Raw genomic sequence first — 144,179 nt, 5'->3', positions numbered from 1 at the left:
ACGGTAAGCGGTAAGCCGTAGCGGTACTCGTGCTAAAAGTACTTAATGATTCAAAAACGGTTAAATATGGGGTTTGTTGGTGTTCAGCCTTCACAGGCATATTTTAGCGCAAAAGAGGGGACGACAGAAAGACATGAGCGGCCGTGTTCGTCTTGTCTTTCTGTCTTCTCGTCTTTCGCGCTGAAATATGCCTGTGAAGTACTCAATGAACCAGCGCGTTAAGCGCAGTGGGAGAAGTGGTTCAGACGCCGCGCGCAGAAGTACTTCACAGCATTCCTACCGCTTATTCCTGAGTGGTGGCCGCCAACAAAACTATGAGTTGAATATGGGTTCATGAAGAACATGAAGACGTCCCTCCAGAATGCAGCTCTGAGTTGGAACAAGCTGCGATAAGCCATTAGCATCACCACTTGAGAATATTTTTTTACTGTCCCACTTTATTAGCTGCTTGACTTGTTTACCACATGTTGAGAGCTGTATGACTCACTGTTGGGCAGATCACACTTACGTGCTGCAAGTCTGCAAACAGCCGCTGTTCCTCAGCGATATCAACAGGCCACGGCCACTGTAGGATATCACAGAATGTTTCGGTACATTGAACAGCCTTGACTTTTCGAAAAACAGATGGAGGTTAGCAGCGTGGCAGAAACACATATTTGCACACAGGTGTTTTGCAGAGGCGAATCCACCTCTTCTTTTTTTTGCAGAGACAGATTGCTGTACAAATGTACAATATTTCGGCACAAATAAGATATGCCATGTTGACGTTTGTGCGTTGCGGTTACTAAATATTGTACGAAACAAACTGAACTCAGATCTCAAGAATGAAAAATCGAAATATTTCCAAAATAAATTACAAAATGTTCAAAATGACAGTAAAAAGACATAGGACATGCTGAATACTATATTAACAGCGAAGCAAGCTGGCTGCAGTGTAAAGGAAATCCGTATAGACAATGAGCTTCTAACCGGGAACGATCTAGTAAATGCAATGAATAGGCACTTTGTTAAGGTGGATGCTGACTCAAGAGGATACGGCAGTGCAGATGACAGCATGATTGTAACCAGCTTGCTAAAGTCTTATATTTGCTCCGACAACACCTTGTGAAATTTAAAAGATAATCAGAAAAATAAAAAACCATGTTGAGCGCGGTGATGACTGGTTAAAGGTCTTACCTCTTAAACACGTGTTATGCTTCATAAGTCCTATACTATCGCGCATAATAAATCAAATGCTCTAGGAAGATTTCCCGAGCGAATTAAAGATCGCCAAAGTCACACCTATTTATAAAGTAGGTGATGAGGGTAGCATTATTAATTACAGGCCGGTCTCAGTTCTGACAGTGTTTTAGAAGGTATTTGGACATGTCATCAATGGTAGGTTAACTGGTTTTTTCTTTAAGAAGCACCCAGTGATAACACAAACTCAATACGGTTTTCAAGCAGTAAATCAGCAGAGCTTGCACTCATTAACATTAAGTATAAGATAATTGAAAATATATCAAAAAGCTGCTGACTCTTGGCTTATTTCTAGATTGATGCAAAGCCTTTGATACTGTTCAACCTAATATTCTCTTAAAAAACTAGAAATATATGGCATCAGAGGCGTGGCTCTAAAACTTATTCAAGTTAGATCGAGAAACGTTATCAGTATGTATGTGTTTACAGCTGGTACTGCATCAAACCTGAAGTCCAACACGGTGTTCCCCAGGGCTCTATTTTGGGACCCCCCCCCCCTTTTTCTGATTTACGTAAATTACATTCCAACAATCCCTGAATCGCCGCAAATTATAATGTATGGAGATGATACTAATGTATTTTTTTACTGGAGAAGCTGCGCACTGTCTAGAGAACTCTGTTAACGATTATCTGATACAGTTATCGAAATGGCTTCACAAAACTGCTCGGGTGTAAATATAAATAAAAAAGTACTTAATTTTCAAGCAAATCAATAAACATGACTGCAACTCGGCTAGTATTACATACAAAAATTTTTAGGTGTTTGGTTCTGCCCCGACCTCTCATGGAACATCCATGTTAATCAACTTAAGTAAAGCCTGTCTCGTACAATAGGCTGCATTTATAAAGTACAACATCTAATACCCAAACGCTTAAAACAGGCTTAGTTAATTAAAAGACTAGCACATAAAACTAGGACAAAGACAGAGAAGGAGAGAGGACGAGCGCTCGTCCTGTCTCCTTCTCTGTGTTTGTCCTAGTTTTATGCGCTAGTCTTTTAATTAACTATGGCACACCAACTATCCCAGCTTTCCGCCTTGATTAAAACAGGCGCTGTTGTAGTGTAGGACGTCTACGAAGGCGCTGCGTCGCGAACGGCTAGCGGTACGCCTCGGTTCAGTCCAGAGGCAGCGATCAGTCCCAGCGGCAGCGATCAGCGCACGAGCATCGGCGCCGCTGTCTTCGTCCTCTTCTTCCTTACGCCAGCCGCCCAAGGTTCGGGAGCCGAAGGCCTGTTTTCACTGTACTATTCTCTACTTGACTCCAGAATAAGCTATGGCATCCTTACTTGGGGAATGATTACGAACTCTAATTACTCTAATTACAAGACTACAAAGGAAATAAGCAGCCTATGAGAACACAACCATTATTTCTCAAGCATATTTATGCTGAAGTCCGACCAGGTATACTATTTTAAATTACTGCAATGGATCCATAGATACAGGCTACATATTCCCACAGTACTTAGTGCAACTTCATACAGGATTCGAAATCCAAAACGAAGGATGCCGCCAGGCAGAACTACGAAAGGCAAGCACTATCTTTTCAAATAACGAATGATTTCCACAGAAAACATATGATGCAGATAGACTTTAATAAAGGTGTACAATGTTTAAAGAAATAGTGTAAGAAGTCTCTTGTGAACAGCGGTACTAAATTCTCATTACTTTAACTATTCCGAAAAGCGTAACCTTCGTTCTATCTTGCGTTCCTCTTGGCATATCTTACAAATTGTGATATGATCTTTTGTCTTCGCTTGGCGACGAATGTCACGATTGCGCCTAATGGAGTAGAAAGTACTCAACTAAATCTAATCTGTGAAGCATGCCTTTGTTTAATGCTTTATTCACTATGCTCCCGGTGTACCACTCAATTACTGTTTTATTTTGTATGGTCACTATGTTGTATAGAAAATTAATTTGTTTCTAATGCCGAGCTATTTTGACAGGAAATAGCCACCTTTTTGTTTTTCCATTGACTGATCCTAGGGCGACTGCTTGACCGAGCCTTGTTATGCTAGTTTTGTTTTATGTACAATGTGCAAGGGGCCAGGGCCCTTGTCAGGCGCTTCGTCGCCTTTAGTCTCAGTCCCCTCTTGGACTCTGTCTAAGGAAACAATGAAGAAAGAGAGAAAGAATATCCTTTTTTTTTGTAAAGAGCTCTTGGGCTCGGCCAGGCCTCTTCTCGGAGCTTTTAGCCCGAAACTTTTTTCTATATCCCTGAAAAAGAGAAGGAAGAAAGCGAATGATTAAATTGGCTACAGTTATCTTTGATACACAGTTAGTCGCAGTTGCCTTACTCGTAAAGCGAGACGGCGTCCAGCCACTGCTCTTAAGCCTAGCGGCGCATAGCCCGTCAATGGTGGCCACTAGGTCATTCGCTTTCTTACGTCACGCAAGATGACAGCGCGCTACTTGTGAATCTTCAAAGCCATGCGTCATGTCTTGGCAGGCAAGTGAATTTGAAGCGTTTGTAATGAATAGACCTTTCCACAAATTGGAGCGTTGCGCCATCCCTTAGCGGATCGGCGCAAAGCATGATGGGAGAAAGCAGCGATCGCCTCCCGCGTCGGCTGCTGTCAAGCATGTTATTTGCTGTGTTGTGCCGCCGTGTTCAGGCGTTGTGCGTCTTCTCTTGCGCGTTGTTGGTGTCTATTAGCGAAATGTTGCAGCGCACTGCTGTGGTGGTTATCTGTTAATCTTTCTGTTATGCTGTGGTGACTTTTTTAGACATTCGACATGTCTGCAAAGGAGAATCGCGGTGGCGGCCAAACGTGCTGCGTGCCCGGCTGTAACAACACGAGAAAGGACATCAACATTTTATTGCACGTATTCCCCAAAGACAAGAAGCTGAAGCTAGAATGGGTGCGCTAAATAAATCGGCAAGGTTGGCAAGGGCGATTTATCCTATGGAAGCCTTCGAAACTCCACAAAATATGTGGGGCGCATTTCAACACTAGCGGGCGCAAGGGATACATGGATTCCCTCCCCCCGATCTTTCCACACCGAGTGTATGCGGAACGGACATCTGCAGTGATTACGGGTAAGACTATCGCTTCGAGAGGAGACGGTTGTCTGCTGCTAATGCTTGCCCAACTTTCCTCTTTCATTGTACATAACATGCATATGAGCGCGATATTATGCAACATCACATCACACGCCCAAGCGGTGCCTGAAGCGTTGGCGGCGAAACAACTTCTCCTTCTCTCGCACGGATACTTATTCGCGTCGGGAAAGGCATACTATTGCATTCCGAATAAATGGCAGCAACGTTGAACGCATATTTAGCTGCTGCTGAAGTTTAAACAAAACGACCACCAAAGATCATTGCAAGACCAAGCTCTCTGATGACTTGTAAACAGCAGCAGCAAAAAAAAAAAACACACACCTGGAAGCTATATCCCGCCCCAAACGAAAAAGGGCACACTAATTTCGGGCAGCTGGGCAGCAGCGGGACGCGGAGCGATGGGCACATGTGAATCTCCAACTTCGGCTTGTGACCGGGGCAGAGGACGTTGCGACTAGGTACGGCCAGGACGCCACAATCGGCAGCCTGAAGGCCGCCCGCAATGCTGCTGCATAATTTTTGTATACAAGCAGACAACACAGGAAGACTAAGAAACAGCGATGGCGACGAGATGGAAGGGAAGGCTTTCTGGTGATCAGGCGCAGTCGGAGAGACAGACGAAAAGACGCGAGTGCGGCGCCGCGGGCGCCGCGACGCTCCGTTTTCCCAGAGCGCGTTGCGCGGCCACTTGGTGGCGCAGCGGGATTTGTGAAAATGTCCATTCCTGGTAATGCTTGCACTGGACGAGCTAACAGCGCTGATTTCTGTGAGGTTGTAAATATACACGAGTAGTAAGTCCTTGCTACCTGCTCCGAAAGAAGGCATTGCTGCATTAAGACATGTCTCAGGCCATGCTTTTTTTTCATTTATTTATTGGTCTTTGTTGCATTAAAAATGTGTGCAAACACTTATGCAGGAAATGCAACGAGTATGAACAAAACTGGCGCTTGGAAGTTTAGGGTTTCTTTAAATTGACAAGGCGGTGCAGGAGCTTCATTGGTAAAAGGAAAGGTGTACTTTTAAAGACCAAAATTTTAGTTCAAACAACCGAGCACTTATTACCTAGCACCTGTTAGAGCATTATATTAATTTTATAGTCTCCTAAACGCGCCGCGTAGCGAGAAAATAAGCTCGCGTACGAATTTAGAATTGGAACATTCATCATATGCGTTGCAACAGGAAATAGCCGAAAAACGAAGCAGGTGTTACGAAGTGCTCAGGCTCTAATTGTGAAAACAGGGAAATGTGGGGGGGGGGGGGGGGGGGGGCGGTTTTTCAGCGCTATGCAGAAGTACCGCACCTGTTTTGAGCGTAAAACAAAAAAAGAGCAGCTGCAGAATGCGAAATGCGAGGTTGCAAGATATATAACCGATCGCAGCATACGCGTCGCTAGCACATTATGCCGCGGAAACTGGAAGCTAAGGACATGAGGCCTTGTTTGCGTGCCATTATTCTATTCAGCGTGCTCTCCGCCCTGGCTACGAATTGGCTCTGCACCGCCGAGGACGAACTGGAGAGACAAGCTCGCCTATCCCCAGTAAGAAAAGCCTTCACTGCGAAGTTTTCTGCAAAGAAATTAGCAAATGTTTTGCCAGCGAGCATTCATGTATATTGGAATGCTTATCACGCATAATCTGGAACTGAGACTACACCTAGTTATCAATGCATCTCTCAACCACTTCTCGCAAGCAGGACCTTCCATGCATACATGGTTTTTATCCTTCTGTCTATTTGTACTGTTTGGCGTTGCGTTTTCTATATTTTGGCCCAAGATTAAAATTTTCTATTTGTTCATATAGAGCTAGGTCAATTCTACGCGGACTGCATATGCGAGCCATTTGAAAAACGAAAAGTAATGTCGATGGAAGTAAGGAACCGATGCCACGTGAACCTTTCATAAAATCCAACACAATGAATAACCAAGTGTTTTGCTTCATAATCAAGTCCGTGGTATTCTCCGGGAGCGACCAGGTTTTCTGTTTCCTCGACAGTGCTGAAATTTATGAAATGTCGGAGTTCTGAAGACTCACTTAGCAGTGCGGATATATTTGCTATGTCGTGCTGCAGATACTTTGCTAAGAACGCAAAACTACCGAAAGGAAGAACACAACAGCATGTTTGCGCTAAATAGATTAATAGACAAAGCAAAACCACGAGCTGCAGTCAAGGATGTACTTGAAATACGCAGTGTGTTCAGCCGAATCCGAGTTTGAAAAATCGTACCCTTTGCTGGAACAGAAGCTGGACCCCAATAATTGCACACCGAAGAGTTCCTTTCAGTTTCAGGACTAGGTGCCATAATGGTAGAGAGAATGTCTCGGGAATCGCTAGGGGATGGTTGTACATTATCTTTTGGAACAGCGTTTCGAAGAGCAGCGCTAGCCCCCTGTAGAATTGACCAGGGTGAAACGCGCGGTTAATGCTGGTTAGAAAATCTATACAGCTGACATGAAGTTACGATACCTTAAAAAAAGTGACATAATTTACAGATACACCGCCAGTACAGCACTCGCATATACTAAACTTTCATTACTTCCCAAGGAATGTAAGGCGTTAAAATGTAACAGAGGTACTGATTTTATTTCTATTTATAGCACTGAAGAGTGAATCTTACATTTTCTTAACTTCTTTCAACTGGTGAAGACAGCAGATCTTTGAACGCGGACATACTTGCTTTCAACGCTTATTTTTTGCATTCTGGGCGGCACATTTCCTGCTGTTTCTTTTTGAAATGCTTGAATCGCCTTACTGCGGATTTAGCTTTTCGACGGCATTTAAAAAACAAAAGCAATAAAATATTAAATAAGCGTGCTCTGCCAGCAATATGTACCAAAATTAAATGGAGCCTCTCAGGCTGTGTTGATCTGGTCACTTTTCTTTGCCCACAATTTCTTTTGGAGGGAATGCAGATTCAATCAATATAGACTATATATGACATAAACAAAACGTCTTTTTCTCGCATTTCAACTAAGTGTGAACTGGTGAGCTACTTCGGCTACCCTTGTGAGATTAGCCACACAACCACTGAGGACGGCTACATTCTGGAAGTGGACAGGGTGCCCCATGGAAGAAATGGAACGACGCAGCAGAATGGAACAACCGGTCATCCCGTTCTACTCGTGCCGGTGTTCGCGAGCGCCTCGGACGTCTGGTTCTTCAACTACCCTTCACAGTCTCCAGGCAAGCACATGCGCAGTACCCCTCCGCGCTAGCAGCTTCGGAAACGTAGGAAAGCTTCATCCATTGTTTAATGATATTTAACGACCTTCAAGAAAGTGGCGCATCACTAAGTCGTATTGAGAAGTCGTTTGTTTTAATTCTACGAGATGAAAACTTACAAAGAAACTCGCAGTGAAAGAGACTGGTTGTTTTCTGTGACTAAAGACTAAATGTTCTTTGTTTTATGGCACATGCAAATGGTCGTTCAACTGTTCATTATTCTAGTTAAAGAGACCGATGCATTGAATCAACTACCTCATGCCTTCTTTATTACGGTCCACACTGTTTCATAGAGCTTACTTTCTGCTGCAGTGTTGGTCGAGGGATATTTCTCTGGTTCTTTTTATATAAACTTAGCGGGGTCTTCCAGCCCTGTAGAACCCTGAAAGTGTATATTTTTGTTATGTGACGGTCAGTGCCATGACTTTTGTCCTCGTTGCATTCCTGATTTAGTTGTATCCTTGTCTGTGATATCACAGCGGGGTGCGGTTTTTCGGCGACTTCAAGCCACTAAAAACACTGAGACAGGCGCGCTTTCCAGGACGGCGGTGAAAAATCAGAAAATATATTAATTATTCTCGGACGGGTTGTTTTCTCGCAAAGAAATCGCAAAGCATTGCTTTTAAGATATCAGATAGAAAGAGTCGTGTAGGACCCGTAAACTAAAAAGGACATAATGGTGCCTGAAAAAGTCAATAGGAAAGCGGTTAGGTTTATATACGAAAAATATAAAAGGGAAGACTCTTCCTCTCAGTTAATGATATCAAATAACATTCCTACACTAGAAATCCGCAGAACTATTAATAGATTGGTATTCTTGTTTAATAGTTTAAAAGGCAAAAATAAACTGAAGCTTCCGGAGTGCATTAAGCGTCCTCTAGTCAGAAGGACTCGGGACATTCAGGAGCAATCACTTCCTCCCCTTTTCGCCAAAACTAAGTTTTAAATACAGTTTTTTTTTCCTAGAAAAGTGCAAGATTGAAATTCGTTACCGGCATCTGTTTTTTTCTCGCAAAAATTTTCTGATGCGTTACATAGTCTACTCACCTGCTAATATTGTTTATATGTGTGTTTTCCATCCATGTGCTGCTAATATTGTATAATTTTCTTCTTTTGGTTATGTAACAATGTAAATTCACTCCTGCTTGGGCCCAGCAGTGGCCTGCAGTATTCTGAAATAAGTTAATAAATAGAGGTGTCTTTTGTAATCGATTAGTTTACGATGTGCACCATGGCAATGCGCGAAAGAAAAGAAATTTAAGGGTTCCATGTCATGTGCTGTTGCAGCAAAGTGAACTGTTGCTTTGGATACAAAACAGCGATGATGGCATAATGTATTCAAAAGAGAATGTGCGCAAGCTTTTTGTATATATCAATGTCGCAGCGGTCGAACCGTGGAGGAGGTGTAGGTAGCGGGTGCAGCTCTCCAGCTCAACGACGCAATAATGTCTTGCGCGCGTTGACAGCCGATCTAGGGCAGGACTCAATCGAGGGCCGAGTTGGAGATGCCGCAGCATCTGTAATACAGCAGCCGGTTGTCAGTTCCAGTCTTCAACAATCCCGCATGACCGGGGAGCTCCCCAGCGTAGAACGATGCTTCTAATTGAGATCGCAAATGACGAGAAATAACAAGCAATATTTTTTCGGCCATCTGACTGCCAGTCGATGAAAATATTGGTATGGGCTTGTCGCTGGCTCATCTTAAGGAAAGTATATGCTGCGCAAAAAACAGGGACAGCAGAGAAGACTCAAACAACAGGACTGGCGCTGAACCAACGACTGAAATTTTATTGAAAACAGACGTGCTTTAAATACAGATAGGCCATCACATGTCCAAAAAGATAATGAATCGCGATAAGATTGTATAACATGCATCAAAACCACTCAGACGGTTATCACACAGGGCGTGAACAACATACCGCCCGAAAATAACGGGAAGGCATGTGCATCTACTCAAAAAATGGATGAATCATGAAAAACAACAGAACAGGAAATCATGTATCAAAGGCTGAGGCACGGAAGTCATTAAGCGTAGCAAACGCGGAGTCAAACGCGTGAAAGCAAAACAACAAAATAACACCCCAGGAGACCGCCGGCAACAGCAGAAGAAAAACCTAGAAAACTTACCAAAAGCAGCGACAAGGAAGTGAAAGCAACCAGTACGAGAAAACAAGGCATCAAGTGAAGGGAAACCTCAAAGCAGAAAGGCAGAGCTAACCAACGCTACGGTCCAAGAACCCAATTTATTTCTTGGATAAGGCAATCGATGGTTTGCTCACGTACCAGTACCCTCCCCTGGACATCAGCAAGGCCACGGCCACATTCCTCGCTCTGGCCCAAATTTCCGACTCCCCAAACCGAGACTCGCACTTGAAGTCGCAGTTCTATCTGCAGTCATACTCGCAAAGCCACTTCCTGCATTTCTTGCAGAGGTTCGCCAGATGCACGCCCGCATTGCCATTCACACACCATGCATGTTCCGCTCAACGTTCATTTACACACCTACCAGTCTGCCCTATGTAGGAACCAGCACACAGAAGCGGAATCACGTACACGACTCTCGTGGTACAGTTCATTGATTGCATCGCATGTTTGATTCCGCAATCATCACCCTCTTTTCTCTTGGTCATCATGCTGCAGATGGTAGACAGCTTGCATGGCGCAGAGAATGCTAGATTAATCTTTTGCCTGCCGGCTATTTTCTTCAAATTGTGCGACAGCTTTTCGTAGTATGGCATGACTTGCACAGGACTCCTAACTTGCTGCCTAGCATGCTGTTTCTTTTTTGCTTGAGCTTTTGCAGAATGCCTTCTGATACACTGGATGTCACATTTGTTGGATACCCAGAACCCCTCAAGCGCCTTACTTGGCCCTGAAGGTTTTCCTTTGCACAATGCTCACAGTTTTTTGTCAAGGCTGACAGCAGGCTATTACTAACAGTCTCCCTTTTAACAAGCTGATAGTGGGCGCTATCATAAGGAAGGGCTTTTTTTTGAGCGACAGTTGTACATCCAACAGAAACGGCGTTCTGAAACATAGATGCATAAATCTAAGATCTGGATGTGGTTCTTCTGCACTGGCTCAGCAGTAAAAGTAAGGCCATGAGATTTATCTTCGAAAAGGCTTATAATCGCTGGAATATCCAGTGCGCCTTTCCCAATAGTGCGGAAATCATCCACATTGGTCACGCTTGTGCCAAGAAGGTGTTGTGCTATTTTTTTGTCCATCGCTTCGAGATAGATGTTGCACAGGACCGGTTCCACGGACGATCCAAAACGTATACCATCTTTTTGTACATAGTACTTGCCATCAAAGTGAATAACAGTTGAGTTCAGGTAGAATTCTAGAACTACGAGGAAGTTGTTGCCGCTAAGACCGGTAGCATTTTGGAACCAAACCGCTCTTTCCTCCTCTATCGTGTCCCTGATAGCCCTGAAGAGGCCCGCATGTGGCACTGGTGCGTAAGCAAACCATCGATTGCCTTATCCAAGAAAGAAATGTATTTCTGGATGCTAGGATTGGTCAGCCCCACCTTTGTGTTTTTGGGTTTCCCTTCGCTGGGTGCCTTGTTTTCCAGTACTGTTTTCTCTCCCTTCCTTGTCACTGCTTTTTCTATGTTTGTTAGGTTTTCACTTCTGTTTTTGCCGGCGGTCTCCTGGGGTGTTATTTCATTGTTTTGCTTTCACGTCTTTGACTCTGCGTTTGCTACGCTTAATGAGTTCCGTGTCTCAGACTTTGATACATGACTTCCTGCTGTGTTGTTTCTCATGATTCTTCTGGTTTTTGGGCAGCTGCACATGCCTTCCCGTTATTTTCAGGGTGTATGTTGTTCACGACCCCTGTGATCATCTTTTGAGTGGTTTTGCTGCTGGTTATACAATCTTATGGCGGTATGTTTTCTTCTTGGATATGTGATGGCCTTTCTGTATTTAAAGCTCTGCCGTTCTGAATAAAATTTCAGTCGTTAGTCCAGCGCCAGTCCAGTTGTTTGTGTCTTCTCTGCCCTCCCTGTTTTTTTTGCGTTTCATATACTTTCGTTATGGCTCGTAGCTGCGGGTGACAATAAAAATGAGGCTTCCGAATCGCGAAATGAGAAACTAGGCGCCGCAGTGCGCGTTTTGGCTAAACAGCTGTAGGGTTTAGCTGTAAACAGCTAAACAGCTGTAAAAATCAAGCCGAGACTTTATTCACAGGGGGTTATCAGGCGCTGAAGGCTGGCATCCAGTTCACGAGGAGCAACGGCGGTCCAGCGTCGAGGGTGGAGAGGCTGACTATCTCAACTTAAACAATGCAATGGAAATGAAAGTTCGCGAGGTGATGTTTAAGGCCCTTGTGATTTTGGCGCTTGTGCCATAGTGCTGAAGCGAAGAGCCCAGTGGACGAAGTGACCAGATGGGTCTTTAAGACTAGGACTCCAGCAATGTTCAACGTGGCCAGTCACAATGTTAAAAAGGTCGGTCATAAACCTAAGGTGAAGTACGGCCAGTGCCCAGAGGGTGCTGAAGGCTCTTTTTCAGAAACAGAGCATTAGCACTGAGCCTTTGTGAACACGCTACGCGCATGGCCAATGAACAATTATCAAATCCAGAAGAGCCTTCAAGCCGGAATGGCCCAGTGTGAGCAGGCGTCCAGGTGATGACACATGGTGTACACGGCATCGCAGACTGGCGACCAGAGAAAAAAATCTGCATTGTGGACCAGTAGAAATGTGAAAAGAGTGTTAGTTGAAGTTTAGGAGAGAATTGACCGGTAGAAGTAGGAGCCTAGACCTCGTAAGTTGCGAAGACCTTTGTTTGGGGTACAGCGTTTCTGAAGGCGAACGCAGCACGAATCTTTCTAGATTCTGGACAGACGACGTCCTTGGACATACGTGGATCTAAAATGTCCGCTTGACGTGCGCCAAAGTGATATCTTTTTTATACATGGAGCAAGAGGCCGGCTTCGGACAGGCATGTCAAGATGTGCTTGAAGCGGTCGAGTTGGGTCTCGAAGTCTGGAGAAAAGACGACAGGGCCGCTTATGCAGCAGACGCCCGTATTTAACTACAGGCCAATCAAAATGCTGCACTCACACAAGCCCTCAGGTGTCACACGACGATCAGTACTTCCAATGGAACCTGCGAGTACCCAGATCGTGAACTAATCGAATAAAGCAGCTCGGTCATATGTCAGCAGTTCCTTTCGTCGTCAGCAGGTGGGAGCGGGTGCGAGCCCTCGCGCATATCTTATAAAGGCGGAGGTAATTCACGCAGAATTATATAAAGCCACCGTTTTCCTTCACAAGCGCAACTGAAGAAGCCACGGGCTGTGTCGTAATAAGAATGCTTTATGTAAAGAGGCCCGTCGTTTTCGGGTTTTATTTTTCCCGTAATTCGGGGAGTGAAGATTGCGGAATCTTTTTGGAGCTCATATGTGGGCAGAAATCGTGTTATTCGGAAAACATTTTGCAGCTATTTTACTATAAACGTTATTTTTCTGCTATAGATAAGACGCCGAATTTTTTCGCTCCTTCTTTCATAAAAAAAACTTGAAAATTGAGGACTACACTGCAAAATGATTTACCAATGAAACCTTCTTTTCCTAATGTATTCAAAAAATTCTTGGCGTATGTTTCGGATCTCCTACGGAGCGCTCCCGAGACTGAGGAATACCAGCCTACCTTTATTTGTACAGTGCGAAAGTATTCATCACTTTAACAACAATATTTAAGCCGCCATGGTCGCTCAGTGGTTATGGCGCGCGGCTGCTGACCCTAAAGACGCGGCTTCGATCCCGGCGGCGGCTGTCGAATTTTCGAATGCGGTGAAATGCAAGACGCCCGAAACTGTGCAATTTTAGGGAACGCTAAAGAACCTTAGATGATCAAGATTAACCATAGCCCTTCACAACGGCGTCCCTCATAGCCTGAGTCGCTTTTGGACGTGAAACCCCGTAATCATAACCGAAATCACCATTTTAAAGGCGCCATTACCTTGAATCATGGTGTCATTAGCAGGGGTAAAGCCTAATGCCGTGACTCCGATAAGACGGTTCGTTGGTAGCCATGTTCTGCACTCTCGCTTCTAAAAAGCCCTTCCCAAACTTATCCTGCAATTCATCTGTTTCATGAAAACAAGTTTTCAAAGAGGTTTCAGATCATCACTCGACCGAACACACCCCTCTGTAGTAAGCACCCGATCGTAATTTTTTCTTAAGGTAACTTCAGCTTTTTAAACTGGAAAACCCACTCCATCTACAGTGGGATACAACTCAAGAATAAAGCTGCATATCGACCTGAACGGAAACCCTACAGCTAAAAGCCTCCACTCATTCTCATGAAATCGTTGTTAATCCCCTCGAACATCCTAGCGTGACTTCGCAGTGGGTGGCGATGAATGGGGATCGACCACGGCTTAAGCGGATTAGCCGCGGCGTCATGGAAATTGGTTGGCACCAGTGGCTGGACGGCCTCCTTTGAGGCGCATATGCGCATTGGGTCTTGAGTGGCAGCCCGCTATAGAAGATTTATTATCCGGAAGAAAGAGACATTGACCCGATACTTAGGAAATTATTTCAGTGTGCAAGAATCGGCTAAAACCGACTTTTACCTGAAGATGTTGCTTCATGGAGACTCAGAAGGTGTTTGGAGAGGTAAACCCATAGCGAAAAGCACTTATGATTAAGCTAAGCTCAGCTGTTCCCAACCTACTGAACCGGGTACAATGTAGCTGATTCATTACCCGGCTTTCTTGAACACGTGTTTGAACAATGTGCAATTTCTAGAGCAGTAGCAGCAGCAACCGACATGCAAGGTGTGATATGTGTGAGGCTTCTCAAGAGGAAAAGCAAATAACTCCGCCTGTTGAATTTCGTACACATTACGCTTGAGTGCTTTTGACCTTTTTCCCGCTTGTTTCACGTACAGTGTTGATTTCTTATCATTTCAAAAGAAAATAGCATCAAAAAGTAAAGTTTTCATCTTCAGTGTCCTCGCTAATACATACTATGCCGTCCTTTTCTCCACTTACCCATCCGCGATTTCATTTGATAACGAAAAGTTTGTACTGGCACCAAGTTATGAACGGTGGTAGCAGCCCCGTCGTATAAGACCACCCTCCAAACTTTTCATCTGTTCGTTTGTTTTCTCGATACGTTTGCTTTTCTTTACAAGGTACAGCACTTTGTGGCTCCATAATCACTTGTAAGACAACCTTTTTAGCGAATTGTATTAATAGACGAGACCAGAACCAAAACTTGGGCAACTTAAATTAATGTTGCTTTTGGAGTATGGGCGGAGGAACTTGGGGAAAGTTGCGAGAAGTCTCAGACCGAAATCTGGCGACAGCTAAAAAATGAACCTGGAGCCACTTTCTCAAACCATAAAGCTGAATGCACCGATACAAGGCCTAGTAGATTTCTTCCTACTGCAGGCCTTGACACTCTCCGTTCGCTCATGCCTTTCAGCCACAATTACCAGACAAAGGTAACCAGACGGATATCCTACACTGAGAAAAATCGCATTAGTAGGCATAATAAAGAGAACTTATGTAACGAAGATTGCAAATCAAAACCCCTCTCGTATCTAGAAATACAAATAATCTGCATCCACAGAAGGCTGCCAGTTATAGCAAAAACAGAGCGCTACTACCGAAATCGACTACCATTACACTGCAGAATAGAGCTTTCCTTTCTTTTTTGCGTGGCTTAACGCATATCTAATGAATAAACCATATATAAGGCTCGTGTTTGCGAGAGGCACAGCTCTCCGTGGCCTTGCAGCGTTCATGTAACAAGTAGACTTGCACTGTGATGCTTTTATCTCGAAACGCAATCTAGCACGCCGTTAACCTTGTATTTCATGAATAAGGACACACAGGCGTTAATGTGTTTTAGCACAGGACTGGCATCAATACCTGTAGTGCGTAATGCTGCATAAGTTCGGCATATTCTGCGCAGCATTAGGAGGGTATGATAAGCTAACAGAGCACCCTAACCTCTCTGTGCTGAGGTAGATATTGTATTTTGTGCACATAGAATAGAAACTTCTCTTTCACTGACAGTTCTCTCTGGAACTCCCCAAAAAGTGTCCTTTTCTTAAGAGCATAAAAGAAAGATCATCGCGGATTTCCGGTTTTTTGCACACAAAATATTTATTTTCCCAGGGACCAAAGACCCCCTTTCACTCACCTGTTTTATGCGGTAGCAGTCAGGAATGTAGGTTACAGTAGAGCCAACGTAGAGATGAGCCACCCTTCTGTTCGACGTTATTACACGCCGCATCGGAGATCTGAACAGTATAATTGGTTTTCTGGGGCTTAGCATGCATATCTGCCTGTGTCCTGTGGCTGGAGCTTAGAGCCCAAACCGCCGGCTGTGCTTCAAATGGTTGGTGGCCAGCATGCCGCTCCGGTGTAACCTGGCATTTCTCTGAAAACACTCCCAATCATCTACATTGCCGTGTGGAGATACTAGGCAGAATGGTTTCTTCGGCCCAGCCGCCTACTGTACCCACCATTCAAAAAGTTTACTCAACTTTCTAGAAGCAGTGTGGCCAGTCAATAACATCGATATAAATATGCTCCAGTGCGAGATCACCAGCTATAATCTCCAGCCAAAGGTAGCGGCTTACTGGTTATGGTGATCGGCTGCTAACCTGAAAGGCGCGGGTTCGATTATCACCGAGAACGGTCACATTTCGGCGGAAGCGAAGTGCTAGAGGCCCGCGTACTTTGCGATGTCAGTGCACGTAAAAGTACTCCAGGAGGTACAGATTATCCACAATCGCCCTTAATGCGCCACACGTAGTTTGAGTCGCTTAGGAACATTAAACCACATTAAATGAAACAAAAATCGGCCCATTCTATTCTTCCGCACACGCCCTACCTACAAGCTTCCTCTCTTCTCTCCTACAGCAACAATTTGCTGCTACACGTAGCGCCAAGCTGGGTATCCTTGACGTACCACATCACAAACTAACTTTTCGACAGATAAGAGCTTTCTTTTATGTAAGTCAAACATGACTGTCACCCCTCAAATTCGGCACCTGAGGAAAACTGAAAATTTCCAGCACAGTCCTTAGGTCTAAAACACTCACCGACACCGAAAAAATAAATATCCACTGCCCACACACAAATTTTGTAAATTTTGCAACTCCATCGTCCGCTTAAAGGACTTGGTCCGAAGCTGCGATCTGGATAATCACATGCGGCTGTTTCGTAACGTTTAGCATATTTAGGCGATTTTTGCGAGGTTTCGATGCTAGTCATATGTCGCTCTTGTTCTCATTAGTTATATCAAAAAGCACCACCGATATTCTTTGCAGGGTTCCTGCTTGCTGACGCCGGCTTCGATGTCTGGTCTATGAGCTCCAGAGAGGCGGACCGGTATACGAAGCACACAACACTCTCCAAAAAGGACCCTCAGTACGCGAAGTGGAGGTAAGACGCACACTGTGTTCTAAATATACCCCTTTTCCATGCGCAGCGCTCTCGATATCCGTTGTGAGACTCCAGGGGTGCCCATCTTAGCGTGCAATGGTTTTAGGTCCTATTTTAACCAAACTAAGGCGAACGACGACCGGTGAGCTCGGTGAACCTAAAACCGAAGTTTATCGATTACTGTCAGACTGGTACCAAGTAGAAAAAATTTCGAGATGAAACTGACGTCGAATGGGGTTCGAGGCAGCGGCGGCGCCTAAAGACCAACTTCATTTCCCTATACCTAAAACCGCTCGGCTGTCAACGCATCCTCTAGTGCCTCGGACTCCAACTGGTAACCTTTCACACAGTGTGCGAAAAACTGTCGTCTTCGCTATTGATGGTCCATTCATTCTGGTCCGCTAATGTATGATAATTAAACCAAAGAGCGGCCAAGGGTTGCGCCATGTCAAACAACGAAAGCAGCAAGAGACGACAAATGGGCTCAGCACAGGACTAAAAAAAATAGGAAGAACGAAGTTCCACGTAGAGCAACATCGGCGAAGGAAGACGAGTGCTCTGCGCGCTAAAATCTCTTAGGTGATCTTTCACTTGTAGTTTGAACACGTTAGCAGCCACGTGTTCGTTATATCCGAGGTGGTATAGCTAGGTTTCCTATATCCTTGGTGGAAACACTGAGTTGCTTATATCCGAGGTCCAGTCACGAAAACTCCTATATCCGAGGTGGCATAGTAAGGTTCGTTAGGTGCGGGCTTACGCATGAATATTCGTTATATACAAGGTTAATAGGTTTGGTTTGGTTTATGGGGTTTAACGTCCCAAAGCAACTTGGGCTATGAGAGACGCCGTAGTGAAGGGCTCCGCAAATTTCGACCACCTGGGGTTCTTTAACGTGCAATGACATCGCACAGTACACGGGCCTCTAGAATTTCTCCTCCAAAGAAATTCTAGCCGCCGCGGCCGGGATTGAAGCCGCGTCTTTTGGGTAAGTAGCCGAGCACCATAACCACTGAGCCACCGCGGCGGCATACAAGGTTAATACACGACTGCCTTTATATACATGGTTAACACACGAAAGTGTGTTATATTCGAGAAGACATACTATGGTTTTTTATATCCAAGGTTAACACGTGAAATATTGCTATATTGGACTTGTCATACTAAGGTTCTTCATATGAGAGGTTAATAAAGGACGCATATAACTGAGGCTGCGTAGCTCGCTAAGGCAGCCAGAGAGACGATAAGCTATGCTTAGATCTAACACAGTGGGGTAAGGCAGCGGCGCGTTCTGCAGACGAAAGACTGGTCCAATAGCCGAATGCTGATGCTGCCGCCTATGAGCCATCCTGGAAAAACCTAAGCCCTTCATAGAGAATTTCAAGCTTACATCTACTCTCACCAACGACATAGACTACCGGCTTTTTTTTTGCAAGCCGGGCCCTGCAGCCCATTATATCTGCCCACAGAAAAGGTGACTTGCGACGTTTACCGCCTAGGCACACATCTTTGAACAAGGAGGCGCCAGACACGCGAAAGTACACTGCCCCAGGCGCCCTTATTTCACTTTGCTGGCCCGGAATACAGGATGTTTCTTCAAGGTTGGAGGCAGTGGAGAATCCTCGAGGCAAGATAATTTAGTGATTTAGGAGACGGGGCGGGCAGAGAAAACAGAGGGCAGCTGCTGGACGGACAAGGCCATCTACCGCGCAGGAAGGGGGGGGGGGACGAAAAACGGCAATTTCGAGAGATACGGAGGCAGTACGAGCAGCCTCATGTCTGTTGGCGTCCTAGGTAATTCCCCATATGGAGTAGCATGTCTAGCGCGCACAACAAGGTGTCGCGTTTTTGCACTTATATCCCTGGGCGTCAAAGTGAATAAAAGGGAACAAACAGCAATCACAATAATCAGGTGCGATTTCGAATTGGCTGAAGAAAGTCAGCAATTCTGGAGAAAAGCATTTTAGTGCGAAAGCACAACTTAACGACGTCAGGTTAGATCACCGAATTTGTGCGAAGCTTGATCTTTAGGCGGCCTGTTCACTCGTCGCTCAACGAGAGCACTGTGCTTTCCCGCTTTCTTTTCAACACAATATTCATTATATATTCATTATATTGATTATATTGAATATAATATTTATTATACTAACGGAATGTTTCATGAGCTATCTCCAAACATTAAAAAGAAATGGCACATAAACACACATAAGCAACGAAGCACGAGGAAACAGTAAATAAATTCGGAGCACATAGGTAACACATCACAACACGACACATCTAAGCAACAACAAACTAGAAAAAAGCAATGAACAACACAACACTAAGAGGAAGCACCACTCCGGTTCATACTCGGTCTAGGCATATATTTCTCATTTCTTTTACGCCTACAATCATTCTACAGAAATGCTCTTTAGAAGAAACAACCAATTCACAATGTCAGTTCATCATGCGTTTTTCATACAGGCTATGTAGTCCCATGTACGATAAAATATCTGAACGCTCACCAACAGATGGTAGTGCTATTGGCGCAGCAGATCACATTCTTGTTACGCTGCAGCACTCTTTCACTGTGCGCAGCACATAATCATCTTCTTCAGCTAATACTACTGGAATGGAAAAGATCATGCGCCAACGCCAACGACAACGATGCTGTTCACGCGGGTGGCTGACGCTCGTGCTGGCGAACTGCTCTTTGGGGCCCTACCTAACGACTCGCTAGGTTTTCGATTACTTCTGCAAGGCTCTTCGTCACCGGCGCTTTCCCCATCTCAGCAAACTACCCTTCGCTATATCTAACACCATGGCCAGACGTGCCGACGGTACATCAAACCAAAATGACGAGCCAACCAGGCTAAACAGATGCTTTCCTATGTTCACTCGGTATAGATACCTTAAAACTCTACCGCAATTTTTTCGGCAAGAAAGAGTTTTAACATCGTAGGATTTCTTTATAGCAATCCATGTAACCACATATGCCCTCTGGGTAGGCATGCAATTTTTTGCTAATAACATATTCGCTGTCACCAAAAACGTTCCCCATTCCTTTTATATGGCAGTCAAATACTAGATTCAACCGATGGAGAAAATTTAGAAGAAATATTTTGGTGCGCATTGAAAAATGGGTCATTTTCTTTCATATTTTCGTAACAGCACTTCACAATATTCCAATATTCGAAATTTTTCTGGAGGAATGCTGGACTTGAGAATAGCATTGAAACAACAGAATGGAACGGAGCACGATTTTTAACGCTGAGAACTACCAGCCGGTGGTGTGTTACAGTGTTTGAAAACAGAAATTTTGGGAAGACCTCGTATGGCTCTTGTTTCGTCCTTCCTGCCTATACACTGTCCCTCTGTAAAGCGTTTTACTGCTGGCTGCCAAAAAAATGTGTGATGGCGCGTGTGTCGCACCTCACAGATGTTTACTGAGCGCAGCTTTGTGAGTTTCTATGATACTAATTGAAAATATTCAGTGATGGCTCGAATGCACGAAAGCCCTCAAGTTAATCGAATTGAGTGCACCTACAGCTTCGACGAGATCGGACGCTACGACTTGGCGGCAAGCGTCAACCTTGTTCTCAGCGTCACCGGCGCCTCGAAGCTGACGCTCTTCAGCCTGTCCCAAGGTGTGACCGCCATTCTAGTGCTGCTGTCCACTCGCCCTGAGTACAACGACAAAGTAGGTGGCAATGGCGAGGTTCTTTTTCTTCGAAATATACTGACCGATTGAAATATTTTAAGTGCACAAACACATCTTACCCATTGCGTGGAAAAACACTGATAATAATGAACTGAATCATATGAATTAACAATATTCGCGATGGGCAACACCTGCTTGGAAATCTTTTATTTCTTGCTGCAGTGTTAGTTTGAACATCAGCCCTTAACTCTTTTCTTGTCAGAAAGGACCGTAGTTATCCTAACTCCTTTAATTAGATGCCTGGATGAAAAGAGTTCCAGTTTTGGTAGTGCTTATTCTTTGTTGGTGGTTTTTTTAGCATATTATAAATCAGCTACCTAAACGTTTGTTTTCAGAAAACATTGCGCTTGTCGGCACTATAGCACAAAGCTTTCATGGGATGCTGTGACCAGTTGATTCTGCAATGCTCAATATCTCCCAAGCTGTTTCGTGCGGAAAAGGCTCTTTATGCCGTCGTTATCCGACTTTGTTGATACCACCTTACTAAAAATGGGTTAAGCTAACGATCGCTCTATTGGTTACAGTCTATATCCAAACAAAGAAAAAATTCAAAACAAATGATGGCGGTTTGCATGCTTTGTCCCAGCACTTCATTTTAGGCCCGAGTACCTTCCTGACAATTAGCGGCTTGGAACGGAGAAGGAATGACTTAGAAATAACAAAAAAAGCGTTCTGTGACCTGAGGATGCTTCGGAGCTGAATTAAACTGAAGAGGATTACGCTAACATAGCGGGTTGATTGTTTGAAATGTTTAGTTAAAGAAAGGAATAAATTTCTTGCGCCTGCAGGTTGACCTTGTCGTGGGATACGGTCCTGTAGCGAACGTCAGCCATTTGGGACCTCCGCTGTCACTGCTGATACCATTTACACCGGCAATTGCTGTAAGTGATCACTTTTGTCGTGACGCGTACCCCGCGTAGTGCATATAGCTATGGAAGGAAGGAGAAATTAAACAAAACAGAGCACAAAAAAGGACAGTTTATTGTTTGTGGCAGTCATGTTTTTCTTATTCGATGTGAAAGGACAGCTTTCAAGCCTGAAAACAAGCTTTATCACCGACCTTTCACTCTGGTAATCTATTCAAAGTACACCGTTTGAGAAGAACAGCGCTGCAATAAACGGAAAAAAACATTCTTAAATATCGCGCTTAAGTGTTTGCGATTGGTTTTTATATTTAAGTTAACTATGAGCAATTGGTTATTCAAGATAACATTCAATTAATCCTTGAATTTAGTTTATGGGCTGGACTAATCTGTAATTCAGGAATTTGTTTTGGTACACTACTCAAAAACAAGTAAAAAACAATCGGTTGTATATTTCTTCCCAAGGTATCTTACGGCTTCCATCGTGAACATGTAGAATAGTTTGGTAGAGTGACTTCTTTTTAAAGAAAAAAAACAATAACAGTACTTCGCGGTGGTATAAGAGGAGAACCCCAGAAGGTGTTTGAGGTCCTTTCTGTCGCTCAGTCTTTAATGAATACAGAAAAAAAAATGGCTGAGGCTTAACTTGGTTAACCCTGGTCAGATGCGGAGCATATTGCCACGTATCATTGTAGTGTTGGTTCGTTCACGCTCAAGGCAGCAGGAAAGGGCTGTTATCATTTTTGTTCGTGACGCGAGAAGCGACCAGTCTAATCTCCATTGATCGCAGCCATGAAAGGCTGCATCTAGGTTTTTCCAGATTACTGTAGATGATCTTGTCCTGCTATCTGGAAGTTTCCTTGCCGGCTTTAAATTGAGCGAGGCCGCGAGCGGCGGACATTCGTAGATCGACGATTGACGAGCACGCTTGTTGCTTACGCCGCATTAGTGTCACGCATGTTTTTAACCCGCCTGGAAGCGCGCACTAGTTCTCCCGAAGTGTTTCAAAATATGCTCTTGTGTGTCGGCATGTTCGTTTTGTGGCGGCAGCGTGGAGTGGCATCCTTAAATGGGCGTCCGCAAAGAACAATGTTCCCAATGTTGCAGCGCCTGCGCACGCGCCTCTTTGAACAAGCATGCATGGACGCTCTGTCAATGAGCGAGGCTAAGTTCTTGCGCAAATGGTCGACATACTTTATCGTCCTGCGCGGCGGTCGAGTATCGGCATTTTTACTGCATTACTGACATGCTCAGTGCTGCGTCACTGCGCATGTGCTTGAATGATCAGAGAATTAAGTTCATCTGTTTTGTTGTATTTTCTATGCTATGACAGATAAAATAAACTTCTCTTTATACGCCGCCACCGAGTGATTCAGTTCTTTTGCGGGCGCAAGTCAGCCCTAATAAAGAGCTTCGTTTGCAAGTATTTCTGGTGTCTTCCTGACCGCTGGACTGCCGTCTCTACAACGTGACATCTGGTGGAGATGCTGGGTAGCCTTCCAGGTACCGGACAACCCCTGCAAGTCGTGACGCCAGCCCTTTTAGTTATTCGCCGGAAGACCTGACTCCAGTCTACCACGCAGCCTCTGGAGCCTCCAGCTATGACTTACGCCGCAGCAGTGCGCCGTCCTGTACCTCGACGGCGGGACCCAAGCCACTATCGCCCTTAGCCAGCTGCGCTGGAGCGCCGCTCTCTCGCCCCAACTCGCCCGTCCTACGAGCGTCGTACACGGCCGAGGAAATGCGTCGAGTGGAGAACACCCGACCAGCGCCGCCCACAATGCTTCCACTGCGGAGAAGCCGGTCACATTCTCCGATACTGCCCATACAGGGAAATGGGCATCCGAGGGTTCCCTTACGACTCCCCACGACCCTGACCCGGCCAGCGACTAGCCGAAATCGAGGATTTTTTGCGTCGAGAAGGATACTCATCGCCGAGCCGCCTATCGCGTTCTCCGTCGCCATCGTCACCGCGCTAAGTATCTCCTAGCCGAGGCTGCGCAGTGCATGGACGCTTCCCCAGCCCCCGAAGGTTAAACTGAATAAAGCAGTCTCTGCAGGTGAGGTTGATCCTGAGCGCAAGAACTAAGATCCTCCATTGACGAAAACAGAACACCATGCCCCTACGACGACGACGATCCCTACGACGACGACGATCCCTACGACGACGACGACTACTACGACGACAAATACGACGACAACATCGACGACAACACCGACGACGACGACGACACGGCCAGACTTGAAGCTTTTACCGCTGCCCTTACACCTTATTAGGAACGCTAAAAGACTCTAAGTTCTCGAAGCATTCACCATGTTTAATTTCAATTTAAAGCATCGAGACGATGCTTCTTTGGAAGGGGGGTAATGCCACGTATCATTGGAGTGTTGGTTCGTTCAGGCTCAAGGCAGCAGGAAAGGACTGTTATCATTTTTGTTCGTGACACGAGAAGCGACCAGTCTAATCTCCATTGATCGCGGCCATGAAAGGCTGCATCTAGTTTTTTCCAGATTACTGTAGATGATCTTGTCCTGCTATCTGGAAGTTTCCTTGCCGGCTTTAAATTGAGCGATGCTGCGAGCGGCGGACATTCGTAGATCGACGATTGACGAGCACGCTTGTTGCTTACGCCGCCACCGAGTGATTCAGTTCTTTTGCGGGCGCAAGTCAGCCCTAATAAAGAGCTTCGTTTGCAAGTATTTCTGGTGTCTTCCTGACCGCTGGACTGCCGTCACTAAAACGTGACAATATTGATGGCTAGGCTTGTTAATACATGGCTTTCCTTGGTTGAATACTTGATCATTTTAATACAGCCACTAGAAGCCTTCGTCGTGGAGGAAGACAACGGCATGGCTACAGCGGAACGCCGACTAACCCCGAGACGCGCGTTGGGTGAGCGCCTGGATTGCCACGGAAGCCGCGTCCGCCTGCCCGGTGGAGCGAGCGTTTCACCTACACCGAGTGTGAACGCGCGTTCGAAATGCGCGGGGATTCCGCTCGAGGACATTCCGGTGTCCGGGTGATGGCATCGTTCTCCCTCTCCCAGCGCGTGACGGCGATCTGTCGTGACGCCATGTGTCACGTGGTATGTCACGTGGTGTGTCGTCACTGTACCACGTGGTTTGCACGGCGTGCAACCCCAGCGACGGCGCGAGGTGGACCCTCTTCTTCCTCTGTCGTGACGTCATGTGTCACGTGGTGTGCACGGCGCGTAACCACGGCGAAGGGCTGTAGTGTACCTCTAGTAATATGCTTCGCATAAAAGAATGAATGTTTGCATTGACAAGAAATATTATCGTTTTAGAAAATGATTACTGACCTAAACAGCGTCATTATCATGTTATCCGTTGAACCGTTATTAGCCTTAAGAGTTTCAAGGGGTGGGCAAATAAATTTTGCGCATCAATTTTTCTACAGCTGAAGGCGGCGACAAGCCGAAAGACATTCCTGCACACTGCAAATATTAAATATGAAAACACGTCTCCTAACAGGTTTCTCTGTGGCAACTTTTTCTTTCTTTTACTATCAATCTGAAAATATTGCGTCTCATTGGAATAAAAGCCGTCCGCCGTCCATGGCCCGCAATTCGGATGTTGTATTACGTTGGTGTACATCACAACACATGTAAGTGGGCATGTATAATTATGAATGATTAAACGTAACGTACTATGACCTATGGAAGTCATCACTCATGGCCTCTCTGCAAAGTATAATGACTCAGAACTTTTCAAGTAGCATAATGTAAGGTGTGCAAAATTTGTGCAAAGTATATGTGGTCCTACCCGTCGTCATAATCATGACTCATAATCATTCTGCAATGTAGTATAACTCAGCACTTCGCAATTAAGGTAATGCAAGGTGTATAGAAGTTTTACAAAGAATGCACAGTCATGCCTAGTAGTCATAGTCACGTCCTGAAATCATTCAGCGAAGTATCATGACTAAGCACTACAATGCTTCCGCACTCTCACACGTGAGCAGTCTTAAGTGTCTCTGCAGAAGTTTATTCTGCCGCAGAATGCCGTGGTTGTGTTTTTAGTATTAGCCGTGTTAGTGAAATTGGTTCTGACTGAATTTATAGGCAGAGTTTATATTCAGCTTAGTGTGCATGGGCTGTTATAGAACGAAAAGTATATGTAGTAGCGATTTTGATGAGTTACAGAGCCGAAACACTTAAGTCCGCAGTTGAAACCTTTGTCTCTTCCAGAAAGTATGCGAAATGTACTGCTCACAGAAAGAACTATCCTGCATTACCTACAAGCAACAAAAAGCGCGGTTACATTTTGAACTAGATTTGACATCACACTTCTGCCCTCTTTGTTTCCTCCTAATAAGCGAACTAGACCAGCTCCTGCATCTAAGATGAGTTGCTGCGTATCGCAGGCCATTGCCTACCCGTTGACTAGGGCTGGCTACATCGGCGCAAATGAAGGCCTGTCGGAGCTTTTATCAGAACTGTGTGACTTCCTCAGCGGGCAGACGTGCTCCCTGGCTATCACACTCACTGCATTCAGCAGCCCGTATCAGCTGAACGAGGTAAGAGTGACAAACAGAGCTGCAACCTTAATAATGGCAACCTTATTTCAATGCCCCTTGCACAGGTGGCAGGCAAAACCTCGCTAGGATAGGCCAATATTTCTTTTCCAGATGCTGGTGTGGGCTTCAAGAGCAGCACTGAATTTAGTTGAAGACCGTAACGAAGGCAGAAAAGAGGAGCTGATTTCTGGGATGGGTGCGACCTTGTATTCGCCATACTAGCGGTGCAAACAAATTCTCGTCAGGGCAGAAACTACACGAGGCATTTCGAACGGCTCAGTAAGATCCATTATCGAGATATAGTGGTTCTTAATAGAAAGCGACTAAGATGGAGCCCCGAAGGACGAGAATCGACATGTCCTATCTTGTTTTCTGACTTTTTGAAAAATAACGCTTCCCATTGCTGAGATCCTCTTTTGTGTAAGAATATACCAGAAATACATGCAGAATATACTGTGCTGCGCGATTTATTTTGATGGTGCTCAAGTTTTTGCGGCACATTGCACATTAATGGATTTTAAGTACTATACATGGCCCCTCCAAGATTCCTACCGCCAAAATCTCGAGTTAGTGACGGCTTTTCAAAACATGCTTACCCACCGTGCCAGTAACACGTCATTCATCCCGAAGTGGAATTATCTCGAACCAAGTCACAGCGCTCCCAATATATGTGGAACCGCAGTCAAGATGTATAATCTTCAATATGTCGTCTTTTGCAGACAAGGCTGCCGGTGTACGTAGGCCACTATCCACTCGGAACCACCGTACAGAACTTCCTCCATTACTACCAGGTGAACATTCATTAACTCCGCTACAACTTAATACCTGTGCATTATTTCTGAGATTCTCTTGGATGAGGGATGAGACTCCGGACTGAAAAAATAACATCCGGACTGAGAAAAAAAAACAAATATCTTGTTCATGTTCTTTCGAATATATGGAAAGAATATATGTTTTATCTAGTATTAAGTTTACTCTAATGCTGTATATTATCTAATGGTATGCTGCATTATCTGCTGTATGTTCTGATATCCTGGCGCTCGAGCGACGTTATTGTGTCAATGCCCTTTTAATCTATACGAAGGAAGCCATCAGCCAGAAACGAAAGAGGAGAGTTTTTTCTACTGTTTTAATGGCGTAGATCAATGGGAGGTTAATTGTACATTTCTTGTATCGCTTGAAATTAAGTCATTAGCAGCAGAAGAAAAAACAACCACACGCTATCGGTGAACGCACGACGTTCGAATTTCGCGTCCGGTGCTGTACGAACTGAGCTACGGTCAAATCTTCTCCTTTCAAACGTATTTATGATACGTGCAAACAACCCTCGAGAGTGTTCACTAGCGCCACCTTCCTAGAGTGTTCACTAGCGCCATAGCAAAACTGCCTTTGCGTTTTACTGGCAGCGAAATGACCACCTTTTGGATACCGTCGGTGTTCCACTGCTTGCTTCGTTAAGAAACATACGAATGCACCTTGCATATTGCGCAACAGATTGAACGCGACTGAACACAATTTGAAGAAAATCGTTGTAAAAGGGAGTTCGAGGAGACGCTACTCCAGCACTTTACGTGACAAATGGTCGGTCACAACTAGCAGCTGGAAGGTCGTTGCAGAGTCGACAAGGCAACCAAGGTTGATTTCAACAAGGTGATGGCTGTCCAATATCTGGAATCTAATTTGACGCGCATCTAGAAGGCGCCCTTAACTCACAAATTATCGTACAACATCGAAAGGCTAATTGCGCGAGGTTTTAAAGATGCCAAAAAGCAGTGCTCTATGAGAGCACACAATGTCGGCTAGCTGTTCGATTTGATTTTTTTAATGCGCGCTTCATCAAAAGTGTCCGAGCATTTCATCTAAATATCAATGTGGTTTCAAAATAGGCAGCCATTTTTCAACGCGCAAAACGTGGTTTAGAGTCAGAATTGACGAAGCAAATGACAACTGTGGCTTTTCCAGATGTACCGGGCCAAGGATTTCGTCATGTATGACTACGGCAGAGAGCAAAATCGCCGGCGCTATAATCAGGTACTGGCTGCCATGTTTTAATCTCTAAGTGGAAGTTATTCACCGGTATCGTCAGAAAATAATCCTACAGAAGTGCAATCTGCTGCCTGAGTAAGGGCTACTCTCGACGTCACAACAGGCCTTGCTCAATTTGTGATGCAGTTGATCGCCTGCTTTGCCTACGTCTCGCCTCCTTTATGCCTCTCTTCACTGTGTACAAAAGGACCAGCAAAACATTGTCTCTCTCTCCTTTCCCACCACTTCCCTATAGCCTGCCTCCTCACCCACCGCGAATAGCGAATGTTCTCTGCTATTTAAAGCGAATGACCAATATGGACTGCCTTGAAGGACGGATCCAATAGGCTATTTTGAGAGAAAAAAATTGCCAGTGGTTTAACCAGTGGCCATCCCGAGTAGAATTGCGGAAGCAACGGCGCGGCAATCGCAGCGGTGTCGGCATCTCGGGGGCACTTAGACTGTCTAAAGTGCGTAGAGGTGAAAGCGTTTTCCGCACCACTTCAACTGCCTCTGTGGCACTGGTGACGTCACCACTTGATGACGTCACACTTAATTAATGACTAATTACTAAGTAATGAAAAATTACTAATTATTGGCGAATTATTGACTGATGGCTAAATACTAATGAAGTGCTAATTAAGGACGCTTAAGCTTTGTCTGTGGAACGCGACAGTGTGTTGTAGCGCTGCCAGGGAGTCCACGGAACGCCACCACCTGTTCGGCGCGATGTCTTGCCCTTTTAACGCAACGCTTTTTGAGGAAAGGAAATGGAGCAGTAATTATCTGTCATCTCGGTGGACACCTCAACCCGTACAGGAAGGGAGGAAATCGGAATGAAAGAAGAAAGAGAAATAGGGGCCGTAACGAAGAAAATGAAAATTGTATTTGAGGAACGGAAATTACGCAGTAACTGTCTCACACTCGCTCCTCGCGCATGCGCAGTTGGGGCTCTCCGGGGCTCCGCGAAATCACTCGCACCTAGAGTAGTGTTGCTTCCGCAACAAAACTGGGCCGCAATATATCTGGTTAAGCTAAACGCGACATAAGTGCCCTTGATCGTTTCTATTGTTTAGCTTTAGTTATCCTGGTCCAAATGTTTACAACTTCAAAAATCTTTTTCCACCCTAAATATTCTTGCAGCCTTTCCTCTGCTTTGCTCTTGCGATAATCCCCCTGAGCTGCTCGTTGCAATTCTACTCACTACTCCTAGCGTTGCCCGGTGGTCTCTGAAGCCACTTGTACTGTCTTCTCTATTGCACCTTCCTACACCGACTTCATTTGCGCCGTATTGGTTGCTTTTTTTCTTTCTGTTCATCAGTTTTGCATCCCATTTATCAAAGTTATATTGTAATCCTGGTACTGCTTGTTCACGTTCAAGGCTCCTGTCACTCGTTTTGATGCCCACACCACCTGCATTTGTCGGTCTTTACTTTCAGACTCTCTCAACTCGGCTGCAGCTGGCTTGACCCTCTTTCGAGCTTACCTGGGCTACCAACCATAGGCTGCAGCAGGCGTGACGCTAGCAGTGTTACTCTCATCTTCACTTGCATATGGCTTTTTGTCTGCTAACCCATGTAATTCTAGCGCACTGAAAGCCATTTACTAAAAGACGGATTTATAAAGCTGTTAGAGGGGGTAGTTAATGGGCCTGCAGTGTGCACTATGCATTCTTTTACTTTGTACAAGTAGGGGAATGGTTAGCATTGTGGTTTCTCAAACGAATATTCTGACTCGCAGGTGATGGGATACTTATAGTTTCCCTACGTCAGCCGTCCTCTCCCGTTTGCTCCTTGCTACTTCCCCCTTCTTGCATTCCACCCTGGTCAATTGTGTGGGTTTTTTTTGGTTCCCATCACGTACTCTAAATTGCGCATATGGTAATTTTAATTTCATGTTTTCGGAAACAACTACCTAACTGGGAGCCATGCCAATACCATGACCTGATTTTAGCGGACTTGCATAATTAGCCATCCGGCCGTGGCATTACAAATATCAAAACCATATCTCTTTTATGAACGCCGATTGGAAACACGTTCGAGCAGAGATCATCTAGTCCTCAATAAATAACCGAAATTAATCGAAGTTAACAGTGTGTGCATAGAACGTACACTGAGTCAACTATATTGTCGAATCGTGGCCTGTGTGCTCATCGCGCCAATGAGAGAGCCACACTGGACTTGACAGAAAGATGACTGATTAAGATTAGGTAGCATTGAGTTCCCTGCTTGCCCCCCTTCCGAATACTCCAAAATCTGATGAGAAAAAAAGCAGGGAATGCGCTCAATTAACGACAGGTTACGTGTTGCCTTACGGGAGTCTTTCTGCGCTTAGCGTGCACAAAAGCTTTGCGCAAGCAAGTGCATGGCAGATCATCAAACAGCTGGCGGAATAAACTGTCAGAGTTTCCGGCTATTGTAGGCACGCAGTTTCAAGAAGTTAGCGTTGCGAGCTTTGCGGGTTTGCGTGGTCAGCGTTTGCAACATGGTGGCGAACTCCGTGTCCACCGCAGACCAGAGTGTCGCTGCTACATTATCTGAAGAGATGTCTTACTCTGAACGAGTGCATTCGCTTTAAAATGGCGCGTTCAAAATAGGACAGTAAGTCTCAGGGAACACAACTGGTTTTTGAGTTAGGTTGGAAATTTTCATGCTGCTAAGCGTAAGTTCATAAAGTGCACACTGCCGGCAAAACAACGACCACCCCCTGACATGCGGTTTTGTAGATTTGTGACGGGTTTCGCCATTTTGTCTCTTTCAATCATTTCCCACTTAAAAAAAAGAACAAACATCCACAGTAGTTGCTAATTCAGTCACAGTTCTCATCGCTGAGTGCGAGATGTTTTTCCAGCCAAGCATCGAAGTGCTTCCGTTCACTTTTACTAGATATTGCCATAGTATTTACTTCTTCGTACGCTACAACTGTCACACTCGACTAAAACCATAGTTCAGGAGAGCTAAGGCGGCGCGCTGAAAGTGCGGTTGCGTCTTCGTGTGCGGAATCTCAGGTGGATGCAATTACGATCTCAAACTGACAGTAGGCCGATTATATCATAACGACCTTAACAACTGTGTCATCATCACGGAAATAGCTTGGGATGAGCTCTCCTTTGCTTGCACTCAAGCAAGACGACCAATAGGGGCACTTCATTTCTGTGACGGGAAATGAAGGTTTAGACCCAAAAAAGTGGTAGGGATTACACGTAGTTATTTCGAGTGGATGTGCGAAAGCAGTTGTTCACTCTTATTTTAGAGGGGGTACTTAAGCGTTGCCTTAAGAGTATGACGTGATATTTAGCGGTATAGAGCCCATATGTGCAGAATTGTTCTTTCTCTACTTAACATTCATTGTTGGCGGCGAGTCCTCATGCCACTACTACCGCAGGGCGCAGTGGTTAAGCTATGCCTAACTGCACTGGCAGGCAATTGTTTCTATGGGGATTGTGCGACCCACGTTGTTCTTCCCGAGAAGCCTCTCACACAGCTGCGGCAACGGTGCTCCGCAATTACCCGAGCTTACGCCAGTTGTTCGGGTAAGCTTGGGCACCACCTCGGGATGCTAGTCAACAGCAGAAGATCGCAAGTACTCACGGTAAGCGGCCAACCTACTATCGGCGACAGAACTGTGGAGGACGCTGGAAAGCCGATCTATACTCATAGGTGTCGCTACAGGCAACGAACATCTGTTTTTACTGCACCACAATGAAGCGCTTGAGTTCGACTATCGCTTCCACAAGATTGGTTTTAATGAGCTGCCTAATAATCGAGGTATTTGCTTTTATTCACTTGTATGCATCCTGGAGAGTTTTGTTCTCACTAATACGTAGAGTGACACGATTCTTTGTTTGTATTGGTGAGCGAAAGAGTCCTTCCCCAATGAAATCGGCCGAATGACTGGTGCTGAATTTACACAATTCAAAATGCGCAGAAGGTGAGAAATGCTTTTTACTAATAGTGACATTGGTGACTTGTTGATGAATCTATGCGCAGGCAACACCCCCGGCCTACCCTCTGGAGCAAATCACCTCACGCGTGGCGCTCTTTTCATCGGATGGCGACCAGGTGGCCGACTCCACAGACGTGGCGCTCCTGGTGTCTAGGCTGGGGCCATTAGTAATCGAGCACCGCGTGGTCCCTCAGAAAACGTTCCGCCACGTAGACTTCGCGATCGGATACAGGGCGACTGATTTCCTGCACAATGTTGCCATAGACCTTGTTCGTCAGTACGCTGATCAGAACCCCTGACGAAGGTTTGCGCTTGGTGGCAGAAAAGCGAAATAATCGAGCGTCGACAACTTCTTTGGACATAAAGATACTTTTCCGCGCCCTCATTTTGCGGAGGAATGCGTCATTATTGTAAAATATAGACAGTGGAGCAATGAAATTCATATCTTCCCGGGTGTGCGCCATTTAGACTCAGAAAGATCTCCATTTCTGACCTTAGTGCTTTCGTTTCCAACCTAGAGTAACCATGAAAGCAGTTATGTACATGAAAGCAGTTTCAGGGGTTTAGTTTGAACAATTCGTCACGCAGATGACACCTACTGAAACTGTTTTGCTCGAAACTCGCTGATATATTGTTTGCCTCGGCAGAGTCGGCTGCGCTACCGCCGAGTCGCAGCGAGATATCTCATTGCAAAATTTTAAGAGTAACGACTTCAGCCTAATCAATGTATGGTTAAAAACACATGCAGGCTTCGTTGTTCTCCAAAATATCGTAAGTATGAAATGAATTGCAAGAAACACGCGGCGCATTCTGCGACGGCTCATGAAGAGCGCTAGCCTGAGGTTCCATTTGATTGCTGGACCATATGCTATCTCAGCAGGCTTTCATTCAACCTCAGCAGCAGGGAGGTCTCCTTGGCTACTTTCGAGCATTGGAGAACAGAACTCGTCACCGGCTTGTGTTCCGTCCGACTAGAGCGCCCGGCGTCCCTCACCATTTGTGGGGCTTTGCGAGCGGCGGCATTCCACCACTTTTACTTTAGCTTTACGCTAAGCTTACGTGTGCCCAGTGGCGTGGCCTCTCTTCTTCGGCCTTTAGAAACACTAAGGCCGCCGAGGACGCCTTCTTACATTTTAGCGAGGCTACTGAACGCTACTGATGGCGACTAGGCGAGCCTAATGCTCTGGAGTATAATGCGGCTTGTAGCGAGGCTACAGAGACCACAGGCAGTACTGCTGCCATCGACCGCTTAGAAGCACTGCAGTAGTGAGTGAGTGAAGAAACTTTATTTCCGCCAGAAGAAGACCCGTGCCCCTCCGGGTCCGCACGCAGGCGTCCGGGGAGGGGCAGCGTCGCAGCTGGAAGACTAGCAACGGTATAGTCGCGCAGCTTCTGCTGCCAGGCGGGTAGCGTATCGTTGTATGCTAAGGTCGGCACTTCTGAGTATGGTCTCCCATTCCTCTGCATTATTGATTCTGCCATATCCTGGGGCACTGGGGCATCTCCATAGTATGTGTTCGAGTGTAGCGGTATGCCCGCAGAACTCGCACACCTCCGCATCCTCCCTCGTGTCACCTCCTGTCCAGCTCCTCCAGAGCGGGGATGCGAAGTTTCTAGCTTGGAGTCTTCTCCAGTCATAGGCCTCAGCCGAGCTAAGCGATCTATCCGGAGGAGGATAGATCCTTTTGTTCTTTTTCTGAATGTCTAAGTAAGAAACGTCACAACAACGATGCATTAAAACCGCAGCGCGAGAGCCTGAAGTAGCAAAGTACAGCGCAAGAGGCCCCGGCGAAGGTCGAGTGGTCTAAGGCACGGGAAAATGTTAGTGTTTTCTTTGTTTCGGCGGTTGTTCGGATGTCGCTGTGGGATATATTGTCATGAAGTTAGTTTATGGTGCTCAGCTGCTGACCCGAAAGACACAGGTTCGATCCCGGCCGCGGCGGGTGAATTTCGATGGAGGCCAAATTCTACAGGCCCGTGTATTGTGCGATGTCAGTGCACGTTAAAAGAACCCCAGGTATTCGAAATTTCCGGAGCTCTTCACTACGGCATTTTAAGCATGAAATGCTTTTAGCTCCCGTTGTTGGCAGTGTGGTGACGTCACGCCTAGACCGAGAGCCATAAACCAGGCTCTGAATAACAGGGAAGTTTATTCAACAGTGCAAACAAACAAAACATTGGAAACACACTCATGACTGAGGGCAAAACAAATGTATACAAAGTGGGTGGCCACCCAGAAACACCATGACCAGGCTCTGAAACGAGAACATCCGGGCACCGTACGAGACTTAACGAGATTTAACGAGACTCTCTAAGCCCTCCTACGCGACCAGCATGCAAGCGCCGGTTGGTCTCCAAACGAGTCACAAAAAATAACTGCTGCCAGTGCCTTCTCAATGTTTATCAAGATATCAGTCGAGCTGTGCGTTTGATAATGCACGGAATTATAATTTCCGATTTCTAATAACGCGTGCAAAAAGCACATACATGCCACAATATTTAAGCATGAAATGCTTTACGGTGCGGTTCGGGTGTCCACCGCGATGAGAGAGAATTACTGCTCCATTTCCTGTCCTCAAAAAACGTTGCGTTCAAAGGGCAAGGCATCGTGCCGAACGGGTGGTGGCGTTCCTACCTTCCTGTAAGGTGCGGCTCGGGTGTCCACCGAGATGGCAGAGAATTACTGCGTAATTTCCTTTCCTCAAAAAGCGTCGCGTTCAAAGGACGAGGCATCACGCCGAACGGGTGGTGGCGTTCCGCGGACTGCCTGGCAGCGCTACAACACGCTGTCACGTTCCACTCCTAAAGGCGAAGCTTAAGCGTCATTAATTAGCAGTTTATTAGTATTCAGTCATTAATCAGTCATTACACACTAATCAGTAATTTGTCATTAATTCGTGATGAATTTTGTGTGACGTAAAACAGTGGTAACATCACCAGTGTCACATACGCAAAGTGGTGCTGAAAACGCTTTCGCCTCTACGCACTTCGGGCAGTTTCGAACGCGCTGCATATACATTCTTGTCAGGCCTGCGTCTCGTCGTGTCCGCGTGCGCTTCGCATTACGCCCGTAAACATTTCATGCTTAGTCTACTCTCGGTTACGGGAGAGGCAGAGTTTTTTATAGCCTGAGTCACTTTGGGACGTTAAACCCATTAAACGTATACAATGAAGTTTAGATCTTCTCGATATAATTCAAGCGGAAAATTTCGCAATGAAGCTGATGCGTTCTGTTCCATCCATTGCTTCAACTTCACCCTTATGTTCGGCCTTACACTGGTAACGTCATCGGGAAGATGTTTGCCTGATTTTATCAGGAATGGAAGGTGAGAGCATTAAATGTTGAGCAATAAAATTTGTGTGCCCTCCTATAAATATTCGGTATACTCTTGAACTAGCGTCAAACGAGCGAAAAACGCAATACTGGCTAACATAGCCTCTTTGCTGAGAGGCGAAACTTACGGACGCAAAAATGTATTACAAGACGAAAGCGCGTACAGAGGGGACGCCTTGTTCGAGAAAAAAAGCAGGAGAACAGGAAATACATGACAATTATTTGGAACAGACGTGGTGCTTGTATTACAGGTTCTTACTTTCGTATACAGACAACCCTAATGGCCGTTCCTGGTGCTTATTCACCCTTCTCCTTCCCTATGGCAACCTCCTTTTCATTTTTTCTAGGGTGGAGAGGCCAACCGGAACACGAGAATCGCCTCTCTGTGGAGCCATGTCAGAAAAGCAAGCGCGTTGAACGAGAAGTGCGATTCCTTTCCAGGTCCTTTCGCCAGAAATCAGGACTTTCCGTCAATGTTCACTTTCCACAAGGCTTACCTCGTACATTGTTTTTTCGTTGATCTTGATAGTGTGAAGATACACGACCCGAAATTTGGTTGTTTTTGCAACTTAAGGTAACAGTATTTCTCGGCAGGTAAATAGCTGAGTAGTCCTCAGTGCTGCCGAAATGGGCACTACAGTACAGTTAGTTTATTTCCCCTTAAATAACCACGTAAATTCTAAAATCTGGAAAGAATGCAACAAGCAAGAGCCTACATATTGTATTGTGCGAATTGAGCGGCTCAGTTCTGGAGCAGCATCGCCCAGATTTTTAATGTTCCAGTCATAATCACAATCGTCAGCCTAACTACACCCACTGTAGGGCAAAGGTCTCTCCTATATGTCTCTACAATTAACCCTGTCTTTTTCCCAGTGGTATTGTACAATGTTCTAGCGGTAAAGTGCAATTTCGCCGATATGCAGAAATCTTGAGATCTTCGTCGGTAATTGAGCAATAAAAAGTAAAAATTGCTTGTCCGATTAGGGCAATGCTTAGAATTTCTGTGCAAGAAGAGTATTGGTTTATTTTATAAGCGTCGGACCTCTTGTCTATTTTACCCTTTTCTCCTCATCAAGCAGTCTCGCAATGTACTATCGTCCGGAAAATAAAGTGGAACACCGCCCAATGTAGCGGAGCGGCTGCGGAGCCGCACAGGCGCGCTGTTATCTCGCGCCGCTCGCTGGCAGCCAGAGTGCCCCGAGTGACGACAAACTTCGCCCTTGCGCGGGGGCTTGTCGCGCTTGATAAATATCTAGTGTTGCGTTGAGCTGCTCTGCTGTTGACGGTCCCGACGAAGGGCAGCGCGTATCGCCTATTCATCGAGCACATCGGGCTGTGGCAGATCGGTTGGACAGCCGCAGTCCATCAAACCGCGGCTGTGTGAAGAAGCGAGTCGGCGTTTTGTATTTGGTTGTCCTTTTATATTGCCCTCATGTTAGATGTTACTGCTAATCCCCTGTATCCACCATAGCTGGATTTTAGGCAACGCGGTACAAGACGCCGCATCGGCAGCCACCGTGACGGGCGCTTGTTTAAGCCAGTGAGATAACAGAGACGGCGAACTTCTCTGCGGGCGCTGCTTCTCTTTCGAAGCTGTCGTATTGGCACTCTCTTCGCAATAAGCTTGATATTCTGTTCAGCAAAACATCTGCAACTTTTTTTTAATTGGGGTCTACGATACGTTGTCCTTGACGATAATTTCTTTACAATAGTTCGGTCCCGAAGAGATTCTTAGGAAGACGAATCACAAAAATTATTGTCAGTGATGGAATTTATTTGCGAAAGCAGATTAAATATCTCATTGGCATTCTTCAGAGTGCCCTTAGTGAGACGAAAAGTTGCCGTCTGCCACGATGACCTGACTTAGTCGTCTTAGCATAGAGTCATAGTGCCGCCACTAGGTCTGGACGTCGGCGCACGGCTTCCCATTCCTCTTTTATGGCATGTCAGAGCTGGTCAGCTGTGCCACCACAAAGGCGCCCTGAGGAAAGTTCCTTGTTCATGATTCCCCAGAGGTTTTCGATGGGGTTGAGGTCAGCCCCGTTAGGCGGTCACGGGAGCTGACGCACGGCGCAGCGCCCAAGAAGGTCGCTTACAGTACGCGCCTTGTGCACGGGGCTGCAGTCGTGCTGGAACACGTAGCAGCCACCCGGGAACGGTCCGTCCAGGACGTAGGGAATCATGTGACCAGTAAGGATCTCGCAGTACCTCGGCCCGGGGAAAGAGCCCTGGATCCGCACGAGTGGGCCGAGGCCGTCCCTGCTGATGGCGCCCCAGACGCTGACTGAACATCAGCCACTGCTGAGCACGTTGTGGGTGTAGTCAGGGAGATACCTGTGCATAGGAAAGCAAAGATGTTCCAACAAACTAGCATAAGACGGCTCCCAAACTTAAATCAAGAAGCGCTAACATAACAAATCCAACACTCTGCTGAAGCTTCTGTTCGGAAGGAGAGTATAACCTACTTCGATACTGAATCCACCTCAAATCAAACAAAAGGGTAAAACGAGGCGGCGCTATATTCTCAATACTACGATGTGTTGCAAAGCATACTTCTTTAGCTGTACGAACGAGAGGTCATACCTGCTGTTGAGCGGGCGCTGCACACGTTGCTGCTGGTCCCAGCGCGTGCAGAATGTGGACTCATTAGAGAAAATCACTTCCCGCCATTCCTCTGAAAGGCTCTGGCGCGGCTGAGTCTCTCTTCTCTCTGTTTTCTTGTGAGGTGTGGCTTTTGAGCTGCACCGCCGTTCATTAGACCTGCTTCTCGCCACCTGGTTCTAATGGTGTCGTAGGAGCAGCTCATCCCAAGTTCGTCACGAACCTCCCTGGCGTTCAAGAAGGGGTCTACAATTACTGCAGCAACGATTACCTCATCTTCTTCAAGCGTAGTACTCCTCGGCCATCCACTGCGCTGAGCATCGGAAATTCTGCCGTGTTCGTTCCTGTATCCTCTAAGAATACGGCTCACAGCTGTTATTGTCCTTCCGGTACGGCGCAGATTTCAAGCTGAGGGACGGCTTCTATGCCCAGTCGCACGATCCGCCTTCTTTCCTCGATTGGAATTTTTGGTGGCATTCTTGCGAAGTACCGAAACCGATGCAAACGTTCTCGGATTTATAGGTTCAGTGTTCCCTCAGTAACCAAAGACCAGACCGAATATTATCAGGATAGCAGCGCGCACTGTAAAGGCTCTGGCCTATAACGTTGATAAAAGTAAAATACGAACATTCGATCCAGGTTCAGCATTGGATAACGGGAAACTGCAGAACGTATAAAAGCGAGAAAGGTTCGGCTTCGGTACCTCGCGATAATGCCACCAAGGATTCCAATTGATGAAAGAAGGCGCATCGTGCGACTGGGCGTAGAAGGCGTCCCTCAGCGTGAAATCTGTCGCCGTACCGGAAGGACAAGAACAGCGTTGAGCCGCATTCTTAGAGCATACAAGGGCGAACACCGCAGAATTTCCGATGCTGAGCGCGGTGGACGGCCAAGGAGTACAACGCCTGAAGAAGTTGAGTTAATCGTTGCTGCAGTAGTTGTAGACCCCCTTCTTGAACGCCAGGGAGGTTCGTGACGAACTTGGGATGAGCTGCTACTGCGACACCATTAGATCCAGGTGGGGAGAAGCAGGTCTAGCTAATGAACTGTGTTGCAGCTCAAAAGCCGCACCTTACAAGAAACCAGAGATAAGAGAGACTCAGCTTCGCCAGAGCCTTCCAGCAGTGGTCTCCAGAGGAGTGGCGGGAAGTGATTTTCTCGGATGAGTCCACATTCTACACGCGCTGAGACCAGCAGCAACGTGTCTGGCGCCCGATTAACAGCAGGTATGACCTGTCATTCTTACAGCTAAAGAAGTATGCTTTGCAACACATCGTAGTATTGAGAATATAGCGCAGCTTCGTTTTTCCCTTTTGTTTGAATTGACGTAGATTCAGTATCCAATACGAAGTAGGTTATTCTCTCCTGCCGAACAGAAACTTCAGCAGAGTGTTGGATTTGTTATGTTAGCGCTTCTTGATTTAAGTTTTGGAGCCGACTAATGCTAGTGTTTGTTGGAACATCTTTACTGTCCTATGCACAGGTATCTCCCTGCCTACACCCACAACGTGCTCAGCAGTGGCCAGTGTTCAGTCAGCGTCTGGGGAGCCATCAGTAGGGACGGCCTCGGCCCACTCGTGCGGATCGAGGGCTCGTGATGAGTTAAGATGAGTTAATCATTGCTGCAGTAATTGTAGACCCCTTCTTGAACGCCAGGGAGGTTCGTGAAGAACTTGGGATGAGCTGCTCCTACGACACCATTAGAACCAGGTGGCGAGAAGCAAGGCTAATGAACTGCGGTGCAGCTCAAAAGCCGCACCTCACAAGAAAACAGAGAGAAGAGAGACTCAGCTTCGCCAGAGCCTTCCAGAGGAATGGCGGGAAGTGATTTTCTCGTAAAAACCGTGGCGCAATGAGACGAGGACACAGAAAGAACGACAACACACGGCGCTACGGTTTTGCGCTACAGTTTTTACGTTCCAAATATGAACCAACAAGCCCAAGCATATACCCTTCTGATTTTCTCGGATGAGTCCACATTCTGCACGCGCTGGGACCAGCAGCAACGTGTGCAGCGGCCGCTGAACAGCAGGTATGACCTCTCGTTCTTACAGCTAAAGGAGTATGCTTTGCAACACATCGTAGTAGTGAGAATATAGCGCAGTCTCGTTTTTCCTTTTTATTTGATTTGAGGTAGATTCAGTATCGAAGTAGGTTATACTCTCCTGCCGAACAGAAGCTTCAGCAAAGTGTTGGATTTGTTATGTTAGCGCTTCTTGATTTAAGTTTGGGAGCCGTATTATGCTAATGTTTGTTGGAACATCTTTGCTTTCCTATGCACAGGTATCTCCCTGACTACACCTACAACGTGCTCAGCAGTGGCTGATGTTCAGTCAGCGTCTGGGGCGCCATCAGTAGGGACGGCCTCGGCCCACTCGTGCGGATCCAGGGCTCTTTCCCCGGGCCGAGGTACTGCGAGATCCTTACTGGTCACATGATTCCCTACGTCCTGGACGGACCGTTCCCGGGTGGCTGCTAAGTGTTCCAGCACGACTGCAGCCCCGTGCACAAGGCGCGTACTGTAAGCGACCTTGTTGGGCGCTGCGCCGTGCGTCTGCTCCCGTGACCGCCTAACGGGGCTGACCTCAACCGCATCGAAAACCTCTGGGGAGTCATGAACAAGGAACTTTCCTCACGGCGCCTTTGTGGTGGCACAGCTGACCAGCTCTGGCATGCCGTAAAAGAGGAATGGGAAGCCCTGCGCCGACGTCCAGACCTAGTGGCGGCACTATGACTCTATGCTAAGACGACTAAGTCAAGTCATCGTGGCAGACGGCAACTTTTCGTCTCACTAAGGTCCCTCTGAAGAATGCCAATGAGATATTTAATCTGCTTTCGCAAATAAATTTCATCACTGACAATAATTTTTGTGATTCGTCTTACTAAGAATCTCTTCTGGAGTTAACTGTTAAGAAATTATCGTCAAAGACTACGTATCGTAAACCCCAATTGAAAAAAAATTGCGGCCATTTTGCTGAACAGTATATCAAGGTTATTGCGAAGACAGTGCCAATACGGCAGCTTTGAAAGAGAAGCAGCGCCCTCAGAGAAGTTCGCCGACTCTGTTATCTCACTCGCGTGAAAAAGCACCCGCCACGGTGGCTGCCGATGCGGCGTTTTGGACCGCGTTGCCTAAAATCCGGCTATGGTGGATGCAGGGGATTAGCAGTAACATCTCACATGAGGGCAATATAAAAGGACAACCGAAAACAAAACTCCGACTCGTTTCTTCACACAGCCGCGGTTTGACGGACTGCGGCTGTCTAACTGATCTGCCACAGCCCGATGTGCTCGATGAATAGGGGATGCGCGCTCCCGTTCGTCGGGACCGTCAACAGGTGAGCTGCTGAACGCAACACTAGATATTTACCAAGCGCGACAAGCCCCCGCGCGAGGGCGAGGGCGAAGTTTCTCATCACTCGAGGCAGTCCGGCTGCCAGCGAGCGGCGCTAAAGCCCCTTTATAAAAGAAACTAGCGACACTCTCCTCAGCGCGGCGCTTTCCTCCTCGTTTCTCCTCGCCCGCCGGCTCCCAGCGCTGATAAGGCACGCTTTTTCGTCCAGGCGCCCGTAGGCACCCGTAGCCAATCCGCAGCATCGAGAGCTGGCGCGCGTTTTGAGGGCGGCTGCTTTGAGTTACCAGATCTTCATAGATGCAAGTAAAAGCATTGGTAGTGCTGGAAGTTACTTTGTGGGTATTTTGGTTTTTGTTTGTGCCCCTCTGAAAAGCATGTTCTTCGGCGAAACAAATTTTTGCATCGATTTGAAGCTTCATAGTGCCATGAAATGAGATGTTGAAGCGCGCGACTGGGAATTAGTGCATGGTGATTTCGGAAATGTATTAGAGAATAAAGGCGGCCAGAACGGCAAAAGTGCACTAAATTTAAGTGACATCGTTAGTACTTCGTTTGGAGACATCAAAGCTTTGAGTAAAATTAATGAATGATATGGCTCAAAATGTACCAAATGTATTCAAATAAAGGGTACTTAAATTGCATACACTAAAGGACCAAATGATAGCCCCCAATTACTAACAGCTAATTACTGAAGGTTAGCTAATTAAAAGATCTGAATGCTACCAAAAGAATGGTATCTGATCTGGAGGTACTGGAAGACTGATTAGTGACGCCTTATTACGTACCCGTAATTAGTGAGAAATAATTAGTGAACAAAATGACTAAAGTAATCAGAATATAATCATGAACGGTACTTCAAGTGGAGGTAGTACATGACTAAATAGTGACAACTAATTAGTGACTCCTTATTAGTGATAAGTAATCAGTGCATGAAACGGCTAAAATGCTCCAAATATAATCAAATGAATGGTACCTCTACTGGAGGTAGTAACGGAGTCAATAACGCTTCCTCCGCAAGCCATCCTGCTTTCCTTGCGGGATCATGAATACGGCGAAACCATCCTCACGTCTATTTCTGCAGTTAAGCGCACAGCAGCCCGGCATACTGCGAGCACTCACCACAGAAAACTGCTGCCAAGGGGCTTTGCAGAAAACGAAGCGTGCTCCGTCCGCTGCGTCCAGACAAGATGAAAAATGCCGCGAACGGATAACAAAATTGCAAGCACAGTCACAACCCGCGCGCGCTTCCGTGGGCAATGGCAGGAATCGGCGTGAAGCGGAATCAGGCAGGACGAAAAATGACGCGCATGGAAAACAAAATGACAAGCAAAATCACAACCGGCGCGCGTTTCCATGGGCAACGGCAAGGAGACCAATCGGCGTGAAGCGAAACCCGGCTGGAAGAAAAATGGCGCGCCCAGAAAACAAAATACTAAGTAAAAACACCAACCGCCCGCGTTTCCATGGGCAACGCCAGGGAGACCAATCGGCGTGAAGCGAAACCTGGCTTCCAGCCAACGCCCGCGGCCCGGCAGTGCAGAGGCAAGGAGGAAGCGAGGAGGTCGCGCGGCGGCGGCAAAGTTCTAAGGTTTGCGGTACTTTATATTATCAAAGGGCTTTAAGCGGCGCGAGATAACAGAGCCCCTGTGCGGCCCCGCAACCGCTCCGCTACCCTGAGCGGTGGTCATTTTTATTTTCCGGCCGATAGTACATTTTTGCCCGCTTAGCATATTTATAGTGCATTAAAAACATACTAATAATATACATTAGATTACGTTATACAAAATTAGAAATACACTAAAAATAATCATTTAATACATTATAAATATATTTACTTGGGCTTAAAAAATGTCTACTGGTCGGCTTCACAGAATGAGACGGGTTAAGGCTTCAAGTCAAGAAGAAATCGCACAAGCGCAGTTTTCATCAATCACGATGTGCACGAGATTATAAGGTCACGTGACGGCATGGGAACGGCAAATATACATATACAGCAAATCATGACGAAAGTGTCGCAGCAAACAACAAATGCTCCGACAAGCGCCATACTTGGCTTGCCTTATATATGCCCACCGAGATCGAGCACTATCTTGCCCGGTGAGGCGTTTTTTGCGCAAAGACTATGGGCCCCAAAATTATCCCAAAAGTGCCCTACTGGTCACGTTCGAATCGGGGGGCGATCTAGAACAGAATCGCTAGTCGAAACTTGAGTCAGAGATAGGTCAGGAGTCGAACTGTCAACCAACAGATACACGGGCGTCTAAGGGAGCCGGTCGGCCTTGCCGGTCGTGGTCCTTTTTGCTGGCATATTCGGGCCCGGAAATACCCAAGGCGCCTTTTCCGGTATCGTGCTATCACGTTCTCCGCACGTAGTGTAAATAAGTGGTGATTACCTTCCTGCTATAAGTTACCATAATCGAAAGGACTTCAGAACAGAAAAGGCTTAGGCAGTTTGGTAATTCATTGCAACACAGTAATCATAGCGCGGGAACAACGCAGGCGTTCTCGTCCCGTCTGGTTTTTGTCCTGCGTTGTTCCCGCTGTATGATTACTGTGTTGCAACGAAAGGACGACAGGAAAGGGAGAGTTTTCACTGTTCCCTGAAACGTCATTTGGAGCTCTAGATTGTTCCACGGTAGCTTGATGTGTAATGAAACTATGTTTTCGCGGACTCTTCATTTGTTAGAATTTAAGTACACCTGGACGGATTAATTGCGTATTTGCGAAAGTACACTTTAAAAACATTGCCAACACAAAAATGCGATTTCCCCAAACTCTATTTCGAGCATTAGGTTGTTCAACGGCTGCTTCAAGTGTGCTGCAAATATGCTAAGGCGGACTGCTAATTTGCTAGAATTTAAGTATTCTTTGGACGAATTACTTGCACATTTACGGAAGTACACTTGAATACGTTGACACGATTTCGAGTACTCGACTGTTCAACGGCAGCTAGAAGTCTGCTGCAAAGACGCTTAAAACGACTGCCCGTTTGTTAGAATTGAATTATATTTCGGATGAATTAATTTCATATTTACGAAAATACACTTCTAATACACTGACAAGATACTAAAACTACATACATATTGTTTCATGTATTTGAAAAGTGGTCGAAGTATGCTTTAAGTAAGGTATTTTTGGCATATTTTAAGAATATATTTCGAATACTAAGCATGAAATTTCAGCTACGTATTTCCAACATATGTTTAGTGCATTCATGAATAGAAAATATGTTTAAAATACAATCTAAATAACCCACCATATATTCCAAACGTATTAGTTTTTGCTAAGGGTACCCCGGAGCAGACAAGACCTAATACGCAGTCTTCTTGAAAGGTACACCTACTGCTTCTCATCGGAATCGAATGTGTGACGAACCCGGCTTGCCAAGCACCGCATTGTCACATACGAAAACGCCCGACCACTGCGTCAGAGCCCCTACCGCGTATCGCCGCTAGGACGCCATGGTATCCGCAAGCAAGTAGAGGAAATGCTACGTGATGACGTCGTCCAGCCATCCAGGAGCCCCTGGGCAGCACCAGTCGTCTTAGTGAAAAAGAAAGACGGCACTCTTCGCTTCTGCATCGATTACCACCGCGTGAACAGCAGTGCGAAGAAGGATGCCCAACCCCTCCCATTCATCGATGACACGTTGGATCCGCTGTACAACGCTAAGTACTTCTCATGGATGGACCTCAAGAGTGGCTACTGGCAAATTGAAATCGACGAAAGAGGTCGAGAAAAGACTGCGTTCATCACAACAGACGGACTCTTCGAGTTCAAGGTGATGCCATTCGGCCTCTGCTCTGCCCCAGCGACGTTCCAATGAGTAATGGATACGGTGCTCACAGGCTTGAGGCGGCAGATTTACAGTCCCCTCCTGTGCTCGGACACTTTGACGAAAACGCCGAAACCGAAGTTCATACTGATGCAAGCAATGTGGGCTTAGGAGCGGTCCTCGTTCAGAAAAATGGCAGACACGAGAAAGCTATCGCGTACGCTAGCCGTTCACTGTCGAGAGCCGAAGCCAACTATTCGACGACAGAGCAAGAATGTCTCGCCATTATTTGGGCCACGTCCAAATTTCGCCCCTACCTATACGGACGACCATTCAAGGTTGTGAGCGATCATCATGCTCTGTGCTGGCTGGCCAATTTTAAGGATCCTTCTGGCCGCCTTGCTCGTTGGAGCCTGCGTCTTCAAGAATTCGACATAACTGTAGACTACAAATCTGGCCGCAAGCATTCGGATGCAGACTGCCTATCGCGAGCCGCCGTAGACGCAGCACCGGAAGAGGAAGACGACGACGCCTTCCTAGGGCCAGTAAGAGCCAGCAGTTTCGCGCAGCAGCAGCGCTGGGATCCTGAGTTGCAAAGCCTAGTTGATTATTTGAAAGGCAGGACCGCATTTCCTCCCCGGGGGTTCAAGTGCCAACTGTCGTCCTTCGTCCTTCACAATAATGTCCTCCTGAAAAAGAACTTCGAGCCCAACAGGACAGTGCATCTTCTTGTCATGCCCAAAAATCTCAGGCAACAAATTATGCAGGCATGTCATGATGAGCCGACTGCAGGGCATCTCGGCATTGCTCGCACGTTCCACCGCATCCAGGAGAAGTACTATTGGCCACGGCTAGCTGCCGACGTTTCCCATTACGTGAAAACTTGCTGTGAGTGTCAGCGACGCAAAACGCCTTCGATTAGACCAGCCGGACACCTTGCCCCATAACACCTCCAACTAAGCCTTTTCAGCAAATAGGGACGGACCTCCTCGGACCCTTTCCGATTTCTTCATCAGGTAACAAGAGGATCATCGTGGCCACCGACTACATGACCCGCTACACCGAAGCAAAGCGTTACCTAATGGTACCGCAAAAAAAAGTCGCAAAATGTTTTGGCCAACGAAATCTCCTGCGACACGGCGCCCCCGAAGTGCTCATCACAGACAGAGGGACGGTGTTTACAGTGGAGCTAACGCAAGCCATTTTAAACTACAGTGAGACAAGCCATCGGAGGACAACTGCCCATTATCCGCAAACCAACGGACTCACAGAGCGTCTCAACAAAACCATCGCAGACATGCTCTGCATGTACATCGACACCGAACACATGACGTGGGACACCAATCCGCCCTACATGATCTTCGCCTATAACACTTCCGTCCAGGAGAAAACCAGGTTTACCCCATTCTAGATTGTATACAGCAGGAAGCCTGCGACGACACTCGACTCAATGCTCCCGCACGTTTCGGACGAAGACAACCTGAACGTCACCGCCTCCCTTCATCGCGTCTAGGAAGCTCGAAGAGTTGGGTGGCTTCGCATTAAAGACCAATAGCACACCGAAGCCCGACGCTACAATCTGCGCACACGAGACACGCATTACAAGCCGGGTGATCGTGTTTGGATATGGACGCCAATACGCCGCCGTGGATTGAGTGAAATGTTACTGCGACGCTACTTTGGCCCGTACAAGGTTCTCCGTCGCATCGGTGACCTCTACTATGAAGTCATCCTCGACGGCACTCGTACATGTCGTACGCCTTAAACCTTATTATGAACGCTAAAAAACTCGAAGTTTGCATTCTCCGTGTTGATTTTCATTTTTCAAGCGTCGAGGCGACGCTTCTTTGGGAGGAGGGTAATGCCGCGTATAATTGGGCTCATTTGTTTTTCAGTGCCGTACTGTATGGGACTACATGCGGACCCGTGTCCGGTATTTGTTTCTCTCGGGCAGCCCGAAAGCTCCGCCCCCCTGCCTGCATTGCCATAACAACGTCTTCGTTTTTCGCCTATGGCCGTCCGCGGGCTACTGGGGCTTCGGGGAAGGCAGCACGCGACAGCTGCGCGCCGCGCTGCGACCCATGAGTTAGACTCTGTGTGCATTTTGCGTACTTCTGGTGTTCCTGGAGGACGATTTCGTGCGTTAAATCTTCACATGAGGTCCGTAGCTGCTCTCTGAGCCACCGTAAGACTTTTTGTTGTTGCATCTTCGTTCTATTTTCTTGAAATTTAGTACACACGGACGCGCGTTCGGGGCTGCGCGCAAGTATTGTTTGCTCGTGTCAAGAGGTTCTTGTTCGCTTGTTTTGCGACATGCTGTCTGCGCGCTTACCTGAAAGCATCGCACGTGAACCACTCGTATACTGCAGCAGCTATAAGGCTTGTTGTCAGCATTTTTGCGAAAACTTTAGTCTATATGCCTATCCGCAACGATTTGGGCTACTTTGTGCGAACTTGGCCGCAAGCAGTAGCAGCGAGCTTACCTCCGAAGCAAAGTTCTTTCAAGCACCTACGCTACGCTGACAGTACGGTCTTCAAATCGACTCAGTATCATGATCGAGCGCATGGCGTTGCTTCGGCGTCGTGGTGGCCATGGCTTGCGTCGTCTGCTAGCAGATTACAGCGTCCTGGTCCGGTAACAGAGGGGGAGCCCTGCTCTCACGGCGAGTCTGCAAGCAGTTGATGGCAAGTAGGTAATGTGACCATGACGCTGTTTCCTGTCAGACCGTAAGCCAAGACCAGTCAGCAAGCGGTCCGGGGGCCCGATTCTCGATATTCACCAATCCGCCATGAGCGGGGCGTACCCGTGACGTATGAATCGGAGCGGTGCGAAAATGCGTAACAGCAGAATAGAATGACGACATTGAAGAATAAAGAAAAAACTATGACAAAAAATAAACAGTGTCGTCTGCTACATGGCGCCAAGTACAAAAAACACCGCCGAGTTGCGGCGCGAAGGTGAGTTAGCAAAGCATAGCGCCGTAGAGATGGACGGTGAAATGCGTTGCGGCGGCGGTCTCGGCGTACTCGCCGCACACATTAGCTGAGTGATGGTGCTGAATGCGACAAGACCCTGTGGCCGGTCGTCACGGAAATAAGAGTTTAGCGGTAATTGTACTGCATGAAGCGACCGCTTATTGCCCGAAGCCATCGCGCAGCGTGTCGCGTCTCCGTATTTGTGAGATGCGATCAGCGTCACGGGGAGAGGAATTGGCGGAGAAACGGCTGGCTCTCGATCGTAACCACAACGCGTCAGTGGCGTTGGAAAGCTTTACCTCATCGTGTCACTTCTTCAGGTGCATAGAACTTAACGCTACCCTTGGTTACGTTTGCAAGGGGCCGCGCACGAAACGCGACTGCGAATCGCGTCAAGTGCAACGCTATGAGCGCGTACGTCTTATTATCAAAAGCGTCAAATGCGAAAGCAAAATAGGGAGATATTGTTTCCCGCCAGTACTTACAGAAAAACAGACACAGCTAACAGAAGCATGCATTTCACAGTGTTGGCGTTTCACTTAATCTGAATCTCATCTTTTGCTTTGTGAACATTAACTAAGCCTGCCTGGAAGCAGACTTTACGGACTTTATATAAAAGCACCTCACGAATGCATGGCGTAGAGTGGCAGGACATTATTTCATTCAAATTAAGAAAGGCTTTCAAACATTGAAATAAAATTTCAATGTTTGAAAAGGCCCTCAATATCGTTAATTCTGTCTAACAATGAGCGCACAGCACTTACCAAGGGCATATAGGCAGGCACACCACTCGTGTGATGCAAGTACGCACCAAAATGTGAGAGGTGAAACAAAATTTGTCAAGCCCATCCCTACAATTCCTTTGCTGCAGGACAACAGTAATGCATCTACAGCAGCACCAGGCAGCTCCTTTCAATGCAGCAAGATTCCTTGTAAGAGGGCAACGTGTGATGTCAAGAGAGGTGAAGTCGGCAGGAAAAAGATATCTTCACATATGCTCTCAACATTGGGGAATGGGACGATTATAGAGGGAGATAGTGAAGGTGGAGGGTGATGCCACATTACAAACAGCTAATCCAGTGTGTAAGACACTTGCTTTATTTGCTTCATGAAGTTATTGGTTTGGTTTATTTGGGTTTAACGTCCCAAAGCGACTCAGGCTACGAGGGACGCCGTAGTGAAGGGCTCCAGAAATTTTGACCACCTGGGTCCTTTAACGGGCATGCAAGTTATTATCATAGCATGCACATACACGTGTATTATCTAGTGCACATGTCATATCAAGCCTGAACATGTCTCAGGGTGAGGTCAAGGAGCTGAAGGAGAATATAAACAATGGTGAGTTATGAAGGAAGAACACCAACACAACAAGAAAAGCACAAGCATGCACAGCAGCAAGATAACACACAAAGGCGGCAAGAAATGCAAGTCTAACATGGCCCACAGTATTTGAAGGAGGCAGCGTCACAGACAAGCAGTGGTATTCTGGCAAAAGGTCCATTAATGCAGCATGATAACACTGGATGATGTGGATTGGTTTTGGCAAGCCCTGTGCACTCCACGAGCAATCTACAAGAGGCCTCAGTCAGGTTTCTAGCCTGATGTGCAAGTGCATGACTTTCCCTCTGTGCACACTCCTGACCACATACATATCAGGGCCATTGTTGGTTCTCTTTGAGCAGTGGATCACAATGCCGTTAGGCAACATTTACACCATACACTGATGCAATAAAGACCCTGTGATGCCACTATTGTGCACTGCAGGAGAGTAATGCTCAATGAAATGCGTTCACTCTCAAAGTACTTTCCTTTACTGTGAACTAAAATAGACAACCCTCTATGTACACTGAAAATATGACATCTACAGTTCAGTGAAGGGCACCATACCAGATGTAGGTGCTGAAATGTCAGCAAATGTCTGAAAGGACACTGAGGACTAATCGAAGTTGCTCTGCAACTGTAGATTACCACATTCCAATAACAAAGGGCCTACCTGTACTGAGAGCAAAGCTTGCATACAGCTCAGAGGTTATTTGTTTAAAGAAGCAGTTCAAAATTACCGTGGTGAAGTGCGTTGGCAGGAAGGCTATTACAGCCCTTGGTTGGTAATAACTTTATTAGTCCCACTTCAGTGGATCAGGTGAGGGTGGGTGAAGGGGTGTTGAACAGGTCGGTGACGGCCCTCAGGCCACTCTAGGTGACGAGGCACTGTTTGGCTGCGGTCCTCTTCAAGGCCCAGGCCATGATGCAAAGCTGTAGCTCTGCCTGTGAGCAGCGCAGAGCAGCCTCCCATCGCTCCTGTGATTACATCCCTTGGAAAGGAGGTTTCGGTTTGTTTGGGCAAGCCTGATATGTGCATTTAAAATCCGCTCTGGTGCTCGAGCATAAGTGAAAGGTTGCAGATTTCTCCCCTCTATGTATGTATTACACTCCACTGCATGAAAAAAAATGGAACATTTAAAATGCCTAGTGGTGTGTGCACATGGAGGGTAAATTGTTTTTTTGAGCATGATTAAGGCAGCTTGAAAAATGTTAAGCAAGTCTGACTCAGAGTTTCCAAGAGGAGAACAGAACAGAAGTTATTCATCACCAATATAATGATAGAACAGGCTGCAAAATGTTGATGAAATTGGAGTCATTGCAAGTGCCTGTGCACAAAATTTAAGCCCCCTGAAAAATTATATTGGGTGCCATGTGCAACCAGAAAAGAAAGGTACGGAAAGCCTGCACACACCACTGTCACGGAGAGAGGCTGCGATTCAGCAGAAAACCCAGTGTTATCCAGCCGGCATTGTGTCAAAAAACAAGCTTCACGTGTGGATGTCCGCAGTGAAAGTCACTGAAAAGAGGATTTGTAATCTGAATCAAACGTCAGCACATGTCTGAAGCTACTTCACGTTATAAAATAATAGACTTTACGTACAGAAAATTACTAAATTTCTGTCTGCTTTGAAACCCATGACCCCTGGATCGCCAGCCAGGCGCACTACCAACTAGGCCAGAAGGGTAGCGGATCGGGCTAGTTGGTGCAGATTTGACATTTTCAGAAGCGCTAAAACAACAAGGACGCAGAGGGAACAGACAGGGACGAGCGCTGCTTAGTAGCGCTCGTCCCTGTCTGTTCCCTCTGCGTCCTTGTTGTTTTAGCGCTTCTGAAAATACCAACTAGGCCATGACATTGACTTTGCTGAGGTACAAAGGGGGGGGGGGAGTGATGTGTGGGTGCTGTTGGCTTAATTTGAAGCCTAGCAGTGTAATTACTGCAGTGAACTAGAGATGTGCCAATTAGTGAGAGACTAACTACAGTACCATTACGTAGGTGAACTGCAGTGTGGAAGAGTTCAAAGGCAAGAATTAGAAACCTGCGTTGAGGCAACTGTGATAAATGTGTGAACACGAATGAAGAACAGTGACTGTGTGTGTGAAGAGAAACCGCTGCAGGGAGCCATAAACACTGTTGTGTGATACCCATAAATGCTGAGCTTAAGCGTGCCCCTACATTTTTGGGGAGCTAGACAAGCTGCATTGCCTCTTAGGTGTTGCAATTTGCTCAAAAAAAGTGAGGTGTCTTTTACATGCAGAGTGAAAAGTTTGTTGAAGCCATTATTGGCAAAATAATTTATTTCCATCACTGAACTTCATGCATCCTAGAATTCACTATGCAGCTTAACTGCGAATCATTACCTAGTGCAACAATACACATTGACGAATATGTCTCGTCTACAAAGATAAGAATTTTTTGGGGGGACAGACCCGTCTTTCATAACCGTTTGACAGTGGTATACATGCACATTAGTGTTGCCTAGTTCGCAAACTTAAGTAGCCAGCAGTCGCCTTTGCTAAACAGAAAAATGGCAGCACGTACACTGATATGGTCCAGTCACACTAGGGGTTCAGGGGGTGAGCAGGTTGTCTCGGATTTTTCATAAAATGACCAAACAGCATCCCCAATTTGCATGAAGCTAAACGCAAGGGAACATGTCAATGAAAATGGGATCTAACAGAGTTTCACTGGGAGGACAGGAGAGCAGTGATCTTCCAATGCATGCATTCAAGGTTGATGGCCCAGCACAGAAAAAGAACACAGACCACAAATCCTGGAAAGAGAAAAAGATCCCAAACCTGGGAAGACCGCCTCAGTAACCCAGAAAGATCAACAAAGTTTACTACTACTACGACTATTATGATCCATTTCCAGTTGAATTATTGAACCGGATCATGCCCTTCCAGCTACAAAATGCCATTTGGAGCTTTATTATTGAAACACAAATTACGTCCAGCTGCATAATTTATACCTCCATTTACCTTCAACTGAATTAATGTACAATTTCTAGGTTTTCGTCACAGGTACAAATTTGAGCTAGAAGATGGGAATGGGTAGACGTGTGAAGACGCTGGCCAGGCCTTGCATTTTCATCTGGGAAAATGACCATGAAACAATTACGTGACTTCTCCTTCAGGAAAAATAGTTCACTGCTGTATAGCTACTTCCAGCATGTGAAAGAGGCAGTCGAAAGCAAGTACACAGAGCAACCAAATGCCATGAGGCAAAGCATGTTGCGATCTTATCACACAAACAGTGCCACACAAGGCATGTTGCACCCTGAAGAACAGATGTTGTAAATGACTAGAGACACAGCAACCATGCTGTATGTTGAGGATGTTGTGGACTGCTGGCTCTCAACAAACACCAAAGCAAACAGAAAAGCACTGGTGAACGCATGTGCAGTGAACACCCTGGTGCTAGAAGGAAAACATTTTGGTGGTTTCCTGTCTTTCACTGAACTTAAGCACCAAATAAAATGTGCGTTGTGTACAAGCAGAACACATAGGGAGGCACCACACGAAGGAAAGCACTTCTTCACAATCACCAAAGCATGTGTTGAAGCACGCACTCAGCAAGTTGGCAGACGGTAGGCTGAAAACACTTGGGACACTTCCTGACTCACAAAAAACTGCAGCACCAGACAAAACTGATTTCTACTGTCATGGATACCACAAATATGGTCCAGTTTAATGAAGAACACCAAAATGATGAAGACTTCACCGGCTTCCTAGCAGTATGCCAACAAACTTGAAGCAAAGCAAATGTACACTGATTACTTGTGGCATAGCTATCCGTGAAAACCGTGACAGAGAGTGCAATTCCCGCACGCAGCTGCTGATCATGCACTTCCGGTCTGTCAGGCAGAACCCGAATGGTGCTGTGTCCTCCTCCTTGTTGTAGATGTTGGTGCTCCTAATATTATCACCACTTGCCAGAGGTGTCATGGTCCTGCAGCTGAGTGTGGATGAATATGTTGGGTTGCACAATGCAAGCTGTGGTGACCTTCGCAGAGAACTCTTGATCATGCTGTACCATGGCCTTTGCAGACACCTCAAGAGCCCGGTATGGCCACCCAGCTGGTAACCAGACCAGCTGGGAGGTGACCAAACATGAATCTGGTATCCTGGCTCCAGAGCACATGAGACCCCATGGTGAGGGTGGTCTGCCACATCTGCATAAGATGCACATCATCACCTGCACACTAATCAATGCTGTGCACTGAAATCTCCCTACGAGCTAGACATTGTGTTCAAAAATAGTCTAGTTTTACGTACAAATGTTAAATACGCACACTGCAAATCCAATCATTAGTATCAAAACAAACTGTTTCTATATAGCTAAAGGTACTTGATGGCAGATTTCCCGAACTGATGCACAGAAATAATTACTACAGTCTTTTTATACTCAAGAAAACCGCTACAGAATGCACTGCAAGGAAGGGCACAAGTTTAACTGTTTATGACTACCTTGAGTTTTTTAGTATATGCATGCTTTCGCATTTTGCACCAATCGAAATGGGGCTACCTTGACATTGTGGTCACTGAGAGAAATTCAAAACCACAGAACAACACTGCGTGTCACGCACACCTATCTCCGCTGTCACTTGAAAAGTACAGACATGATTAATTTACATTATTTTCATACGTGGTTCTATTTACACTGTTCTTGCTTGCTGAATAAACTATATATAAATGCAATCATATTATTAGCCGTACGCAATCTTACTAAAGGCAAACATGTTATTCCTTAATGCTTGCCACTACACGCACACTAAGCGCGTGCTCACCAGTTTGACGATTTCCATGCGGGCAGCACATGAAGAGAGATTGCACACAAACGGGTCATGGATGGATCCCGCACAGACTTCGTGTGAGCTGGAACCTTCACCGGCAGGAGCAACACGCCTGTGAATAAAATGTACAAGAGTCATGCATGTTCGTTTTTCGCGCGCCCTAAGAGATGATTTTTTTCACCCTCCTACGGTCATTTCCACGTGACTGCTGTGTAACTGATGATGTAACACTGCTATGAAAATTTTACCTTGAATAGCAAAATCACTTTTGTGTGCTTCACTAATAATGCTTAAGCCAGGGTATAGTATTCTTTTAGAGTTTCACGCATTTTTTTTTCCACACTTAAGGAAACGACGCCTTCCAGCTGATTTCACCTATGCTGCCTATCACATTCATCAACACCAAAAACAAAGCAATCGACCAACGTACTAGTATGCTAGACTTTGTTTTCTCAACTTGTTTTCTCAAAAACTGAAAACAGTATGATGAAAAAAGCAACGCGAAATGCCGAATAAAAATTTCGGATTCGCAGCATGCATGGAATAGGAATGAGAATGACGCTACACACACACGGATGTCTCGTCGAGAAGCCCGACACATTCCTGGAGTTTGTTGGTCGGCCGCGCGAACACCTGTCGTGTCATCCGCTCATCACGCGCGCAAAGCCCATCCGTTCTGCAACGTTTCACAGCTGGCGATCGCCCCTCAGAGCTCGACAGTTCGGCACTGCTTCTCGCCGCAATGCATCCTTGCATAGCCACCACACCATATGCCTCGTCAGGTGATTGGACAGACGAGCTGTCTAGTCAGAGACAACTCGAAAGCATCGCGGTGACCTCGAAACTCGCTCACCTTTCCCACTTCTAGGGTTTAACAAACGACGAATGAATGCAAGGAGCAGCAAATCGCAGCGCCGGCATCGCCATTCGAGCAATTTTCGCGCTTCACTAACCGCACGGACGGATGATTTCTCACTGAGAGCGAACGGTTTGCAACGGGAGAGCAGTTAGCGCCCCTATGCGGCTGTACGCTTAAGCCTTCACTATTAACGCTCCCAACGGTTGCTTATTTCAGATGTGCTCTTATAACGCCATACCATTACATTGTGCAATCAAAAAAAGACTGTTGTAAGCTTAGTTTTGTCTTGAAATAAATACCCTTTAAAGTGCGGCTACCTAACGCCGTATAAATCAGCATTTCACTAACTCATTTGCATGATTCGGGTACCTTTCGCCGAGCGAAATGATGGCGGCGAATTTCAGCCATTTTTTGCAATGGCGGCACAACGTAAACGTGATGAAACGTCATTCTGACATCACTCCAACATGTGTGCCTATCACGTGATTTACTTGATATTGTTCCAACCAATCAGATTTTAGGAAGTTGCCATTTCCGGTGTGCAGCTATTTTCTCCAAATTGGCAAGTCGAGCGCAAGTGCTCTCGCGCGGACCGCTTGTAGCTTCTTTTCCCTTCACAATCACATATATGTACCAGCCGGGCACAAAGAATAGCGCTACGAAAATGCATTTTCAATGCCACGTCAAATCGACGTCACCGCGAAAAGTGCTCGTGTAACCGACCCTGATTGACACGCCCATTGACGGCGATTGACACTTCTGACAGCCAATCAGAGAGGCAATATGGCGCCGACAGGCGAATGTGAATATCGAGAATCGGGCCCCGGGACTGGAAAAACAAATGCCTATTGTAGCGTCCGTTCGTTCGCGCTTAAGCACGCAGGAAAGGGATGTTATCAGTTTTGTTCGTGACGAGAGAAGCGACCGGACTAATCTCGATTGATCACAGCCATGAACAGCTGCGTCTACCTTTTTCCAGATTACTGCAGATGATTTTGACCTGTTATCTGGAAGTTTCCTTGTCGGCTTTAAATTGAGCGATGCCGCGAGCGGCCGGCGTTCGTAGTTCGACGACTGACAAGCACCTTTGTTGCTTACGCCGCTGCCGTGCTGTGTAGTTCTTTTGCGGGCGCAAGTCAGCCCTAATAAAGAGCTTCGTTAGAAAATCTTGTTGCTGTCTTCCTGACAGCTGGATTGCCGTCACTACGACGTGACAATATTAATAAACGGGGAGGCCATTGAAATAGATGTCACAGGCAGAGCTGTTCAAAACCAGTTGGGCGTTTTGTATATTCGGAAGTGAAAAGGACTTCGAAAAAATGCCTTGTATTGTCGTGTATATTTTGGCGGTCGGTTTAAGGCGCTTCCTTTAAAACATTGGTCGATCTCATTCCATTTCGCAATCCGTGAACTCCATGGTTTCCTTTCACGGTTGTCCGCCAGCGCGACTGTCGAGTGCTTCGATCATCAGCTTATGGAGGAAATCCGTGGCGTTATATCCGATGCCGAAGTCACCATGTCGAAAATCTGGCTGCAGAACTACGTGGTGGAACAGCAGCCTTGATCCGAGCCTCTCTTTGAGATCAGACTAGTCCCTTGGGGAGGCCAGGGTGTCTCCGTCAGACGAAAACAGCCCCACCGGTGCAGAGATGCGTTCCAAAGGATACGGAGGGGGCTTCGTCTAAAATGAAAAAAAAAAGATAGAGATAAATAGATTAATATCCCAGGCATTCCAAGCGCATGCAGAGGCGTCCAGTGAATGAACTAGACAGAGTAGAACATTCGTTGAGATAAAGCGGAATGAATTTGAAGGATGTGTGCTTCACCGGGCATACCAGAGCATGATCGATTAAAGGATAACATCAAATAGAAATAAAACAGAAATCGATCTTGGTTTGGAGTGTCTAAGTCCTCAGAGGGTGATTTTTGTGAGGCTACAAAACCCGTACCTTAAATAGGCAGCACTAAAAACTGTGCCCATGTTGAGAGCCGCGACTCTAGTATGCGCGGTCCCTTTCAATAAGTCAAGTTATGCTCCCTTTGGAGCTTCCAGGCAGGCAGGCTTCTGCTGCTATGATTTTAAATCAAATTGAAACACTCATTGTTCTACGAAAACATCTGCTGTCTAAGTTTCGACGCTTTACACGTTTTACATGGTCTCCAGAACCACTGAACGGTGATCTAGGTGTTAATTCCACACCCTACCCCCCCCCCCCCCCCAAAAAAAAAAAAGTAGGAAAGACACACTGGCCTTTCGTGATTAAAGCTTAATGCCACATGATCAGAACACGACCCTTAGGCGAGCGCGCTGCAATTATTATTTCATGTCATGTGGCAATTTATTTCCTTAGTCGAAATTGTGCACCTTGGTTATGCATTGTTGTCGTAATAATAAAAATATAGTAAGTTTTTTTCCTGATGAACATAATTATTGCGGCGGTATGAATTGACAGCAGAAGCCGTCATTCTTCGCCGGATCTTTCGGCCGAATGTTTTCTGAGTGATTATGAGATATGCGTGCCCTTTGAGGGAATCTTCTAATTAATTTTAGAACTTGCCAGGCGCCGAACGTGATCGTTGGTAGCTGATAAGCTTTGGTGACAACAAAACTGTTTGAATGATTTACAAGCGCAATGTACCGCCTCGCTTCGCCTTCGACCTCTTAATTTCGGGGTTTTGATGTACAGCTTAAAAAATAGAGAAAAATCGGAAGCAAAATTTGAGCAGGACCTCATCATGAAAGTAATAGGCGAAAAATTTAAGGTGACAAAAGTGTAAAGAGAAAAGTAAGAAAATTTTTCTTTACCTGACCATACAGTTTCTCATTTCCCATACGTCCATGATTGTACATGAGGAAATTCTTTGCCCTGTATATCTTATTAATAAGAAAATTTCCTCATTTACCCGTGTGCCTATTTCAGTGACGTTCTGATCACTTTTACGATCTTGACAACGCGCTTGTATTTGATCTTAAGGCTCCAGCTGTTCGTCTTTCCGGCAGTTATATTCGCGGCAAAATGAAATGTTTCGCGTGGAACTAAAATAAAGCTCGGGCTGTCCAGTCGCAAGTTCTTGAGAAAAGATGAGTATGGGAAAGTGGCGAGAGGTCGGGCACTGGAATAATAATGGTAACTGAGGAGCAAAACATTATATTTGGGCGAAAAAGTGAGCACTATCCTTTTGCGAACGGCGCTTCTTTCAAATTGCGAGCAGTGATTGTATGAAAACGTTTGTATTTTGGTGTCAGACGCAGCTGATATTTGCACAAAACCGAGGAAGCTGCACGTTCGCAACATATTTTCAGAGGACACGAAAATTCTAAAACACAGATATTTACCCAAAACGTAGCTTGATTTTAAAACTTTGTTTTCATATCTTGTCGTTGACTTGATCGAGTGAAATCATCGTTCATTGAAGCCTCTGTGAGGTCAGCCAAAGCGTTACAGCTAAATTTCCTTTTGTGGTTGCTCATTTGCGCCGGTCATTAAAAGCTAAAACTTCTGGTTAAAATCAGTTAGAGTGGATTGAAGATAAAATTCAAGCAAAGATATAAAGTTTTCATTGGCAACCCCAATGGCGTTCTGAAATCTTACTTCAGCAAAATCATTTATGCTCTCAAGAATGGCTCTAAAGAGGCCGTCGTGATGAACAGAATAGCAACAGTTCTGTACACCTACTGAGAACGCACATGATTTATTGTCAAATCCTGCTCTTATTACAGTCAAAATCTAATCAGAGTTCCTAATAAGTTCAACTAAGGAGTTTGGCAATCCCCTGAACTTACCATATTGGGCAAATAAAAAATTAGGAACAAGTAACGAGCTTTGCACGTGGGTTAAAGGAAAGGGTGCCATCAATGTACAACTGGAACGCTTTGGAAAATAAAAAAAAAACAGCTAAGGAAAAGCGCCGACAGAAGCCTTGTTTTGATATGACTTTCGTTGTGCATATACTTTAGTGATGTTTGTGAATATACCTTGAATATAAGTGTTTACTGTCAATCTCGCAAGAAAGTATAAGGAGCACTAGTGGTGCGCAGTTTGCTGTTCTAGATGGCCCATTCACTGCCCGGTCTTCTCGAAACTAAGGCCTTTCGAGCAAAGTAGCTTTTCCTCACCTGTACGAAGTGGCGCAGATTTTGATACGAGGTGCCGACAGCAGTGTGGGGGAGGATCACTGGTACCCTTGTCTGAAAGAAGGAACCGAGGTTGCTAGCCTGAGTAATGTGAGATGTCATTTCCAGATACGTTGCATTTTATTCTTTTCGCTTCTAGCATGCGGCTAGAGCTCTGAATACATTTCCAATTCAAGAAGGACCAAAACTTTATGAAAGTATTATTCGGTGCGACATCAAGGCGTCGCTAGAACCAACATTTCACAAACATACGCGCTTATTGCTGTTTCGACAGTTATGTTTCCAACTGGCGAAGTCTGACATTGGTACCTTTCGTTTAGAATAGGCTCTCTCTTCAATTAAACACCGCAGATTTTCATTTATGTGGCCTTCTGTGTAGCCCGTTGTGCTCTAAGCGGTGCGGGCCGGGCTCTATTATTTTACTTTCCTTTTAGATAAGCCCAACCTAACATCTGTTCACGTTCATCATACTCCTTAACAAGGAATATATTTTTTACTTCGAATTTTTCCAATTTCGTACATGAGGTGTTAAACTTGGCGCTAAAAACAATTTTTAACAAAGCAGGGTTGACCAACTGATAAAACAGGTACTGATAAAACAAATACAATCATCATTAAGCTACGCAACAAAAGTAGATAGCTCGAGAGCTTGTACCAGGTCATTTCTATAGATATTGCACAGTACTTGGCCTAAAACGGTTCCCAAAGAGGCACTTATGTAAGCTACTAAGAAACGAACTGGCTCCAAAGATGTCCCAAACTATTTCTTTGCTTTCTAAGTATGATGTAATCAATTTTTTTTCTCAAATGGAATACATGTGGTTTCTACTTTATCAGTAATTTATCCTGATGGACTCCATTAAAGTTTCGGCGTGATCTCAATGTGTCATATCGACAAGGCCAACATTATGAATGCACTTTGATATCTGCATTTGTAATGACAACGAGCTATGTACTACTAGAAGCTCTTGGTCGGGAAATGCGCTTGGCGTTAACAGGAATCAAAACACTCCGAATGCTGTCATATCTGCCGCGTGCATTGTGTTGCTCTCCGAGATGCAAAGGTTATGTCTAATTAAACACTCCTGCACCTTACTACTAAATACGTCTGCATCGTACGGTATTATTATAAAAATTACAAGTTTCGATAGATTCAAATCAATAAAACAGAGTACTAGGCACTATGTTTCGCATCCATTCAACTGAAAGCCCTAGGACACGTGCGATGTTCGCACCTTAAGACTAACTCTTTGGTGTTCGCGTTATTACAACTAATGCTATTCTGAATTCCTGCGCAGTAAAAGAGACTTTCTGCGATGACGGCTTACGCGCACTGCGCTCGCTTGTGCAGTAGCCCTTCAAACAATCTGCTGAAGTTCACTGAGAACAGTCCGCTATTTGCTCCACGATAGTTGAAAAGTCTGGAAAGTTTCAACTGCTCTTGTCCGTGCGTTTGAGTTTTCCCATTCTAAAGAGGGCCACTGCTAGAACGTCTCGCAAGGAAAACATTAGCACTTGTTAGCAACTAGAAAGCGATATCGACGTCATTAGAGGGTACAAGAAAGACAGTGGGGCTGAGTTGTGACCATTCCACCTAATTAAGCGTCTCTAGCAGTGTGCTCCAAGCAGTCCCAAAAAAGGGCCACCGAGGTTCTCGAAAAACGGTCAGTTAAAGACTCTTCTGACTTATTTGTCCTGGCAGCAATTTCATTCTTGAAACGCTGCATGCTGTTCTATACTTACCTTTCCATGTCTATCAGCAATCAGGACTAATGTGCGGGATCATTTTTGCACATAGAGAACAGCTTCTGTCATTAAGTACTGGTGCACCTTTGCAAAGGGCAGCCAATTTTTGTTCGCATTGTTGGCTTCTACTGTGCACAGTTTAACCTGTTCATCTGACGTCGTGAAAGAAGCAACGTCCTAGTACAGCTATTGCTTTATTAATGGGATTAATTAAAAGTGCTCCTGAGTTTATAGACATCATGCAATTGTTGAGAAGACAGGAGGACTCTTTGTATTCATCACTTAATCTGATAGAATTGTTGAGAAGACAGGAGGACGTATTGTATTCATCACTTAACCTGATAGCCTTAAAATGCAGGGGCGTCTATAGTCTCTTTGATTAGCTCAGCGCAAGAAGAAGGCACGGCACAGCATTAAGGTATACACACAAGTTTTTAGCTGGTGGCAAAACCAGTTTGTTGCATAGAAGATCAGGCTGCAATGTTTTCATTGAGCAGGTATGCGTGCGTCGGTGCCTTTGTGTCAGGCTTGTGACGAAGGTTATATTACCGTATTTAACTGATCCGGACTGTTCAGAAGAGTCAGAATGTATAGCAGGGAACAGGGAATTCCTTTCAATGTTATGCATACAAATTGGGCGACCTCTCTCAGTGTCGTGGGAAGATAGAGGTAGCCGCTGTCTCCTTTCAGGTCGAGGAGAAACTGCGTGGGAACAAAACAGTGCGGTAGAAAGAGAATACAATGTTGTCTATGGACTAGTGTAGACCGCAAGTACGGAAAAAAAATGCCGCAATCAAAACACCTGTATTTTAAAAACAATTAAGTGTTTGTGAGAAAACATTGCAACAACTTAAACGATAGGCATGACTTCGTAGCATGTGAGAAGAAATCCGCCACGCATATTAAATGTGAGAAACATGAAGTCATTTGAGAGTTATGCCCAAACAGAGCTCTTTAAAACGGCGCAAAGACGCGAACGAATAATATTGAGGACACACACGGACGTGTCTTTCAACTATGTTTATCGGAGAAATTTAGATATCTATAGATCCGTAATTAAACACCGAAAAAACGCAGAACAAAGTGAGAGATGGAGAGAGGACGAGCGCAGACTATGAACTGTTTTTTTATTCTTAAAAAGGGGAAGCTACATTAGCGCCAGACACTTCGGAAAAACAACAAACAATTAAACACAAACCAAAGAACATGTGTGCACAGATTAGGCGAGTCACTTCATCTTTACAAGGCATGAACAACCGCTCATCAATATAGAAGCCAGTCCGATGTACTATCGCGATGGAAGGAAACGCGAACAATATGTTGCCTACGAGGTCCGGTGTTGGAATTTTTTTGATCGCCTTATTACTTCGGTGGTAAAAAAAAGACGCTATAGTCGTCCGTGTGGCATTCTGGGGCAACTATAAAGGCTTTTTCTAACCACCCAGGGAAAAGCGCGATCAATAGAATTTCTAACAGCGCAGCGCATAGGCGCCACGTTGTTCGCGTTCCTTTACATCGCTACAGGACGGCTTGCTGTGCGAAACTGGACAGTGAAGACAACGCCAGTGTCACAGTTGAAGAGTGGTTCCCTATGGGCTACAGTGAACCAACTGCAGCAAACTGCTCCTCAACTGCGTCTCGGGTGTTGTATCGACGGTCCCGCTTTGGTGCCGCAAGAAGTACAGCCTTTGTCAGAAGTTTAGAGCCCAGGGGGTTTGCTTCTGGGCCACACTGCTTTGCTCGTAATGCGCGCTCAGCGTCCCAAATCTCCTGAAGGTAAGATTTTTTGTCCTGCTTCCTCCGATGCGTACGACTTCCGTGAGTGCTACAGGAGCGCCACAATAGTGCTTTGAAGCAAACCTCCTGGGCTCTAAACTTTTGACAAAGGCTGTACATCGGGCAGGCTTGCCGCTGTATTATTGAGCGGTTGTTTCAGCAGAACAGGTGTCTGAAAGAGGCAGTGTCGACCAACCATGCGTTGCACTGTAGACAGAGCGAAGATAGCTCCTCTCACTTAGATAAGAGAAGTTTCTTGTTTAATCACCCCTATCGTACTTGTTGGGAACTAGTGGAGGCGTATGCGATCGGTCAAGAAGACGTGTGCGTCTTCCGATGCTTCGGAAGGTGGTTGCTTCTAACATCCAGCTTCAAGCACCGCCCTGAATCAAAACACCTCTACTTGCGCTTCATCTGCTGGAACGGCTCAGCACCAGCCCACTACGGACTGCCGAAAATTCATATATATACCTGGCGTTCCGCTGCGTCTCATCTTCGACTACACAGCCTGACCGCTTAAGGCACTCTCGACCTACGTACACCGAGTCCTATCGCCCCTGATAGGCAACACATCAGCGCACATGCAGAACTTCACCCACTTCGTCGAACGCTTTTCCAACGCACAACTGGAAGTGGACGAGTGCATGGTTTCATTCGACGTGGTCTCGCTCTTAACCAGCTTTCCTGTGCCAATAGCCTTTTCCGCAGCGAAGCAAGCCCTCGAAGCGAACGCTGACCTAGGCACCAGGACGAGCCTGAACCAAGAAGAACACTGCCGGCTCTTGGAGTTCTGCCGAAGCAGCACAGCTTTTTCTTTCAAAGGGGAATTTTATAAGCAGATCAGCGGCACTGCCATGGTCGCCGCGATCTAGGTGACTGCAGCTAACTTGATGATGGAGGCCATCGAAGAGGAGGCACTGATGTCGTTTCAGGAAAAAATATATTTCATTCCTTACATTCACGACGTTTCTGTATTCTGAAGACATCGCAGGTCGAAAATTTCCTGGCACACCTCAACTCAGCCGAACCTTCTATTCGGTTCACAATGAAACGAGAAGGGAAAAACACATTGCCATTCCTGGACGTCTTCATAAGAAGAAAAAGGGCAGATCTAAAGTTCGGTGTCTATAGGAAGCCAACCCGTACCGGCCGCTACCTAGATTTTAATTCCGACCACCCTACTAGCACCAAGGGATCCGTCGTCTATTCTCCTCCGAGAAGAGCAAAGCCAATCTGCTCCTACGAAGCGGAGAAAAAAGCAGTAGAGGCCACCGTTTTCGCCAACATACAGAAGCATGGCTCCACACGTGGCTTCATTCAACGCGTTGATCGCCGTCAGGCTCGTAGGACAGGCGAAGCAGCCAACAATGAAACAACGGAAGGCGCACGCGTGGTGCTTCCATACACGAGGGGAACCAGAGAGGCATTTGCGCGCATTCTGGGAAAACATGGAATCTACGTGGCTCACATACCTGTTTTGACAATAAGCAGCATCTTACGACGACCGAAGGACCGTGTCCCCAGAGAAAAACAACCAGGTCTTGTTTACAAAATCCCATGCTCCAAGTGCCCAGCTTCACACGTCGGCGAAACAAAAAACCTCCACCAAAGAACAAGGCAAGATAAAAATGACATCTGGCTGATGAATTCAGAATCCAACCCCTTCGTCGAACACTGCGAGCGCGCCGACCACCGAACAGCCTTCGAGGAGGGGAGCGTCTTGGTCGTGGAGCCAAACCGGTTCACGAGGCGACATGTGGAGTCATGGCACATCCGGCTCACAAAGGCGGGGATGAATACGACTCCAGAAACGCTCCCCTCCGCGTACGTTAGTGGACTTCGGAACGTGCTGACAAAGGGAGAGCGAAGGCAACACCCCGCTGCTGCTGGCACACTTTAGTCAACCCTGAAGAAGGGACCGAGTTGGTCCCGAAACGTTGGCAAAAATAAATATTGGTTGGCGGCAGTTTTCCCATAACTTCTCAAGGACCCAACCAGACGGACTTCCGTCCTAGATGTTTTGGCTCAAATCACCGAACAGAATTTCTCCAGATTAGATCACACACACCTGTGCCTAAGCAACAGTCACGACAGCAACAAATGTGAGAGAAATGAAAATATTACTCACAAATAAGAGGTCGGAAACAGCTACCAGTTCACGGAAAGGAAAACCCATGTGCGTGAGGTTGGCAACCGGAGCGTACCCGATTAGGACGGCGACCTGCAAGGAAGGACTTTCAGATTCAGACTGTTAAAAAGTTTTGGCATATATAGGTGTCTGCTACTTCGAATTCAGACGGGATATTTGGATTGAGTGCTCGTAGCTATGCTTTTGGCAACTAAAGTGGCCCACGCCAATGGTGACCGCATGAATTTCATTTCTTTGGTGCTGCACTCAGATTAACAAAATGCTCTATACCGATATGAAACTATAATCTCTTCACCTTATTAACAGAAGGCTAAGCAATCTACACGTGAAGAGCTGCAGTCACGCGCACATATTACTGCGCTCAGTGCATCCTAACAATTCAGAGGGGAACTGCTCAATTTGATCTTCTTGTCTCTAAATCGGGCTTCACACAATAACTGCTGATGGTTGCAGTGTTCTTTCTTATAGTTATAAGTATCTGAATGACAGCGGAAGCAGTGCTGCCAACCCCTGCCTAAGAAGGTCCTCTCCAGGAGCCTCATTGTACAGTCTTTGAGCACTCGCCCAAAAGATGAGAATATATCATTTGCATTGAGATTACGAAGACCAGAGTTATCTATTTTCTACAAAAGTACATCATGCGGTCCTCCAGTGTTCATGCCATTGACTTCAATGTTAGCAGTTATGTCGCAGCACAGCTATGCCGCTGTCCACTCCCGGCTGCACTGATACCGCTTTTGCCAATGTGATTGAATAGTGATGTACTAATCGCATACCTGCTTGGCTGCTTTCATTGCTGTAAGCGTGTCTGCCTGTATACCTATAAATGGCCATATATAAAATATGGCTGCCAGCTTGTCCAAATAGAACAGGTTTTCGGTACTCTCCCTTGTGAAGATCGTGTTTCATGGGGCCTTTTTATTGTCTAAGAAGACCGTGAACTTTTGTTTTATGTAATTCCAGAGGACAGCTTAACACTGCAGGTGCCTCAAATTCATTGTCATAAATGGTTAAATTTTCTGATTCAGAATACACGATATAAAAGCGGAAACACAGAAAAGGTGGTTGTAGTTTTTATTCTTTTTGACAAGTTTCAAACGTGAAAATTAGATCAAGACTTTTTGATGAAAGCAGTAAACATGCACTGCTTAGCTTGCGCCGTTGGCATACAGTTTACAAGGCAGTAGAAGATAACGAAAAAGAAAACCAAGCCACAAACGTAATCCAGAATGAACTTGAAATATGCTCAGAGAAGAAAAACAAAAATTCACACTGCGGGTTTGAGTGTATACTAAAGCGTCGCCGAAACCTTGTTTCAGGAAAGTATCACTGTTTCAACAAGTGTATCGCTAAGGCAGGTCTAAAGACCATACTGTGAGGCCGGCAGTGTTTTCATGTGGAGTGGAGCTCCACCTGAGCAACGCACCTTGTCGTTGTACTCGGGTCTCGTGGAGAGAAGCACCATGCTCGAAAGGAATCCCTGCGAGGCCACCAGCGAGGGCACCTTGGATGACGTGGTGGCGTTAAGCATGGTGTCGACGGCTGCGGCTATATCCCAGCGGCCAATCTCATTGAAGCTGCGATAAGAGAAAGAATGCGTCAAAATAGGCTTAAAGGGGTTTATTTTTCTAAGATATGATAAGAAGGTGGAGTAAGCGTCATGAATGAAACCATAAGGAGATTTTATTTACTTATTTTTTGTTCTGTACCTGCATACACAATTAGGCACTACAGATAGGTTGGTTCTCTTTTTTAAAAAAAGAACAGCGTATAAAAGTTTGTTTTAGACTCAAGACGTCGTAGGAGCATCAATAGATGTGATTTGTAGAACATCAGGCGGAAGTTAATTGTAGGTATATGCTGGGTTTGAAAACAAAAGGTACCTGAAAACATCACCTTAATAAACCGCTTTTTTTGGCTTTGAAAAGTTACCTTTGCTTCGCGAAATAAAGGGGGTTCCACCGAATACTGTTAGCATTATATAAAGCTAATTATATTGATTCACAAAATGGCTCTCTCCGGCATAGCTTAGTCAGCAGCTCAGTTTTTGAGAGTGTAGCTTCGACGTCCTAATTATCCCTGACTGTTAAGTTTTACTGAATGAATAAATGTAACTGGAACTTCTAGGTATCCAATTATTTGAGAGGCTTGTAGCACCCCATGTAATATCCATATCACCTTTTATATTTTTACAAATGTCAATTTTGACGCTGCTGCACGGCAAGGAACCGACGCAGCGCGGCAAGGAGAAAGGATAAGCCACACCCACATGCAGGCGTCATACACTGGCCTAGGTGTACCGTGCTTTGTTCACCGCACCCTCGAGAGAGGGGCGAAGCAACTCCAATCAACTGACAGTCTACTCACTTTCTGACAAGCGCTTCTGGGGGTGGCCAGCCGTCTGTGCGGACGCGCAATTACGGTACGGCTGGGTGCACGGCCCCAAAATTCCTTCGGGTGCAGTGGAGACAAATTCATATTTTCTGAATATTGAAAATCAATATCGATATTACTTACGCTTGGCTGAAAACCAGACGTACCTGGTGTACGAATTCAAATATTACCTATTCAGTATAATTTCTTCTCGTGCTTGTTAAGAAGCCCTCGCTGTATTCTGGTCCACACTAACGCTACCGCCGAGCGGTGGCTCAGTGGCTATGGTGCTCGGCTGCTGGCCCGAAAGACGCAGGTTCGATCCCGGCCGCGGCGGCTGAATTTCTTTGGAGGAGAAATTCGAGGCCCGTGTACTGTGCGATGTCAGTGCACGTTAAAGAACCCCAGGTGGTCGAAATTTCCGGAGCCCTCCACTACGGTGTCTCTCATAGCATTAGTCGCTTTGGGACGTTAAAACCTCATAAACCAAACCATAAACCAAACTAACACTACCAGTGCTATATACCGACGCGAGCATTCCTCTCCATCATAAAAGACTTACTTTAGCAATTTCTAGATGTCCGAGGTCAAGCACTGCGCATGCGCATTTGGTTATATGTATAACTTGGGACTAATGACACAATGTCAACTTCTGAATGATATATATTCTAAAGAAAGTTATACTCCTTTATCTCCCGTGCACTATTAGAATGTGTTTAACTTTTGCAAAAATGATTTTTCCTACAGTGTTTTTAGGAATAACAATAGCAGCCCTGTTCACTATTTCATCATGTTCGTCGCTAATTACAAGCATAAAGGGCGCCAGCATACTGGTGTGTGCTCGAGTATATCGATCGTATGAGTAAGAACATTAGATGTTGGATTGATCTTTCTGCAGAAATCTGCCGAGACACATTTCCCTTGTTATTTCTCTCGAATATGTGCAGAGGCTCCTAAGTTAAAAGGACGCTCGCTTTGAGAAAGTTCCTTATGAAAGCTGCCTATATTCTGCGCGCATTTTAAAAAGAATTATCCTCTGCATTGCGAGTTGTCAGCACAGAGGATAAAAATCTTCAACCAGGTTGTCCTGAATGACAATTTTGACTCTCGCTCCGCTGCACTATTTTCATTCGACAAATATCGTGCGCATGGTTGTTGAGCCCTAACTAATTCGCAACGAATGCAATAACACGTTCGGGGCACACAGTGGTTAAAGTGCGAAATATAGTAAATCGCACGGGGTACTACACAAATACTTTATATTTCTGATTATTCTTCTGCTTAATTTTTGTCAGCTCGAAGTTCGAAGCCACCGGCGAAAAAGCTGTTTAAAGCTTGTAGAGTGCGTACATGCCTATACAAGGCAACAGCAGTTACATCATAAACAGAGATGTGACTTCATATGGCCTAAACATATGAAACTTTGATTACCAGGTATTCCAAAAAAATGCGCTAGTTCCATCAATCCAATTCTCATATTGGTCCCACTATATCCAAATCATAGCTGCAATAAAAAACTACTCCTATACTACAAGGGTGGAAGAGTGGGCTAGTTGGTAGCTCATCTTGGGGAAAAACACAGCGCACTCCTAAGACCAGGATGAAGAAAGACAAGACAATTCAGCGCTATTTCAACTGATTATTTTATTGCGGAGCGACTTATATATACTTGTCTTTTTTATCGTGTTTAGTTTCCATTTTTTGTTGCCTCCAAGGGTCACCCTTGCCATTATGCGTGTTTCCATTTTAGTATGTTATCTTTCGGTCACGTGCAAACTCAGCAGATGTTACCCATGTCTTCCCGCCCCCTTTTCGAACATATATATTGTTACGGGACGGCGGGCCCGTGCAGAGAAAGGCACAGAGACTCAGACACAGGAGACTCAGACATAACCGGCGCGGCGATTCCCCTTTGTTCTCTGCTTCACGCGCTAGCGCCGCGCGCTCTCCCCTCGCGCTCGCGCCGCGCCTCTTCTTTATTTGTATACCGCAGCGCGCTCTTGGTTGCGAAGGTCGTATGCCGTTACATCTTTCCACCGGGGGGGGGGGGGGAGATAAGAGTCTCTTCCGGTCTCCAAGATAAGAGGGGCAAGACACCGCTGGTGTCCCCTAGCGCGTGCTTCGCTTTGCAGGCGGCATCGAACTCGTCCCGATGAGCCCGGGCTGAGGTTCTTCGCACCGGCGCAGCTTGGTGCGCAGGAGGCATCGTCACGTCGTGATGACAGTGTCGTCTGACACGAGACGGTCCCGGTAGATCCCGGGGCTGCTTGTAGGCGACTCCTCGCCGTACGAAAAGTGCGAGGGCTTCTCGCACCGCGGGACTTGGGATTGCGTTCACGGAGCAGCGCTCCACTTAAGGGGCGGCATTCAGGAAGGGAGGCCTGGTGCTGGTACGGGAGGGCGGCACTAGGGAGGACGTGGGAGCCAAGTCGGGATCACGGTGGGTGCCGGAGACATAGCTCTTCATGTTGGAGACATGTTCCGGAAAAATGTGGTGTACACCGCGTGGTCGAAGCTCGGGGAGGTCTTCTAGACGGTACGTAACGGGGCCGAGCCGTGCAACTACACGGCAAGGGCCGCGGAATCGGGGCAAGAGCTTCGCGGCACGGCCAGTCGCGCGGATGGTGCGGCGAACGAGGACCAAGTCACCGGACCGAAAGGAGGGAGGTGGTGGTGCTGCAGCATTGGCCACTTGCGCACGCGCATGGGCCGTGAGAAGGTTGCGCTGAGCGTCGAGGCGGGCGGAACGAAGTCGTTGGGCGCAGTCAGTCGGTCACGCAGTAGGATGGCGAAGGCCCAACTGCGCGTCGAGAGGGATGGAGGGCGTTCTGCCATAGACGACTGAGAACGGCGTGACATGCGTTGTTTCTTGAGCCGCAGTGTTGAGTGCAAAAGCTGCAGTAGAAACAAAACGATCCCAGTTTGTGTGGGACGGAGCGACGTAGGAGGCGAGTATATCCGTAAGGGTGCGGTTGACACGCTCCACGAGGCCATTGCACTGGGGATGATTGACGGATGTAGTGGAATGCGCAATGCCGAAGGAGCGGAGGGCACGCTCAAATTCTTGGGACATAAAGCAGCTCACGCGGTCCGTGATGAGGCGTTGTGGCACACCATGCCGAAGAACAAGATGTTGTTCCACAAACAAGACGGCATGAGCGGACGACGTGTCGGGAACGGGCAGTGCTTCGACCCACTTGGAGAAGTAGTCGACCGCAACCAGAATATACCGGTTGCCGGCGCGTGTCTTCGGGAACGGGCCCAAATGATCCAGTCCAACCAGTTCGAAAGGTGAACTCGGCGGCGAAAACGCTTGCGGGGGTGGCTTGGTTACTCGTGTGGATGACTTCCTGAACTGGCACGTCTGGCAGGACGCCACGTGTTCCTTGACGTCTCTGGACATATTAGGCCACCAAAAGCGCTCCGTCACTCGTGCGTAGGTTTTGCTGCGACCAAGGTGACCAGCCATGGGAGCGTCGTGTAGGCCGCGCAAGATTTGCGACCGCAGTGTTGCCGGCACAACTGGCAACCACACGGGTGGTCGACCACGGGACCACTTCACATGACACAAGAGGTTATCCTTCATTTGATAGACCCGGCGCAGTTTGCGGAGACCTGCGCCAACGGCGGTGCCAAGGGAGTGGATTATGGCAGCAACGTCGGGATCTTGCGCTTGCGCGGTCCTGAGGTCCGTCAAAGCTGTCACTGAACAAGGATGGCGAGAAAGGAAATCGGCATCCTGATGTGCAGAGCCGCGCCGATGCACTATGGTGAAATCATACTCTTGAAGTTGCAGGGACCAGCGTGCAATCTTGGCATTTAAGTGTTTGGCAGACTGCAGCCAAGTGAGAGCACTATTGTTCGTGACGATGGTAAAGTGACGGCCGTACAAGTAGGGACGGAACTTCTCGACGGCCCAGACAACGGCGAGGCACTCGAGTTCTGAAGAGTGGCGGCGGCGCTCAACGTCGGAAAGCTGGCGGCTGGAATAAGCTAGTACTTTATGGTCACCAGACTCGTCTTCCTGCAGAAGGACAGCGCCGAGCCCATCTTGGCTGGCATCCGTGTGGAGGACGATGGGGGCCGATTCGTTGTAATGGGCCAACGTAGGAGGCTCGAGGAGCGCGTGCTTGACGTCAAGGAACGCGAGCTGTTGGGCCGGTGTCCAACTCCACGCTGCATTCTTCTTCAGTAGGGCGGTCAACGGAGCGCTTCGCTTGGCAATGTTGGGTATAAAACGACGGAAGTATGAAGCAAATCCGAGGAAACTTTTGAGCTCCTTGGCAGTGGTGGGAGCTTCGTAAGCCGTAAGCGCTTTTAGCTTCTCCGGGTCGGGACGGATGCCATGCCGGCTCACAACGTGACCCAAGTACGTGACCTCTGCGAAACCGAAGAAACATTTCTTTGGTTTTAAGAGAAGCCCAGCAGAGGTAAGGGCTTCGAGGACGAGTTTGAGTCGCCTTTGGTGTTCATCAAACGTGGCCGCATAGACAATGACGTCATCCAGGTAGACCAGCGCCATAGTCCACTTCATATGGCCTAAGACGCGGTCCATGAGGCGCTGAAAGGTGGCTGGAGCATTTGACAGACCGAACGGCATACGGTTGAATTGGTAGAGGCCGTCGGGAGTCACGAATGCTGTCTTTTCCACATCATCGGGGTGAACAGGCACCTGCCAGTAGCCCGAGAGCAGATCTAGGGTGGAAAAATAACGGGCCCCCTTCAGGCGGTCAAGTGCATCGTCGAGGCGGGGCAGCGGGTACACGTCGAGACGAGTGATAGCGTTCAACTTGCGGTAATCTACGCAGAAGCGGAGTGTTCCATCCTTCTTGCGCACAAGGACGACAGGGGAGGACCAAGGGCTACAAGAAGGGGCGATGATTCCCTGGTCAAGCATGTCGCATACGTGCTGCTGGATGACTCTCCGTTCAGCTGGCGCGACACGGCGAGGTTGGTGAGGAATAGGCCCACGGTTTTCGGTGTTTATCCGGTGTTGGGCCCAGGAAGTGCACCCGAGTTCACTGGCGCTTAGAGCAAGGCAACTGCGATGCTCGAGCAGCAAGGCCTTCAGAGAGGCGAGCTCCGCGCAGGTCAGGGTGGGCCCAAAGTTAAATGCGTCCCATGATAGGACCGCCGGCGCTGGAGTGTGGTGAGATGGTTTTTCATGCTGCAAAGACGCAACCGGTGATGCTGAGTCCAAGACTGATGCTGCACCCAGTTGCGTGCCGGGAGTCAGCACGAGCGGTGCGCGGCTGATATTAAGCATTAACACGTGGGCCTCTCCATTGAGCACTGTTGGGACTGTGGCATCCCACCGCTGCCACCACTGTTGGGACTGGGTGTCCGAGCCAGGAAACGGTCGAGGCGACGGTGAGTCGAATGAACTTTATGTACAGTATGTACAAGGGCTTTTACATGATACAAGGTCAAGAGCACCACGGGCAGGCACACAGAAGAAGGGCGGCCCCGGCGGCGAGCGTAGCTCCGGCGTGATGGCTCTTCTGCTGCCCGTCTGCTGCTCGGGTTCAGCGCGGCTCCGCTTTTAAAGCCGCTGGAAACGGTTACGGCAGTCAGCCGTTCAAATCCTCCAATCACTGGCCACCATTCAAATTAGACCAATGGTCGAGGGGCGACGGCCGATGACGCGTCGGAGGAGCCCGCACCGATGGAGAGGAGGGGAGGAGGAAGGGTCCGTGTCGGCGCCGGCGTGGCTGGATGAGTCACGCTGCATGTCGCGACTTGTCCGAGAAAGTCTGGGCCTGCTTTGAGCGTCGGCGAGCGCGCAGCGCTTGTTTAGACAGGCCCGCTAGCGAAATGTGGGCGCCGGCACGACAGCACCACCGCCGCCAGACAATGCGCCACGAAGACGAGCTACTTCCGCGTGGCTCAGATGCGGGGCGCGCTCGTACGCCAGGCTCCTCCAAGTTCTCGTCCGGTGTTCAGCCGCAGGTAGCTCCAGGCTCCTTCCCGAGAACGGGTCCCTCTCGTCAGGACAGGATCACTGCTCCGCAGCTTAGTCGCCCAGGTGACTGGATCAGCTTCGCTCGGTCCGTCGGAAGAGCTTGCTTCTCAGCATCGGTCGTTGATCGTTCTGCATGTTGCCAAGAACCGACCGACAACAGGCAACACCCAACACGAGCAAGTGCCTTCTGTCACCCGTCAATACACCAGACTTAAAGGTCACAAAAACTCCGCTAGCAATAGTTCTGTCCCCTTTTTGTTCCCTCTTCTACAAGAGACACATGTGGGATACCAGAACTCCAAAGTAATAAACTCAAACAAAGTGTCGAACACATGAAACACTCGGAATGAAATGAATGCAAAATAAATTCGCTCTCTTGAGATCACTCGGCCAGAAGACACTCAGCTGAGGCCACAAATGAGGATATCAATTTTTCCCCGATCTACGAGCGAACTTAACAGCTGTTCGCGAAGAGACAAAATGTAGGTCACGAGGAGGCGAAGCCAGCCTTGCTTAGAACATACGGCTTAGTGCGTCTACGTTCGCGTTTTCCTCGCTTCCAACGGACGGTAAACGACACTCGCTACAGCGGAAACTAGTGACTGCCTTTTTCGCTGTGCTGCGCTTTTCTCTCTCTCTCTCTACTACCGTGGTAGCTAACGTCTCTGCCTCTTTCGCGGTAGACGCGCTGTTCTTTCTCTCTCTACTACAGCGGTAGCTAATGTCTCTGCCTCTTTCGCGGTATACGCGCTTTTCTTTCTCTCTGTACTTGTCTTTCCAGTTTCTACGGGAGCTACAGTACGAGAGCGATTCGCTTTCATAGGCTGGCAACTTGTCCCTTTCTTTGCGCTTCGCGCGCCAGTCGCGACGTCCCATAGCGAGTGCGCAACGCTTCCGATGGGACCGTTCTTTCTTTCTCTCTGTTCGTGGGGGCAAGTCAGACCTTGCACGAGTCTTGACTTTCTCGCGCATCCGTTTGCCTTTCCGCTCGGTGTGTAGTTCGCCTCTACACGGCCTTTTGATTTTACGCCTACTAAGTGGCGTCATTTCGAATCGCGGCTTTCTATCGCGATAACTGTGCTTGGCTGAGCGCTTAGACGATTTCTTCTTGGCAATTTTCTTGCCCCTGTCACTGCGGCCTCGTACTATCTCTCGCTCTTCGAGCCGTTCTCGTGTTTTCCTTGCGCGCGCGTGCCGCTTTCTGTGGGAGCGCGGTTGCTCCCGTGACTGCAGCGCAAAGAGAGAGCCGTCCTGAGAACACGCGCCTTTGCGCGTCTCGCTCTTTCTGTGCTGGCGGCAAGATTCACACTTATCCCGCTCCTTAATTTTTCGCCTCACGGGCAGCGCTCTCTTGTATCTCGGTTTCCTCCCAAGATACTCTTTCTCGCGTGAATGCTTGTATGCTTTCTTTTTGCAGTTTATTCTACTGCCCAGACCTATGTGCCCCGACACACTTATGCGCTTCGCTTTGCGCGATAGTAATGCCTCGCACATTTCTTTAGCTCTGGTTCTGACGCTAGTTTTAGGGCTGACAACGTGACTGACTTTACTGAAGTCATTTTGCCGGCGACGCTGGCGCTTCCGATGGTGGAAACCAGTTTTCGCGCGTTTGCCCTTTCTCTCTTTTCGGCGGTGCCTGTCTTTCTTATGCCTGCCTTTCATCTTTCGGCGCCACCACTCTTTCTTTTGCCTGCCTTCCATCGTCTTTCGGTGACAGCTCTCTCTCTTGAGCTTGCCTTTCCTCTCCTTTCGACGGCAGCACTGTTTCTCTTGTTTCGCTATCACCTTGTGGCGATAGCTCACATTCCTGAACTGGCGGTGCCTTTCCTTCCGGCTGCAGCTTTTTATCGTGAGCTTTCCTTTCGCTTTCGCCTGTGAAAGCAAATTCTGCTTCCGTCGCCTAAATTTCTGCTCTCTGACAACGTCACTATGATTCTCAGCCGATTCACGTGCGCTACCTCGATCAGACCTGTCTTTGGCGCCTTCACTAAGTTCCTCAAAGCTGCGCTGTTCCTGCTCAGCGTCTCTGAGTGCGCATTCGGCCTCATCTTTTTCGGACGGGTTGACGTCTACCGCCGCTATGTTGTCTGGAACGTTCTGTTCTCCACTGTCGTCCAGCGCCTTAGCTTCTTCAGGCGCAGACGAACCAGTGTTTTCTCCTGACATTAGTGTTGACACGCAGCTCGCGTCGTGCTCCTGGCGCGTTTCAGCTGATAGCGGATGAGGGTCGGCTCTGCACTCAGTCGCGGTGTTCCCGCTACTGCAGCTGCTTTCTGGTAAGTCGCAAAGCTCAGAGCAGTGCGAAAGCACGGGACTCGTTTTGCATTCCTCGCCAGAGACACTAACGCACAACTCAGCGTCCGCAAACTCTCCATGCGCCTGCTTCCGTTGATCGTAAGTTTCGGGTTTCTGCATCTCTGCCGAACGCGCTGAACAACACGGTGTGCCGTCCTCATCTACTTCGCTTGCGTCGGCGCAAGTGTTTTCACTAATGTCCAGACGGACGTCCTCTCTGCCCTGTTCGGCAACTTCTGCTTTCGACACGCTAGGAGATTCGCTTTCCGGTAACTCCGCCACAATCTCAATGGGCGAGACCTCTGTAAATGCATCGTCCGATGCTGTGACTACCTTATCCGATGGTGTAGAGGTTTTCTCAGTTGGCGAATGCGGGGCAATTCCCAATGTTACAGCAGCAGTTACATCTGCCACGTACGGACTACGTTCCTCTGTGCCGCACTGGCAGCTCTGCTCTACAGCTACGCACTCTACCTCTGCGTCACGATCTTCCGACCCTTCAGCATTTTCGAGCCACTCTAAAATGTCGGCTTTAAACTGGTACGGAAAATCGTAAAACGATGGGGTGCTATACTCTCGCAGGTAACTTTGGCGAAGGTCCAGCGGTGACACGTTATATCTTGTCAGTAAAAAGCTTTTCAGCTCATCGTAGTCCGCCAAGCCGCCATCCAACAGGCGCTTGACAACGTCATACGCTTCACTGGAAAGCAGGGCTACCAACTTCTGTGCCCAACCATTCCGCTCAACGCGCTTTCTCTCGCAGGCGCGCTCGATCTCCGCAAGATATTTCGCCATATCTTCGGCGATCACGAAGGGCTGCGGCCTGTCTCTCAGCTGATGACCGTTGTTCTTACGCAGAGCGAACAATGTTCTATCTCTGTCATAAAAGATCTCGTGTGCTTCAGACTCCAGGTCCAAAAGTTTCTTAGCGCGAGCATGCCGTTTTATCTCAAGCTGCCTCCGTTTTTCTGCCTCCTCGCGCTCAAGCTGCCTCTGTTTTTCAGCCTCTTCGTGCTCACGGCGTCTTTTGGCCTCCTCGCGCTCACGGCGTTCTGTGATCTCTTCCTAGGCCTCATTGGCTTCCTCAGCCGTTACATTCTCCTTTCGCATGATCTCAAGAATCGCATGCTTTCGTTTTGCGGGGCCCAAATCAATGCCCAACTCTTCACAAATTTCGATGAGTTCCTTCACTTTGAAGTTCTCCATCGCACACAATAGCCTCTTGTAGTTTGCCCTTTTCTTAGAATTCCCTTGCCGTTCACTACTATAGCGCTACTAGTATGACACGCGCAAGTAATTCTTTCCAAAACGCCTCGTTTACTCCCTCTGCACCAGCTTTCGTTTCAAAGCGCTCCGACTTGGCTCGAAACAGCAAAGCTCTCCTACAGTGCTACACACACAGCCCTACTCTAAACTACAATCACGTGTGCTAGAGCAGTCTGGCGAATTGAGGGGAAAACATCAGGCACTCACCGCGCCGAGGTAGCTGACGTCGGTCGATCCCGCAGCTGCCATCCACTGTTGGGTCTGGTGCATCCCACCGCTGCCACCACTGTTGGGACTGTGGCATCCCACCGCTGCCACCACTGTTGGGACTGGGTGTCCGAGCCAGGAAACTGTCGAGGCGACGGTGAGTCGAATGAACTTTATGTACAGTATGTACAAGGGCTTTTACATGATACAAGGTCAAGAGCACCACGGGCAGGCACACAGAAGAAGGGCGGCCCCGGCGGCGAGCGTAGCTCCGGCGTGATGGCTCTTCTGCTGCCCGTCTGCTGCTCGGGTTCAGCGCGGCTCCGCTTTTAAAGCCGCTGGAAACGGTTACGGCAGTCAGCCGTTCAAATCCTCCAATCACTGGCCACCATTCAAATTAGACCAATGGTCGAGGGGCGACGGCCGATGACGCGTCGGAGGAGCCCGCACCGATGGAGAGGAGGGGAGGAGGAAGGGTCCGTGTCGGCGCCGGCGTGGCTGGATGAGTCACGCTGCATGTCGCGACTTGTCCGAGAAAGTCTGGGCCTGCTTTGAGCGTCGGCGAGCGCGCAGCGCTTGTTTAGACAGGCCCGCTAGCGAAATGTGGGCGCCGGCACGACAGCACCGACAGAAGGCTTCGAGGGGAGATCATCTCTCGGGCCGGAGCCGAACACCGGGTAGGTTCGAAAATCACATCCGCTGTGATCGGATTGTCGGACTTGGCATGCACCCAAGTTGCCGCACCCGGTGGCAGAGTAACGGCGGTCGCCACAGTCACGGTAGTGACGTCGACTGGCTTGACTCGACGTGGCCACTTCGTTCCGAGGTAGCGCACAGATCCCAAAGCACGCTTGGTCGCCGACACCAGGGACTGCCACAGGGTGACACCGACGCTGGAAATCCAGCTAAGCCAACCCGGCCCACACAGAGTTTGGCTCGCACGTGATTCTGTGGTGGTAAAATTGAGAACGACTCCGGCTTGCTGGCACCACCCGCACCCGAGGACCACTGGCCAAATAGGGCTGTCCGCGACAACAAACTCGGTGGAGATGGTCTTTCCGAGTGCTGTCACGTTGATGGTAACACGTGCGACTTGCTCCACCGGGGCGCCGTTAAAAGCTACGAGCCGGGTTTTGGCGGCTGAAAGAAGCAGGTGGGGCGCGTTGACAATAAGCGATTTGTCGAGCACATTAACAGCCGCTCCAGTGTCGACCAAGGCCGCTACGTGCCGATCAAGCAGGGCGACGTCAACGAGCACGTAGGGAGCTTCCGTTGTCATCGAAGCCGACGAAAGAAGGGGACGCGGCGAACTAAGGAGTGCGGGGACGGACTTTATCCGGGGGCACCGTTCCACCGAATCGTTTTCCGACTTCGGAGGGCCAGCACAGTCCCTCGCGTAGTGTCCCCTCAGGCCGCAGCGGAAGCAGGTCGTGCGGGTGTCATTACGCCTGCGTCGGGTAGAGGCCGCTGTGGGGACTGAGAACCGAGGAGCCTGCACCGGGACGCTGTGCTCGGAAGACGGTGGCGACCCCCGCGTGGCCGGCAAAGTCGATTCCGCCTCGACGGCGAGCGCCATGGCGGCGCGGACGGACTCAGGACGCCCAGAGCGGACCAAGCGCTGCACCTCAGGGAGTCGGATGGCGTCGACGAATGCCTCGGTGCCGACCAGGGCCACGGCGTTCTGAGGCGCCCCCGGCAACGACTGCAGAGCCAGGCGTTCTATGGCGGCGGCGAGGTCCTGGTATGTCTCCCCGGGCTCTTGACGGCGGACTCGCAGGCGGTGGTACTGCACACGGGGGTGACCTGAGGCACTGTAGTGGTCGACGAGGAGGCCCGCCAGGACAGTATAAGAGCCCAGCTGGTCAGGCGGCACGTTCTGCAGCAGCTCAGTCACGCGGCCTCTCAGTTTGGCGACGAGCATTCGTGCCTTCATCTGCTCGTCCCAGCCTCTCGCCGCCGCAATACTGTCCAGCTGGATGCGGTAAGCATCCCACGAAATGGTGCCGTCGAACGTGGGCAACTCCACGACGTCCAATGATGCGCCCGCGCCGAGTATGCTGTTGGCGGCTACGACCGCAGGTACAGCGACGGCAGAGCTGGGTACAGCGGTGGCGGGGACGTCCAGAGGCACCGGACCCGTGTTCGGCTCGCCTGGCAGAAGGCGACGGAAGTCGCGCCGGATCGCCTCCATCTCCCCAGCCTGGACAGTCAGACGGGCCTCCCATGCGTCCATCCGCTGAGTAAAAATATCGAGGAGGCGCTCAATACCGGCGTCCAGCCGCTGCGGAGAACCGAGCCCCTCCGAGCGCCCAGGTGTAGCGATGCCGGCCGCGGCGTCGTCGGCGCCGTCGGCTGGTGGCGGAGTCCTGTCGACTGGCACGTCGGGGACTTGATTCTGGGAGCGGGTGAGCGGCATGATCCCACCGCTGCCACCAAATGTTACGGGACGGCGGGCCCGCGCAGAGAAAGGCACAGAGACTCAGACACAGGAGACTCAGACATAACCGGCGCGGCGATTCCCCTTTGTTCTCTGCTTCACGCGCTAGCGCCGCGCGCTCGCGCCGCGCCTCTTCTTTATTTGTATACCGCAGCGCGCTCTTGGTTGCGAAGGTCGTATGCCGTTACAATATATGTCGCTCCGCAATAAAATAATCAGTTGAAGTCAGCGCTGTATCGTCTTGTCGTTCTTCGTCCTTGTCTTAGGAGTGCGCTGTGTTTTTCCCCAAGATACTACTATATTTCTCTAAGAGCAAAATTTGGAGCTAACGGACTCGACATTGAATTGAATCAGTGATTGACTTCAAACTTCTTGCCTCCATTGCCAGTATCGGGGGTCCTTATGACTCAGCTTTAGGTGGCGAGAGCGGTTTTCGATGTCCCTTGTGTTCATAGACCACACGTCGTAGCCATGGTCAGCCAAAAGGAAACCTGCCACGAAAGGTATGAATATTATTGAACATTTTATTTACCGGAAAATCTATTTTATAACATTTAGGCGCTTGTTAGCATTTTATTTTGTTTGTATTGTGAGATTGTGAATGCCCTAAGCTGGATTTATTGACACTGCCCGGAATTTCGTACGCCAGGAAGACTACCATGGGATATGAAGAAGAATATAGAAAAATGCTGATGACGTTCGCGCACAGTCCTTGCAGTACTTGCCCCCCAGGACGAAAGTGACAATCCTGGTTGCGAGTAAGAGGGATATCGGGCGACGGGCAAAGGTCTTGATACGCAGCATGTAGACGATCTCTATTCCACGACAGCGACGGCCCGTAACAGGTGAGGACGTTGTTCAAGCACTTTTTAGGGGCCAATATATATCGGCTCATAAACTCTTCACATAACCCTGGAGTGCGCATGTATGGCGCACGCCACGAAGGCGAACATGTGTCACAAAATTCGGCGCATTTTACAAACAAAGAAAAACCGCCGCGCGCACGGCGTCTCGCCGGCGCGAGCCCAACGGGAGAGAGGGAAAGCCCCCGCCGAGCGCGTGCCTCTCTCTCCCCTCCACCACCGCTCACCGCCACGGCGTGCGCCGAAGGAATGAAGTCATCCACGCCGATTTCTCTAGACCATCCGAGTTGCTTCTACAGCTGACGGGGGGAAGAGGGGGAAGCCTTGCGTGCGCTAAGACATGACCCCCTCCTCTGCACTCGGACGTAGGCGACGCCGCCACGATGGCGCCACGCCAGAATACGCTCGAAACTTCGAGACGCGACCCCCAACCTCTGACCAATGGGGACGCGCGGCCGGCGACAGAAAGGAAGGGAAACTATACGGGAGATGCTACGTGTATGTGCGCGCCTACTTTAGCGCGTAGAACAAACAGACGTGAGAGCGAGCCTATAAAAGAAGGACGTTGACCGCTCTCGAGTCAGTCCGGACCGCCGTTTAAGCTTCATCGAAGCGCGCCCGTTCGACTCCCGGGAAAACACCACTCGGCCAGCATCGGACCAACGAGGCAACGTTCGCCAGTCTGCGGGACGGCATCGTCGTTGAACTCTGGTCGTCGGACTGCCGCAGTGCCCGGTGAACAAATTGTGTTTTGTTTGTTTACCTCTCTCTCGTGTGTTAGTGCACTTCAGGTGCAATATTGCCTTTGTATTGCATTCTCTCTCGAGTTTAACTCTGCACGTGTTGCATTGTTTAATTAATCACTTTGTATGTGTCTGTACTAGTGATTGTGAAACCCTCTGTATCGTCTCAATTGCTGTATAAACTTTGTTATTGTTTGTGAACTTCTGGCTCCGACCCATTCTCTGGCTTGCGACCAGCGAAAGCTGGGCACCGAACGGCCAAAAACCTCTTGTCACTTGGTAGCTGGTCTCCGCTGAGTTTGCCACGCTGAGTCGAGGGCATCTCCTTTGAGTCCGAGACCGCTACCCCCACACGCTCTAAGGGTGTCTGGGAGCTTCCCACGTAAAAGTGCGCGAAGTGTGGGTGACACCATGGGATATGAAGACCAATATAGAAAATGAAGACGCGCAAGTTCACGGCATTATACGAGGCGGTAAGCAAATTGTTCATGGAAGGATGCTGAAGTTTGGACGGTGAGAGAAAATAAATATGCCTTCATGACTAAGGCAGAGGTCCGTTCATAAACTTGAAAAAAATGTCGAGAATTGGGTTGTCCGTTGCAGCGCATTATTGTAAGGCAAATGTAAGAAATGGGAGCAGGGAGTCCCAGTTGGTATGACCAGGGTGAATGTTGGTGGAAAGCGTGTCCGAAGTGGTCCGATGGAAGCGTTCTGCGAGGCCATGGCTTTGGGGATGATAAGCGCATGTTGTTTTATGGGTTCGGTGCTATGCACGGATGTTCGAAGCTCGGTCAGGAGGAGGCGGCGGGGAAGGGGAGGTGCGGCTATCGGGGTAGTGGTAGTTCCTGCGGTAAGGAAACTGCGTGTATATGTCGACGTGCAGGTGGTCACTCTAGCCGTCCCGGTCGTCACGCATTCGCCGGCGACAGACACGGGCTGCATGGCGAGTAATTAAACAGTAAAAACAAACTGAATGAGGTGGACGCGGACGCCATGCAAGAGGGTAAGCAGCGGCGGCAGGTCTTGAAGAAAGAGCTGCGAGGTTGGGCTGCATAATTTCAGAATTGGAGGGCTGGGGATGTGACAGTGGGGTCGCAGCAACCTCAGCATACGTCGGGACGCAGTGAAAAACGTATGGGGGGCTCTTGACTAATCGGGGTTTGAAGTACGCCACCTCGTCCTTGATCATGCCACGCAAACTGGAGACAGGAGGTGGGGGTGGGAAACTGGCTGCAGACGATTAAATAGCGCCGTCGAATTATTCGCGGAATATAGAGCGAATGAGCTTGCGCCAGTCTACATCATTAGAGTTGTGGGAATGCCACGTTTGTGGAATCCGGTTCGACTGCAGGTCTTCAAGACGCTGGAAAGTGGTTGGAATGTCCACGATCAATGAAAGGTTCTGGGCAGCAAGTGCAGTACACACGAACAATCCGGTGCCTTTCAGGACGTGGCGAACGCGATCTGCTTCAGGCATGGCCTTGCTCACTCAGCGGCAGAGGGCAAGCACGTCCTCAATGCAGGATGTGTAAGGCTCATCGAGGCATGTCCAAATGTTGTATGTAGGCTGCAAGGCCAGCGCTGACGTTCCCAAAAATCTGTCGAATCTGCGACATGAAGTGGGACCACTCAGGAATAGCGCCTTCATGGTTGATAAACCAAGTCTTAGCCACATCGCACAAACAAAATGAGACGTAGATAAGCTTCGTGGAGGCGTCCGCCACGAAGGCCTGCGAAAACGGGCAGGTCGCACTGGCAGACCCCGACCCTCCTGTAGTTGATGTAGTCGACACAACAAACGTCCAGATAAAACAAATAAATGGGCAGGTTTATTAGCCTGCGAAGGTTACATAAGAATACAGAAAAGACGGAGCACAGCACGCATGTCCTTTTCCGCAAGCGAGTTCTAACGGCACTGCTCGTGTCCCTCTCTCCGACCGGATGTCGAGGGGGCCCCGGTAACCGGCGAGCGGTGTCCAGATGTGGCTCCGCGCCTTTCGGGCCTCCCGCTGCTCTTCCAAGGAGGGGAGCGTGGTCGCCGGTGCTCGGAGAATGGCGGCCGCTGCAGGACTCGAACGGCCGGCGTCGCCTGTGCACTTGTCTCAAGAAACCGGAGCGCCTCCGTCGACAACAGTCGGCCATCCTTTTCCTTTCCAGCCGCCCTCGGTTGGTGTGCATCTTCGCTTCATCTGCTTTCTTTTTTCAAGCCTCAGTTTCCTCACCCTCGTCGTTGCCCGACGAATGATCCTCGCTTGCCACCGTTCCAAGCTCAAAGTGCTTCATCCTGTCCACCGCCACGACGCCTTCGTAGAACCGCTGCGTCCGCTGGACCTCTGGGAAGTCTTGCACTTTGTACGAGGGGTGTTCAATAAAGATTTCCCCTGACAAACTTCTACTTATTGCAGGATGCTGAAACTTCGCATGTGTAATGACCTAAGTCCCTATAGGTGATGTGCTAATGCGCAACTCTTAACTAATAACGGTCTTCCTTTCACAGGTGCTGAAGTGGTGTGAGGTGTGATAATGGATGCAGTGGAATACAAAGCAGTCATCAAGTTCTTGTACTTGAAAGGCCGCACTCCAAGGGATACTTTCGATGAGACAAAACAGGTTTATGGGGAGGATTCCCCATCATATGGTGTAGTAAAGAACTGGCGTCGTCACTTCAAATGTGGTCGGACTTTGGTGGAAACGGCTCCGATTGCAGGGCGACCTCACTCCGTTATCGATGAACACACCATCCAGCAAGTAGAGGAGGCCATTTTAGAAAATCGCCGCGTAACCGTTCGAGACCTAGGCCAAAATATCAAGATTAGTGTGGGGTCCGTAGAAAAAATCATTCAGAACCATCTTCACACGAGTAAGGTATCCGCTCACTGGGTTCCCCGGCGGCTCACACCTTTCCAAAAGCAGGAACGAGTCGAATGCTCCCAGGCTCTTTTGACCATGCCATGGAAACCAGGAGGACTTTTTCAACAGACTGATTGCACAGTATGAAAGCTGAGTCCATTACTGTGATCCGCAGACTAATGTCCAGTCGGTGCAACCGAAGCACTTGGACTCACCGCCTCCAAAGAAGGCACGCGCCCAGCCCTCGGTGGGCAAGGTCATGCTCAAAGTCTTTTGGAACCAGCACGGAGTAGTCTTGATGGATTTCCTAGCAAAGGGTGCCACGATTACTGGGGCATACTATGCTTCACTGCGGCGGAAACTGCGGGAGGCCATCAAAAGCAAGAGACGGGGCATGCTCACCGAAGGTGTCCGCCTTTTGAAAGAGAATGCCTCAGTTCACAACTCTCATGTTGCCCAGATGGAAGCACGCTGCTGCGGCTTTGAAATTATACCGCATCCCCCTTATTCACCCGACCTCGCACCATCGGACTGCCTCCTCTTTCCAACAATGAAACCATATTTGAAGGGCAAGCATTTTCTAGATGATGAGACTCTGATTTCCGAAGTCACAACATGGGTTTTGGAGCTACCTGTTGACTTCTACAAGCGAGGTGTTTACAGATGCATAAAAAAAAATAGAAGTGTGTGTCCCTGGGTGGCACCTATGTAGAGAAGGACTAACAAATCTGCAAAGTTTCGATGATCTCCGTCCAAAGGAAGTGGGTCAGGGGAAATCTTTATTGAACGACCCTCGTATCTGTCGTTGGGAAGTGTTTCCACGACGATATATGGGCCTCTGTACTTTTGGCACACTTTACGTGACTCCCCCGTTGCAGCTGGTTCCCTCTCCAGCAACACCATGTCGCCTGGTTGGTAGCTCGGCGCGGTCTTTCTTCGTTTGTTGTAGTTACTTATCTGCTTTTTTTGGTCCCGGCGTATGTTGTCGATGGCCTTCTCTCTTAGTTTCAGCATACTGGCGTCCAGCTCCAGTGCGATTTCGTCGTCCACTGAGTCCCCTGTCACGTTCCGGGGGCGAAAGTTGAAAAGCAGAGTGAATGGAGTCGTCTTCGTAGCTCGGTTTACCGTGTTGTTGATTCCCCATTGCACCTGCGTGAGCGTTTCGTCCCAGTCCTTCCCGTCGCTTCGTTCGGATAAGCTGGCAATCGCAGGGGTTATCATTCTGTTGTACCTCTCGACTTGTCCGTTGGCACGAGGCGTGCAAGTTGCGTTTTTCACGTGGATTATGCTGAGAGTCTTACAGTAGTGCTCGAATTGTCGGCTGGTGTAGGCAGTTCCCTGATCGGTAACCAACCGTCGTGGGGCCCCGAATATGGAGACGATGTCCCTGAGAAAGCTTTTGGCGTAGCCCGACGCGGTGCTTCGCACGGCCCGAATGAGCACAAACTTAGTGAAGCCGTCCACTGCCACAATCACGTGTGTATTGCCACTCTTCCTGCGGATAAATGGGCCCAAGTGATCCATATGAATGGTGTCGAATGGCACGGCCACTTTTTCGATGCTGTGCAGCTTTCCAGGTTTTTTTGCGGACGGAACCTTTCGATACAAACACTCTAAGCAGCACGAGATATGTCGCTTCACGTACCGGCGCATTCTTGGAAACCAGTATTTACTTTCGAGCAAGGCCATGCTTTTGTCAACTGCTAAGTGACCCACATCGTCGTGGCATCGTCTCACGACCTGCCAACGTGCCGCTCGTGGCACTACCCATAGCAGACGCTCGTCGCCGTTGTTGCCACACGTTCTCCTGAAAAGCCTGCCTTCAACCAGGACATATTCTTTTCTGATGCGCTCAGCTTCTTTCGTCTCTGATGATCCCTTTAGGGAATCCATGATCGACTGCAATGTTACGTCCGTCTTCTGTGCTATTGTTAGCCAGTCTTCGTTGGAGAGCTCTGTTACAAAGACATTAATGCCACTTGCAACGTCAACTTCTTCAGCTTCCGATGCAGGAGCCCTGCTGAGGGCGTCGACGTGGCTCATTCTAGCTCCTGGTCGATGCTCTACATCAAACGTATACTCTTGCAACTTTAGATACCACCTGCCGACACGTGGCACCAGATCTCGCTTTGACAAAGCAGTTCTCAATGAGTTGCAGTCCGTAAAAACAAGAAACTCGGTTCCGTACAGGTATGGTCTAAGCTTCTCAATTGTCCACACAACGGCTAAAGCTTCCAGTTCGTATGAATGGTAGCGTTCCTCGTCTCGCGTGGTGCTACGGCTAACATACATAACGGGGTGCATGAGACCGTCTGGTTGCTCTTGCAACAACACTCCTCCGAGGCCGACCTTGCAAGCGTCGGTGTGCACTTCCGTTCTCGCTCCGTGTGCGTAAAGTTCCAGCGTTGGCTTGCTCATCAGCTGTCTTTGTAGCTGCCTGAATGCAGTCTCTTGAACGTCGTCCCAGCGCCATTCTTCTCCCTTGCAAAGCAGGATCGTAAGTGGCTTGGCTATCATGGCAAATCCAGCCACAAAACGTCGGAAATAGCTGCAGAGGCCCAGGAAGCGTCGGAGGTCGTGGACGTTTGCTGGTGTAGGAAAATTTGCAATTCCTATCAACTTGAGGCTGTCGGGGTTGATGGTCGATGCGGCAATTTCATAACCCAAGTAGCTAATTTTCTCTTGGAAGAAGGAACACTTTTTCAAGCGCAGCGTGAGACCAGCCGAACGAAGGAGCTCAAGTGCCTCGCCCAAGCTGTCTAATCCTTCCTCAAACGAAGCCGATGGAATCAGCAGGTCATCCATGTAGGCCATGACCTTCGTGTGCCTAAGGGAGCCGAGGACGGTGTTTATCATGCGCTGGAACACGCTCGGTGCGTTGACAAGTCCGAATGGCATGCGGGTGAATTCGTAGTGTCCATCCGGAGTGACGAAAGCTGTCTTCTCTCGGCTCTCTTTATCGATTGGCACCTGATAATAGCCGGACGCAAGGTCTAGGCTAGTGAACAGCCGTTTATCATGTAGCCTCTCAAGTTGGTCATCAATCAACGGCAGCGGATACCTGTCCTTTTTCGTTATTTTGTTGAGGGCTCGAAAGTCTACGCAAAGCCGCTTCTCGCCATTCTTCTTTGAAACAAGTAAGATAGGGCTCGCGTAAGCAGAGTTAGAGTCCGTTACTACTCCAGCCTCCTTGAGTTCGTCAATCATTGTTCTCACAGCCTGCCTTTCGGAGTAGGCTAGGCGGTATGGGCGGTACGTTACAGGAGCGTCGGTGGTCACCTCAATCTTCATTTGCGCCGCGGCCGTGCACCCGATTTCCGAAAGGCACGTCGCAAAGCAGTCGCGGTACTGGTTAATCACTGCGACGAGTGCCTCTTTCTGCGTGCCAGAAACCGTTGTGCCAACCGTCAAATCTTCACCCGAGATCGCCTTTACCGGTTTTCTTTCGTTGCTGTTTGCGATCAGGGAGGGTTCGGTATTTTCTTCGTCCATGCACAACGTTCCTCTCGCGATCTTCTGGTTTTGAGCGACAATCAGAGGAGATTCGGATACGTTTACCACGGGCAGGCATATCTCGCCCTGTTCATCTTTTCTTAATACGCAGCTTGGCACATACTCGCCGCTCGTCTCGTGCAGCCTGCCGCGAACGAAGATGTCGCTGTGCGTAACGTTGTCACTCCCAAGCGCAATGAACCCGACGTAGTTAGGGGGTATGACAACGGCCTCCTTCGCCCACAAGTTCACACGTCGCGGAGGTAGGGCCGGTATAGCAAGACTGGTGAGAGTTCCGTCTTCGTCCTCCGACCCGTTACGCTCCTCGAAAATGCGCACGGTGTTCTTACGGCGCACCACCGTAATGTGAGGCTGCTCAGTAAAGGGTTGACCGACAAGCAATGGGACAGCCTGCACTTCGTCGCGGACAACGTGTACCTTGACGTCGGCCGTAGCCTGGTCCACCGTCAGCCTCGCTTCGAAGCTTCCCAGGGGTGTTGTTTTTCCCATTCCGAACCCTCTGATAGTGAATGGACGGTTGAGTGCTTCATAAGAGAGGTGTAACTTTTCCGCTTCGCTTTCTCGTATCGTTAAGCATTGGCTGCCCATGTCGATGTACGCTTTGATCGCCTTCCCATTCACGTTGGCATCCATGAAGTACTTCTGATTTAGCTCCATGCTGTCACTTGTACTGCTGCTTTCTTGGGCTAGGACGGCTGTTTTAGCTGTGTCGCTGGCTGTCGAGCTTTTCCTCGAATAGCAATCTTTGCTCTCATGGCCAGCTTTTCCACAATTCGTGCAGCGCGGTCTACGCTGAGGTTTTGGACATGCTGCCGAGAAATGTCCATATGAAGAACAATTAAAACAAAGTGGCTCGCCTTTGTCGTTGAATTTGCGTCGGGGAGCCCTCGTCGATCCGTTGTCTCCAGCGCAGTGTTGAAGCTGAGGCGCTGCTGGTGACGAATTGTTTCCTCCTAGGACGCGTTGAGGGTGCCGAATAGCTGGCACTTGATACAGCGTCTTGGCTCTAGTTTCCTTTATGACTTCTGTACGCTCGTAGAGCCGCTTCATGCACCTGAGCAACTCGTCGGGGCTGGCGTAGTCTCTGACGCTGAGGGACCGCACAAGATCTTCATTGTCGAGTCCAGTGATAAGGTATTCAATACAGGCCGGGTCGCCTACATCGCAGCGCCTTGCTTTCGCCAGCTTGTCGTAGAAGTACGCCTCTATACTTTCGTGGCGCTGTTTCTTGCGTGCTTCCATGTCCCGGAAGGTGTGCTGGAAACTGGATGCTGACGGAAATGCCTTCTTCAACTCGCGTTTCCACTCTGCCCAAGTGCGCTGGACATTCGTCAGGCCGTCGTACCACGTCTTGGCAACACCTTGCAGCTTTGTGAGTGCGAAGCACGTCGTTTGCTGGTCGCTCCAACCGTACGCTGCAGCCAGGTTGTCTACCTTGTTCAGCCACATTTCGACTGTTGGCTGGTCGTTAGATGATGGGTCATAACTTGGCACCAGTTGTGCGCTTGCCGTGGCCAGTCGTCCATCCACGACGCTTGATGTTCCCGTCGGTGGGTGGTGTGGCGTTTGAGCCGCCTGCAGAAGCTGGGCTGCTCCCTGCAAGGCCTCACGTACTGCCGTCTGCACCGCAGCCTGCATCAGCGCCTGGAAGTCGAAAGCCCCGGGGGCTCTTCCGTTGGGGTTGTCCAGTCCGTGGCCGTCTACCGTGTCGGCGTTCATGGATCCCCGCCCTGAATTAGACTGCGCCTCGTCATTTCGTAGAGTATCGCTTTCGCTGAGTGCCGCCTCCCTTGCCCCCACATCGTTGGGCGCGTCGCTGTCCGTTGAAAGGCCCGGTCGTGGTGCTACCTTGCTCGCAGGACCTTCCGTCGTTGGCTTCGATCGGAGCATCATCGTGGCTTACGTGGTCGAAGCTCTCGGTGAAATCGCCAGTTTTGCAAGGCAGTCTCAATCCCACTTCTGAAGATGTAGTTGATGTAGTCGACACAACAAACGTCCAGATAAAACAAATAAATGGGCAGGTTTATTAGCCTGCGAAGGTTACATAAGAATACAGAAAAGACGGAGCACAGCACGCATGTCCTTTTCCGCAAGCGAGTTCTAACGGCACTGCTCGTGTCCCTCTCTCCGACCGGATGTCGAGGGGGCCCCGGTAACCGGCGAGCGGTGTCCAGATGTGGCTCCGCGTTTCTCGGGCCTCCCGCTGCTCTTCCAAGGAGGGGAGCGTGGTCGCCGGTGCTCGGAGAATGGCGGCCGCTGCAGGACTCGAACGGCCGGCGTCGCCTGTGCACTTGTCTCAAGAAACCGGAGCGCCTCCGTCGACAACACTCCAGTAGGCTGGGCTGGTGGCGGTGGTGAAAACGTTTATTAAGAATGAACAGGAGGTATGTTTGGATCAGCCCGGTAAGGGACCGATCCTTACAAGCACTAGGTGGAGGTCTCTAGTATGGGACCCCAGTGGCGGTGGCCGCCGCCCGGGCGCGCCCGAATAAGGCTTGTTGGACCTCTAAGTCGTGGCAGCCGAGCTGGGTCGCCTCCCAGTCCTCTCGAGTTGGACTGAGGATGGGGGGAATGGCCGCGTTGGAGGGGCAGGCCCACACCATGTGATAGGTGTCAGAAGACACCGCAGTACAATGCGGGCAGCTGCCACTAAAGGAGGGGTCAAATTGTATTAGCGCTGCCGGGCAGAGCAATGTATTTGTGAAAAGCCGGAAAAGGAGCCCCTCACGTGGGTGTGGTAGGGGTTCTAGTGGGCCCCAGGCTGCGTTAGAAGGATCGGAGACGAGAGGAAACTTGCAGGTGGAGGCCGGTGGATGGACGGATCAACAGTCAGTGGGGTCAACAAGTGAGATCAACAGTCACCATCACCACATGTGAAATTGAGATCGCTCGGAGCAGGCTTTATTTCCCGTCGCAGGAATGACATACGCCTCGAAGACGACCATAGGAGGTGATGATGAATGTATACAAATGAAGATCAGATTCGCGCACAATGCTTATGGAATTTCTTTGCTTGTACCATGCAACAAATTGCTGAAAATTGTCATCATTGGCACAAGTGAAAGATATTTCGCCCGCTCGTTTAACAGAAAGTGTTCAGCGGTGCTCAGAGCCACTGAACTTGCAAAAAAACACATACCGCTTCCATGACAGGGACAGAATGGAAACATATACGGAGCGCTGGACTGCATCAATGGTGCTATTGCGCTTCGGAAAGGTTGTTTGTATAGGCGCGAAGCACAGTGAACAACAGCGCAGAAAGAGGACTAGATATTAACAGGTGTCACCAAGACACTCAACTCATTTCATATTGGTGTCACATGAGGGCTGCTTGCACAATCATTTCATAGAAGTTCGATTGTTATGACTTGTACAATGCTCCGTGTGAAATATATTTGTCAGCTTTTAAGTTACCACGTCATTTTAGTAGTGGTGTACTTTCACGCTCGCGGCAGTGGGCTGCCACACATTCACCACCCATATTAATGCGAAAGCTTTGGATGGCATAGTTAAAGGCAATATATCCGCAAAATCTGTCCCCAAAAGCGGTCCCAAAAATGTGTCCAAAACAAATGGCACTGGTTCTGGAATAAAAATAAGAAGAGAAAATTGGGATCTAGGTGGACTCGAACCCAGTCGCCAGTTTGAGAGATGGGGACACGGTCACTGCACAACGACACTGTTCTTTGTTTTCAGGATGGTATTGATTAGGCGCGATTATATGCAGAAAAAAGCTATATGTATTATTTACAAAGCAACCAGCCAGTAACCGAGGAAGTTGAATGGAAATTCAACACCACAGAACCTAAACACACGCCTTAACACAGCGCAACAAAAACGGTCGTAAAGAAAGATAATTCGTGAATAACGATAAGCAGCCCGGTTTATAGTCCTGTATTCCTAAGTGCCTTTCAGCTGGCGCACAATAAGGCCGAATTGTGTGCTGGAGGAGAAGACCGGCTCAGCATGCCAGTTTAACATGAGCGTTTTCCACAGGCTTTGCAGTCCGAGAATGAAACTCACTTCAATGAGTTTGTAGGGATGTTTGGTGGCCATTAGATAACGCACTCTCTGGGAGCTCAAAGCAGTCTTTCTTCCCTGTCCTTTGTAGAACGCCCCAAAATAATATCGCGTTTTTGCAGCCAATAAAGCAGCGTTCGACGGTTTCAGGTGCATCACATAGGCGACAATTAAGAGAATAAACCGAAATATTTTTTTTTCAAGCCACATTTCAATAGGTAAAACTTAGGCGTGAAGATTCATGAAAAGCGTTTCAGTACAAGGCGAAATTGGCATTTTACGTACACAGGCCAAAAGGCCAAAAGAGCGTAGATATCAATCCTTCGTATAAATTTTTACGTGAAACAGAGAATAAATACTCATAGGAGAAGGGAACTGCCAGAAAACGCGCGGTGATAAACTTCCCTAATAAAGCTAAATAATATTGGCCACGACACTCCGATGTTTAAATGTGAGTAAAGGCACGTCTACTGAATGAACAATAATTAAAAACATATGTTCGAGATATGTACTGAAGCCTGCATGAGTAATTATCAACATGTTCTCTACAGATGTCGCAGTCACGCGAGTACCAGATTTTTTCCGTTTGCGGTAAATTTCACCCGTGCTTGTCGTGCAGTCGTAGCGCCATCATGCGGCACCCACTGAAGACCCCTTCCTTGAAATGTACGGCGCTGGCCAAGCAGATGTCCCAGGTGGCGGTCCGCACACAGCTCTCTCATTTGCCCACGTAAGGAGACTTCACTGCACCTAGTAATCTTTCATTAAGGGACGATAAGCCCACTGCCACGATTGTCAGATACACCAGTGCTAAAAATGTGCTGTTTTAAAAAGAAAAAAAAACCATTTCAGTCGTGAATTTTTTGAGGCAGAACGATCTAAATTTTGGGAAACGATTCTGTAGGTAGCCCTTCTCTACCACTGACATGAAAATAAACCTCGGTTTTAGGTGGCATTTGTTGATATCTTGCCTCGTGTCAACCCTGAATTTCAAAAAGTGGTTGTTTGGCAAAAATACTACTTTCCATATGCGCAAAAAACGATGATTGGAAGACAGCGCTCTGAACGTGGGTCTTATGTTAGATTTTTTAAGGCGCACCGCGCTTCATCGTATTATAAAGAAATGCACAGAAGGGGTGTATTTTCACTGAGTCAAAAGGAACCCTCCAAGACTCACAGGTTAGTCTTCGCCATGGGTGCTGTGAAAAACTCGCTGCGCAAATCTGTGAGTTAGATCACTCTCGCCGCGGGCAATCAGTAAGCTAACAGGTCCGCGCTAACTGCCCAAAACGATGGCTATTGTGTGTCTACAGAAATTACAAGAGTGGCCGCCGCGCCGAGGCTTTGAACATAAGCACAGGACATCACGGATGCCTCACAGAATAGCGGTCAATTCTCGCACCCACATCTACAATCGCGGGTAATAACCTAGCTTCTGCCCTCCAGCCAGCTTCCTACGATCTGCAGAAAATCTGCGGTGTCACCTCTTGCTTCGCGTCGCCTTCATGAGCCACTTCTTTTTTTTTATTCGCATAGATGATAGCCGTCCATGTCCTACTTACGTTGCGACGCGACCAAAGCAGACATTCTATGTGCATGCCCTACGCGCTAAAGGCAGTCGCTATGTCCAGTGCCGGAATGCTTTCGCCTACGGTTGCTGACCGAGATGAGGATTTTGGAATAGAGGTCGCGGTGGCCATCGCCGGTGGAGGGCTGCTGAGCTCAGTTGCGTTTCTAAGGGGTCCGGTCGTGCATCATAGGCTATGACTTTGCCAGAAGCTATCTCCACACAGAATTCATCTTCCTGTACCTCCGTATTCTCCCTCATCCTTAATAGACACCTTTAGCATACTGTGTGCAGTGTTATCGTTAACGCTACCGTAGTACCAGGAGCACGCCCGCCACCGCCGCTGAACACGCGCTGATTGGTCCCGATAGTGCAGGTGCGCGCTCAGCCGCCGGGTATCTGGCGCCATCTGGCGCCGCCAAGGGGATTGGAGCATGCGCATTGGCTGCGCGCAGGCTCCCGGTACTCCAGTACCGGTAACGGTAACGCGGTGAACAGTATGCTAAAGGTGTCTAGTATTCCCTCACCCTCTTCCGTAGTGCAAGGTACACTGCAAAAAAATTCCGTGAATGTTACGTACAAACTCTCCATAACAGAACAAACGCTTGCTCTGTTGCATCTGAAATGGAGGTTCCATCCGTAACACATTCGTGAAGGTGGCTGGCCGTATTATGCATTTTCTGAAACGTATTACTCGCCGTAACTGTTGGCCCCCGGACTAGGCACCACATGACGTCCCATTTCCGATCTGTGTGGTTTACTCTTGTTCAACAATGTCCACAAACTAGCATGGCGAAAATGAGATTAACCCCATGTGCAAAGGTGAAGATCCGAGGGGGGGTGATAATCATATTAGACCCAAGTGACGCATAATGTTGCTTCAACGTTGAGGGATTGCTACAAATTATGAGCAACATTAAATAACAAAGGACTTACTTTGCTATAACTTTAAAAGAACGTTGACTTCATAAAAAAATATTTTCACCATGTTGCAAACCACATGACAGGGTAACAATTAATAAATGCATTTAATAAATAATTTAGAAATGCAGCTTAATGAGGTCAAGAGATAAAAAAAATTTAGACACAGACAATGGTTAGACAACTTCTCTAAATTGAAACTGAACACCAGCTGAAAATACATTACAAACATGATGAAAGTGCACAAGGTGAAAGCCGAATTTCCGTCTGCCGTTTGATAAGGAAACGAACCACTGAGAAAGCCAAAAGCATGGGCAAACAAATGTGTGAATGCAGTGCAATGTAGCAGTCACATCTTTGCTACACAACCATCAATCAAAAACGCTAACTCCTTCACGGATAACAAAAGCACAGGCACAACAAAATATTGCTAATTGCAATGTTCAATTTATTAGGTACCTACAGCCGGCCATTCATGCCTGGTCTTCCTGCGGATAAATGAAACGCTGCAAAAAAGCAGTGAGGAGCCATAATTGCTGTAGTGACAAGGAGGATGTGCTCCGTTGGTGCTGCTCCCTCATCCTGACTAGGAAATAATAGCTGTTTTTTCTGGAATGTACTCTGGAAGCATGAATTTCCTATCCACCTTTATTTAGCTTGCACTGACACGACCCATCATGAACTCTGCAGCTTTGACAAACATGCGGGCCAGTCGACAGCCACAGAAGACTGTAGAACCCTGCTAACTTGCAAAAAACCAGTGCCCAGAAAGAAAAATTATAAAAAAAATGACGAGTTCCTTATACGCACTATGTTTTATATGGAACTAAGAATGCGGCTAAGACATGGCATGAATATTGTTTTTTTCTGCTCAGTTACAAACTTTCTCGCCTGTGCTAACATATTACTGCAATGTAAATAATGAAACATGCCAGCATTGCACAACATGCTGTAAGACTTACAAAATACACCCCCTGCAAGGCTACCACATGCCTCTTAGATGTGGTAATGTTTATATCTACCAACTATCTAGACTAAAATGAGACACCAAGCCTCTGATATCTGGAGATGTGTACCTCCCATGCAATTAGAGTGATTGGAGATGCTCCTCCTCGATGGCATTTCAGTCGCTAGGTGTGGAAGGACCGGATATGAAGGTGAACAACTGGACACCATCCTTTTAAGCAACGTCACAATGAGCAATGTGCCTTGGCTTTTCTTCCATCCAAAAAGTTTTATGTTCCATGCTTACGTAACTGCTTGCACGTGCTCATTTTGGCTTGCTGAGAGGTTCTTTTGTTTGTTAAACCAGCTTTAACTCTGGCCTCAGTCTTCTGCACCTTCTGAATTTTTTGCTAGTGTTCACCTTAAGTCATGTTTAAGCTCACGCAGATCTCTACTTTTCTATGTTTCCAACTGTCACATCTTCTCTGCCTTCGTCATGTCCATCTCTGCATCCGACGCCTTCAAGTATGCTGTGTATAATCACCTTAACTAATCTGCCTATTACACATGTAATTTTGTTAGCCACCCACTCCTCTATCTGGCGCTGATAGGCCCTGAGAGTAAATAAATGAATTGTAGTCTAAGTTAAGTCTCAGCAAGCATGCATTATGTTCAGTTTATTTTACCATGTTGACCAATAAATAGTGGACAGAAAAAAGCTGCAAAGTGGAGCTTGACATGCCTCTCGCCCCTACACTGGAAAGCAGCAGGCAAGGCATACGTAACCACTAACGACAACGGAACATGCCAAGTGTGAAGTAAATCAGTAATGCTCCTCGCATTTATCACAAGGTATACTCTCTGCTCAGTAATTTATTACCCCCTTAGATATTCTGCAAGGAGTGCATACAATGATGTGTCACCACAATACAATGAGAATCATTAACCCTATGCCAATACAACAGCAAAGAAATTTATGCCAAATAAATGCATTGCTTACATGCAACCAAGAGGCAAGAATGGGCCAACCTGGCACATATATGGAAAATAAGCTCAAAATAATAAAGAATGACATTTGAGCAGCCGCTCATTCCCCCACCCCCTCCCACAAAAAAATATGAAAAAGGGTCCTCTTCACACGGCACGTTTGAAAGATGCGGCTGTAATATTTGCGAAAGTTCAACTACGTGTGAAATTCAGATATAAATAACGCCAACGCATGCGGTTGGAAGCGAGGCGTCAGGGCGCGGGCAAACAGTAATCGCCTTCAGGTATCGACTGGTTTCACCTCCTGGGGGCCGCTGCTCGACGAATACCACTCAAGGCCACGTTCACATCCAACAAGCTTGTAATAAACTTTAGACAGGTGTTTATCATGACGCAGCAGCAGCTCATCAGTGCTATTGGCCAGTGGTGAATTTTTTAGCTTGATAAACGCAATCATCCACCAAAATGCGTGTCGACTGTTCCTCGCCAGATTCTTGCGGGCCCACGAGGGTGAGCAGCTTTTCCGCCGGCTTCAAGTCTCCTCTTTCGTGCAGGGCCACTGGCATTGTAACGCACATTCTGCACGGTCGTTTTACTATGCATCGATGCCGCATGGGACAGCAAGCGGTTGTACACTCGAATGCGGCGTACGGGCCGCACACATACACACACCGTAACGACAATACAGCGCGCAGGACGCACGCAGCGAACACGGAAGAACAAAAACCGTTCTAAAGCACCTGTTCACTCAACAACACACACACTCCGCGCATGGTTCCGACTGCGGGCTTGGCTAGCGCTTCGACTCGTCACGGCCAAGCTGCATGCACTGCGCTCTTGTGGTAACAACGCTCATGAAACGAAAAGAAAAGTTTAATATGTAAAACCATTCAAGTTGTCAGCTAAAAAAGCTACGGTAAAATTAAATACATCTGATATGTTTTCAAGGTGGTGCGCTTTTGCGGCGTCAGCGATGTAAGGATGGACGCGAATACGGGAATGACGCTATGAATTTCCCGTGCAGCTCTGCTAGCCACCATACGACCATAGCTCTGCAAATGGCATCGTGCTCGGCATTTTGCGCGGCTGTCTTGCCCGCATAAATTTTACTTCCTCCGTGCACACATGCTTGGTGAGGTGAACGGTGGTCGGTGCGAACAGTTTGAAGTTTAATCGACTGAAAATTGCTCAAGGAAAGTCAGCGGCGTTGCATTTTTATTGTTTCTGTGCATCGCGAGTGACTGGCGGCAGCCACACGGCATCGTCTCCGGTTTGGTGAACTTGTGAGAAGGTGAGAAATGCGTTCTCAGATTTTGAAAGCCGTTTTTTGTTTCTATTGTAACCCTGTGTCTCGTCGCATGTTATGTTCACGGTAACATCAGCACAACGTGCATGCGCTTTCTGTCTCTATTTGAAGTAACATTTGTCGATCAGTGTAAACTTTTGGATTCAATAGACCCTTTAGAAAATTCAGCGCCATCTGGTGTGTGGTGCGCAAACCGCGGTACCTCCGCCATTACTTGGGCATACGCCTGCCGGTATGCGCTCGGGCCAGATTGAAAAGTACGGCGCCCGGCGAAGCCACAACAAGCCCAATTTTCTTGTTTCTGTGTCCTAGCCATGTTCCTTGACATTGGCTCTCTGCACCAAGCTATAGTCGCGATGCCGGCATGCTGCTGTGTGCCTTTCTGCAGCGAGCGCGGCGAAGAAACGCGCACGGAAACAACCTGTTTCCAGAGCACGGAGCGCACGGAGCAGCTGCATGCTTCTTTCTTCTCGTCCGTGACCTGTTCGTTTTCACATTAAAATAAATGACATAAGTATTGAAAGAGCAGCGAAAAGTTCCTTCTACCGTGTAGCCGCTCCGCTGTATAGTGAGCACAAAAATAAAGGTGCCACCTTCGGCGCACTCGAGGACATGCATTCCGATGCTGGCGACTGTTTCGGCGCGTCACAAAATCAAAACGTAGCTCAAACGCGCTTGTTTTGGATTTTCAAGCATCCACGTCCATTCATAGAGAGTTCCCTGTGCGCGAAAAAGAGCACGACGATGCGGCGCGGCGAGGAGCGCCGTCGTTCTCTCCGTTGCGAGCATGCAGCAAACGACGGCGACATAGCCGGAGTGCAGCAGCAGCAGCTTTGTGTTTTCGTTCGGTCAGGGCCTATGCACTCTGGCTAAGGCACGAGACACATGTCCCGCAACACGCTCCGGTCGTCGCTTCCGAACTGCCACACCACAGCAAGCAGGGACACACGCAGAGGCAAGCGAGTGCGCCGCTCTGCCCAAGCTCCGCCCACACCCGGTGTCGCACTTCGCCGCAGCGCAGCAGTGCCTGAGCGCTGCTTGGCTTGGTGTACAAATATTGCAAGAAAAAAACGGCATCGCCTTGTTATCAGAAAGACTGCGTCGACTGCGGCGACAAAGCATGCCAGCTGATGTTGCGAGCTTTCGGCAACGGCACCGCTCGCGGGCGCTCCGGGCGAAGGGCTATGCGGCTGCCTGTCTGCCGTGGTCGTCACTAGGCCTATAGGCTGCTTCGCATCGAAGCGGCAGGGGCCGGCGCATCGAAAGTCGCCTGCGCTATGATTGAAGGCCTATTCTTCACTCCGCTTTGCTGTCAACAGCATCATCTCACAATAAAATAATAGTATGGTCAATTTCAACGGCGCCTTCAGCAGCGGAGCTAGCGGGAGCCAGTCGAGCCGGACCCCGCGCGCGCGGGCCAGCGGCAGCTTCGAGGCGGTTCTCGCAACAAATTCGCTCGTACCACAGTTGTCACTTTTACCAGCAACTCGGTATTGACAAATGACCCAGAAAAATTATATATTTTCTCATTTCCCTATCCTAGGGTTTAATTATTTACGTCGAGAACACTCATTAGCTCGTTTTTATGACGCCGGCAGACGGGAACCAGGCTGGCCGGCCGGCAGGCTCGGCTTACTTCGCGTTCGCACAAGAAAATAAAAAACAGCCATGCTACCAGAAAGGATGCTTGCTAGATTCTAGCAACGACAGCATGCCTGTGCTAGAGTGGAGCTTTCGCAACGACACCGCCTGCGGCAACGCCGGGCGACGAACTGCGCGCTGGTCCCCGAATGCCCTAGTCGTCGCTAGGCCTAGATGGTGAACAACTACAACCCGACTGATTTCGCACCGACGGCTAGCGCACCGGCACTGCTGATCGAGCACCCGTATCCGGATCCACACGCATTTCGCCCTGCAGTGCGCCTGCTCGTAGTCGAGTCCGGTCCAAGTGTTGTTAGCCCTCCTCTATCGACAGTAGATTCGACCTGCAGGGTGACACGGCAACGCGCACTGTCGACGGATCGCAGTGATACCGGCTTGTAGCTTCGCTGAGAGGTGCGGCCGGACGATAGGAGTCCAAAAGCCGTTCCGAAAATCCGCCCGGAATGACAGTCCGGTCCCTCGACCACTGCAAATTTTCCGCCTGTCAACGGATCGCCGTAATACCGGCTTGTAGCTTTGCTGAGAGGTGCGGCCGGACAATAGGAGTCCAAAAGCCTTTCCGAAAATCCGCCCGGGATGACAGTCAGGTCCCTTGACCACTGCAAATTTTCCGCCATCGCTTTCACAAACGCAACCAGACATGCCACAACGTGGAAACTAGTGCAAAGGCTGTGCAGAGCGCTATAGCTGCGCGTCTTCCAGCCAAAGGTGCCCAAAATATGGCGCCCAGCGCCGACGAAAGTTGCTGATGATGATGCCTTCCGAGTTGCCAGACTGAATTTTCTAAAGGGTCTATTAAGCACAGGCTGTCCATGTTGGTAGTGCGTGTCGAATGTGCTTTGAGATCATTCTGCGCTCGAGATGGCCTTCTGAAAATTTATTTATTACCAGGTATAGTCGAGATTTGGATACGTTCATCCCACTGCAACAGTTCTGAAAAGCTTTTTTTGTGTTCATGCATCTGCTGTCCTTAAACTTTTCGGTAATCATTCGCGTGGTTCCTTTGGATCTGGACAACCGGCTACTGTTGCTAGGGACGCCTCGCAGCAGGGCCCTTGGGGACGCCCAGTGGGTCAGCTGTTTGTCCAGGTGCAAAGTTACCTAAGGTACCATTCCAGACTTTTTTTTCTGTCCATCAACCTCATATTCCTTGCAAAAATTACAGTATGTAATTAGGCACTAAAAAAATTGGTAACTTATACACATTTCAGGACAGTTGAGAGAAATGAAATTAAAATTGGTTTTTGAGGAAACTGTCTCTCGGTGGACTCCTGAACCTAAGGGAAGGAATAAACGAGGGAGTCTAGAGAAAAATGCACATGCAGCATCAGTATTCTCTCTGTAGAATTTTCGAGACCTGGATTCATTCCTTCCAGGACAGTGCCAAGCAGTAGGTGAACTGCACACAAATTTATTTTCCTCTGGTGCAAAGTAAAGAGTGAAAATGTTCTAAGACAAGTCTCTAGTCTGTTTCATTCTCACTGCATTTGCTCAAAGCATAATATGAAATGCTGTATTTCTTATACCCTGGTTTCCTTTACTTTGAGCAGTAGGTATTGACAATGAACATCAAGGCAACTCCACTCTCATTGCTTATTGCTGCTTTTAGGTTTCCTCCATGATTTTCTGTTTGCTCAGTCCTGGCCTTAACATATTTTCTTCTGCTGCTTAGCTTCGAACTATTGGCTAGGTTATATGGTTCTACTACTTCTATGTTCACTGTGAGGTTTGAGAGCTTGTTGCTTTGTTCTTTTTTTATAAGCATCTTTGTCTTCTCGAAGCTGATTGGCAGTCCGGAACAGAGACAACATGCATTGTTTATGTTAAGATGATGACATAATAGCCTAACACATCGTATTGTTGCCATTCGAGCCCCCTGTGTACTTGCTTTGTTGCACTGGGAGCAAAAAAGTTTAGTGGAAGTCGCAATGAGGCGCACTTTTGTTTAGACTAGTGCAAAGGTTTACTGTTGCTTCGCAGTATAGTGCTCCCACCGGTTGCGCATGAGCATTTAGATGGCTGTTAAATACTACTATCAAGGATTTAGCCATTGTAATGTCGCAGGTCTGTTGTGTAGGATTTCAGATCATTGTCTTGCACTGTCCCCGAAGCCTGTTGTGTGTCAGTTACGCCACTATGCTTTTGTATTTCTGTCCAGTGTAAAAAACATTTTCTGTGATTATGCTACACGCACAGGTTCATGGGGAAGTAAATATTTTGTGTCGCTTCAACCGGGTAATGCTTCAGAATGAACACATGCAAAAACCCATGCTGTTAAAAGCCTTGGCTTGTGTAACCCAAGTGTGAGGAGAATACTATTATGGCAGGAATTCTTGCATTGCAACCTTTTAAATTCCTTTTTTGTAAAAAGAATGACGTGAGGTTTCATGAGTTACAGCTCTCTTTCATTGCTTGCTCAGAGAAAGCGTTTATTGTAAGTAAGCAGTAGTCGCTTTTTTCTATTGTTCAAGCAGCAGCATCAGCATGCCTCATCATTTTTGTCTTGAATGACTGAAGGTGCTTCCAGAGCATTGCCTTCTTTTTTTCTTGTTGTTTATTCAGCATGCAATATTGTGCCTATAGATTGCTCTTTAGCATTATTTTGCGTTCTCCCAAGCAAATTTTAGGCGACCAAATTCAGAAGCACCTTGTATTGGCCTTACATGCTCGCTATTAATGCAGAAGTAATTATATGCCACACTAAACACCAAATCTACATCCTTCAGAGTGGGTCTAGAAGCTTGTCTCCAGACTCTTGCCTTCAAGGAGTTCTTACAGGTTTCATATATCTGCTTGGTGTTGGAAGTGACAGCCTTGACTGATAATGATATGCATTAGACACACATTATGCATTTACAGTTAGGCCGGAACGCAATGCGAACATACATGTGCAGTACTTTTCTACTTTGCAGCGAGGTATACATTTAGCAAGGGTTCATATATGTGTATTAGGTAGATCTCTTAACCAGAAACAGGAATCAGGCTAGCTGCATACTCAAGCTGAAATCACACAGGTGAAATATTTTGTCTTGTTCATAGGCGCTGTTTGCATTTCATTCCAGCCTGATTGTGCACTACTGCCATAGCAGGTACCCTATCTAAACGAGACACTATCTTGTGGCAAATCATGTGCATATGTTTTAGACACGTGTGTGAAGAAATGTGCAGCTACAAACATTGCATGCTTGGTTATTCATAATGGTTTTTTTTCTCATGTGCATAGAACAATGTTCAGCTACATTGCTTGCTTTGTTGTTACTACTTCTATTTTTCCGCTAATATTAAACTACATATTAATCCCAGAGACCCGATGTTCGACTGAATGATCCTTCTGTGTCCCACTAGGAAGGCAAAAGCATCACGCCTAGGGCTCATTCACCGCCCTTCACCCCTGTTTTGGTTTCAGTCGGTCACTTATGCTATTAATGAATGTAATCACTTTATAGGACAAGTATATATGAAAATATATTTTGGGCTAAATGAGGTTAACAAGTTATCCACTGTGCACAATGGTATGGTTGGTCTTGTACATCTTTACTTGGGTGTTAATGTTTCTTTTGTGGTTGCTGTCTAAATAACTTTGCCTGCCTATTGTATCCTAAGTCCTTTTATGCCTGTCTTCCTTCCTACTGGCTCTCTCCCTTTTCAGTCATTCCTTTTTCCTTTAAACTGGCGATTGGTCACAAGCCTGCTGTGGGAATGGCAGCTAGCACTAGGCCCTTTTTTTTCATTGAACCTGCACTGCTGATATTAACGCTAATAGTACTGTATCAGTATTTATGTGATACTGCATTTTTTGTTATGCATAAATAGTTGGCTACGCCAATGGTAGCAGTGTTGAATATCACAATATATCATGCATATATCTTGCATGCAATATCAGTATCAGTTTATTCACTTTGGATGAAGGTTATACAAACAGGGTGATAAAAGCATCTGGGCGCTTAGCAAGCTGCTAGTTCGGGCCCATGCAATAAGTCACAAAATAGTGTACCCAGACGTCAGCATAAGAAAAAAAAGTGTACATTTTATATGAATAGAAGATGTTACACAAAACTATATGAGTATATTCACTATTACGCTACCCTCTATTTCTTTCAGCTGAGCCGTTTGGCTGTAGATATTTTGTGCTGCTTTCCTAGTTTAGTCCATTCAAACTAAAACTTTGCGTTCTGTGTTGCAGGTAGAATCTACAATGAATGCCGCACTGTGTCTTGTAAGCAGGAGGCGGTGTTAATGGAGCCATGAACTTTTCTTGCGGATGACTGGCGTTGGCCTTATTATGCACTGAACCTGAAGTGCGAAGAGGAAAATGCCGTGTTGGATTTCTGCAGAGGTGAGACATCATGGTGAATCTACCAGTGCGAAAGACGAGACAAGGGACAAGACAGTCGCTGAGTCGCGGCCATAGTTTATTGAAGTCAATAGGGAATACATGAAGAAGCCAAGCAACACCACAAACCACACAATTACAGGTATGCATACATGACAACATGAGTCAATGCCCCTGAACATTCCCCTGATCGAGATAGTCCAACTCATTGCGTGTTAGTGCGATAGACAACACACTTGCACATTAGTCACCGAGTCGTAAGGTGTGTCTAGCCTCAATAATCTACCATTTAATCTTCTCTGAATTTACTGCCAAAATGTGTGCTGCCAAAAGGAAAGGGTAGCAGCCTTCAAATCCCTTGCAATATACAGAAAAGTTAGAACCCCTACCCTCTTGTGCTCCTGTAATCTTACATTGATACACCTTCCAGTTTGACCTATATAGACCCGACCACAAGATACAGTGTCTGATACCATGTTCATTTTACAAGGTACATATACATTTCACTCCACATGTGTACTTTTCTCTAGCCACATTCACAGAATTATTCTTAACAATTTTACATATTTTAAACAACTTATTAGGGGCCAAGAAAATCGCTTTTCCATCATACCTTCTGGCCGCATTTTTCAATTTGTACGACAATCTATGTACGTACGGTAACACAACCGGTCTTTTGGCATCTCGCTGGCTGGCCCCGGCCTGATTGCGCCGGTCGCCGTGAAGAGCTTTCGGCTTCTTTAACAATTTATTGTATGCTCTTGCAATAACATGGTTAGGAAATCCTGCGTTCATTAATCTAAAATGTGCTCTTGGAAACTAGTCGTCATGCTAAGAAAGCATGACTTCATCAATTCTGAGCCCAGGCTTGACAGTCCAATGCTATCTTTCACTAGCTTGTAATAGCCAACCTGTGTCCAAGTAGCAGCTTAACACTCCTGGGTGAATATCACCAGCACACATGGTGTGTGCAGATCATCAAGGTAAGGTACAGAAACCGCAGCTCTTTTTGTGGCGACATTTGCTCCAAGGTAAACCTAAGACAAAGGCCTTGCTCCTTAAACAGCTTGAGAATATGTTCACATCCCAAATTATCAGAACCTTTGTAAAAGACCAGAAAATCATCAACATAGCAAAAGATTTTTTCCCCCAGTCCATGCAAGTCCTTGACAATCATTCTATACACCCTACTTAAAATATCTCTTAGCACAAGGGCCATCTTCGAACCACTACATATACCAGATTTTTGAACACATACCACACTGCAGTACTCTACAGCCATGCTCTTAAAATAAATGCTATTCACTAGCATGCTCTTCAGATAAATTTCAGAAAAGGGTTCTTGCAAAATTTTGTCTGGTTATTTTCAAAAGCATTTGTCTACTTCGCATCTTGAAGATCGGTTTCTTGTACTCAATTCGCAGCGTGGTTGAGTATCTGAAGAATGGCAATCCAGCAGATTGTCTGGTGGTTAGTGTCGATGTAGAACTATTTTATTCCATCCCGTATGAGGACCTTATGAAAAGCTTGTGAATGTGTATATCGGAGCACAATGATGAGCTTGTGTTTAGGAACAGGTGCGTAGTAGTCTTGTTTTTGGACTTACCTCCTTTTATTTGAAGAGCATGTTTCTGGAGTATGGCTGTGAGGCATGTGTTCAAAAGTCTAGTATATATATCGATTGAATGCCTCTGTGCTAAGTAATATTCTCTTAAGCAGGGTGGATGGAGTGATTGCCAAGAACTTGCATGGGCTGGGGGAAAATCTTTCACTGCGTCTAATTTTCTGGTCTTTTACAAAAGGTTGCGATAGTGTGGGACCTGTGCATATTGTCAAGTTGTTTAAGGAGCAAGTCCTTTCTTTAACTTAGCATTTCCTTAGAGGAAATGTCCCATCAAAAAGAGCTGCGGTTTCTGGGCTTCACCTTGATGTTCTGTACATGCCATGTATGCTGCCGATATTCACCCAGGAGTGTGTCAAGCAGCTACTTGACTATTGGCCGAACCATTCTAAGCTAGTGAAAGATAGCATTGCGTCATCTAGCCTAGGCTCGGTATTGATGAAGTGATGCTTTCACAGCATGACAAGTGGTCTCCATGAGCAGATTTTAAGGCTTACGAAAGCATTATTCCCCAACCATGCTATTGCAGGAGTGTGTGATAAATTGTTAAAGCTGAGCGTATAACATTGATCAAGTTGGTCAGACATGCTAAAGGTAAGAACGGCATAGCATCATGTAACGAGGACAGCAGGAGAGCACACACGCATTAGTGCCAACCTTGGAGCAGATACAGAATCCAAGAGCGTGTGCTTGACATTCAGCGTTGGCAGTCAAGGATCGGGCTCACTCAATCTTGAATGTTCAAATCAGTGTTTTCTCATTTCCTTGACTGTCAGTGCTGATTGTCAAGCACGTGATCTTGGATTCTGTATACACTCCAAGGTTGGCACTTGTGCGTGTGCTTGTTGTCCTGCTGTCCTTATTACTTGATGCTGCGCCATTCTTCCCTTTAGCATGCTAAAGCTAAAACCCCTTCACAGGGATTGGCAGGATACGGCCGGGGCCAGCCATCGAGATACCAAAAGATCGACTGTGTTACTGTACATACGTAGATTGTCGCACAATTTGAAAAATGTGGTCAGAAGGTATGACGCAGAAATGGTGCTCTTGGCCCCTAATAAGTTGTCTACAAACTGTAAAATTGTTAAGAATAATTTTGTGAATTTGGTCCGGGAAAAGCATATGTGCCTTGTAAAATGTATGTGGTGTATCGGATACTGTTATCTTGGGGTTGGGTTTATGTTGGTCAAACTCGAAGGTGTGTGAATGTAAGACTACGGGAGCACAAGAGATATTTGGATATTGGTAGGGGTTCTAACTTATCTGTACATCGCAAGGAATGTGAAGGCTGCTAGCCATTCCTTTTGGCAACACTCATTTTGGCGATACATTCGGAGCAGATTAACCGGAAAATTATCGCGGCTAGACACATCTTATGACTCGGTGACAAATCTGTGAGTGTGCTGTCCATCGTGTTAATATGCAACGAGTTGGACTATCTAGATAAGAGGAAAGTTAAGAGCGATCTTTTACTCATGTTGTGGTATAGCATATCTGTAACTGTGTGGTTTGTGGTGTTGTTTGGCTTTTCTATGTACTCCCTGTTTACTTCAATAAACTTCAGTTGCGAGTCAGCGCCTGCTTTGTCTCCTTTCTTGTCATTGTCTCGTGTTGGTAGGTTCACGTACTTGCAGAGTAGGTTCACTGAATTGTATACTTGCAGAGGCTTGTGAAGAAAAACCAGAGGAATTTTCTTTCCTTTGTCTGGAATGGAAGTTAAAATTTTTTTCGCATTGCTAGATGGTTGCAGCATGAAATTCCATTCTGGAAGGGTAAACCCACTAAATTGTACATTTTGTGTGGAAGGGTACTGATGCTTGCATGAAACTTAAAACATTCGTCCAGGCTATCTGGCTAGCTTCCTTCTTCCTTGTACAATACTTTGTCAGATTATTTTTGACCAGAATTTGTAAGATGTTAATTACACCACATTTTGTGATCATATACAACAAATTAAAACATGATGATCACTGGTGTATGGTTTAGTCTGGGGTAGAATGATGAGAAGTACCTAGTATATAGTAAAATTTAATATTACTAGTCTAACATAAACAAAATTGCTCTTTTTTTTTAGTGGAAAATTTTGCTACCAGAGAGTCGGAGCGGCATGGCATGATGAAGACTTGGACAGTGCGCATTCCAAAGTACCTGTATTCATGTCGGCACGAGAACTTGCGCACAGTGCTTCAAACAGTTGGTGAGTACCTTGGTGCTGTGCTTCTGCTTAAATAGATAGGTAGATATTTTATTTTAAATGTGCCAGAACAGCCAATTGGCCTAAACGAGTGCACACTAAGTCAATACAAACACCATGACGTGAACAGACATAATACAGAAAAATGGTCACAAATACGATGATAATAATAGTAAAGAAAAACAAGCATAATGAATAAACAATGAAAACAGCAAATTAGGCAAATATTTCTGTGTTATAAAAAGTTGAATTGTGTTATTTGCAAACGAGTCATTGGTGAAATGGCATGCATGTCAGGATAAAATCTATCATAGCATTTGGTGGTTTTTCCCTGAGGCACACGAAATCGCAGTGACATCAATAACGGCTCACAGTCAATAGAGCCGAGCACAACTTTATGTAGAAAATCCATGTCATAAAGAGTAGACATACCAAGGTCTGCTAGAAGAAAGTCGTAGTCTTAGAAACGACAGCGCTCAATATATCTATCACAAAGGATGCATACAATCTTCTGCTGAACATTTTCGATTTCATCGCCAGAGGTAACAGAGGCACTATTCTAAGCTACTGATGCAAACTCAAGACGTGGCATCACGAGAGCACAGTAGCCAAATTATGTTTTTAATCTGAATAAGAGTGTGTATCTGAAAATTTGAGCAAAAATTGAGTAGCATTTAGATATTCTTGCACGAAATACCACTGTTAAAATTGGTTATAAATGATATGTCTCACATGTACACTTATGTGCTGAATATAGTAAGCATGGCTTGCGACCTGAGTGCCTCCGATGTATGAAAAAAATGGCCAGGTTACTGCATGACGCGTGGAGCAACCCAGTGTAGCACATTCAGGCTTCATGGAGCGGAGAATGAAGGCAGTAATAACTTTAAGAACAGAAAACACAGGACCAGGAAGCTGACAGAACACACTGACACTCGGTGCATGAAGGGCATGATGGAGTTGCCTGTCGTTTCGTGCAAGATGGAGGTCGCACAGACAGATGTTAAACATGAGTCGATGCAGATACCTTCTGTCATTACGTAGTACTCACTGCAGAACTCAACAAAAAAGAAGCAAAGGTAACAGCTGAGCATGGCCATACTCTTGTGCTTTCCTCCGCAAGCAATCTGGAAGCGCAACTCTTCGAAGTCTTTTATGCTTTCGCTCGACATATACATCATCACTGCATGTGTCGAGGGAAAGTACATACCCTTAATGTCAAATGACATAGCGCTTACAGGACCCAGTAACAGCTTACTTAGGTGTTCTGATGCATCTACAGGGCACCTCATGAGAGATTCTTAGGCTTCAGAGCACTCAATCTACAGGGCGCCTCATGAGAAATTCTTAGGCTTCAGAACACTCAGCTCGTGCAGAAATTGTTTCAAAGTTTGTTGCCACATGGACCTCTTCGTAATAATGACCCTAAAAGCGAGCCTTCCTTTAGTGTCACAAAAAAAGGCCTAGGACATGGGTCTTTTTTGCTCCTTCATTAGAACCAAAATGTTTGCGAGCGAGATCTTTCACAAATATGGAATGATTTCACGAAATGTCATAGAAGACTGAAGCTGTGCGAAGCAATACCAGCAACAGCCCTGCCGCAGTGGCTCAGTGGTTACGGCGCTCGGTTGCTGACCCGAAAGACGCGGGTTCGATCCCGGCCGCGGCGGCCAAGTTTCGACGGAGGAGAAATTCTAGAGGCCCGTGTGCTGTGCGATGTCAGTGCACGTTAAAAAACCCCAGGTGGTCGAAATTTCCGGAGCCCTTCAACACGGCGTCCCTCATAGCCTGAGTTGCTTTGGGACGTTAAACCCTAATAACCAAACCAAGCGATACCAGTTACAAACACATCACAGCTGTTGAAGAAGCTGAAAGATTCATGCCTTCATCCTTTTTCTACATCAGACACATGACTACACATTGTCTTTCTGGGCCATCATTTTGAAAAGGTTAACATGGCAGCGGCCTTCGGTTAAATTTCTGCAAGGAGCCCTTTGTGGAAACTTAAGCATCTATTCCTCGTGAGGCGCACTGCAGAGATATTTGAATACCTTAGTGAGCTGCAACCAGCACCTGTGGCTGCATTTTCACTGACATCAGAGATTAGTACATTTTCTTGCAGATGCTGAGATAATGGAAACTATGACTGAAAGCATAAGGTTTCGGGGAAGTATGCTTCCTGATTGCTTGTGGGCAAGTGCTGGGTAACCACCAATCCAATGGGTACAAGCTTTCTCCTCACCTGGTGCTTGTCTTCTTTAGGGTGAAATGGTTCATTGCCCCACCTTGAGATGAAGAAAATACCTTGTGCCATGGTGCTCTTTGTCCTCAGATTCCCTCCCGCCATCAAAAATCACAATCATCATCATGCTTGTGGGCAAGTGTCAGGCCTTTTTCAGATGTTACCAATGTTCCTTGCTCACTAAGTTGTGCATTGAGTACTATGTAATGAAAGGCATCTGCATTGAATTGTATTTGGCACCCATCCTTAGCTACTTTCTATTTGCACAAAATTGTAGACAACTGTAAAGACTTTCATGTACACAGTGGTGTCCGAGTAAGCGCATTTTGTCTGCTTCTTCCTGGCCCTGTGGTTTTTGCTGTTTACTGTTATGAGAAATGAATTTTAGGCAATGAATCATGTTGGTTTGGTTCTCAGTAAATGGCTTTTAAAAGCTTCTACAAAAGCCGATTGTTGAATAGCGGATGGTTCAAATGTATTTGTGAAATTTATAATAGGTGTTGTGTGGCTACTAAATGAGGATTTTTTTATCTTTTCAGATGGATCCGACAGCAATGTTTAGAGGTACAATGTGTGCAATTTATCATGAAAATAAAACGTATGTACTTGTACTCAACCAAACACTTGCCACTCTTTCATTCTAAGTTGCATTCTTTGTACGTGTGCAATACATAAAATGCATGAAAGTCTTGTACATAATACTTATTTCCTCGGCCTCTGGACTGCTATATCTGCAGTGAACGTTCTGGGCAGAAGCTATACACAGATGCATGTGCATGTACTACTGAAAGTATTATCGAGAGCAAAAATAACAGACCCCTGCCAGCGCGTGCCGATCTGTGCCAAACTGCATGAAAGCGCCGCTTGACGAAGCACTCCAGATGCTGAGACGAGCGCAGTGGCACGCAATGCACAGCGCTCCTCGAGATGGGCGCACGCCGCTGCGCTGGTCTCGGCACTAGGAGCGCTTCGTCAGGCGGTGCTCGCATGCAGTTTGGCGCGGATCGGCATGCGCTGGCAGGGATCTATTATTTTTGCTCTCGATAGTACATAATTACAATGCAGATTATTTCCGTTCTAGATCAGATGACTTCCAAGTGAACGGAGGAAGTATGCATACACATTACGGGACCTTTAATAAGAACACAACAGAAGCATTCGTTGCAAAGAAACGATTTCATTCTCGTGAATAGCATAGCGTAACTTTCCGTTACCAAGAATGTGACAACCGTCGGACGGAGTCGCTGTATTCATGTTGCGGAAAACCCTCCGGCAACGCATTACCAGCGGGTTTCTCTGTACTGAGGAGCATTTTTTTTACAGTGTAGCAAACCGACTTCTTCTCCCAGTCAACTTCCAAAACGCTCCTTCTTCACTTCCCCCTGCATCGTCCTTCACGTTTCTATTCTATGCTATTTCCGCGTAGGTAGGTCTGACATTCCTGTATTTTTTGTGTAAGAAAGAATAAGCCGATTTAGAAGAAACATACGTTCAGAGATATGTCGTGAAAGGTTGATAAATGTTTGCTCACTGTGTAGTGGGTAGGTGTTGATCAAGTATCAAGGTCACGTGGCCTAGATGGTTAAGTTAGGTTCGACGGCGACTTCCCCGGATTTGCTGCACAACGGCAATTATTAACCCTGTCCCGTTAAAAAGCACAGTATATAAATGCCCGCCAGAGAGAAGAAACCTGCATCAGAACACGCAACGACCCACTCAAGGAGCTGATTAGACAAGTCTGCTACGGTAGACCGTGGATTGGTCACCTCTATAAATAAGCGAAATACGCGAGTTTTTTTACTCGCCAAATGCAAGCGGTGAAACGTGCTGCATAGCATGTCCATGTTAAGCAAATTAGTTGCGAGAGCATTAAAGCATACAGTCACCTTGGCTTTGCTGCGGGAAGTTGGCGAACCATGATCCAGAGTCGGAAAGTAGGCCTGGCACCAGAAGGACTTGCTTGCTTTGCGTGTAGCCCTGGGTGGACGTGCTTCCATTCCCTTGTTCAATCCTCCGCACTCTATCCACATCGAAAACGTATCCGTCGTCTGTCGTGGCCTGGTGCGTCTCGCAGGAGTAGGCGAAGTATCGGACCAATTCACACTGCGAACGTTAGACTGCCATCCATTGTGTGCAAGAAGCACTCGGTCGCCAAGCGTTTATGTATGAAACCCGAGTGGTCAAGGTCGGCGCAGGTTTTGTTCAAAACTAAAAATTAAAGAAGTTCCCAACATGGCCACAAAACCTTTCCGTTATGACTACAAGGGAGAAAATAAAACAGTGTGTGGCCTGCCAGATTATTGCATCTTATGGAGTTTGCGGTTATTTTTATGTCAAAGACCTCTGACAATTTATGAAACACTTCTCAGATGGGGACGATATTTTAGGTCTTTCAAATCTTGTTCACAATCCTCCAGAACATTTTTTTTGTCCTGCGTAAGCAGCGTGATTGCCAATAGGAGAGAATGTTGGCTTCTGTCACCGCTCGGCCGCCCAGTGAAGATTGCGGCGCCTTCAACGAGCAAACAGCGAGGTACAACATGAACTAGTGGGCGAATTAGTTTGACATATCTAGTGAAGCAGCGCAACGGCACAGGGCCAAGGGTAGAAAGGGACAAACACAGCGCTGAACTGAAAACGAATGTTTATTCCGGATGCTAACAGCATATATATATATATATATATATATATATATACTACGATGAAAAAACTTGCTCGACTGCTGATAACATAAGGAAAGAGTTGAAGTACACTTCTTAGAGAAGCATTTATTTACCGACGGTTTCGGACGGTGGACCGTCCTTCATCAGGGTAAGCTTGTTTGTGAACAAAGACGATGCACTTGCTCACGGCACCGCACACAGACGGAGAGGGAAAGACGCTCTCCTTTGAGGAAACAAAACAAAACACGAAAAGCAAAACACGAAACGTGTTTTGTTTTGTTTCCTCAAAGGAGAGCGTCTTTCCCTCTCCATCTGTGTGCGGTGCCGTGAGCAAGTGCATCGTCTTTGTTCACAAACAACGTTACCCTGATGAAGGACGGTCCACCGTCCGAAACCGTCGGTAAATAAATGTTTCTCTAAGAAGTGTACTTCAACTCTTTCCTTATATATATATATATATATATATATATATATATATATATATATAAATATATATATATATATATATATATATATACACTTTAGCATCTTAGAAAATACACAAGAAACAGAGAGGAGCGGAAAGTTTCAAACCCAGTCACTATGCGCATGCATCTGTAATGCGTGTAAATCGATAATATGATATTAGATAGTTGTACTCTTTCAGCGAAATGGCTACGGAAGGTGTGTTGATACAATACGCACCCAGCTTCATTATTTCAGATGCTCCGATAATCTCTCGTGTAAATTTATCCTTGTGTTTCGTAACTACGTGGTTGTTTTTGAATACTGGAAAACATGAACACTCACGACAGTGAGTACCTATGAGGCGGACTGCGTTCTTAACGTTGTTTCTATGCTGCCTAAGTCTTTCATTTGGACAACGGACACTTTGTCCGATGTGTGAACCACCACACGTCCACTGCCCTCAATACACCACGTTATCTTGGCATGGCACATACTTCATCTTGTGATTTTTCTTGCAATCATGACCAGGTTCTGATCTTGTATCCGGGCCATTTACCCTCGCACACAAGCCACTCAGTCTCACAGGTGCCGATAAAACAGCATAAACTCCAGGTTTATTACCTATAATCTTCAAATTGTGGGACACAACATGGACATAGGGTAGTACTGCCAGATAACGTTGTTTGGAATGATGGACAGCGTTGCCCACTTTCAGTTTTTTCAAAATCCCTTCTGCTACTGAAGCCAGAATCTGAAGGGGGTATTTTGCATCATCTAGTCTGTCAACCTGATTTTAGAAACTATAATCAATCTTGTGTGGGCAGGATTTTTTCATGGCATTTTCAAAGCATGACGCCACAATGCCCTTTTTTACGAGCTTCGAATGGGCTGAGCATTACCGAAGTAAGGGCTTTTTACTCCTAGGTTCAATGCCCAGCATACATGGAAATCAGTAAAATATAAGGTCAGATCAAGTAACTTCGTGTGATCCTCCACTGACACTTCATGTGCAATTTCCAGAGGCGAATGCACCTCGGAGAATATCGCGCACAGGTCATTCAGTTCCGAAGCGAAGCTAGCCGGATCACAATCTAGTAAAATAAGGTAATCAACTACATATCGGAACACTCTTACAACTGTAGAGCTCATGAGCGATTGTTAGAGTGTCCTGTCAATCTTAGCAAGAAAGATGTCACTCAGCGATGGAGCGATTCTAAATCATATGCAGATCCCATTCTTTTGAATAAAAACAGTGTCTTCCCATTCTGCATAGGTTTACTGATGGTACACTCGCAGCAGGTATAAAAACCTTTCTGCAGAAATGCCAGGGGCATTCAGAATGCTACCGCGCCGTAGTCGTCAATTCCTTCAGTAATGCTTGTCGTGAGCGATGGAATAATATAGGTCTTTTGCATCAATGGAAAATGCGCGGAGTGGCTTGGCCTGGCCGGTTTTAAGAAATTCAAGTACTCCGTCCGACTTCTTTACCTGATAAGGGTCGTCAATAGTTAGGTGAGCTAGGTTATTTCGTAAACAACTTCCCTAGGCTGTTCTGCCGCATGCCCTTCTTAGAAACGACCATACCTAAAGCAACGTGTACTTTGTGCGTTTTCGCACTAAAAAACATGTCGACGTTCCATTTTTTGCGCTTTTTAATACAGAAAAAAGCGCCTCTTAATGCAGCTGTTTGTACACAACTGTTTTCCCTTTAACTTGGCTTTTGCCAGCCAAGCTCTTCTGCATTCTCGAAGAGTGAACAGACCGCATCATCTGCTTTTTGCTTGAAGCTATCCTTGGAAAGTACTGCAAGTCCCCTTTTTTGCCTGCAGTTAACAATACTAGAGAATTTTCACGCAGGTATCTAACGGTCTTATCTATTGGCAAATGTACTTCAGGTACTCTCGGGCACAGCCCAACATCCACTCATTCCGAAACGCACCTACTGGCATTTGGTCCATCAGCTCGTCGGGACACGCGCCTTACCATTGCCAGTAGTTCCGGTGGCTTCATCTAAGGCTCAACAGCAAACTTTGGGTCAAGGCTAAGACTCGTTGAACTGCCTCCGGAATGTAAACCCCATCCATATTGTGCAGTTCATTGAGCGTCCCTCCAGGTTTTCTTGGGACAAGCCCTCGGAGGCTTGGGGAGAAGCTGCTGCCAGAAGAACTCGGTGGTGCTGTTGATGATGCGGCTAATTCCGTCGCACAGAGTCTGAAGAAGTAATTAAATTTCTAACAACAGACCAGGCCAAGCCACTCCGCGCATTTTCCATTGATGTAAAAGACCGATATTATTCCATCCCTCATGACAAGCTGTTAAAGTGCATTAATGAAGCAATTGACGACTACAGAATGGTAGCATTTCAGAACACCTGTACCAATTCTGCAGAAGGCTTTTTAGACCTGCTGCATGTGTACCTTCAGTCAACCTATGCAGAATGGGAAGGCACTGTTTTTATTAAAAAAAATGGGATCTACATATAATCTTCCATCGCTCCATTGCTAAGTGACATCTTTCTTGCTCAGCTTGAAAGGGCACTCGAACAATCGCTCATGAGCTATGCAGTTGCAAGAGTGTTCCGATATGTAGATTATTGCCTTAATTTACTAGATTGTGACCAGGCTAGGTTCGCTTCGAAAGTGAATGGACTGTGCGTGATATTCCCTGACGTACTTTCGCCGCAGGAAATTATATATGAGGTGGCTGTGAATGGTCGCAATAGCAGTACACGGGCCTCTAGAATTTCGCCTCCATCGAAATTCAGCCGTAGCGGCCAGGATCGAAACCTCGTCTTTCGGGTCAGCAGCCGAGTGGAGCTTACCATGTATGCTCGGCTTTTAAACCTAGGAGTAAAAAGCCTTTACTTCCGTATAGCTCAGCCCATTCGAAGCTCGTAAAAGGATGCATTATGGAGTCATGCTTTCAAAATGCCTTGAAAAAATCCTGTCCACACAAGATTGATTAGAGTTTCTAAAATCAGGTTGATAGACTAACAGATGCAAAATACCCCCTACACATTCTGGCCTCAGTAGCAGAAGGTTTGGTTTGGTTTATGGGGGTTTAAGGTCCCAAAGCGACCCAGGCTATGAGGGACGTCGTAGTGAAGGCCTCCGGAAATTTCGACCACCTGGGGTTGTTTAACGTGCACTGACATCGCACAGTACACGGGCCTCTAGAATTTCGCCTCCATCGAAATTCAGCCGTAGCGGCCAGGATCGAAACCTCGTCTTTCGGGTCAGCAGCCGAGTGTAGCAGAAGGGATTTTGAAAAAGCTGAAGTGGGCAACGCTGTCCATCATTCCAAACAAAGTTATCTGGCAGTACTACCCTATGTCCATGTTTTGTCCCAGAATTTGAAGATTATAGGTAATAAACGTGGAGTTTATGCTGTTTTATCGGCACCTGTGAGACTGAGTGGCTTGTGTGCGAGGGTAAATGGCCCGGATACAAGATCAGAACCTGAGGGAAATAAATAGCGCACAAGAGAAGACGGCACAAGCGAGGAGACACAGACAAGCGCTTGTCTGTGTCTCCTCGCTTGTCCCGTCTTCTCTTGTGCGCTATTTGTTTCCCTTAAGTATGTCATACCAACATGCCCAAGCCTCGTCTCATCAGAACCTGGTCATGATTGCAAGAAAAACCACAAGATGAAGTATGTGCCATGCCAAGATAACGTGGTGTATTGAGGCCAGTGGACGTGTGGTGGTTCACACATCGGACAAAGTGTCCGTTGTCCAAATGAAAGACTTAGGCAGCATAGAAACAACGTTAAGAACGCAGTCCGCCACATAGGTACTCACTGTCGTGAGTGTTCATGTTTTCCAGTATTCAAAAACAGCCACGTAGTTACCAAACACAAGAATAAACTTACACGAGAGATTATCGAAGCATCTGAAATCATGACATTTGGTGTGAATTCTATCAGCACTCCTTCCGTAACCATCTCGCTGAAAGAGCACAACTATCTGATATCATATGATCGATGTACTTGCGATACAGGTGCATGCGCATAGTGACCGGGTTTGAAACTTTCCGCTCCTCCCTGTTTATTTTTTATTTTCTAATGCGCTAAAGTATATATATATATATATATATATATATATATATATATATATATATATATATATATATATATATATATATATATATATATATATATGCATCCGGAATAAACGTTTGTTGTTAGTTCAGCGCTGTGTTTGTCCCTTTCTTCCCTTGGCCCTGGGTGCTTCACTAGATACACTAGAAACAGCGAGGACATCGCCCGGAGAGAGGCGAGGGGGGAAAATATTGTCACGTTGTAGTGACGGCAGTCCAGGAGCGCGAGCGCCAGTCCAGGAGTTTTTGTCTCAGTTTTGAGACTCTGACGTCAAAATGACGACACCACGAGTCGTTGACCGCGGAATCAACCAATTAGCAGCGAGGTTGTGGTGTCTAATAGTAGGGTTCCACCCAGGAAGCATTTAGTTGCGCAATAAAGGACCGTATGCTAAAGTTTTGCTGTAAAGACGCCGTTAATAATTTGAAGAATGTTTTATTTCGCTAACAAGCTAGCTTTCAAACTCAACGACATGAAGCAAACGAAGAAATGTCCTCAATTTTGCAATTAAGTTTCCTCTTCAGTCACTTTTGCTGCCGCGAGGGTGCGCTGACGCTGGAAAAGCGTCGGTAGCGTCGGCTAGGTGGCGTGAGCTGCCGCCTGATTCAAAGGATTCAGCCATGGATTCAGCCTTATCCCTCCACGCACATACTCAGCCATCGTAAACATGGCAGTCAGAAAAAAAATCTGCTGTTTGACGGCTGTCCTTTTTTTTTTTTACACACCACATAGAATCAAGGTACTGTGCGGACGTCTTAAGTGCGCGGAAAAATCTATTTTAAGGCAGTAATTGCTACGGGTCTGCCGAGATCAATTTGCAAGGAGCGCTTGGCTCGAAAACCGGCGAAGGCAGCTTTAAGGCAAGTTCACACTGGCGAGTTGCAAACGTCGCGCTAGTACTCGAGGCGACCGATTTCGGTCAATTAGTTACGGTTTGCGAATCACATGTAAAGCGGGGAGGGAGCGTAATAAATCGATTTAAGCCTGTCGCGCGACCTCCGCGACTCGCCAGTATGAACTCACCTAGCCTGCTATCGATGGCAAATGTGCTCCAAGGGCGATTCGTGATTCTATATATTTTTGTTCAGAAAATACCCGGCGACCATGAATAATCACACTGCAGCAACTGCCGACATACGGAAGCAGACCGGTGCAGCTGCTAGGAGCTTGCAATCTCACTGCGGGAATTAAGAGCCGGAACGCCCGGTCACTGCGGCAATAATCACTCTTCCGCCTCGTAACTAACTCATGGCGCCCGCTACGGGTTAAGCACTTGATATTCGTGTTGGTGTTGTTGCCGTTCCGTTCGGATGATGCTCGGACGACGCCGCCGGGGATACTGTGGTGGCGAAAGTTTATGCGACGGAAGTCCTCCTTCGCCGCCGCCTTGTCTTGGGGGTCTCGCCGGAAAGCGCGCACCTTCTGCGACTTAACTTTGACAGTGGTCTCCGAAACTCACCGCAAACACTTGCTCACAGTCGGTTGGGCTACGCCGACGTTTACTTCATTTCCTACGGTGTCTTGAAACCCACCGGCGGCGAAGGCGCGCACAGGCACTTGCCGCTCCACTGACCGCGCACTCACCCGCACACCTCCAAGTTCAACGGCGAGTTCGTCGCACAGCCATTGTGCTCCTTCCTATGTCAAAACGTCGAAACAACTCGTCCGGCACGTCAAAACCGTCTTCATGCACCCTCTTACACCGCTGCTCGCGCGGCCACCGGCCATGTAAACAACCGCCATTTTCTGTCTCAAGCGCTTTGAGACCACTCGTTCCAATCCTGAAAAATCGTCTCAATCGGCTCGCATAATTAGGTAAGCAACGTCAATACTTCTGACCGTTTTATGACGTCGGCCGGTGACGCAAACAAACAATATGGCCGCTGGTCACGACCGACCAATAGGAACGGGGCAAATGAGACACTTTTTGAGACACTTTCCGATTGAGACGATTTTGAGCGACTCGTAATCGCGCCCCAGCGGTCAGGAAGACACCAGAAAGACTTTCAAACGAAGCTCTTTATGTGGGCTGACTTGCGCCCGCAAAAGGACTGAATCACTCGGTGGCGGTGTAAGCAACAAGCGTGCTCGTCAATCGTCGAACTACGCGGCATCGTTCAATTTAAAGCCGGCAAGGAAACTTCGAGATAACAGGTCGACATCATCTAGAGTACTCTAGAAACACGTAGATGCAGCTGCTTATGGCTGTGAACAATCGAGATAAGTCCGGTCGCTCCTCGCGTCGCGAACAAAAAATGATAACACCCTTTTCTGCGGCCTTGCGCGAACGAACGGACGCTACAATGATACGTGGCATTACCCCCCTCCCAAAGAAGCATCGTCTCGGTGCTTTAATATGAAAATAAACACGGAGAATGCAAACTTAGTGTCCTTTAGCGTTCATAATATGGCTTCAGGCGTACTACATGTACGACTTCCGGTCGTGTGCGGCGTCGCTGAGATGCTGTCGTGCCGTCGGGGATGACTTCATAGTCGAGGTCACCGATGCGACGGAGAACCCTGTACGGGCAAAGCAGCGTCGCAGCAACTTTTCACTCAATCCACGGCGGCGAACTGGCGTCCATATCCAAACACGATCACCTGGCTTGTAATGCGTGTCTCGTCGGCGCAGATTGTAGCGTCGGGCGTTGGTGTGCTGCTGGTCTTGAATGCGAAGCCGCGCAAGTCTACGGGCTTCCTCGGCGCAATGAAGGTAGGCGGTGACGTCGAGGTTGTCTTCGTCGGAAACGTGCGGGAGCATTGCGTCGAGTATTGTCGAGGGCTTCCTGCCGTATACCAGCTGGAATGGGGTAAACCTGGTTGTCTCCTGGACGGCAGTATTATAGGCGAATATCCCGTAGGGCAGAATGGAGTCCCATGTCTTGTGTTCGGCGTCGATGTACATGGAGAGCATGACTGCGATGGTCTTGTTCAGACGCTCTGTGAGTCCGTTGGTTTGTGGATGATAGGCGGTTGTCCCCCGATGGCTTGTCTGACTGTAGTTGCGAATGGCTTGCGTCAGCTCCGCTGTAAACGCCGTTCCTCTGTCTGTGATGAGCACTTCGGGGGCGCCGTGTCGCACGATAATTTGTTCGACAAAAAATTTAGCGACTTCTGTTGCGGTACCATTAGGCAACGCTTTTGCTTCGGCGTATCGGGTCGTGTAGTCGGTGGCCACAATGATCCATTTGTTACCCGATTATGAAGTCGGAAAGAAGCCGAGCAGGTCCTTCCCAATTTGCTGAAAGGGCTTAGTTGGAGGCGGTATGGGGTTCAGGAGTCCGGCTGGTCTAGTCGGAGGCGTTTTGCGTCGCTGACACTCACGGCACGTTTACACCTAATGGGAAACATCGGCAGCTAATCGTGGCCAACAGTACTTCTCCTGGATGCGGTGCAACGTGCGAGCAATCACGAGATGCCCTGCAGTCGGCTCATCATGGCATGCCTGCATAATTGTTGCCTGAGATTTTTGGGCACGACAAGAAGATGCACTGTCCTGTTGGGCGCGAAGTTCTTCTTCAGGAGGACATTATTGTGAACGACGAAGGACGATAGTTGGCGCTTGAACCCTCGGGGAGGCGATGCGGTCTTTCCTTTCAGATAAGTAACTAGGCTTGGCAACTCGGGATCCGAGCGCTGCTGCTGCGCGAAACTACTCGCTCTTACCGGTCCTAAGAAAGCGTCGTCGTCTTCCTCTTCCGGTGCTGCGTGGACGGGGGCACGGGACAAGCAGTCCGCGTCGGAATGCTTGCGGCCAGATTTGTAGACTACAGTTATGTCCAATTCTTGAAGACGCAAGCTCCAACGAGCAAGGCGGCCAGAGGGATCCTTCAAATTGGCAAGCAAGCACAGAGCATGGTGGTCGCTCACAACCTTGAATGGTCGTCCGTACAGGTAGGGTCGAAATTTGGACGTGGCCCAAATAACGGCGGGACATTCTTTCTCGGTCGTCGAGTAGTTGGCTTCGGCTTTCGACAGTGAACGACTTGCGTACGCGATAACTTTCTCCTGTTTACCACCTTTCTGAACGAGGACCGCTCCTAGGCCCACACTGCTTGCATCTGTATGAATTTCGGTTTCGGCGTTTTCATCAAAGTATCCGAGGACAGGAGGGGACTGTAAGCGGCGCTTCAGCTATTTGAAAGCTTCCTCTTGCGGCCTTTCCCACTTAAAAGGTACGTCAGCCTTGGTAAGTTGGGTCAAAGGTAGAGCGATGCGCGAAAAGTTCTTGACGAATCGCCGGTAATAAGCGCACAATCCAAGGAATCTGCGTATAGCTTTCTTGTCATTTGGCTGTGGAAACTCTGCGATCGCAGCCGTCTTCCGGGGGTCGGGGCGAACTCCATCCTTGCTTAAGACGTGACCAAGGAATAGCAGCTCGTCGTAGGCTAAGTGGCACTTCTCTGGTTTCAGTGTCAGGCCTGAAGACTTGATCGTTTCCAGCACCATCCGAAGCCTTCTGAGGTCGTCTTCAAAGCTTGAGGAGAAGACAACAACGTCATCTAAGTAGACTAGGCAAATCTGTCACTTCAAGCCTGCGAGCACCGTATCCATTACTCGCTGGAACGTCGCTGGGGCACAGCAGAGGCCGAAGGGCATCACCTTGAACTCGAAGAGTCCGTCTGGCGTGATGAACGCAGTCTTCTCGCGATCTCTTTCGTAGACTTCAATTTGCCAGTAGCCGCTCTTCAGGTCCATCGATGAGAAGTACTTAGCGTTGCATAGCCGATCCAATGTGTCGTCAATGCGGGGGGGGGGGGGGGGGGGGGGTAGACATCCTTCTTCGTAATGCTATTCAGGCGGCGGCAATCGACGCAAAAGCGAAGGGTGCCGTCTTGCTTTTTCACCAGGACGATAGGAGCTGCCCAAGGGCTCCTCGATGGCTGGATGACGTTGTCACGAAGCATTTCCTCAGCTTGTTTGCGTTCTCATATTGTACGTTGTCTTCGGTGTCCGATCTCGGCTTCGCGCAGTAGTGAGGCTGCGGTGGGCGTACTCCGACGTTACTTCACTGGGCAGCGGTAAAAGCTTCAAGTCTGGCCGCGTCGTCGTCGTCGTCGGTGTCGTCGCCGTCGTCGGTGTCGTCGTCGTAGGTGTCGTCTCGTCGGTGTCGTCGTCGTCGGTGTCGTCGTCGTCGGTGTCGTCGTCGTAGTTGAGGCATGGTCTTGAGTACTCGTCGATGGAGGATCTTTGTCATTGCGCTTAGAAGCAACGTCACCTCCAGAGGCTGCTTTATTTAGTTTAACCTTCGTGGGCTGGGGGAGCGTCCACGCACGGCGTAACCTCGGCTAGGAGATACAAAGCGCGGTGACGATGGCGACGGGGAACGTGATAGGCGGCTGGGCGTTGAGTGCTCTTCCCAACGCAAGAACTCTTCGATTTCGGCTGGTTTCTGGCCGGGTCGGGACCGTGGGACGTCGTAAGAGAAACCTCGGATGCCCATTCTCCTGTATGGGCAGCACCGGAGATTGTGACCGGCTTCGCCGCAGTGGAAGCATAGTGGTCGGCGCTGGTCGGGTGTTCTCCACTCGTCGCATTTCCTCGGCTGCGGGCGTCGCTCGTAGGACGGGCGGGTTGGGGCGAGTGGGCGGCGGTCCAACGCAGCTGGCTGAGGGCGATAGGGGCTTGGGTCCCGTCGCCGAGGGGCAGGACGGCGCACAGCTGCGGCGTAAGTCATTTCTGGGGGCTGCAGAGGCTGTGTGGGTGTCGGCGTCCCACCCAAGGCCTGTTGAACTTCGTCCCAGATGACGTGAGTGAGCGATGAAAGTTGCGGCTGCGTTCCCGTTGGCAGCAATCGTCGGAGCTCCTCTCGCACAACTTGACGGATAACCTCCCGCAGGTCATTGTTGTTAGCTGTGTCCAAGCAGCTTGCTGACAAAAAGCGCTGCTGGCGGTCATACTGGCGGGCTCTGGCATCAAGGGTTTTTTCCATGGTGCATGCCTCTTCGACGAATTCGGCGACGGTTTTGAGTGGGTTCCGTACGAGGCCCGCAAAGAGTTGCTCTTTAACTCCTCGCATAAGCAGCTTGACCTTTTCATCTTCCTTCATGTTCGAGTCGGCACGCCGGAAGAGACGCTTCATCTCCTCAGCGTACATTGCAACGGTCTCGTTTGGATGTTGTATGCGAGACTGTGGCAGCTGCTGGGCTCTCTCCTTTCGCACGACGTTCGTGAAGTTCTTCAGAAGCTGCTCCTTGAAGGTTTCCCAGTTCGTGAGGCTAGCTTCCTCATTCTCAAACCAGATTCTTGCTGGTCCCTCCAAGGCGAAGAAGACGTACCTAAGTTTCGTAGCATCAACCCAGTTGTTGAAGACAGCCACACGTTCGAACTGTTCCAGCCATTCTTCAGAGTCGGCGCCAGGCGCAGCGTCGAAGGTTGGTGGCACCCGGGGCTGCTGAAGAATGATTGGAGTCGTCGCCTGGGGCAGGCTCATGGTGGACTTTGCTACTGTTTTTCGCTTCCGGGTAGGGTCCGGCAGAATCCCGAACTCAGGTGCGTCCCCTAGCAGACGTCGGCTTGCGCGGTGGACTGGGCTCAGGTCCTGCGGTGAATGACTCAGAGGGATCGCGTCACGACTTGTAGGGGGTGTCCGGAACATGGAAGCTACCCAGCACCTCCACCAGATGTCACGTTGTAGTGACGGCAGTCCAGCGGTCAGGAAGACACCAGAAAGACTTTCAAACGAAGCTCTTTATTTGGGCTGACTTGCGCCCGCAAAAGAACTGAATTACTCGGTGGCGGCGTAGAAAGAGAAGTTTATTTTTTCTGTTTTAACATAGAAAATACAAAACAAAACAGATGAACTTAATGCACTGATCAGTCAAGCACATCCTCAGTGACGCAGCACTGAGCACGTCAGTAATGCAGTAAAAATGCAGTAATGCAGTGGCGGCGTAAGCAACAAGCGTGCTCGTCAATCGTCGATCTACGAATGCCCGCTGCTCGCGGCATCGTTCAATTTAAAGCCGGCAAGGAAACTTCGAGATAAAAGGTCGACATCATCTGGAGTAACCTAGAAACACGTAGATGCAGCTGTTCATGGCTGTGAACAATCGAGATAAGTCCGGTCGCTTCTCGCGTCACGAACAAAAATGATAACACCCCTTTTCTGCGGCCTAGCGGGAACGAACGGACGCTACAATGGTACGTGGCAATATGCAGCGGCCGAGACATGAAGACGCCAAGCCCTGTGATCCTGGAAGTAGCGACTCTCTCGTCATCTCACTCACGGGTATCTGCTGGGTGCAGCCCAACCGCCGAGGGCTCGCGCTCGACAGCTGCAGATAAACTGGTGCCAGTGAGCGCGACTCAGTTTCTGCTCATGCATCGCTTCTAGAGAAAAAAAAAAAAAAAACTCGATGGAAGGGGTTTGGTGTTCTTACAGATCATAAACGTCATTGTTGTAGCATCGAATTTGGTAGAAAAAGAGCTCGCACCGCAGCCAGCAATTTCTCCGCCCCTGAGCGTGTAGGACGTTGGATAGGCTGGGTTTACGTATAAAATCGTCGCCTCTCTCTGTATACTGAGTAAAAGGACAGAACATATATTTACGTTTAATTCGCACACTATTAAATTCAATTAAATGCTTTCTGTTATACCATTAGTTATGAATATATAAATGAGCAATACAGCAATTTGATTAAGGATTAACGTTAACGAGTGTTTAAAGTTCTACATTAGTGTTAAGGCTAACGTACACTAGACGGGTAGATGATTCAAATCATATTTTGAGAATTTTGATCTTGTTTCAGTACGAAAGATATAACCATTTAAAGAATAGTTTAGTTTAGTTTAGTTTATGGGGTTTAACGTCCCAAAGCAACTAAGGCTATGAGAGACGCCGTAGTGGAGGGCTCCGGAAATTTCGACCACCTGGGGTTCTTTAACTTGCACTGACATCGCACAGTACACGGGCCTCTAGAATTTCTCCTCCAAAGAAATTCCAGCCGCCGCGGCCGGGATCGAACCCGCGTCTTTCGGGTCAGCAGCCGAGCACCATAACCGCTTTGCCACCGCGGCGGCCATTTAAAGAATAGATTTAGAAGTAACGAGTCCCAGGGCTCGGCAAGATACTTCAAAATAGTATCTTCGATACGATACTCGATACCTTTGAAAATTGTATCTCCGATACCGATACAAGATAGAGAACGGAAATAGATTTTCGATACAGATACTCGATACTGTATCGTCGATACTTCGATACATCACTAAAATATCAAATATAATACAGGTTATATTACGACTAGCGAAGTTTACAAAACTAAATTCACTGTCTAATAATGCCGGTAATATAACTGGCGAACTTAGGAAATGTACGAGTGGTTTCTGTAACCTTTAGTGCATTTCTATAGAGCACTTTTCCTGAAAGGACTTATAAACAAATCCGACCACATGGATCTGTTGAAGTTCCGCTCTCTGCGCAGTTGGCCTTGTTATAACTTTAATTTGGACTAAAGCCACATATATGTTGAAGCGATCGCTTCCGTAAGCAGCCTAGCAAAAAAATAATTTAACCCAAAGTTCCTCAAAGTTCCTGTGAGCACTTGTCTATATGAATAAGCCTAAACGGTTTCTGTTTTCGGTTCGATGCTATAGAGTACTTACCCGATGGCCTTTGCCTTTGATCCAACTAAATGATGCAAGCTCCGTACGCTTGGGAACCAAACAGTTAGTTTGCCAGTACTGCGATAACAAACTTCTGAAGCTGAAAACTATTCTTGAAAAGCTAGAATGAAAACAACAAGTAAAATAGCTGAATGCTTTTATTAGGCAAAACGTATTCATTACGTTTACTTGAAGGTCTTAAGACATTTGCTCGAACCGCCGGTGCGAAAGAGCCCCGCGATGTGGGCGTTCTATAAGGGAGGCAAATGAAAAAAGCCTCTCTACAGGAGCAGACGAGCACGTCGCAGTATTATACTTGACGAAGGCGCCTCTTATCAGTGAATAAGAATGAAGCATAGCCACATCAACTCGAGGATCTTGTAAATAATTGAGAAACTAAATTCACAACGCCTCCTGAGAGCTGCAGCTTGTTATACCGCTTGTGTCTCCAAATGAAAAGAATGCGTCAGCTGACGCATTTGATGTTCCTGGCGCCGATGATCCTACTGCCTCGCGTGCGGAAGAATGCGCAGCTTGTGCTGTGCTGACATAGTCGACAACATCTTCTTCTGTAAGCTTCTTAGCATGACGGCGGAAGTCTTCCATTTCTGCTGGCAACCACCGCAACTTGAAATAGGGGTGTAGAACAGCAGCAACTGTTGCCTCTTCTGCACTCGGTTTCATCTTCAAAAGGTGGTTGAACCTGCAGGTGAATCCATTCCTAACTGCATCCAAAAGTGGCTTGGAATAAACATAGTCTGCAGCAGCTTTCTCGTGAACCTTTGATTCCACTTGAAGAAGAGTTGGGAGCAGTTCTCCGAAGAAGCACTCAGCTTCAGCTTGGAGGCGTGTCAAAGCAGAGGCGATGGGCTGCAAGACATCGCAGTACTCAAGCAGAAAGGCGAAGTCCCTTTCTTGGAATACTTGCAGCTTGAGAGTGTTGCATAGGTCTCGAAGCTTGTCCTTAGATCGAAGAAGGTCTTTGATGCTGTCGTATAAAGAATTCCATCGCGTCACACACGGAGTTTGTAAAGAATGCCCTAAGGCGCTCACGATTATCTCGGACGACTTGGGCCTTCGGGCGCAGTTCCAAAGTGCCGAACATTTTATCATGGCAGATGAGTGAATGCGCTCAAATGACACTGTCGACAAAGCTACTTTAACGTCGGAAACTGCCACAAGACTTAGTGTGTGACAAGCACACCGGACATGACGAGGCAATGTGATTTCGCCATCTTCCAGGCCAAGATCGGGTTCTGTCACCGACTCGAAGGACAAGTCGTCTGCGGCTCCATCTGCCAGAAAGAAGGTGCTTTCATTGAAAGCAGTTTCCTAACAACTTTCATAAGTATCACACGCTTTAGAAAAAAATGGTTCACCACCCATAATACAGCTAAATAAAAATAGAAAGTGTTCTGCTTTGCTAGAAAGCACATTTTATAACATTGCGCTCATTTTCTGACGTTTACTTTTTATATTTTTGCCACCGAATTCGTAAAAATGAAATCGCCCGCCTTGGCGTCACAGTAGAAAATACACTGGCGGGTATAAGCAAATGATTTGCTTTGTACCACTTACCCTCATCGATGATTTCGGAGCGTAAGCCAAACTCCTTAAAAGCTTTCACAAAGTTGCTGGCGTTGTCGGTGACGGTGGCTACAATTTTGTCATGGGAAATGTCGGAGTCTTGTCTGATGTCTTCAAGTAATTCGCCGATTTTGTCGTAGGTGTGACGTCCAGCAAACCTTCTGCAGGCTAATGCCAATGATCGCCGTGAGAGAGAGTTGCGATCAATCTAAAGAACGATAAGAAGAGTGTATGCTTTAGCGCAGGCTTTCTCAGCTGCACTATTTTTCAAGTAGAAAAATTGCTTACTTACCCAATGAACTGTGACCCCCATAAAGCTCAGGTGAGGTGTAGACCAGATGTCAGTGGTCGTCGCGACATAATCTTGGTCAGACAGTTTCAGGCGTACATCGCCCAACATTTTTTCCCATTCTTCATCAATTCTTCGTTGAAGCGTTCGTCGCGAAACCACGGTGCTTCCCGGTCGCAAACCTACGAGTAAGGAACAAAATTTTCTTGATAATTATCTAATCTCCATATTTAGAGGGGAGAGAGTACCTGTTATGAGCGCTACGAAGCCTGGCTCCTCAACCGTCGATAGCGAATGGAGACTGTCCACCACAAACCTAACAATTAGGTTATCCACCTCGGGTTCAGAATGTTTACTCCTGGTAGAACAAAATAGTTTTGTTTGGAGCATTTTCTCGTTGGCGGTGTCAGCTTTTCTCTTTCTGGTTGTTTTTTTCCAGCCTTCTTTGTACACTTCCAAACTTTGCAGCTCTAGGGGATGTACACGCTGGAATGAAACGATACCTCTTATTACTTGGTTGCTCGCAAAGGGCATATTGTCGAAAAGTCAACAGAAAACAGGTATATCTCATCCCAAAGAAACATTGTATCGTTGAGAGGCACGAGAAAACACTGACATACTTGGACACGTACAATTTTATCTACGAATTGGAACGCTGCCTACAGATAGAAGACGGATAGGAGATAATGGTGGCTGGTCAGCAAGGGCGCATAAGATATTGGAGCAGTACCCCAAAACTCACAGCTGCGCCTTATCCAATAGACACCGTCGTATTATGCCCTGGGCGTCATTGCTTAGTTAATTTGGAACTGTGATCCCGCGCCAGGCTTGTTTACGGGATAGTCAGCTTTGATTCAAGTGCAAGTCGTACAACAATAAAGCTATGAAAGTTTACGTACCTTAAGGTGAAGCTTGAAATTCGAAGAAGAGGAGTAGGCACCGCTGATTGTTGTTTTACAAAATGAGCACATGGCCTTGACTTTGTCCTCATAAGATGGCACACCGAAGTTCGTGAGCCATAGCTGCTGCTTATCCGCGCGTAACGCGGCGAGGGCTACTGGCGTATACCGCAAACCAGGAACACGTCCGAGCAGTCGCACTGAAATGGGACGGCGGACAGTCGGACGGCGGAGAAGCGCCAATCCAGAGGTGGTAGCTTGGGAGTTGGCTAAAAAGCAGCGAAGGTGCTGCCGCCCGTCTTGTTCTACCGCCAGAGCGAGAGCTTTTACATATTTCTTTTATTTTTTTGTTATGAAAAGCTTCACTCGGCTCGTCAACACCGAGTCTGGCGTGCGCCGTGATCAATTTTAGCCACAGCTGCGCATGCGCGAAACCGAGCGCCGTCACGCGGAGCGCAGCTGGCCACTGCTGCCGCAGCCATCGTCGCCGCCGCGCGCTGACTCCGTCGCGTCTGAGAGTCGCCGCTTCTCCTCCTCGCGACCGTTTTACCCTTCGCCGCTGCCGCGCTGTCGCCGCCACCCGTCCCAGGTTCTTTCGCAAGGCGCTGCGAGAACGCGGGAGCGGCGGCGGCGGCGAAGACGCACCAGTCGGACGGCGCAGAAACACCGATCCAGAAGTGGTAGCTTATGAGTGGCTTATCCTTGTCTAAGCCACAGCCAATTTTTTGTATCGAGTATCGTAAAATACACGATACACTAAAAATGTATTTTCGATACCGATACTCCGATGCTCTAGTTTTCAGCACGCGATACCTAATACCGATACACAAAATGTATCGAAAGATAGTATCGAATATACATGTATCTTCGATACTGCCCATGGCTGGTAACGACTATATTTTCGCTCTATACATCACGAATTTCACTGCTGCTTCTTCAAGGCTTGTTGTTTGCAGCTTTCGACATGAAGTCAACAATATCGGCAAGAAATGTAGTGGAGCACAGTAGGCGTTAACAATGCTATGGGTTTGCCTTCTCTTCCTGGATGATGTATGTATGTCGTGAACGGATAAATAAATGAAGGGATGGGACATTGTTTTAAAGTTCACGAACAGTTCTCCTAGCGGGCCCCTGAAAGTGTTCGAGCTTTAAATGAAGGGTGTAAAAGCGCTGCACCACTAAGGCAGCCTAAAGAAACAGACATCCCAGCTTCTAAATGTCCCGTGCTTTGCTTCAAGTTGTCTTGAAGCTTTCGCGAAGTCGCACCTTTCATCAGAATGAACAAATCCGGCAAATCTTATTGCAATACATGCAGTTGCGAGCGTTGCTTCAGTGTTTCGCACTGTTAAGATGAATACACAAGCAGCGTTTTGTGAGAGACGGGGGGCGGATCACATCTCGCCTAAAGATCATAGTTATGTGATTTACGAAATATATGCAGCCCGGCGCTCTCAGTATTTTTCTTTTTGAAAAACGCCCCTTTACATCTCACGTGGCTTATGGCTTTCACTCTAAAGTTATATTTTGGCCGTACTTGAGCTTTGTTTCTGTCGCCAACGCATAGTCTACTAGCGATTACTTGCAGGTTCTGCTACCTAGATATTTCATTATTGTTCACAGGATTTATCCGTTAAAAGAACGTAGATGTCTGATAAAAGCGCCGCGAAATCTACAGAGGATGCGGAGTTTAATGCGAATTTCTTTTTCCGAAAGAGTTGTTTAGTTACGCGGTTATTCAGAAGACAACACTACACAATATATCCTCATCTACCAAGGTTACGATTGCTTTAGTTATTCATAGCACACAATCCGAGGTCTCCACGTATTTCACCTATAACGAACCAAAATACGGACAAAACCACCGCTGGGCTGTCTTTGTAGGGCTCGTTTTGCAAGGATTAAATATGGCGCATGCAGTGCACTTTCGGGCCACCTTTTACGAGAGGCGTATGCGTGTGTTTAGTCATGTTGTTTTTGTTTTCAGAAAACAATCATAGCCGCCATGTATTTTTCAACAAAGGCAAACTCACGGTGGACATCTTGGCTTGGCGGGCCACGTCAGCTGCAAGGCCTCTCGATATAGACAGAATGAGCAAAGGAGCCATGATCTGTGTACAGAAACATGAGAATCGACGTAGTCCTCGCATGCTCGTTGTTCTGGGTGGTTGGAACGGGCGTTTATAAAGAACACCCTTCGTTTTCTTTTAAACTTTATACTGCGCGTGTGTATTATTCATCAGCGGCCGTAGTTCGAAATTCAGCTTTCGCAAGCTCGTTCCGTTTCCAGGTGTTCGGGCCAGAGGAGTCTGTTTGTTTGGAGTTCACTGAGTCACGTACTTTTAGCGGTTTTTCTGTGACTTTCAAATATGCGTCTGGAAAGGCCTGTTAGACTGTGTGGTGGCATCTAGCGAACTTTACGATAATAAAATTAAAAGATATAGAGTACCAAGTAATAGCTTTTGTATTCGTACAAGCCATTCTCCAAGCCAAAACCTTTCTTTAACCTATATGGATCGAGTTATGGCAGATTAAAGAAAATGTTCATTTAAAAGAAAAATGATGCTTTCATATGCGTGATTTGCAGTAAATGTTCGTTGAAGCGCTTTCCTTTTCTACGGGACTTGTAGACTTTCTTATTTCATCTTATTTGAAACGAAGTACTTACCCAGAGACCAGATTATCCTAATATTCATACAGCGAGAAGAGGCAAGCAGCCGACAGTGTTTGCGCATGCAGCCGGCATGCTTGTCCTTGAAGCCGTCGGTGGGTGACTCGATGTTTACGTGTAGTCTTAGTGTTTCTGGAGTACTTTGCTTTGGCATTGCTTGCAAAGGCAAATAAAGCAGTAAAAATCCTGAATCTCGCCCGTCCTTCCTCCGCCTGAAAACAAAATAATTGTTAACTTTATTGTGATGCTCTAGTGTGGGACACTTTCTTCAGGCCCCACCACGTAGAGATTGGAAAGTGTTAGCTGTAGTTTCAATCACCAACATGAGGCTTAAAATCGTCTGAGAGAGCGTTAGTAAGTCTCGGCCTTAATGATGGAAATCCTTGTTTAGCCAAAAGAAGGCATTCACAAGAGAAAACAACAAACTAGAAGCTTAGCTGGAGTCTTCTCATACCTAACTTCGTCGCTCTAGGGTCACATAGCATCGTTGACTTGATTGCTGATGGTATGTGCCCAAGCACGTCACTGTCCTTCTTTCCTCTGTCCTTTACACTGCTGACGCGCTCATTCAGCGAGTAAGTGGGGCTGAAGAAAAATACTGAGGGTTCGAATATATGAGTGAGATGGTGCCCAAACCATATCGTATAGGAATAAAGGAAGTTTTCTCTGCATGAATTTGCAAGAGGGTTCGAGAGGGTGTGGAAAAGTATTGCCGGCGTCAAAAGCAAGACGACCACAATGTGCAAAAATATAAGACATGAAAAGAGAATAATAAATGTTGTGCAGTTTCGCGCCGTTGACGCGCATGCCACTGTGCTTGAATGCAGTTGAATCTCACTTTCCTTTTCTGCCAAAGGTAACAAATTTGTATTATTTTGTGTCCGTTATAGGTGTGTTTGCACTTAAAATGACGCATATGATACGGGAGCCCAATACTCTAACGCTGACACAGCCGCTATATGTGGCCGTGAGTGTATTTTCGACGATATATTTGTGTAAATAAAGGTTTGCAGGCCATGCTAAGTTTTAAAATATAACCATCAAGGTACTTCATGCCATTCGCAGATTAATCTGTGTGATATTTTTGTACACTGATTTAATTTTTCTTTACACGGATGGAAAGCTTAAGCTGTTTGGGTCGCCAAAACTAAATAGTTTAAATCCCATGTCGTTCAGCAAATTACTCCAGAAGGAAATTTTTAATCTTTTTTGCCTACCAAAACAAATACTGCATGAATATCCCAATCCTATAACATGAGTACTGGCGGCAGCAGCACGTGTGATTTTTCGAGAACTGTTATGCGTTGCAGCTTCTGCTCATCCTTTGGCTTCTCTATATCGGCTGTCTAGTTGACGAGGTCTTGTGCTGTTACGGATGCAGGTCTGCCCCTTAACGTTTAAATCCTCCAGTTTGCTCCCTGTTGCTCTTAATGAAGATGCGCTAATTTCAGTGACGTTTTTAATAAGAATTTTATTCTTGTTCGATAAGTCCGACATGGCTACTATCAATTAGTTAGAGCTCACGTTTGCAATGGGGCGGCTCCTTCAAAATAAACCTACAGGCAACTATTCTCTTTTGTAAGATGAGCATCTCCCCGTGAATACAAAAAAAAAACAACGTGCTCGTGTGAAGTATTTTGCGAAACATTGATTGATTCATGAGCTTTCTCAGCGTCGTGAGCAGTCTACTGTTTCTGGTTTGGTTAGAATTTTGGAAGCTCGCTTTTGGTATATTTCATGAATAAAATAATGTCAGCCCAGCAACTGTGTACATTTCACATGCAACGGACAGCCCCTTTCCGAGGGGGGCTGGAGCCAGCAATCTTTTATCAGCAATGGAGCCAGCTTCTTTTATCTGCAGTTTATTTATGAACCCAATTCAAGGGTGATTTCCGCTGTTCGTCTCTAAATATATCACCCCCCCCCCCCCCGCCGACAATGAAAATTCCCGCGTGTATCGTCGATCCTCTTGATAACATTTCTATGAAAAAACTGACGTATGACAGTCTTGATGGCTTAGAAACAGCTATCAAGAACAGCCATCATAAGAAACTGCCTCTTTAATGCAACTCGAGAGGCTTGCATGGTAAACAGCCTGAAGGCTTCTCCAGATGAGGATGCTGATGATGAAGGAGACAAAATTAACGCATAACTCTCTCTCATGTTTAAACACACACAGTCTGTCACAAGGTGAGTATAAGCCTGTGTAGTTACTAAATGTCAAAATTGCTTTCACAGCACGTAAGGTCGAAGAACTCTTCCACCAGAGTTAGCGTACAGTCGTCAAGCTCTGTATGTAGTTTTGTCGGAGATATAATCCAGTTTTAATTATGTGGCATGTGTTAAAATAAACTTGCTACTAATAAAGGTCAGTGCTGCGCATCTTTACTCGAAGCGGACGCTGTACAATTTGGCTCGGTCGAGCTTCTACTTATATGATAGAATCAGTTCGCGTAGCGAACATGTTGATTGGGCCCAAGCTTGCTTAGTAACCCATCAGGTCTGTGCAAGGGTGGGCAGAGATGTTTCAAACATTTCCACATATTAACCTTTTTTATCTGTAAACAAACCACAGACTTCAATAAGAAGCTTGAAGCATTTAGTGACGAAGTGGCTGCGTCCGAGATAACGACTCTCAGGATCCATGTGGATACTTATCACGAGCGGGGTGGTCGAAAAAATGCACGCAGGTGGTCTTGTTCCTCAAGTCTAAGAATGTACGCCACGTTTGTTAATGAGCCTAACGCCTCAACGGCGTCGCCGCAATCCACGAGAGTTTTTTTAAATATTTTGACGCGGGGACGTTTCGAGTCGGTGGCATGCCAGCCGGAGCATGTAGCAGCGCCATCGCCGCGACCGCAACGACGACGGTGCCGCTCTATTCTAGAACGAGCTAAGAAGCTCGAACGGTCTTTAACATTGGAACGAAGGCATGCACAAGACATGCATGCAAGGAAAAAAATGAGCGAAGCGCGCAACACTGCTGGCGCTATGGCTATGCGAGCTGCCCAAACACGAAAATCTGAAACTGCATGGCAATGCTACCTGATAACTGGTCGCACTGAGTACAACTCTACGGATAAAAGACAACGAGTAGCAAGTTTGTACACCTCATTACCTTTGATTAATGGAACTCCTGCCAAGTACCTATTCAAGTCAGAATAGCTGAAAAGGCGTGACTGTTGACATGCACACTGTGCTTTTAGTACGCTGACCAGCAGTGAAACCTACCAATCAGGTTGCGCCGCACATAAGCCCAAGCTTGCAAAGAATAGCGTGCTCTTGCACATCTGGGCGAAAGACGCACTGCAACACGCGAAACAGCAGCGGTTATTTCTTCCTCGGAGGGAAGGGCAACCGAGCTGCCACTATTGGTGGTTAATGTCCCAGGATGCAGCTTACTGCGACGCAGTTTGTATGTTTCACTAGGGATCGAGGTCTCTGGCATTCACCACAAACTGGGAACGCATGGAAAAACTGTCACAAGTGTGACATAAGGCACGGAAAACGCAGGAAGTGAAATCTCCAGTTCTTAAAGTCTGATACCTTCTGTTTGCGCTTAAATGGGAGTGAGACTTAGGTGCGAGTGCGCGGAAATTATAATTTGGGAGCGAAAACAGCCTTCTGACATGCTTGCTCTGTTTGGTGATACTATATATGACAAATGGCAGCCTACAAATTTGTGGCCCCGAAGACAGTACAGTGAACGCAGCCACAGGAAAGCAGCGCGCTGACTTTCCACAGCAGAGGGAGTGTCCATCAGCCTGTGCAGTTGAGAAATTTTATGGAGAATACTTGGCAAAAGCCAACCAGAAGCTTGTAGTTACGGAATCTACTGTACGGCTCCTACCAGTGAACATAATGGACGGTTTTAAAAAAGAAAAAGGTTTTTTTTGTTGTTGCGGCAGCCCCAACAATTTTTAGTTTTTCTGAATCCAACATTTACTAGGCTTTCTCTTGATCGATCGTTTGTCAAGTTGCTTTATGAGTGGCGCAAAATTTCATAGTACCACGAGAGACTCAGAAATGAGGAGGCAATTCTCAAAGACAGCACTCTAGCCAAAAAAGTTTCACTGCGACCTCGGAATATCCAATATGCAATGCTGTGGTCACACCATCATCATATTTCTGATGATCGCAAGGATTTGAGAGCAACGATCACGCATTTGTAAGCCAACCATAAAAATCATCAAGGACGTCCTACCTAGAGTCACTTTCAAGCATTGTATTCTGTGGTCGCGCTCTAGAACGATGGTCTACAAATTGTAGTGCACAAATTGTGGTCTACAAATTGTTGTGGTCTACAAATTGTAGGTCTACAAATTGTATGTCTACAATGTAGCGCTCGATAAATAGTTACAGAATTATGAAAAGCGCTGCTTGGAGGCGAAACACCAGAAAACGTTTGACCAATAAGTACGAATATTATTCAAGGAGAGGGCTGATTCGGGCTGGTTGGTTCATGTTGAATGGTACGGCAAAACAGCGCTGACGGACGAGACGGAAGCAGATGAGACAAACACATGCGCTGAACTAACAACCAAATGGTTTATTGCGAAAGAGGGGCGCAATATAAAGCATAGAAGGCATATAAAGCATAGAAAGCATAGAAAAACATTACAGTGGGACCTTGTAAATCACACCACAGCAACAGTTGACAAATTTGTTTCTTTGTTTCTTCTGACAAGCCTTCTTTCCACTTTCCTTATTCGCTTTCTTGCACAGGCCTCGCAACTTGTTCCTGGCACAGAAAAGGAGCTTCACGCCGGCATTGTTCACAATCTTTTTCAGGTTGTGCGTCGACTGTCAACTTTGTCAACTGTTGCTGTGGTTTGATTTACGAGGTCCCCCTGTCATGCGGTCGATTTTACATCGGGGAGACCGGACGGTGCGCCAATGATCGGCTACGCGAACCCGCGAAAGACATAGAAAACAAGTCACGCCGAAATAACATGGTCATTCATTTCGCAGATTGCGACAAATGTGAGGCGTTTTGAGACCAAACCACTATCACGCCAAGTATAGAGACCACACCTCACGCCTGATATCGGAAGCCTTTCACATTCACACATTAGGCAACTCATGTGTAAGCCAACCATCGGTGGCTCTATTCCCACAGGAGATCGCTTTTCTTAATCATTGATGATATCCCGAATGTATATGCCTTGTCATGTTTACACCGCAGTTTTGCCTTCTATGCTTTATATTGCACCCCTCTTTCGCAATAAACCATTTGGTTGTTAGTTCAGCGCATGCGTTTGTCTCATCTTCTTCCGTCCCGTCCGTCAGCGCTATCTTGCCGTACCATTCAACAAATATTATTGACTGGTGTGGAGCTTACACTCCAAAAAGGATATCAAGCTGCTCCTGTTATTATAGGAAGCGTCGCCTCAGTGTGTTGGTGCAGTCTGTGCGCTAAACTGTCTTTTGCTGGACGCGCTTGCAGACTTTCGTCACGTACCTTAAGTACAGCACAGTGCAATTACGTGCAATTACAGCCGGCCTGACTTTAAGAGCCTGCGTCTCGCATTCGCTAAATAATATTCGCCAATTCGGCAACTAAATGGGCAGGCGGGAAAGTAAATTCAGTATACGACATGTGCATAGCTTTACATTAGGTAACACTAATTAAACGAAAGCTGGCAGGCGCGCCATCACAAGGCGAAGAATTCTGATGCGATGGTGCATTCCATTGCCTTTTGGCGCAAAAAATCACAGCGATCTTGGTATTACCCCTTTTATATTTGCACAGCATGCACAATCACAAGCAATCAATTCCCATTCAAAACGACGGTGTTGTTTCACACTAAAGTGAGCATACAGCACCCTTGATTGAAAAGAACTTTGTCATGAAGAATATATTTCATGTTGTTTTCTTCCTTGTTCTCAAGAGAAGGTAATGGTAAAAGTCTTACGCATAGAGAGGCAGACTTCGTCAAGTCACCGTTATGCGAAATGAGCCTGAGAGCTGTATGGAAAGGCAGATTTTTTGGATCTTGATAACCTCATTCAGGGGTTATCAAGATCCTTTTTAAGCCGTTTTTGAAGATTTTTAAAGGTTCCTAAAGCTTTTGAAAGGTTGTTTTTGATGAAGTGCGAGGCGACGCTGCCAATATATATCTGAATGAACCATGAAGGCCTGTTAATGCAATTTACTGCGGGTGTAGTATTTTCTGCTTCATAAGGAGTATCAGCACAAAAATGGTGCCCTGAATAGAGCGTATGGACAGGGCAAGCACTACAGAAACCGGTTGGTAAGAATGATCGCTGTGTAGGTGTTACGACCGTCCGGGTGACATACGCGTCGAAGAACAACAACACGTGCACGTTTGTGGCCCCGACATCGCAATAACTCTCCTTGCGGAAAGCGCGCAGCTGCGCTTCGTGGAAGCCTGGTACATTAGTAGGGATTGTCGTGGCCGTTGACTAAGCTGCTATGCTAAGCAGATGCAACTGTGTAGGTGCACCCATATTCATTCCCTCATCCAGGTCTCATGCTGCACGTGTCCTATTTCGGTTAGTCGGACACGGCTCGGATAATGTGCCACAGTGAACCAGCTCCATCATTTCCACTGAATGAGGTGTATTGCACTAGAGAATGCGCGAATGATGAAAGCCACTCAGCCTACCATAGTCATCAGAGTTCAGCACAACAACTGCATAACTACAACCGCCGTTTCCGATTACTATTGGTTGCTGATGTTTTTCGCCCACTATCTGATCACACAACCGGTCGCTATCACTGCTAGTGAAGGTTGCATGACCCCAGAACTACGACGACCACGCTGGTCTTTTGTTTATTGTAGCGAGTAATAAACTGTTGCCGGGTAACCATGTAAGAAAGAAAAGCTGCATTATGAAACACTAGCTGTGCTGCCACTTTGGTTGCAGACAAATATCGAATGAAGAAAAACGTAAATGGTAATACAGTTTCGTAACTGTGATTGTCAGAAAGAAGTTGAATTAAAGATAAGACGAAAAACATCGAGCGATCACTCGGCTAAGCCATGCAGTTTTGCCCTTTACAAAAAGGTTAACTATTTTCTATCTGTACTACACTCAAGTTTCGGTCCCCCCCCCCCCCCACCAGGCGTCAAATACGATGCTAACGCGCGTAAAATATCGAGCAAGTAGATACCACGGTTATCTAATTATACGTTTGGCAACAGTAAGCGTTCGCACATGCGATAACAAAAGAGTAGAAGTTAAACAGGCCCCCACTTCTGCGTCGTCCCCACTCGCGACGTACTGAATCGTCTACGCTCCTTTTGATTGCTGCTGCATGCTCAACGATTTGTCGTTATTGTAGACCTCAAGATAGAGTAATAGCCCCACTAATAGAGGCGTCATGAATTCTGTTAAGCTACTCAGTAATTCCAGGGGTTGCAAAGAAGTATAACTTAATATTTTAAAGAGGCGCAGTATGTATACAGGAAGGCAAGATTACTGCAGTATTTAGAAAAGCAAAATGGGGCAAAAAGAGAGAAATATTCCAATCTTTTTTGTCCGAACTGACAAGAAGAAACCGAGTCACGCTTGAAAGTAGCGCCACAGTAAAAGAACGCTCCAGTATAACTAAATTCAGTGGCAAAACGTGCAGATTCAAGGTGAGCTCAAGGAATTGCGATTACAATGGCACTTCATTCTAGCTTCGAATGCACGCGGCCCCCGTGTAGTGATTCGCCCTTACCTTCGTTGTATTATTTCGTTATATTCCACCTCCCAACCATACCACGGGCCTGGTACAATACGCATGACGATGTCTTCACTAGATCTGGCATATATAAGCAAAAATAGTCGTCCTCTTTTGCAAATCCACTCAATCGACAGCCTGCAGCCAAGAATTACCTTTTTAACCGCGCTCAGACATATGCAGAATCTTATGTATTGTCTATTGACGACGTGCCGGTTCGATGTTAAAATATTGACCACAGGATGCGTTAAGGTGACGAAGTAAGCCGTGTCTTTAAAGAAGCAGGGCATCACGTTTTCAACTTTCTTCAAACTATCATAAACAGAACCGTCTTGCACCTTGTTGCCAGGGCTCCACGGCGCTAATGTCAACCTAGGAAGTCGCGCTAAGCACTCGTGCTAAGTTTGCGGGAGCTGTACATCAGTCATTAGCGACGTTTGATAGGAAACAAAGGTATTTCCATAACTACTAGTTATTGCACTGAATCGAATTAACCTCCACACTTTTATCACCAAAAATGATAGAAATAAATATTGTTACGACCAGGGGGTGTATTCACACCACGACGGGTGACCGAGAACCAGCTGGCTCCACTTGCTTAGCACGAGACACACATCCACCTCGTTCACCTCATCTTCTCGGTAGTATAGGCATCGCCTTTTCATGGGCGTCACACTTCTCCCTACGCAGCCGAAGCCCGCTGGGTGAGTTAGAAAGCACCGCGTGAATGGTAGGGCTTCAGCCGGGCAACACGAGTCACTTCAGTTCGTTCAGAATGACGGCCGCTTTCAGTGAGACGCGCTAGGCTGTAATTGAGCTCCCTAATTTGCTCAGTAATAACATAGGGTACATCGTAGTGGCACAGCAGCTTCTGGGACGATCCGCGCTTTCGGACAGGCCGCCACAACAAGACTTAATCATCAGGGCGGTAAGTGACGGGACGGCGGGGTCATCGTAGCGCGCTTTTGAACTATCTTGGGAGGCGAGAATACGAAGGCGGGCAAGGCGCCGGGCCTCTTCGGCGAGACAAAGTGCCTCGGCAATGGAGGGATCTTCATGAGGCTGGGCAGAAAATGGTAGTATGGTGTCAAGCGTGTAGCGTCGAGGGCGAGGATATAATAAAAAGAAGGGGCTAAAGCCAGTAGTCTCATGGCGTGCGGTATTAAAAGCGTAGGTGATGAACGGCAGGACTCTGTCACAATTCTTGTGCTTCTTGTTGTGCTTCTTGTGCTTCTTCACAGTTCTTGTGCTGTAACAGCTCTTGTACATTGACAGCATGTTAGTGATCGTTCGGTTCGTGCGCTCAGTGAGCCCGTTCGTCTGGGGATGGTAAGGCAAAGAATGGCGAAAATGTGATGCGCAGGAACAGAAAAGCTGCTCCACGACGTCAGCGGTGAACTGCCGACCAAATTCACTGCTGATAAGTTTTGGGGACCCATGGCGGAGAACTATGGAGCGCAGCATAAAAGTGGACACATGATACGCTGTAGAGGAGGGTAGAGCTGCCGTTTCGCAGTACCGAGTAAGGTAGTCAACGCAAACCACTATCCAGCGGTTCCCATGATAGGATTTGGGAAATGGGCCCAGGAGATCTATGCCCACTTGCTCGAACGGTGCGGCAGGTGGTGTCACAGGGTGAAGCTGACCGGATGCAACGCTAGCGGGGCGCTTGTATTGTTGACACTGAGTGCAGCTGGCAACGTACCGCTCAGTCGTAGCCCGCATCTTCGGCCAGTAGAAGCGCGTCTGGAGACGGTGGAGCATGCGGGCCAACCCAAGACGTCCAGATGTAGGCTCTTCAACAAACAAACGAAGAACCAATCAGGCATACGATAGTATGGACGCCGGGACACGCGGGAGTGACAGGGAACCAAGAGGCCGACAGGATAGCTCGAGGGTACACTTATTACCGAGCATCTAACGTAGGCGACCTCGAGGGGAACGAACCTGTACCCCAAGATTATTCGGCGATTCTAAATTATTACAAGGGCTGCAGAAAGCGGTATCCACCACCGGACAACTCCCTTAGCAGAGAGGACTCTGTCGCGTGGAGGCAGCTACAGAGGGGCTCCTACCCGAACCTACACGTACTCAACAAAATGTATCCAACACAATACAATGACAAATTCCCCTGGTGCCAAGAACCCCCCACGCTGTACCACATAACATGGGCATGCCAGAGAATAAGCGTGGTACCAGTGATAACAAACCCGAGTGCGGAACAATGGGAGGGAGTGCTCTCCAGCGATCGCCGGGTCGACGAAGAAGGTCTGATTCGGCGAGCAAAATTGGCAGCAGCACCCAGCGGAGCCCTGGACTAAGGGCAACCGACCTTTGAGCAAGATGGACGAAGCCATCTCAAAACCGCCGAATACAAATGAATCTAGAGCTAGTAAAGTTTTCACTCAATCACTCACTCCTCATGCATGGCCTGCAAGGCAGAGGTGTACAGACTTTTCGGAACTACCAGGAGGAAGTGCTGGCCTGGAGAAGAATAGTTTTTCTTCCATAGGAGACCATCTAGCACACAGAAGTGGTTTGCACCGGAGGTGTCTTCAGCCTCCGCGAGGAGTGACCGCAGTGTTGAATCTTTCTGCTGTTCCGCTTTCAATGTGGCGAAATCAGGAAAAACCGGTGACACTGACGCGATGCAGTGGTCGAAAGTATCGATGTTAGACTCCGACTCAGGAAGGGGTAGCCTCGAAAAACTGTCCGCATCAGCGTGACGGCGACCACTCTCGTAGACGACTGTGTAGTCAAACTCTTGTAGCCTGAGAGCCCACCGTGCAAGGTGCCCGCACGGGTCACGAAGGTTAACGAGCCAGCAGAGGGCATAATGCTCGGTGACGATGGTGAACGGGCGTCCGTATAGATAAGCACGGAAACGTTGCGCGGCGAAGACGGCGGCGAGGCATTCCTGCTCGGTGACCGTAGAATTGCGCTCCGGCTTACTGAGCGAGTGACTTGCGTATGCAACAACTTGCTCTTTGTTGCCGAGACCAACACCGCTGGAATCGGTATGAATCTCTGCGGGGGCGGAGGGATCGAAGTGGCGAAGTACAGGGTGGGACGTGCGAAGAAGTTTAGTTGGCGGAAGGCGGAGTCGCACTAAGGGGTCCATTTGAAAGCGACATACCTGTTAGGGGGTATGCGATGTCAGCTAAACGATGAATAAAGCGGCGAAAGTATGAACATAAGGTCAAGAAACTTCGCAGCTGTTTGACAGACTGTGGTGGCTTGAACGACTCGATAGCGGCAGTCTTGGCTTGATCAGCTCTGACGCCGTCTTTGTCAACGAGGTGTCCAAGCACTAACGTTTGACGAGCACCAAAGTGGCATTTTTTAGAATTAAGCACAAGGCCAGTTTTGCGCAAACAGTCCCGGACGAGAGCTCAACGGGCATGGTGCTCACTGAACGTCTTTCGGACAATGACAAAATCGTCTAGGTAGCACATGCTTATTTCCAATTTCAAACCACGGAGTATACTGTCCATAAATCTTTCGAAGGCGGCGGGCGCATTACAGAGGCCGAATGGCATTACATTAAATTCATAAAGGCCTCCAGGTGTAACAAACGCTGTTTTTTCCTTATCCGCGGGAAGCATAGGAATTTGCTAGTAGCCTGACCGGGGATCAATAGAAGAGAAGTAGGAGGCTGAAAAAAGGAAGTCGATGGCATCGTCGATTCGAGGGAGGGGCATCCGTCTTTTCTTGTGAAGGCATTTAGACGACGGTAATGCACGCAGTAACGCCGTGGTCCATCCTTCTTTCGAACAAGGATGACTGGAACAACCCAGGAACTCGAGGACTCTTGTATTACCACTTTGGTTAGCATCTCCTACACTTGTTCATTAATAACCGTGAGTTCAGACGATGACACCTGGTAGGGCTTTTGGCGGATCGGATGTTAGGCGCCAGTGGCAACCATGTGCAGGGTCCGAGAGGAGGGGATGGAAGGTGGGCCGCCGGGCTGTGAAAAGTCAAACACAGTTTAGTGTCGCAGATGGATCGCCAACACTGCCCGGCGCCAATGCGTGGAATGTGAGCTGTCAATCATGCGAAGCAACTGCGACTCGTCCTAAAGCTCTGGTGCTGCTGCGCCCAAGGCGTCGGTAACCAGGGCAACGGATACCGGCGTGTCGTGGATACATGACGCAAGCTTCAGGTCTGCAGGCAGAATGACAGATTCTGTCGAACAATTCATTGTCCACAGTTCAGTGCTTCCGTTCGTGACGGAAACCATGGCATGAGGAACCAAGATGTTCTTCTTCATGCAGTTCAAGTGGTTCGGCTCCACAGTCGCATCAAACACGTCGAGAGGGGTATCGGTGCAGGAAACCGGTACGCAACCAGCCGAAGAAGGAAGCACCACAGTATCTCGTGTAACACAGAACAAACTCTCTCCACTACTCAAGCCTTCCACAAGGCCAGTGGTGGAACATCTGCGGACGCTGAGTTCCCCGGTGTGACCGTCGACGTTAGCGCCGCACATCTGCAAAAAGTCGAGGCCAAGAATTACGTCGAGCGTCGACCGGGCGAGCACCGCAACTTCCGTACTGAACACTTCTCCACTAAAGGAAACCTTAACACTACACACTCCAACTGCTGGCAACGGTTCGCCAGTCACCACAAAACTTGACATTTTTGTCCGATGGAAACAAACCTTTACGTCCTAGGAGGCACTTAAACGCTGCACTCATAACTGAAACAGTAGCACCGGTATACACTAAAACCATCACAGGTACACCAGCCACTAGCACATGCACTTTGTTCCGTAACACAACTACAGGCCGGGGTATCACTTCCGGCGGCAGATTTCCAGCGACCTAACCCCCGTCGGTCGCGTCGACTAGTTTTGCGGCGGAGGCGGGGAGGAACGGCGTCGGGATGATGGAGATCGACGAGTGCGGAAAGCTGGAGGCGGTGTCACGCTTTTATCAGATGCCGGCGAACGATTCCTCATTTGCGCAGACCATGGGTTGCCTGAATCAGGCGGGTAGGATGGGTATTGAGAAGAAACGGTTTGGTATTCCGGCCGCGGAGGATAGGTAGAGGCGCCGTAAGGAGATGGTTGTCGGCTGGGAAAAAATCGGGAGATGTGACCGGGTTGACCGCACGGTTCCACACAAGAGAAGGACCGGGAGCAGGCTGCGCCGGCAAGTAATCGTACGAAGGAGTGGGCCGAAAGTTCTCGGCGTATGTGGCCGGCGCAGGCTGGTAAAAGCGGGACCTGTGCTCCGGGGGCGATCGCGATATGTTGCGCGGCCGTGGCCCTCGGGGTACCCGGTGCTCCTCAAAGTCAGCTGCGTTAACGGCGGCTGGTAGAGTAAGGGGCGTGAGATACAGAGGAGGGAGCGCTGGTGAATTCCGAGCGAGTTCCAGCGCCCTCGTCAACTCTTCGAAAACGATGTGGTGGATTTTGGAAGCCAGATCACATGACAGTGGTGTGTCTACAGCTGTCACAGTGGTCACCCCAGCCAAACGTCCCAATTTCGGTGTGATACGACGCATTTCCAATGTCTTAAAAGTGCGGCAGTGCAGGATGACGTTAGACACGGACTCGAGACTTTATTTTCCGATAAGGAAATTGTAGACGTATTCGGAGAATCCTTTAAGTAAGTGGCCAACTTTGTCTTCCTCTGTCATGGCAGGAAAGACGACCTTACACAGCTTCACGATTTCCTCAATGTACTGGGTACAGGTCTCTCCGGGAAGCTGAGCCCTCTGTGCAAGCACTACTTCCGTACGCTTCTTCTTCGCGACTGAGTCACCGAAGCACTTCTTAAGCTCCTCTACAAAGCGGTCCCATGTCGTCAAAGAATCCTCGTGGTTGTTGTACCACGTTAGAGCCGTGTCGGTTAGGAAGAACACGACGTTAGCAAGCCGGACGGAGGAGTTCCACTTGCTGTAGCGACTCACCCGTAGGTAACGAGTGAGCCATTCATCGACGTCGTCGCTGGATGAGCCCGCGAACGACCGCGGCTCCCGGTATTGCTGCCACGAACTGCTGGGCACAGACCTCGGAGCGTCGCCGTCCAGGGACATCATAGGCACAGAAGGTGGCAGACCAACAATGCGACGACTGCGGTGAAT

At 47.5% G+C, this 144,179-nt stretch overlaps 2 protein-coding genes and 1 pseudogene across 2 annotated transcripts; 1 reads left to right on the top strand and 2 right to left on the bottom strand.

Moving 5' to 3' along the window:
* The first annotated feature begins 5,717 nt into the window (after positions 1-5,717).
* Positions 5,718-32,345, top strand: LOC149324757 (lipase member K-like). The gene is made up of 9 exons (XM_089565280.1): positions 5,718-5,842; positions 7,278-7,485; positions 16,825-16,939; positions 20,465-20,615; positions 21,425-21,517; positions 25,884-26,036; positions 26,756-26,827; positions 27,999-28,067; positions 32,051-32,345. Exons 1-9 carry the CDS (start codon positions 5,732-5,734, stop codon positions 32,303-32,305), a joined length of 1,227 nt encoding a protein of 408 aa, XP_089421406.1. The 5' UTR covers positions 5,718-5,731; the 3' UTR covers positions 32,306-32,345.
* Positions 32,346-56,451: 24,106 nt separating this feature from the next.
* LOC149324756 (gastric triacylglycerol lipase-like) lies at positions 56,452-116,190 on the bottom strand (annotated as a pseudogene).
* Positions 116,191-125,148: 8,958 nt separating this feature from the next.
* Positions 125,149-126,850, bottom strand: LOC149324755 (uncharacterized). Its single transcript, XM_089565288.1, is given in 3 exon segments — positions 125,149-126,245; positions 126,529-126,745; positions 126,830-126,850. Coding segments are annotated over 3 exon segments (1,335 nt in total).
* Between the last annotated feature and the right edge of the window lie 17,329 nt (positions 126,851-144,179).

This window comes from Amblyomma mixtum, unplaced genomic scaffold (assembly GCF_055824585.1).
Source record: "Amblyomma mixtum isolate Tamu unplaced genomic scaffold, ASM5582458v1 scaffold_19, whole genome shotgun sequence".
In the NCBI taxonomy this organism is placed as follows: domain Eukaryota; kingdom Metazoa; phylum Arthropoda; class Arachnida; order Ixodida; family Ixodidae; genus Amblyomma; species Amblyomma mixtum.
This window is presented reverse-complemented; position numbering and strand designations above follow the sequence as displayed.

What these genes read in the sequence shown, in the direction of transcription:
- LOC149324757 (XM_089565280.1), top strand. Translation starts at nt 5,732, where the DNA reads ATGAGGCCTTGTTTGCGTGCCATTATTCTATTCAGCGTGCTCTCCGCC. An exon ending in GACAAGCTCGCCTATCCCCA is followed by an intron (nt 5,843 to 7,277) that starts GTAAGAAAAGCC and finishes ATTTCAACTAAG; the next exon opens with TGTGAACTGGTGAGCTACTT. An exon ending in ACTTCCTCCATTACTACCAG is followed by an intron (nt 26,828 to 27,998) that starts GTGAACATTCAT and finishes TGGCTTTTCCAG; the next exon opens with ATGTACCGGGCCAAGGATTT.